Below are 144,179 nucleotides of genomic sequence, written 5' to 3'. Positions count from 1 at the left end.
TCAGAGCCCGGGCCAACTTTGCTCCAATGGAGCCTTGGCTGCGGGAGGGGAAGAGAGAGACAGAGAGGAAGAAGAGGGGGAGGGGTGGAGAAGCAGATGGGCGCTTCTCCTGTGTGCCCCGGCCAGGAATCGAACCCGGGACTCCTGCACGCCAGGCCGATTCTCTACCACTGAGCCAACGGGCCAGGGCCTAAATTGTCTTATGTTATTAATTCCCAGAACAAAAATATATTCAACCCTGCTCTTCCATTCATAACCTACTCAATTTCCTGCTTCACTTACAATAGTAGTGGGAGCCAAAGGCTTCTACTGTTCACCAGGATCAATGTCAAAACCTGAGTGAACTATAAATATGACAGTGATTTGTCCCGAGGTCTGGAGAGCTGATATTTTCACTTCCTTAACTAGGTTGCTCTAAAATCATACCCTTGACAGAAACCCGAAATTAACAGAGTAGCCATAATAGAACCTATCTGGCTTCATAAATTGTGAACAGGCCATTCTCATCCTAAATTTGCACCCGCCTGCAAGTGTGAAAAAGATTTCTATATCCTCACCACTCATGTGTAACACGGATCAAGCTGTCCTCTGTATATGTCTTACTGTGAGTAGAGGTTTCCTGGGTGACGCAGAGAGCGTCTATGAGATGAGGGTTTAGATATAAGGTATGTGACTCTTCGCCAGTGCAAGTCTATGATTGTAGGCCTAGCACCGGACTACCTTCATTTTTCAACCCTTGCCATGTAACTGATTTCTCTTGAAGTCTCTTGGTGCGTGGAAAAATAGAATGTTGACCTTTCTCTGCCTCAGATAATGTCTTACTTCTCTCTCTTGTGGCAGTACTTCCTCATTCTTATCTTCCCTGCCCACTTTCCCGGCATGCATTTATTATCATTATTTTTATCCATAACATTTTCTTTCAACACTCCCTTCCCCCTCATTTCCACTACTTTCTGTGTGCGGCTATGGCCCAGTCCCCTGATGGCAAATCTGTGTTTGATCTCGTTTCTTTCCCACGGCTTCCCTCCATCGCCTTTAAGCTTTTGGCAGGGGTCTTTGCCTCTCTGTTTCCCCCAGGAAACTCTTGTCTTTGCTGCTTATCCAATCAGCTAGAGAGGAGGCGAGATAGGTTTCCTCTCCCACTCCCTAGCAATTTCTATATTACATTGAAATTCTTTCCTCGGCCCTGGCTGGTTGCTCAGTGGTAGGTAGAGCATCGGCCCAGCATGTGGAAGTCCTGGGTTCAATTTCTGGCCAGGGCACACAGGAGAGGTGCACATCTGCCTCTCCACTCTTCCCTCTCTCCTTTCTCTCTATCTCTCTCTTCCCCTCCTGCAGTCAAGGCCCCATTGGAGCAAAGTTGGCCCGGGCACTAAGGATGGCTCCACAGTCTTTGCCTCAGGTGCTAGAATGTCTCTAGTGCAATGGGGGCAAAGCCCCAGATGGGCAGAGCATCGCCCCCTGGTGGGCGTGCTGGGTGGATCCCACTCCAGCATGTGGGAGTCTGTCCCTCTGCCTCCCTGCTTCTCACTTCAGAGAAATACAAAAAAAAAAAAAAATTCTTTCCTCATTACTTGAATTTCCATCATTTCCATCTTATTGGTTCAACTTGCCTACAAGTCCTTGTACACCTTCTCTTCTCTCTTTTTTCTCTCCTTTCCACTAAATCATTGTGATCTACTTTAGAGAATTTCAGTGCTCAATCTTCATTGCCCTCCTGTCCAACCATAACATTTCATTGTCTCCATGTCCAGCCATAAATTGGTATTTTGTCATCTATGTTGAAATATCTTACAACATGAATTGAACACTCCCTGTGTGAAAGGCATCATTCCATGTGCTCTGCAGTATTTATTACTTCGTGTTTTTTAAAATTTCCATAAACCAGGTAGGTATTCTCCCAACTTTGTAGATAAAAACAAAACAAAACAAAACTTATGCACAATAAGTCTAAGTAACTGGCTCAAGGGAACACAGGCAACAAGCAGTAAAGCTGTGGTTTGAACCACAAAAAGTTAGGCAGCAGAGTCCACAGATTTAGTCACTAGCCTTTACTGATATCAACACTTAACATATCCTCCTATTTCCAGTACACACTAGCCATGAATCTCAAAAGACCTCAGAAAACCTAGACTTAGGTTTGAGAGGGGCTGAGAAAGTCAGTTCACTTCAGACTGCAGCAATAATAAAAGCATCATGGTGGCCTTCAATGACACACTAAATCAGATGTACTTAATTGATATCTTCAGAGCATTTCACCCCAAAGCAGCAGAATATACATTCTTTTTCAAGTGCTCATGGAAAGTATTCTAAGATAGACCACATGTTAGAACAAAAAAGTCACAATAAGTTTAAGAAGATTGAAATCATATCAAGCATTTTCTCTGATAATGGTATGAAACTAGAAATCAATCATAAGAAAAAAATGATAAATACACAAAGACCTGAAGGCTAAATCACATGTTACTGGAAAATTGGTGGGTTAACAATGAGATAAAAGAAGAAATCAAAAGATGCCTTGAAATGAATGAAAATGAAAACACAACAACTCAAAAATCTATGGAACACAGCTAAAGCAGTCCTAGAATTCATAACATTACTGGCATACCTCAAGCAACAAGGAAAATCTCAAATAACCAGTCTAACCCTCCACCTAAAAAAAACTAGATAAATAACAACAAACAAAGCCCCAAGTAAGTAGAGGAACGAAAATAATAAAGATCAAAGTGGAAATAAATGACAAAGAAACATATATATATATATATACACACACACAGTACAAAACATATATATATAAACATATATATATATATACACACACACAGTACAAAAGATCAATAAAAACAAGAGCTGATTCTTTGAAAAGATAAACAAGATTGACGAACCTTTTACTGGACCCATTAAGAAAAAAGAAAAGATAGAGGACCAAATAAGTAAAATCAGAAATGAAAGAGGAAAAATAACAACTGAAACCAAAGAAATACAAAGGATTGTAAGAAAATATCATGAACACTGCATGCCAACAAATTGGACAATCTGTATGAAATGGATAAATTTCTAGAAACATATAATCTTCCAAAACTGAATCAGGAAGAATCAGAAAATCTGGATACACCAAGTCTCTACCAGCCACTAGTGGGTGTTCCAGCTTTCATGGTGGGCGGTAGCGGAGCAACCTAAGTATAAATAAAAAGATAGATTTAACTATAGTAAGTTGTTTTATAAAGATTTATTCTGCCAAACTTAGCGAAAATCCGACAAAGTACTTGGTAAGTAATTATTATTATATGCTTTAACTTGCTGTAACTCTGCTTTATAAATTTTATAAAGTAAAGTTACTTCCCTACTTTATAAATCACCATTACTGTGGAACCGGTGGGTGGTTAGAAAATGTTACTACTAACAGAGATACAAAAGTAGGCGGTAGGTATAAAAAGGTTGACTACCCCTGCTCTTCACCATTAATCATTGACCGATGGCTGTTGTGAAATATTGTAATAACCCAGAACCAGATGGTCATCAGATTGACTTCTTCCAGCATTTACATTTTCTTATATACAGAGTGGGGTTAAGGTAGGTTTATGGTCATTTGTATAGAAAATAATACAATAATTATAAATAATAATACAAATAAACTCTTGAGTATTACATACTTACAACTGTAAACCTACTCTTACCTTACCTCGTATATTGCTCATATTCTGACGTGACATGGACTTCTTGGTTTGCTTGCCATCTCTATTATCACACAACTGGCTCTCCCAGATAAAGACTTCTGTAAGAACCAAGTGCAGGTTTTTCTTCAACTTTGGAGTTTGGACTACTGGCCTGATTTCCTCAGCATCTCACCCAACAGTGACCCTTTCCCCATGAAAACGTACCTTCCTTCTCCATGTCCAGTCCTTATTGATAGAGTTAGATAGCTAAACACATGTTGTTTAGCCCTCAGTTTAATCACCAAATTGCTTTTCATTATTCTGTGGTAGACATCACTGTGCTCACCTATATCAGTCCTCCTCTTTTTGGAAGCATCATGCATTACACTTCTCTGCCCAGCTTTTAGTTAGGCAGCACTAGCTTAGATCGAGTTCCCTGAATGCAATCCCTAAAACAAGAGTGTGTGTGTAAGTGTGATGTATTTTAACAAAAGTGTCCTCAGTGGAGACTGATAAAGAATGAGAGAAGCAGAACAAATAAATGAATTAAAGTCAAGCAAGAGTGTAAACTCAGGCAAAAATCCCACCGAGGGTTGGTGGGCTTGGCTTTCACATGACCCCACAAGAGATTTCTGAGGCCAAGTGATGCCTCTGAGTCATCCTAAGCTGAGGAAAGGCTGTTGAGCTCATATTCTGCACTAGACATTCATTAATCAACAGGCACTTGAAGGTCTATTCACGTGAATGCCAAGCATTTCTGAAAGTCTGTGCCAAGGAGTTCCTGTAGCTCAAGGGTAAGTGCTGGCCATTGAAAGCAGGCAGACCCGAGATTTAAGGGCCCGAGGCTCGGAAACACATTGTTTGCTCTAGGTGCTAAGTGAGTAGTTAAGACCAATGATTTTTTTTTTTTTTTTACACAGAGAGTCAGAGAGAGGGATGAATAGGGACAGACAGGAACAGAGAGAGATGAGAAGCATCAATTATCAGTTTTTCGTTGTGGCACTTTAATTGTTCATTGATTGCTTTCTCATATGTGCCTTGACCAGGGGGCTACAGCAAACCAAGTAACCCCTTGCTCAAGCCAGCGACCTTGGGCTCGAGCTGGTGAGCTTTGCTCAAACCAGATGAGCCCGCACTCAAGCTGGCGACCTCAGGGTCTCGAACCTGGGACCTCCGCATCCCAGTCCGATGCTCTATCCACTGAGCCACAGCTTGGTCAGGCATGACCAATGAATTTTAGATGGAAATTACTATCCCAGGTGAATTTAATGTTCAGTGTGTGATCCTCCAGCATTTTTTTCTCCTGTCTTAACAAAAGGAGAAAAATATTTTTTCATCGTAGATCCCATTGTCACCACAAAGTATACATAGTTAGGACCATAATAAAGAAAGGCTGTGGGATCCAGAGTGCTATATGAACAATGAATAGGACACTCTAAATCTGACAGCAAAGCAGGAAAGTCTTTTTAGAGGAAATTATGTGTGAGTTAAATGATAAAATGTGAGCGGAAACTAGCTAGAAAACTCAGGAGGCTAAGGAGGGAAGGTCATCTCAGGCAGTGAGAGCATGAGATGCAAATCTCAGATTCACGAAGCACCGGACACACTGGTGACTCACTAAAGTATAACAATATACAGGTTAATATTTTGATATTTTGTTTGTTATAACTTGGCCTATCAGATTGAGCCACAGACTAGTTAACTGACAAGCAGTCAATTCAAATTATGGGCTAGTTCATGACTGAAGGCAAATTATTATTTTACCTCTCCGTGTCCTGTTTACCTACTCCGAAAGATGAAGGCACTGACCTGTTTCATAGGGGTGTTGTTTAATTAATATTTGAAGTTGCTTTGAAAATATCAAGCCCACCTCCAACATGAAAAACTAGTTTAACTTGCTTGGGAGCTGTGGTGATAAAATCAGAATGATTTTTAAATCTTTAGACTGAAATAAATATAAAGAAGAAAATAATTGTTGGTCCCTTTCAATAGTATTAAAACACTCTCGGCCTGGCACATACAAAGTCAACCAATGAATGCGTGAATAAGTGGAACAACAAACTGTTCTCTCTCTCTCTCTCTCTTTCTCTCTCTTCTTTTCTCTCTAAAATCAAAAAATTAAAAATTAAAAAATATAAAAAAGACTTTGCTGTTATATGTTTAATGGTAAAGTTATGATCATTCCAAGACAAGGTTGAAACACTTCACAGCAGATGGAAAATTTTTCAAAGTGGAAATCTTTTACTTCCTTGGCTAAATTTATTCCTACGTCATTATTTTTATTATTTATTTATCTATCTATTTATTTATTTTTGTGTTCTGTTTTGAGAAAAGAAAGTGAGAGGGAAACAGAAGAGAGGGTGAGAAGCATCAGCCTGCAGTTGCTTGCCCTTCAGTTGTGCGCGGATTGCTTCTCCTACGTGCCTTGACCAGGGCGAGTCAGGGGCCCTTTGTTTAAGCCAGTGGCCTTGGGCTTCTCATGCCAGCGACCTTTGGTCTCAAGCTGGTGAACTTTGGGATCATGTGGATGTGGACAATGCTTCACTCAAGCCAGTAACCCCTCACTAACTTTAAGTTTAGAGCAGGCATCCCCAAACTATGGCCTGTGGGCCGCATGCGACCACTGAGGCCATTAATCCCCCCCCCACACACTTCCGGAAGGGGCACCTCTTTCATTGGTGGTCAGTGAGAGGAGCACTGTATGTGGCGGCCCTCCAACGGTCTGAGGGACAGTGAACTGGCCCCCTGTGTAAAAAGTTTGGGGACCCCTGGTTTAGAGGATAGTAGAAAAAATGGTCCAAATGCTTGGGGTGGGGGTTAGGAGTGGAACTTCTGGGAAAATAAGAGGTGAAATTTTAAACCAAAAATGATCTGCAGAATTTTAATAATTAGACCCATTGGGGTAAACTTTTGGCCTTGTAGGTACTTTAGCTTGAAGTTGTGCAACATCTGGAGGTCTTTCTCCCCCTTGCAGGCTCTCTCTCTGTCTCTGGTCCGGGGTACCTTCAGTTTGGAAGTTACTCCTAAATCAGAAAAGACGAGAGAGGTCAGGATACAGTAGGAGAAGACAAAACACAGCGGTGGCTGCTTAGAGCTAACTGGATGCAGTATGTCAGGACAGACTGATTAAGAGGAATCTAAGATTGTTTTTCTAGCTTACTGATCTCTGTTGATTAAAATAGAATAAGAACGAGAAACCCAGGACAGAGGCTCTTCCTAGAAACAAAGGTTATTAATTTAACTAGGTTGTTAACTTGCAGGAACAAACTCGCAAATGGGAAATGGGTGGAAGATGAAACCCAGGAGAGGAGAATCCAACAGGCGTCCAGCAGAAATGCTGTCAGTTACGGAAGATGCCACGTTATTTGCTCTTCTCCTGGATACGACAATATTAGTGGCGTCTTTGATGAGTTTTTGCCATCTGTTTTCAGCTTTTTAGATGTGGAGGGAAAACTTATGCAGCTATCTAAGTAACTTGTATCAAATAAAAAGCGTTATTTGACTGTTACTCTTCTGAAATATAACATTAACTTTCTAAACGTTTGGGACACTGTTCATAATTTCATTTTTGATCGTTTCTCTACACTTCATGGAGTAAGTGTATTAAGCATATCAATGAACCGTACATATCATCTGCTTGTAATTTTCTCCCTGACAGTATAAATGTGAAAAAACCCTAACTCTTTATCAGTGCTACATATGGGTGAATGTGTGGTGTTTCATATACTCTTAATATCTGTAAAGTCTTTGGTGTGAAGAATTGCCAAATGGATCTGTTGGTTATTTATTTTGACTTTTTCAACTCTATCTCCATGTCACCGGGAATAATTATTTAAATAGGTGCCAAACGCAGTTTTACAGTATTTTGTTTAGGGTGGGATAAGTTACTACTTTTGATGTCAGGGTAAAACATCTATGAAAGAAATGAGTGATAATAATAAGTACATGATAAAGAACAACAAATCACATAGTTCTTGTCCAAGAGCAGCTTTCTTTGCATCTAACCTTTTCTTCTTGGCGCTGAGCACCTACAGCCTTGTTCATTTGCTCTGCCGTTAATGAACTATCATTCTGAAAATCCGAGGCTTGTGGTCCTGAACATCCAGGAGACTCTTAATCTTATTGTACTCAAACCTTTCTTTATGGAAAAATATTGTTTCTGTTTGGTGACTGGGGTCTTTCATAGCTTCCTTTGTCTTGTTTATCTATCGATCAATTTGTATACATGTTTGGATTGATATTATAGCCAGTAGCATAGGAAGTATTTGTGAAGACAATATATAGAGAAAATATGGATTCTAAGAATGTGAGCTAACCTTAAAGGTCACACTAGTCCAACTACCCAGTAAATAGGTATAATCTCTGGCAGTTTTAGGACTGAGATTACTATTCTTTCTGTGTATCATTCTCAACTGTTAACTTGATGGTTAACTTGGTGATTTAGAAAAGCAACACTAAATTTCAACTAAACGTTAAGTTTAATTGTTGTAAATTTGATCTCTTTAGCTCCTAAACTCTCATGACTAGACTTATCAATTAACCTGATATCTTAGTCTAATTGTATACAGTATAAGCCTTAAACATTGTTTATTCACTTCAGCCTTGACAAGATATTTATGTCGTCTATTGAATCTGATTATAAAGTGCTTTTTTTAAAAAGAAACTTAACTGTACCAGATTTTAATTTTTAAACAGATTTATTTTCAAAGAAATCGTGACTGTATTACTTTATGGTATCTGTTATAATTTAAATAAGATTTAAATGATTTATTTTGGGTGCAGTAGGTACAATCAACCAAAACTCTCACAAGAGCTAACAAAATATTGCTTCAGTTAGCTGAGCGGAACCTGTACAGTCTTCTGTTTCATGCTTATCCAAGCAATAAATTACTTTTTTTAGACAAAAATCATCCTCTGAAATTGCTTTAGCTTTTTCAGAAGTGAAAGGTATTGACTGCATAGTATTGAGAACATTATATTTTGCTTTTTATCAAATGCAATTATTTTTGACGTGATAGCTAACATGACAGGAGAATAAGATGGGTTTCCTATATTTTACTGTTTTCTCATTCATATTGAGTCCAGTTTTGATTTGTCACAATAAAGTTTCTTCCTGCCTTGTAACTTAATGCATTGTCCTCCTAACCCAAGTCAATTTGAATCCTAATCTTAAAACATCCGAGATACATTTATCAAATTTGAATTTATTGCCTGATATTATTTCCCTGAAAGTTCTTCCTCAAGATATAGAAAAGTCATTTTTTTACAGTTTTGATAGAATAAGATACTTATTTCTTATTAAATGTTCATCTTCCTTGAAATTTTGTAAGTCGAATGAATAACAAATGCTTCCCGTTTTAGCCTCTCTTGAGAAATATGCTAACAATATCACACATACACAAATAGACTAAGATATGAAGAAAGCAACAACAAGAACAGAATTAAGTGAAAATTAAATTCCTTTGGGATTCAAAACTCTTAAGAAACCTCAAAATCTAGGTTAAACACATCAGGCAAAGACAGACTCAAATACCTACTTGGGTCACTGTAACAACCACAAGGTTGATGTGGCATGTACTCAGCCAATCTGACACAGAAAGATACCTATTTAGTTTATTGTGATTCACTTTAACTTAAGTCAGCTTTTGTGAGCTTACAGGACTTTCTGCGACTCTGAGGGAAGCTATTAATCTTATTTCTGGCGCTGGGGGGGAAGCACTTAAACACAAACACAGGAAATCTTGCATACCATTTCAGGCAGTTTGCAGACTTGCTGAAGCCTGTTCATTAACTGTATGGGGGTTTTTATTAGTCGAGACTAATACTGCAAGAATGTGAAAAACAGTTTGTATTATCTTAAGGGAAAAATAAATGTAGTGGTCCACGTAGCTGGGAAGTTGTTGAAATAACTCACAGAAATAAAGAAATGGCTATAGGAAGCAATGCCAATGGGAAGAACTGGATCTGGGAACTTAACATACTCTATCGGCTGCTCATTTCTGACTGTTCTTCTCTTGGCATAGTAATTTCATTTTCTCCTGCTGCAGCGATGCATTCTTCATGTACAGAGAACATACCTGCCAGCAGATCCTGCTTAACAAACCCAGGGAAAACAGTATTCCTGGCTATCCAGTACCACCATCAGAGAAGGATGCTATCGCTGCTTAGTTTACTTGTCAATCCCTCCAATCTCTGTTGCTGGAATCAATCAAGTCCAAATTCCGTGGCCACCTTTGTGGCAAGGGAGACAGAGTCCATAACTAGAAAAAAGAGGACAGATCGCCCTAAATACTATAACCAATATTCATGAGTCCCTGCATCAAGAATCTAAGGAATCTAAGACAATGGAGAGAAGAGCCAAGGAATTGCCTTTTTCAGCCTTTATCTGAGAACTCTTTCAAATCTTAAGCAATCAAATGTGAGACTGGAGGAGAGGGGAATATGCTGATAACCAATGGGTGAACTGAGGCTATGTGAGAAGTCCATGGTAGGCTGTGGTGAGTTGGTAAACTGGCTCTCTGGAAAAATAGAGCAAGCAGCTATTTATAGATGTATATAAATTTATTATCTATTTTACTGATATAAAAAATGATTGGCACACAATTTATTAAAATAATATAATATTCAATATTTGTATTATTTGCATACAACCGATTTTCATTTAATGCTTTTGTAGAGTTTTGCTGAACTCTTATATCCTAGCTGTTTGATGAATATGAATGTTGGTTGATATTTTCTTTTTCATTCACAAGTAAGATATTAGAACTTCATTCGTTAATAATGTGAGCAACTTCTTTGCTGTATTGAATATTAAGTTTTGTTTTTTTAATTTTAGAGAGAAAAGACAGGAGAGAGAAAGAAACATTTATTTGTTGCTCCACTTATTTATGCATTCATTGGTTGATTCTTGTATGTGCTGGTGATTGAACCTGTAACCTTGGTGTATAGGGATGATGCTCTAACTTACTGAGCTACTTGGCCATGGCAGACATTATTTTTCTAATATTCAAAAAATGATTCCTAAATGTTTTTGTGTTATTCACAATGTAATAGTTAGTCATGACACTTTTTTATTTTAATATCAATTATTAACTCTAGAAAATCAACAAGACAATTATTCAAACCTTGATTTGTAATATTTGCCAATTTCCAAGGTGTAAATACTGCCACCACCACTGGTGTAAGCTACCAACACCATATCACTGAATGAAGAGTTTGGAAGTGATGTAAACACACTATTCTGTGTCTGCTACTTCATAAATAATCTGAAAAACACACATAATAATAAAAAGTAGTACAATAATTAAGAAATGAATATTTTTTATTATTTATTACCTTTGTTTTATACCTAATTTTTTAATTATAAGTTTATATACTTTAATTTTTCATAATTACTATTTCTAAAAATTGGCTAGTAAAATTTCAAGAATGTTAATGATTCCTCCTAGCTCATGAGTAGGTACAAACCAGTTTGTATAATTCCACTGTGAAGGTTTGTATAATTCCTATGAAGAAAAGGGTGGTTAAGAAATAATAACTTTAAGTTGTTGGTAAAATGGAGAGCTGACATGTGAAATCAAGGTTCTGCCATTGGCATCACTATGATTTATCTAAAACAATATACTCAATAAATATAGCAAGGTGGATATTCAGTATTAGATACACTCAGATTTGAATGGCCTTTTTATATAGTTTGACAAGTTTTAGATTGTTTACCATTTTGGTTTTTCAAGTCCATTTTCTCTTTTATTAGTGCCAGTGACTGAGAGGTTATTTTATCACATTTATAAAAAGTGTAATTTCCATAAGCTTTATATTTTAGTTAGAAAAGGAAACAAATGCAGAATCTCTGGAAGCCTTTTCTGCTCCTTCATTCATGTATGTGATTAAAATCTGACTTCTGTTTCTTCACATTATAAACTCTATCAGAATCTCTTTCACGCTTTAATAATCTTCTAAAAAAACTATACTAGACAAAAATGGGACAATGAGCACTAGGAGTATGCTGTTTATCTTAGATAGACTGCTGTTTTTCAGTAAATATTGAATATGATTTGGCTATGAAACAAGAATAAAGGAAATAACAGTGAAAATGCTTCTGATATTTTTATTTTATGTATTTGGCATTGAATGCAGAAATGTCTGCTTGTTGGCTTTCTGGTGACTCAAATTCTTATATGCTTTAAGCAATGAAAGAAATGAATGAATAAATGATAGTAATTACTGAATAAATTAAGTTGAAAACTGCATAGTAATAGTGTCATTTAGTAATTATTCTGTCTTTGAAGTTATGTTGAGTACAGACCCTTTGCTTTTAAACATTGCGCAGTTGTAAAACCGTATCAGTTTTCTCAGTATGTTTTAAATTGTAATGAATTTCTTAAAACAGGAAAAGGAAAAACCTATAATTATGTGAGATACCGTACACCAAACATGTTTCTCAGGAATTGGTTCAAAAGAAAAAGAATAATAAATGAGACTAATAAACAAGGGAAAGATAGTCTGGAGCTTAAGAGAAAAATCATAAGAAATAATCGAAAATAATGAAAGAATAATAATAAATTTGGGTTAGTTGTCTGCCCTGCCAAAAAAAATGGAAGATTCTGCCTTTAACTCTGGACTTCATTTCTCATAAATGTCCATGTGCTGCAGCAAAATAAACATGCCGATGAAGTTAGTAAATCATTTGTACTTTGTTCGTTTGGGTGGTTACAGATCACAGGGTCATTCCTTTCAGCCTTAATGGGGCTCAGAGGCAGCCTATACCCATGGTCACAAAAAATACTTTAAAAGGGACTAGGGATTAGCCCGAAGAGGAAGAGGAAGATTTGATTTATCAATGTCAGAGCAGACGAGGAGCAGGAGATGCAATGGGTCTAGAAAAAGAGAAAAGCATCGTCCCCTGAGGGGAAAAAGTGGAGAAGAGCAGAACCAACACAGCTGGCAGACACAGCTGGCAGAGCACTCCGAAAGGGAGGCCGGATGAAAGAAATGAGCCAGAGACCCCTGGGTGACAGTTAAAGGCATGACCAGAGGTGGACATACAAAGTCATATTGATGTCCATGAGGAAGAGGCCTCGAGGGGGCTCTGCAATACCAGCTGAATGTCTAATGACTGTCAATCAATGAGAAAAAGTAAATAAATATATCAGATTAGCATTTTACAATCAGGATAGATAAATTTACATTAGAGTACAACTATGGTTAGACTTTGACAAAATAATGGAAGAAATTGGATGAAACTCTATTGGACTCATACTCTTGTCTTTTCTTATATGAGATGGGACGGAGTGGAGGAGTGGGTAAGGTCATCGTGATAGTTTTTTCAAGAGACCCTCATGAGATCTGGACTGTAAAAAGCAGAAAATGCTTGGGAAAAAGAGGTAGGCATTTAGTATATGTGCTGGCAAAGTAAGCACTAAGAGGTAGGCTTTTATTGGCTATTCAGAGTAGATCAACTACTAGATCTGAGGCTGAATCTGTGGGAGAAATAGCAAAAACAACAAAATAAAGTTTCAAGGCAGAAAAGTCTAGACTTAAGTTGATTTGCTGTTTATTAGCAGAGGAGTCTTAGGATAATTAAGTAATCTTCTGAGCATTGACTTCCTCATTTTAAAAATGGGGCAGACAATATTTACCACAAGGATTAAGGGTAACCAAATATACAGTGTGTCCGTAAAGTCATGGTGCACTTTTGACCGGTCACAGGAAAGCAACAAAAGATGATAGAAATGTGAAATCTGCACCAAATAAAAGGAAAACCCTCCCAGTTTCTGTAGGATGATGTGGCAGCATGTGCGCATGCGCAGATGATGACATAACACCGTGTATACAGCGGAGCAGCCCATGGCCATGCCAGTTGAGATGTGGACGGTACAGAGGAAAGTTCAGTGTGTTCTGTGGCTCGCTAAATTTGAATCCGTGACCAAAGTGTAACGTGAATATCGGCGCATTTATAATGAAGAGCCACCACATAGGAATAACATTACTCGGTGGGATAAGCAGTTGAAGGAAATCGGCAGTTTGGTGGAGAAACCCCGTTCTGGTAGGCCATCAGTCAGTGACAAGTCTGTAGAAGCTATACGGGATAGCTACCCAAGGAGCCCTAAAAAATCTGTGTGTGAGCCCACATCGAACTGCACTGAATAGGTATGAAACTGGGAGAGTTTTCCTTTTATTTGGTGTAGATTTCACATTTCTATCGTCTTTTGTTGCTTTCCTGTACCTGGTGAAAAATGCACCATGACTTTACGGACACACTGTACAATGCACCTGGCACAGAGGAAGAGTTTAACAAACACTTGTTCCCAAGTGGACTGTTGAGTGTGGGAGACTCTCCATCAGGGGCGAGGAGCACCTGTAAGACATCCTGAGGGCAAAACCGTTCCCATAGCCCAGGGGACCAGAAACTCATTCTTTGATACAATTCCTAAGCTAAAAACCTGACTGTACTCTATCCTTAGTTTCCAATTTGGCCACATCCTCTGGTAATGGCTATTCAATTCAAGGGAGGCCCTCAAGATTTTCAGAGCAACTGGTCCTTGATTCTAATTCATGCCTGTCTCTTATTCGCTCTTTTTCCTATTTCATTAACTTGCCTAGTTTTCTTTGAAATGACTGGATAGAGCAGGGCCTTCAGCCCATCTCCTATACCCAGAAATCTTTAGGTACTCCCTGTGTGTGTGCATGTGTGTCTAATCTGTAACACCCAGGCTATGACTTATTAAAGTGGTTCTCCTTTAAAAGCTGTGAAACTATTGAGGATTTATTTAAGTAATATCTCTGAAGGGGGAGCAGAGAGGGTGAAGATTTCTCAGATTAGACACTTTTTGTCCTTAGTAAGTAGAGTGTTGTGTTAAGGGTATGTATTGCTAGTTGCTGTAACAACAACTCACAATAATGCAACTTCCAAAGATCTTTTTTTGATTTAGTGGACAAGTTTTCCTCTATGGTTCTTTCATCTTGAGTCTCTATTTCCTTAACCAGTAGCAGCCATGGTCACCTTGAAAAGTGGAGAGAGAGAGGAGGAGTGCTACATTCTATGGATCTGAGCTAGTTTCACTGCTTCACCTGGCTATGTAATCTCCCTCAATGCCCAGGAGGAAAATGAAATGACTAGGAAAATGATAGGTCAACACAGCATCATTATGCCACAGAATGATTCAGAGATACAGTCTGAAAAATCCCTTTGTTCCAAAAGCCACTGGCTCATAGAATCAAGCCACTGATTCTAAATACAAAATGAAATTTGAAAGATAGAAACTCAATTATATTTTCATAGCATAGATTTTTGGTGTGCCCAAAATTTCTGGTGTAACTATAAAATATAAATTTGATAAATTACCCAGAGACAAAGCTTCAAGCAAAAAAGGAGCTCTTGTTTAGGAAAACAACAGTCTCACACAGAGTACTCTGACACAATTAAGATGGTGTTAATATAGAACTTAATTTTAGTTTAACAAAATTACTTTAGAAATAATTCTGAGCCCTGGCTGGTTGGCTCAGTGGTAGAGCGTCGGTCTGGTGTGCAGGAGTCCCAGGTTCGATTCCCAGCCAGGGCACACAGGAGAAGCGACCATCTGCTTCTCCACCCCTTCCCCTCTCCTTCCTCTCTGTCTCTCTCTTCCCCTCCTACAGCCAAGGCTCCATTGAAGCAAAGTTGGCCCAGGTGCTGAGGATGGCTCCATGGCCTCTGCCTCAGGCACTAGAATGGCTCTGGTTGCAGCAAAGCAATGACACAGATGGGCAGAGCATTGTCCCCTGGTGGGCATGCCGGGTGGATCACGGTCGGGCGCATGCGGGAGTCTGTCTGACTGCCTCCCCATTTCCAGCTTCGGAAAAATAAAAAAATATAAAAAAATAAAAATAAAAATAAATAATTCTGTAATTCTTATTTTAAGCTTAGGATAGCCAGAAAGACCATTTTTTTCCTCCATGCAGTTTTAAGCATACCAGTGGTTGGCAAACTCATTAGTCAACAGAGCCAAATATCAACAGTACAATGATTGAAATTTCTTTTGAGAGCCAAATTTTTTAAACTTAAACTATATAAGTAGGTACATTCCTTATCGAGGTAGTGCCCGCATGTGGTATTTTGTGGAAGAGCTGCACTCAAGGGGCCAAAGAGCCACATGTGGCTCACAAGCTGCAGTTTGCCAACCAGGGGATACCACAGTAATATTTTGTACGTATTTGCTCACTTGTGGTATTTTCCCTATCAGTTTCCTGGCCTAGACAGTGCAAGCAATAATAAAGATGAACAGCAAGATGGCTTGTATTGATCATAAGATCTGAAGGGAATGCCAGGTCTCATCTATACCCTCCCCTTTTTTAAACCAATGAGAGGAGGGGAGGCAGAAACAGATTCCCGTATGCACCTGACCAGGTTCCACCTGGCAAGCCCACTGCGGTTGCTGCTCTGCCCATCTGGGGCTTTGCTCCGTTGCTCAGCAACCAAGTTCTTTTTAGCACCTAAGGCAGAGGCCATGGAGCCATCCTCAGTGCCCAGGGCCAACTCACTCCATTCAAGCCCCGGCTACAGGAGGGGAAGAGAAAGAGAGAGAGAGAGAGAGAGAGAGAGAGAGAGGGAGAGAGAGAGAAAAGCGAGAGGTAGAGGGGTGGAGAAGCAGATGGGTGCTTCTCTTTTGTGCCCTGACTGAGAATTGAAACCAGGACATCCACATGCCGGGCCGATGCTCTACCACTGAGCCAACCGGCCAGGGCCCTTTTTTTTTTGAGGTTAAATTGTATCAGTAAAAAAATGTATAGATGATAACTATCCTCTTTGTACCTTCTAATCACTAGAGGTTGAGTAGTAATGAGGTTTCAACATGAATTCTATAACCACGTGACCTTCAAAATTTTAATAGCCCATTTGAGGTTTAGTGAATAAAATAATATGTCAACAAATGAAAAATGTCATGATTCTATTAAAGACTTCTCTGGTAAACAATCATACGCCTTTATCCAGAAGGCAGACATCTGATTTATAGAAACACAGTTAAAGAAATGGATTCCTGCCTGCCCCAGGTGATGGGGCAGTGGACAGAGAGGAGGACCCAGGTTCGAGGCCCCGAGGTCGCTAGCTTGAGCGCAGGCCCATCTGGTTTGAGCAAAAAGCTCACCAGCTTGGACCCAAGGTCGCTGGCTCGAGCAAGGGGTTACTTGGTCTGCTGTGGCACCCCCATCAAGGCACATATGAGAAAGCAATCAAGAAACAACTAAGGTGCCACAAGGAAGAATTGATGCTTCTCATCTCTTTCCCTTCCTGTCTGTCCCTATCTGTTCCTCTCTCTGTCTCTCTCTGTCTCTGTCACCAAAAAAAAAAAAAAAAAAAAGAAACGGATTCCTTTATTCTTCTACCACACCTAGCTTTAAAAACAAACCCATCCCATTCAAGGCAGAACATTCAGCTCTCAGTTAGCAACAGAAAGAACACTTCCCCAGCAACAGGAAAACTCGGAAAGGACATCTATTTTTAAAAATAACATGTGAAGACCTCAGCATTTTGTTGACTTAGTGAACAAGATTATCTTTTCAAATTAGATGAATGTCCTATAGATTTCAAGAATAAATAGACTGATTTTACATGCCTTGTATTTGATTATTTACTTCGGTTTTTGTTTCTTAACATTTCTGATGATTTTTATGTTCGTGGGTATTTGCACACATGGCCATGATCAGGTAGGAAGTGTCTCTTTTTCAGTAAAAATGTGGTCATTCAAGTTTATTACCATATGCAAAACAGTTCACAGCAGCCTGTATCTCTGCTTGGTAGCAAGGTTGTTTTTTGGGTTTTTTTAAAGGTGATGATGCATATGCTTGTTGAAGGAAAGTGATAGGAAAACAAACTGCAACTTACTTGCTTTCGTAAGTACCACAGTTTTAAAATTCAAAGAGATCTTAAAGATCACTTGATCTTAAGACACAAGGCATTGCCCAATGCTTCCAATAATTGACTCTATTAATGTACATAGCATATTGGTGTTAATCTAATTAAAAGAGGTTTCAACCTCTTTTAACTTTACAGAAAAAGACACAGAAGTTTAACAGATGATAAATTTTCACTTTATAATTTAATCCTACCTAATTGTGAAGATAGAACCACAATACAAATCTGAGGCTTTCATCCTTTTCGTTTCACAGTCAGTATTGCCGGACATATGTCTAATAGCTCTTCCACTTCTGTGTGTGAACATCTATGACAAATAGTTTTACATTTTAAGTTTTTAGTGACAACAGAAAGATCACCATATATGTAAGGATGAAGCCAGGTCAAGTGACGTTGTGCCAATTAATGTAATATACATATTACTATTTAAAAACAATAGTGATTCTTAGAATAATCTTTTTTTTTTTTGCCTCAGTAGTTAAGCTAGTAAAGCAGGAAGCAATATAGTAATAGTCTTTGAAAAAAAATAATAAGTCTTTGATTTTACCCTTACTCTGTAAAAATGGAACTAGCTGAGGTAAGCCTTAAATATGGGGACGTGTCAGGCTTTGTCTTTGAGCACTGATTCCTTTTCTCATTTCCTCCTTTGGCTGAAGGCAAAACCAGGGGCAGCAGCTCATCACAATTCTTATGATTCACATAAAAAATGCAGGACAAGATGGTTAAGAAAGTTTAATTTTTAAAGTTAACTGATTCAATATACTTGAAGATGCAGTATCTATACACACACATATATAATTCTGAATTATGTAACTATATGGCACCTATATACACATACTTATGTATGTATATATTTCATTTTTTTTCATTTAATATTGACTCTACTAGTAGTTGTGTGAACTTGGGCAAAAAAATGTAACTTTCTGGGCCTTGGTTTCCTCATTTGTAAAATGGGAATAATAGTTCTTATCTTACAGGATTGCTGTGGATCACTTAGAACAGAGTCTGGCAAATGGTAAAGATATTAATATTAGGTATTGTAGAGAATTATATATCTATCATTATATATATGTATATATTTATATATCCTTATTGATATCTCTATCTATACGCAGTGAAGTTTTTTTTTTCTATAAAATCATCAGTTGTTTGTGTCTATGGATAAAAATGTAAAAGTAATTTTAGGCATTTCTCTTTTTCTTTATCTTTTAGGGCTGTGAAAACATTCTATATGATACAACATTATACATTTTTCAAAAGTCAGCACAAAGAATGACACAATTTTAAAAATCAAATTATTTAGGAGGTTGGGGAGTCTCAAGAAAGTGGGCTGCAAAAAAAAACAACCTAACAGTATCACAAATTTATGAAACCACCTCACTGAAGGGGTGAGCCAAATGGTGCTGAGCTAAGCAATTTTGGAAGTAATGGAACTTCGTAAGACAAGAACAAAAGGAACTGTTTCTAGACATTGTATTCTAGTTGATAACGTTGTTTTGCAAGGGGGTATTGGTGAACAATTCTGGTACTGCTGTACATATGTATACTGAAATTGAACAATTAAGTAAATGGATTATAGGCGGTAGGAACCAGGTGTCTGTCTTGCTATTGGAGTGGGATTTTACAGATTAGCAAAGGGGAGATGATCCACCCTAGAATAATCCATCTGCTAGTGGGTTAGAGTTGGATACATCAGTAGAATGCATTTTTAGCTTAATATAGATACAGTTTCATACAGAAATACTCATACATAGGTGTGTATATGTGGGTTAGTGTACACACTTATATTTCCTTGCTTTGTCAACTGCAAGGGCTGAAAAGAAAGGACACCCCAAGTAGTAAAGAACACACCAATGCCTACATCTTGATTTCTAATACCATTTTCCGATAAAAGAACAAATTTCCCCGGAGAAGTGTCTGCTTCTAGGACTAGGGTATGATGTCGTACCAGAAAGTAAGGAAGTGCTTAAAAACAAAAACAAGTCAAAAACCACCTGACATTGATGAATATTTAAGAAATGTAGGACAACTGAAAGAGCTTCCCATGACTAAAGCTGGGACAATTTGAATAACAAAATAGAATAGTATCAGATTTAAGGCAAAGTAGAAAATAAAATATCTATGAGTACATACTCATATAAACGAATGATTGACTCAATAAAATAGAGAAAAATTTCTTATGCAAAATAATTCATGTAGATTACCCCCTCCCCTCAAGGAGGAGGAACATAATTCCCTGATCATTAAATGTGGGTTGTACACAGTGACTTCCTTCCAAGAGTGGAGTATGGAAGTGGGGAAAGAGCATACGTTTGCAGTGGACAAACCTAGCACACAGTACCTCAGCCAGGTGGTCAGAGTCCACACCAAGAGTGATGAGTCAAGCTGATAGTACGGATTTTTTTTTTTTTTTTTTTTTTTTGTATTTTTCTGAAGCTGGAAACGGGGAGAGACAGTCAGACAGACTCCCGCATGCGCCCGACTGGGATCCACCTGGCATGCCCACCAGGGGCTACGCTCTGCCCACCAGGGGGCAATGCTCTGCCCCTCCAGGGCATCGCTCTGTTGCGACCAGAGCCGTTCTAGTGCCTGGGGCAGAGGCCAAGGAGCCATCCCCAGCACCCGGGCCATCTTGCGCTCCAATGGAGCCTCGGCTGCAGGAGGGGAAGAGAGAGACAGAGAGGAAGGAGAGGGGAAGGGGTGGAGAAGCAGATGGGCGCTTCTCCTGTGTTCCCTGGCCGGGAATCGAACCCGGGACCTCTGCACGCCAGGCCGATGCTCTACCACTGAGCCAGCCAGCCAAGGCCAGTACGGATCTTTGATAGGGGACCTGGGGCAAGTTATTAAACCTCTCTGCTGTGATGCTCTTTTTCAATTGCTAGATATCTTTCAAATGACTCCCACAACACCTGGCCCATGGTCAGAACTGAAAAATAATATTCATAATTGAGAATTAAATATTTGAAAAGTGCTCTAGGTCTAGTTTTTGTGATATAAAAATATTTACTTGCCCTGGCCAGATAACTCAGTTGATTAGAGCATCGTACTGAAGCACAGAGGCTGCCAGTTTGGTCCCCAGTCAGGGCACAGGCAGGAGCAGATTGATGTTCTTGTCTCTCTCTCTCTCTCTCTCAAATCAATAAATAAAAATTTTAAAAAATTCATGTATAGGCCCTGGTCGGTTGGCTCAGTGGTAGAGCGTCGGCCTGGCGTGCAGAAGTCCCGGGTTCGATTCCCGGCCAGGGAACACAGGAGAAGCGCCCATCTGCTTCTCCACCCCTCCCCCTCTGCTTCCTCTCTCTCTCTCTCTCTCTTCCCCTCCCGCAGCCGAGGCTCCAATGGAGCAAAGATGGCCCGGGTGCTGGGGATGGCTCCTTGGCCTCTGCCCCAGGCGCTAGAGTGGCTCTGGTCGCAACAGAGCGACGCCCGGAGGGGCAGAGGATCGCCCCCTGGTGGGCAGAGCGTCGCCCCCTGGTGGGCGTGCCGGGTGGATCCCGGTCGGGGCGCATGCGGGAGTCTGTCTCTCCCTGTTTCCAGCTTCAGAAAAATACAAATAAAATAAAATAAAATTAATAAATAAATTCACTTTATAAACTATCGACTGAGCTTGCCAATGATTTAGCAATACTTCTGAAGTGTACTACAGACCTGTGTGTGTGTGTGTGTGTGTGTGTGTGTATTCTGCTCACAAAAATTAGGGGATATTTTATAGCTTCATATTCATTTTGAAATATCCCCTAATTTTTGTGAGCAGTATATATATGATCCTTTCACCTTACATGTTGGTATTGTTGGAGAGTTGTTATTGAAGAGACTTATGAACATTATTGTTATGGCTGCATCTGCTGTTAGCAAAGCTTGTTGTGTTTCTTAGGTTTAAATTGCCTCAGTATTTTCCTCAAAAACGTACTATGCAAGAAAAAAAGTGCATTCCAGGGTGTTTGAAACAAGATATCAGATCACACATAAATGCCCTGATATTTCTGCTCCCTGTTGCCTTACTAAAGCTATATAACAAAGAACCAGGATATCCTGTTGTCTCTTCTTAGAAAGTGTCTCCTCTGTTGGCAAAGCATTACTTCAATACTGATTCACTGGCTTGGATGCTGGACCTTGTTAATGAATGTAGAGTCCTCTGTAATGTTCAGTAGAGGTAGTAAACAACACTAATGATATTGCATTATGAAGAAACTGGAGTTAATAACATGGCTTAAGAAATCAAAAGATTAAATGTGATAACTCCTTGATAGATGCAATTTGCATGGGAGGCTGCATTTCCAGTTTCTTTTGTGTGTGTGGCAGAGACAGAGAGAGTGAGAGAGAGGGACAAATAGGGACAGACAGGAAGGGAGAGAGATGAGAAACATCAATTCGTTGTGGCTCCTTAGTTGTTCATTGATTGCTTTCTCTATGTGCCTTGACCGTGAGGCTACAGCAGACCGAGTAACCCCTTGCTGGAGCCAGCGACCTTGGACTCAAGCTGGTGAGTTTTGCTCAAACCAGATGAGCCCGCGCTCAAGCTGGCAACCTCAGGGTCTCGAACCTGGGTCCTCCTCATCCCAGTCCGATGCTCTATCCACTGCGCCACCGCCTGGTCAGGCTCCAGTTTCTTAAAAGGAATTACAGCAAGTTTGTGACCACCTGAATACGTAGCAGAATGTTTTTTTGTTTGAAAACTATAAAATAAGCAAACTGGATGTTGTGAATTGTTGCTTGGAGGTTTAGAAGTCGTTGGCGGCAGCTTGTTTGAAAGCATCAGACACTAGATGTTTGCCTTTGACCTCTTTTTGTCATCTTTTCCTGTGTTAATCAGACAGCTTGGACACCGCAATGCTAGACGTTGCGTCCTTATCATGTGTTTCTTAAGATGAATTGTTTTGTTTGGTTTTAAATTTCTGTCTGGTAGCCAAAGAGCCCAGCTTCTCAGATCAGCCTGTCCCAGGTTTCCTCCCTAACAACTGATACGATGTTTTTAAGACCACATGGAATAAAACTGCAATCTGTACCAAATTAGGTGCTTTGTTTAAAGCTACTGCTTCTGTAAGCATTCCTTCCCAACTACATAGCCCTTACATTTCCATAACTCTCTGAAATGATAAACCTGTTCACTCTATTTGCTTCCCTTGCTAGCAAATTAACCTTGGTGAATGCTTAAAATATAAGGTTAACTTTAATATATTTTATTATCTCCCCTCCTATTACTACCGTTGAAAATATCAACAGTGTATAAGGTGAATGAAGGAAAAGGTGTAGCAAACGATTGTCATAAACTTCTCTCCAGCACTCTTACTGACAATAAAAGTAATTACCCCATAATTGCAAGATAAGAACATGCAATGGCCAACTTTTAAAAAAATTAATCTTTCTTTTTTTTTTTTTGTATTTTTCTGAAGCTGGAAACAGGGAGAGAGTCAGACAGACTCCTGCATGCGCCCGACCGGGATCCACCTGGCACGCCCACCAGGGGGCGTCGCTCTGTTGCGACCAGAGCCACTCTAGCGCCTGGGGCAGAGGCCAAGGAGCCATCCCCAGCACCCGGGCCATCTTTGCTCCAAAGGAGCCTCGCTACAGGAGGGGAAGAGAGAGACAGAGAGGAAGGAGAGGGGGGAGGGGTGGAGAAGCAGATGGCGCTTCTCCTGTGTGCCCTGGTCGGGAATCGAACCCGGGACTTCTGCATACCAGGCCGATGCTCTACCACTGAGCCAACCGGCCAGGGCTAAAAATTAATCTTTCAACATCAAGGATTTCTTTTATGAGTTTTAATTAGACCTTCCCTTTTGGGGTCTGTGAGGAAGTGATTCACCCATTCATTTAAGAAATATTAGTCTACTATGTGCCATGCACGATTTTTGCATTCTAGAATAGGTGTTGAGGAAATATCATTGAACAAAACAGAAAAATACTGACCTCATGGAACTTACATTCTAGTGGAAGGCAGACGAACAATAAGAAAAATAGGGTTTATGTTAGAAGGTGTGGAGGGAACATTTGAAATGACATGATCAGAGTATGTTTCCTTGAAAAGGGTGACATTTGAGCAAAGATGGGGCAGGAATGAGGGAGGTAGCCATGCAGTTATCTAGTGGAAAGATCTTTCCAGATAAAGTGAGTAGTTAGTGCAGAGGCCTCAGGGCAAGAGGATGCCCTGTTGTTACAGGAGCACAGTGCTGGAACAAAGTGATTAGTAGAAATGAGGTCAGGGAGGTGACTGCGGGGACTTGGTTGGCTAGCTAGCATGTTTTTTAGGTCACAGAAAGGACTCCAGCTGAGAAAGCTGGGAGCTGATGATTTTGGCTTGCTTGAAGATCAACACAGACTTCTAAATGTGAAAAGCATATACATGATGTATTACAGGTTGGTATAAACCTCAAGTTATGTCTAGACATAACCTTTAAGTAAGTGGAAATGCCTTCCTTGTGGAACTGGAAAAAATATATGAAGAAAATTAAATCCTCAGGCCAGAAACCTAAATTACAGTTTTAATTCACTAGCTAGGATCTTAAGTATTAATGAACCTCCTTCTCTATTTTCTTATTTACAGGTTGGAACAGTATCTTTTTCCAGGTTTCTTGTTGTCTCTAGTATCTCTTGGTTTCCCTTAATATCTTAGTCCAGATAGTATTTTCCAATCCCATGTCCTATTCATGGCTTAATCTGTCAATACCAGTAACACATTTTTTTTAAGTTTTGCAGAGGTCAGCATTTTGCTGGCCCAGAAATATGGAAATTATGTATCAGATGTAGGTTAAAACAACAAAATCTACTTGATCTCAATTAGTTGAATGAAAGAAAGTCAGGATTTTTCGTTAATTTCTGCTTGAGTATCTAAACAATCATTTTGTTTCCTTAGTGCGGACACAAATAACATAGAGGTAACATAAGGTTAGTAGTACCTTTACTTAATGTTTTGAGATGAGAGTAATGTATTAAGTAAATTCCATCTTCCCTATAGTACTATTATTCAGGAAGGGGAATGGATGGGGGGAGGGAGGCTGGTAAAGGGGGAGGAGACTCCTGGCCTTAGTTTTCCAAAACGCCTTTGTACCCCGTGTAAAAAAGAGATGGAAGGGGGTTCTGTATGTCAAATCTGAAAATCTGCTTCTCAAGTTTCTTGAAAATGGTTTCTATAATAGGGTAACACACGTTGACAGCAGGTTCAAGTAAACTGCTTTCATTACAATGGAGGTAGCAGTGACTGCCTCCAACTCCACACACTGTCCCCAGTGGCAGGTTCAGAACGAGATTTCGGGAGCGTCGAGGCACACACACCGCGTTCCAGGCTGCAGCCCCGCTGAGGCTGGACTGTTTCCAATGACACCTGCTGAAATCTGCTCCACCTGACGCGCCAGAACGTCGGGTCAAGAAGCCAGTAAAGCTGTAGAGATGGCGGTTGAAACACAAAAGTGGCTTTAATTTTTTTTTTTTTTTTTGAGGTCTCTAAGCCTTCATTGTTGTGCTGGTCCTGGCCAATCACCTCACCGGCGACAGTCCCTAACTGCCGGGATCGGGGTGAAGCTGATACGCCCGTATCACTTCCACAACCTGTCGCGCACCCAGCGGAGCGCTCGCCGAGGACTGGTAAGGACAAAGGAAAGTTTCTGTCAAAGTTTAGGAGACAGCGACAGAGCAGCCAGCCGTTTCGGATCGGATTTACGCCCCGAACCGCAGAGAGAGCCACACGTCCCGCGTGCTCTGCGGCCGCCGCGGGGGCCAGGGCGATGCGCCGGGCCAGCTCTTCTGCAGGACATCGGCCGCCGTGTCCCCGAGACGCGCGAGCTCCGCAGCGCCCTCCGTCCAAGGCTCGGCTCTGGCCGCTCTCGCTCCACCCGAGGGCCGGTCGACCCCGGCGAGCGGCGGAGGACGAACGCTGCCCGCAGGCGTGCGCGCCGGCTCCCCGGCTAGCCTGGCGCTGGGGCCTCTCTCCACTCCCCGCGGTCCCCCGGCGGCCCGGGCGCCGAGCTCCAGGGACCGCGCCGCCGGCCGCACCTCCCCGCTCCCCCGCGCGCCGGCGCTATGGAGACAGTCACGAGACGCCGGCGGCTCCCGCGCCCGCCAATGGGAGCGCACGTCGCGGGGAGACGCGGACGTCGCTCTTCCAAGATGGCGGCGCGTCCGTCGCGAGCAGCAGGGCCGGGGGGAAGCCAGCGAAGCCGAGTCCAGCCGCCGCCCGGGAAAGGACTGGAGGAGCTGTTGCCGCCGTTGGCGGCGGCTCGGGCAGTTTCCGCTGCTGCTACGGCTGTTGCCATGCGGCGAGGCTAGAGAGGAGCTCGCTTCCCCGGGGTGTAATAATGCTCACAGAGGTAAGCGGCGGCGGCGGCGGCCGGTGTTTACCTGTGACACGGGGCAGGGGCCGGTGCCAGCGGGCACAGGACAGCCCTGCTCGCGCCCGCCGGCGGGCCCGGCCCTCGGCAGCGGGCCGCGGGGCCCGGGGCGCGGCGGGGATCCTACAAGTGCTCCCTGCACGGGAGCTGTGCTGACTCAACAGAGCCCCGCGCCTGCTGCTCCCGGTGCCGCTCTGTCGCGCTCGCCACTTGCCCGTCACCCCTGGCAGTGGTCTCCCTCCTGCCGTCGCTGCCCCCTGACTTGCCGCTCCCTCCGTGGCCTCCCCTGCGTGATGCCTGCGGCGGCGTGGGTCTCCACCTCGTCGCTGCCGCCCGTCTCCCCACGGGTTGCCCGAGGTCTCCCTCCAGCCTCCGGCCTCCACGGCCCTCCGCCTCCACGCGCGGGCAGCATCCCGGGCTTGTCAGTCGGCCAGACCGGCTTGTGTCCCACCCCCTCCTTGGACAGCTTCGTGAACTGGACCTTCTCTTTGCTCCGGGGACGCTTGGGGAACCCCCACGCCCACAGCCAGTCACCTTGCGCTTGAGTCGTGGGAATAGGAAAGTTCTGTTGAGCATCCACCCTCCTGGTTGCTTAAGGCTCCTTTGGTACCCTCTCCCGGGAGCAGTTTTTTTCCTTGGACCTGAATGGAAATAGGGCAAGGAGCACTGGCCAATCAGTTTCCCTTTCTAGTGCCTACTGTCCACTGCCAAAAGCAGGCTTTTTAAAGAAGTAGAGTTTGCCTAGACCAGCAGTGCTGGAAGAACTAAGTTGATGTAAGCGAGGTACTTGACACAAGGGAACACCTTTGCTGGCGTGGGCGGCTCTGAAGGTAAATTCCGAAGCCGGTGGATTTAAGGAAGTATCTTAAACGCTACTAAGTCCTGTGAGGATTCCGGTGTCAGCTGTTAGGAACTAGTTTGGGCATCTTTGGGACTGAACTAAGGATAGGAAACAATTTTAACGGGCAATGGGAAGTAGTGTTACTTGGACCAAAAAAGGAAATAAAAACATTTGTAGAGAGGAGTGTGAAAAATGTGTTGATATAACTGGGAGGAACTTCCTACTTTGGTGTTTGTACTAAATAATCTATGCACAGAGCCTGGCATATGACGTGTTCATTAAATACTTACTGATTGATTTTAATTCCTGAATTACTTATTTCCAGTCGTCTGTAGTTGATTTTGTAGTTCTAAATTCCACAGATTTTTCAGTCCTGGAGTTTATTTCATTCCCAAAGATTATGGTATATAGCAAAAGCTTTTGTTGTCGTTAGCAGTGTTAGGTTAAAAAAGAAAAAGAAAAACTTAGCAGTAGCAGTTCTATTTTTACCTTCAGTGTGATATTTTGATGGGAATAATTAGCCTTATAATAAATTTTCAGTGGCGTCTCTAATGTATAGTGTTTTATGAGATGATCTTTTGATCTTAAATTTGGCTTAGTGTAGCACGTTTTAAAAGTTGTGATTCTTTCACATGAACTCATTGAGTCTGCTGGTAAAATGATAGTGTCCTGACTTGGAAAGATTGGACTTTCTAAGCTTTTGTATTTTAAAATAATTTTGTGCTTCATTGATATGTTTTAAACAATAAGCCAATGATAGCAGTAAGATGTTCTTTAGTGGTTTGTGTGTACCAGGGGTCCCCAAACTTTTTACACAGGGGGCCAGTTCACTGTCCCTCAGACCATTGGAGGGCCGGACTATAAAAAAAACTATGAACAAATCCCTATGCACACTGCACATATCTTATTTTAAAGTAAAAAAAAAAAAAAAGGGAACAAATACAATATTTAAAATAAAGGACAAGTAAATTTAAATCAACAAACTGACCAGTATTTCAGTGGGAACTATGCTCCTCTCACTGACCACCAATGAAAGAGGTGCACCTTCTGGAAGTGCGGCAGGGGCCGGATAAATGGCCTCAGGGGGCCGCATGCTATGGGCCATAGTTTGGGGACCCCTGGTGTGTACCATACACAGGTTGTCAGTGACAGAGCCAGGGTTCCAGCGTTGGCAGACCTGCCCCCCAGTGTGCTAACCCCTAGACTGGATTGGTTCTCTAAAGTAAGGTCCAGGTTAAATGGTACTTGAATCTTATCTGCGGGTTTCATTAGTCATGTTATGGATTAGAAAACTGAAGCCCAGAGACTTGTCCAAGATTAAGCAATCATTAGTGGCAAAGGTGGGACTCGCTCTCCACCTCTTGCTCTCACTATAGAACTCTGACCATTTTGCTCTCAGTAGTTTTTAGCTCTTCTGATGGATTTTAAAATAGGCTAATTTCTGGTCTGAATATTGTCAGGAGATGAACTTAAAGTTATCATTATTAGAGAAAGACTTTTTGCTTTAATTTTAGTTCTTCCATTTGTTTAAACACGGTTCAGAAATAGTCTTATTTTGAAATATTTTAGATTTAAAAATTTACTTATTATTTACTGCTTCTTTTAGTGCTAACTTTAGATAAGCAAGTTTTAGGAGACATGATTTAATTTATGTTAGATATTAAAATGTATAAGGAAGAACTAACTGTTATGAAAGAATCTTATGTTCAGCAAGCCAAATATACGGTACTCAGAAAGTGGTGAATTGTACTTTCTGCTTGGTTCCTTTGCGTTTTGACATTGAGGTAGGTGATAAGTCTGTTAGCCAGACGAGAAGGCCGAGACTGAGAGTTAAAAGTGGCTTGCTGGTTAAAATAATAATAATAATAATAATAATAATAACAAGTAAAGTAGCTTGCTTGTAACAAGTAGTGGAGCCAAGTCACACCTAAGTCTTCTTATTCCAGATATATGCTGTTTCTGTGGCTCAGTATGGAACTTGTCATTAATTTTTTTGTAGCTGATAATCAACAATATGCTATTTTTTTTTGAATGGAGGGGGGATTCCAAGTATGTAGACAGATGACATAATAATAATAAACATTAAAATGAAACTTTTTAGTGTTGTGTTTTGTCAAAATAGATCTTTGAAACATTTATCAGAAATGAGAAACCATCAAAGTGATTAAGGGTTACATTAAGTTAATCTAAAAGAAAAAATTACTCAATTGAGCAAATATGTACAATGAACTTTGAAACTTGTGAAATATGATAGATTAGTGTTCATTGAAAATACGGCTCTAGGAGGTCGTCTTGTTTTTTGTTTTTTTTTTGTTTTTTTTTTAAATGTCCAATTAAATATTTTTCCTTCTACTCTCTTTGCCCTGTTGGGACTTCTTACTCTTAATGTTACTCCTAGAAATTTGTAAAAAAATTAGTCATAGTATACTTGAAAATTATTTAATACCCACTCATCTTCCACCCCACCATGTTCATTTTTTTTTTTAGATTTTTAAAAAGTTATTTTAGAGTGGAGAAAGAGAGAGAGAGAGAAAGAGAGAGAGAGAAGGGGGGTAGGAGTAGGAAGCATCAACTCCCATATGTGCCTTGACCAGGAACATTTGGGGTTTCAGACCAGCGACCTCAGCATTCCATCCAGGTCAACGCTTTATCCACTGCGTCACCACAGGTCAGGCCTCATATCCATTTTTAAAAATAATTCTTTTATTTTCTTCCCATCTATTTTAAAAATAAGTAAGTTTCTGTATATCAGAATTAGTTAGGTATGGGATGTTTACCTGATAATTTGTTTCAATTTGACTTTTCACAACATTGTTTATTTCACAACATTGAATATTGTGAAACATTTATTTGTGAGTTTTTATTAAACACACTTTTAAATGATTTCTTGATGTTTTAAAGGCTATTAGAGTTATAATTCTGAGCATTTATTATTACAGAGAACTAAAGGTATAGAAGAGGTAGGAAATGCTAAGTTTGTACCAGTGCTATGGCATATCTGGAGGTTGTGTCTGCATGAAAACCAATTATCAGCCTATTGACATTTGTTTTGTGCTTTTAAAAATGGTGAGTAAAAATCATAGTTATTTGAACTTCATAGTTGTTTGGGTTATATGCAAATGTGGGACATTAGTAATATTAAATAAAAGTGGTTTATATTTATGTTAAGTTAATTACTTCCATCCAGATTTATTAGTTTTTATATATTAGCACTAATTCTTTATTTTGTGGTTAACAGATATGATACAGTAAACTGAAGCACTTTTAGAAATCCCAGGTTAATAGTTATTAAGAGAGTAAAATTTTGTGGTTGAAATAAATTTGGGAAGGTATTTGCCTAAAGAAAGTTAAATAAGTTTCTTTGGAGGATTGCTCATAGCTTTTGATAGGTGATTTAACCTCATAGAAGGTGATAGAATTTGTATTATATTGCAGAATTGTTTAGCATAATGGTTTAGTTTCTCTGGAGAACTCGGACTAATAGAGACTCACAGAGTTTCTTGTATATCATTTTAGAAAATCCTGAGATGTGATGTGTTGTGCGTTTAGGAAGGGGCTGTGGACTTACAGGGATCTTTACACACACACACACACACACACACACACATGTTCATCAGTGATTAAAAACATTATGAATTGATTTTGGTGATTAATATATTTGCTAATAGAAATAATTTTGTGATGGCTTAATTCTTAAACTACACGAGCTATTTCTTTAATTAATGACATTGTAAAGGCAAGTAACCAGGTAAAGAACCTTAGGTCCATTGACATTCAAAGAATGTTAAGAGCTCAAAAGGTTGAGAGGAGAGGGAACTTTGAATTAAAGCAAGTGGACAGCTCTTAACACCATTTAAAAAGAAGTGGTTGAAATTGAGTGAAAAATCAGGCTGTTGTCATGGTCATGCATACTTAAGTCTATCAACAAGTGATACCTACCAAACAAGTGATACCAACCACAGTGGTTAGGCAACACATGTGACCTACATGTTCAGCCTTAGAAGGATGAGTCTGAACCTCGCCTCTTATTTCTGATATGACATTGGGTGAGTTGGTTGAATGTTCTGAGCCTTAGTTTCTTCGCTGTAGAATTAGGATGATGATAGCACTTTCCTGAACTGCTCTCTTACTGTAAAGATCAAATAAAACGAAGTAGGGTATGTTACTCTGTAAACAGTCAGTCATTATACCCATATCAGTGGTTAGTACATAAGGGTTTTCTCTATCTGCCTTGTACTAATGTGGAATCAAGCCCTAGGTTCTATGTATCTAGCTTTGTGGTCCACTAGCTTCTCAGTGGGTGGGTCCCAGGAAAAAGAAGGCATCCCTGGCCATTGCTGCAGGTACAGGGCGGCAGGGAGTAGACTGACAGAAGTGAAAGGAGAAGAACAGACTGAGGACATGCCCTGCACACTAGTAATGAGGGCCGTGGATTGTACAGTTAGTAAACTGAGGACAAAGGATTTCTAAAAGGGACGGTCCAGAAAGATTTTGTAAAGGGTTACTTATTTGAAGGTTAGCAGTTACTTGAGTGTATATATTCAGAAATATTTGTGGAAAATCTTTGATTTTTAATCAATCCTGGTAAATTCTAAAAAGCCTAGTATCGTTGTTAAAAGGAAAAGCTGTTGTTTTAGGCTTTGGTTATGACTTGGACATTAATTTTTGTCGGTTAATTTGCTCACCCAACAAACACAAAACACCTACTGTGTGGTAGGCACATGCTAAGTTCTGATGCTGAAGCGATGAATCATACCTAAAACCGGCCCTCAGAACATTAAGTAGCAGAATTAAGTTGTGCCAGTTTGGCCACTATTCAGCTGAAGCCTTGAGATCTTTTGTCAGGATAAAACAAATAACATAATTAAAGGGTGAAAAATGAAGAGGAAGAAAAGGTTGGCGAATAATTAAAAGTAATTACTTGTATTAGCTTTATAACTCCAGGTTAAGCTACCAGTGTGGATGAGATGGCAGCTTTAAAATAAGCTTCTTCTAGCAATCAGTGAACAGCTAAAGTGATGCAGTTATGAGTTGATGCTTCTCATCTCTTTCTCTTGTCTCTCTTCCTTCCTCTCTCTATCTCACCAGATAATAATAATAATGATAATAATAATAAGCTTCTTACAGCTGGAGACAACATAGTACAAGTGTCTATATTTGCTCCAAGGTAATTGACAGTATGAAGCGAAAGAAAAGAGAACAGAGAAGAAAAATCTGTGACTTTGTCATTATTTTCTTCATTGAAAAGACTTTTGAAATCCCCTTAAGAGGTCTACCAAAATGTATCAAAGACCCAGCTGAGTTCCATTACTTTGGTGAGAGTAATACTTGGTCCCCACCCAACCTTTAATTTATGTACTTGCTTTACATTTCTTCCTTACTTGGATGTACACTCCTGAAGATGAGGCTCACAGTTGTACGTATTCATAGTGCCTGGAACAGAGCTTGATGCTTAATTGTCCACGCTAAATATCTGTTGAATGAATGTTGAATATTCCTTGCAGTAAAATTAAGGAAAAAGTGAAAATTATTGAGATAAACATTGTGGTAAATTTAAATGATCACATTAAATACCCTTCAAGGATTGTTTACTATCTATGTTCACTAGACATTTTTAATAGTGTACCGTGGTTTAATATTGTGTTTGGGATCACAAAACACAAAAGAAGAATTTGCCAAAAGAAAAAAGAGTTGGGCCCTGGCTGGTTGGCTCAGTGGTAGAGTGTCGGCCTGGTGTGCAGGAGTCTTGGGTTTGATTCCCGGCCAGGTCACACAGGAGGAGCACCCATCTGCTTCTCCACCCTTCCCCCTCTCCTTTCTCTCTGTCTCTCCCCCTCCCGCAACCAAGGCTCCATTGGAGCAGAGTTGGCCCGGGCGCTGAGGATGGCTCTGTGGCCTCTGCCCCAGGCGCTAGAATGGTTCTGGATACAACAGAGCAATGGCCCAGATGGGCGGAGCATTGCCTCCTGGTGAGCATGCCAGGTGGATCCCAGTAGGACACATGCGGGAGTCTGTTTGACTGCCTCTCCATTTCCAACTTCAGAAAAATGCAAAAGAAAAGAAAAAAGAGTTGAACATCAAACTTTTAGGTAGAATGCAAGTTTGAGCCTGACCTGTGGTGATGCAGTGGATAAAGTGTTGACCTGGAATGCTGAGGTCAAAACCCTGGGCTTGCGTGGTCAAAGCACCTATGGGGGTTGATGCTTCCTGCTCGTTCCTTCTCTCTCTCTCTCGTCTCTAAAATGAATAAAGTCTTTAAAAATATAAAAAAAAAGTCTATTAAAAAAAAGAATGCAAGTTCCTCTTAATTTTTCTACAGGAAAAAATCTGATTAGATTGATGATATTTTCATATAACTAATTATAAATGCAGGAACAACTTGGATTTTATCTTGTACCTCATATAGCTTAAATTTTATTACGATTTCATGTGTACCACTTAGAAATGTATTCCTGAGCTAGATAAACTGAAAGAAAGCTTTGTTTTTATAATAGTACAATAATCCTAATTTTTGTGGCACTTTGTTGAATGTTTCACAATTTGTGTGACTTTTAATGCTGTCAGGAAGTTTGCATGTATGAGTAAAAATTTGGTCATGGATTTCAACAAGTTGGAAAATTTGGGGGCACATTTTCAATGTGTGCAGATGCTACCGCAGTCTCTTGACTAAAGTGGCCCTCAGTGTCGGATTGTTAGGTTACCTCACCTATCTACAATCCCATTGCATGTTTAGAAATCATGTGTGTCAGGAAAGATCAGAAGTAATTCCACTCTGTTCAACTGTGGTGTAATGTCTTTAAGTTAGTTCGAGGGCCTCATATAATATATATCAAGTGGAGTAATTAATCCAGTGTGGACTGATTGTACTGTTTTATCCAATTTCCTGAGGGACCTTTTTTTCTGATGCCTCTGACATAAATCCCTAAGGTGAATCCTGCTTTGCTTTTGACTTTAGCCCTGCATTGTTGGAGAGTCCTTGAATGTTACTCTATTTAAACCTGAGTTCTTTTTGCTACTGGAACCCTGGGGCTATTTTTAGCCTGGCAGTTGTTTTGGCACTTGAGAGAGTATGTGATTCTTTGTATTGTGACTTTTAGTTTCAGGCTAGAGTTGTGTGTCAACCTGCATGTATGGAGAATGGATTTTGGATTCATCATCATTTGAGGCTTAGAAATTATAAAACTGATTGAAATTGTACAGTTTTAATGGAAGAGTTAAATATGAAATAAGATTTCATTCATTTTGGTTATTACATTAATTTTGGGAAAAAATGATCTGATTTTAAGATATTATATGTTCTCCAGTGTTTCTCCAAATCATAATATTGCAATTTAGCTTTGTTCTTGGCCCTGACCAGTTGGCTTAGTGGTAGAGTGTCAGCCCAGTAGAGTGTTGGCCTGGTGTGTGGATGTCCCAGATTTGATTCCCAGTCAGGGCACACAGGAGAAGCAACCATCTGCTTCTCCACCCCTCCCCCTTTTCTCTCTCTCTTATTCTCCCACACCCATGGCACAAATGGCTCGAGTGAGTTTGCCTCAGGTACTGGGGATGGCTATGTGGCCTCTGCTTCAGGCCCTAAAAGTGGCTCTGTTGCTGAGTGATGGAGTAACAGCCCCAGATGGGCAGCGTGGCCCAATAGAGGGCTTACTGGGTGGATCCCAGTTTGGGCACATACAGGGGTCTGTCTCTCTGCCTCCCTTTCTCATTTAATTAAAAAAAATACAAAAGAATTTGTTTTTGATTTCTCTTCCTGAGTTTGAGGTGGAATTTTGTTTTCACAATTTTTTTCAGGGTGTTTAATCATATTGCAACTGACAATTCAATCAGCTATTTTTATATCTGATGTTAATTACTAACATCTGATGCTTTTTCTTGAATAATAATAATACCTAAGTGCTCAACACTTAAACTGTTTCAGTAGTCTACTGTTGGTAAAAGTTAGCAAAATAAGAGGAAATGGGCTAAAAGGAGGTTGGAACTTGAAAGCTGGAACACAACAAACAAAACTGAAATAGTGTCCTCTACAAGTAGAGGATGTGCTGATAAAATAGTAATTTTAGGAAAATCCGTTAGTCTTAAGAGTATTTTATAGTTTAGGAACCCCCCCCCCCAAGTTAATGTCTGATAGCTGAGAATATTCAGTTAAGTATTAGACATTAATACAAACTGTAGGACTATTGAGTTAGTGAGATTGTCTTCATATTGGGTCTTAGAGTGTTACTCATTTATATCTATAGCTTTCTCCACATATACACACTTCTAATCACAAATTGAATATCTGTAACTTCTGAAGAAGAGTATATGCTTTTGGTTAAGAATGATGGCTTGTGTCTGATTATTTGGATTTGAATCGAAGTTTTGTCGTGTCAGAGCACTTTGACCTTAACCTTTTTCAACCTCAGTTTTCTCAACTGTGTCAATTGTACATTAATGGTACCAGAGGGTTCTAGAAGTATTCATTGTAGAAGTATTCACATTTTAAGTACTAGGCACAGTGTTTCCCACAGTAACTCTCAATAAATACTCGATTTTATTCTTATTTCCTCAGATGTAAATCACAGGTGTTTATTTTTGTAACTTCCGAGTTTAGTGTTTGAAACTGTTTTTCTGTGTTTTGTTTTGGTTTCATTGAGGAAGTTTTAAAATGTCAAACAATGTAATGCCCTTTGACTCAGATCTAATTCTTCTCTTTCTGTTTTCAATAACTTTCTAATTTATGTATTGCACCAATATCTAGATTTAGACTGAATTCAGGAGGAAGTTAAGAGAGTTGATACCTGTATAATATGAATTGGTCATAACTAGAACTTTGAACTGACCAATATTTCTTCTGGCCATTAAAGCTGCTGTAGATGAAGTGAATTGGAAAACTTTAGTATGATCTCATAATATGGTTTTAAAATGCCAGTGTTAAGTTGTTTTCTGCTGTGGAAAGTACTGTGCTTCTCGTCAATTTGATAACATTTTATGTAATGTAGCTTGAAATTTATAAAAGCTCTTTTATTGAATTGTTTCTTTTATAGGGAATAGAAAGGTGAGGAATGTTAATATCCTTTGTGTAAAGAAACATAGTTGGCTTGATTGGTATTTGGAGAACTGTGTAGTGGTTAGGAAAAGGAGTTAGGACTAAGTTATTGCAAATAAAATTTGTACTTATAATTCTAAATATGGATATTAGGAATATAAATAATTTCAGACCTTTCATATCATATAACAGCTCCTTATCTGCATTCATCTAATAGTACAATAAACTGTTTACTCAGAGAGTAGGTTATTTATGTTCTAACATTTTACTTAGCTGGAGATTATGCCATTAGAGTCCTTTGTGGGTGAGTCTGTGTCAGTCTCTATTTTCCTTTCTGTACTTATTTTTCCTTCTTTACCTGGCCACTTAGTGGATGTGTTAACCTCCCCTTCCCCCGCTCTGTCATTTATTATTATTCTTTTCTATGTCTGTAGGTCTGCAGCTTGCTCTCTTGTTTCCCCCACCAGCCTTTACCTCTTCCTCCTGTCTCAAATAAATCAAACAGGCCACAATAGAGACTTTAACTTTTATTTTTGAGTTATACTTCACTCTTACATGTTAAAAATATTTCCATTGTTAACTTAAAAGGCATACCAAGAAAACATTTTGTATATTTTTTAAAAACAGCTCAGTATATTTCCTTCTATGATTGTATGCTTCTTGTCTGGATTTAACTTGATTAAAAAGACTCAATCTCAATTAATGAACATGTAGAGCTTTATTTTTTATTGTGAATTAAGGGATCTTATAGTTCTTTCAAGATCATAGTTCTTTCAAGATCATAGTTCTGATATTGAATTACATGCAGCCTCCAGGAATGTGTAGGAAATTTACCCTAATCTGTACCAACTCTAGAACATACCCTGAAAGTTATATGAATACTAATACCTACAAAATTTACATCATATTAAAGAGCTTTTTAAAGAAATGACTTAAATATAATTAACAATTTTTTGTTTTTAGATATTTTATATAAGAACTGCAATTTTTTACCTGTTTAATTTCTAAGAATATGATTGAAATTTCTAGCAGCATAATTTTCAGCCTTTTAGACTTCTCACAAACTATTGGTGGAAATCCTGGGTTTTTTTTAATGAGAGGTGGGGAGGCAGGGGGGCAGAGAGACAAGACTTCTGCGTGCGCCCTGACCAGGATCCTCCTGGCAAGCCCCCTACAAGGTGATGCTCTGCCCACCTGGGGCTGCTGCTCCAGTACTTGGCAACCAAGCTATTTCAGCACCTAAGGAGAAGCCATGGAACCATCCTTAGCACCCAGGGCCAACTTGGTCGAACCATTTGAGCCATTGCTGCAGAGGAGATGAGAGAGAGAAAGAGAGAGAAAGGGGAGGAGAAGGGGTGTAGAAGCAGATGGTCACTTCTCCTGTGTACCCTGACCGGGAATGGAACCTGGGACTTCCACACACTGGGTCACTCACTGAGCCAACTGGCCAAGGCTGTTTTTATTTATTTTTAATTCAGATACATTGAGACTTCTAGATACAGTAGTAGCATAACCTGTTAGAGATGATACCATTTTAATTCAAAGACTTATTTCTGTCGTTTGAGTAAGCCTCAAGTATGTTATACTGGGGTTTCCTTTTCTTTATGTAGGCACTCATTGCTAGTTACTTTTTTAAGTGAAGATAGCTTTTTCTGGTAGTTTTTAAAATAATTTATGCTTATATCATTTGAAGCATAAAGTTAAGTATAAAAATATTAATTGGTTATAATTTCATCACTCAGAATAACCACATTTAACATTTCCTATCTTCACTATTCTGTTATTTGTGTATACTTTTTAAAGTGAGATGATATATATGTATATATAGACATTTGTAACCTCCTGTCTTCACTTAATATAAATTCATAGAAGTCTTATTATAAATATTTATGTAAAATTATAATTAAAATAGATTAATGTCAGACTGTACATTAAAGGAAGACTGTGCTATTTAATAGGAGTCATAGCAGATATGCTAAAATGGCTCATATTTTAGAAATGTTACTATAACATAACTTTATTGTTTGGTCAATGCAGACAAAAATCCTGAATATTATAGGAAATACCAGGAAGGCATTTGATAAAATTCAGTTTCTATTCTTGATTAAATATATTTAATAAAATAGAAATAGATGATTGCTGTGTTAAAAATTATATGTTAAAACCAATGTAACATCATATTTTATACTTTTTAAATCATATATAGGGTTTTGTTTTGTTTTGTTTTTTTACAGAGACAGAGAGAGTCAGAGACAGAGAGAGTCAGAGAGAGGGATAGATAGGGACAGACAGACAGGAACGGAGAGAGATGAAAAGCATCAATTATCAGTTTCTCGTTGCGACACCTTAGTTTTTCATTGATTGCTTTCTCATATGTGCCTTGACCGTGGGGCTACAGCAGACTGAGTAACCCCTTGCTCAAGCCAGGGACCTTGGGGGTCCAAGCTGGTGAGCTTTGCTCAAACCAAATGAGCCCACGCTTAAACTGGCGAGCTTGGGGTCTCGAGCCTGGGTCTTCTGCATCCCAGTCCGACGCTCTATCCACTGCGCCACCGCCTGGTCAGGCTAGGTTTTTAAAGTCATGAACAAATTTGACTTAATAATTTTCCATCTTTGCTTTAAGAGGTTGGATTTCTTTAATTACTGGTGTGGTTGATCATTTTTCTTATGCTTATTTGAACATTTGTACCTTCTGTTTTGAATTGTCTGTTTCTATTTTTTTTTGAGTATTGATCTATTTATTAATGATTTATAACATCTCTTTACTCATGGATTTTAACTTTTGTTGTAACTGGTCCAAATATTATTACAAGTATATATAAATATATGGATTTTTTTCTATAATATATATTTGTTTTATGTTGTTAAGTATGTGAATATTTTTCCTGCATATTTTACCATGTTAAAAAAGACCTTCTGGCTCTAACTCAGTGATTTTCAACCAGTGTGTCACAAGAATTTTAAAAACATGCTGTACCTATCTGTTTAGCCAGGGACACTGACCTCTTTTCTGTTCGGTTGTCAAATAAACACATGACAATAGCCAACTCCACAGTTACCGTCTAGTGTGAATGAATCAAAATTATACCTATTTTTTTTTTGCCAGATCAGCAAAACATATTTTGTTGGTGTGCTGTAGAATCTTAGTAATTATTTAATGTATGCCATGAAATGAAAAATGTTATAAATTGCTGCCCTAGGTTGTACAATGATTCACAATTTTTTTGTCAGAAAATCTAAGCCGTTTTCTACATAATTTTTAATATTTTTGTAAGGTATTTTATAGGGGGAAGTACTCATAATTTTTGTCAATTTTTTATAATGCATAATTTCAGACATACACAAACCTTGAGAAGTATTCCCATCAGAAATCATGTACCAGTTGACTTAGATTTGTTCATGTTTTGTCATATTTGTTTTAGACCTGATTCTCTATGTGTCATTTTTGTTGTTAGTGTTGCTGAATGATTTTAAAGTAAATTGCAGATAGATGTCACTTCTTGAAATACTCTCCTGAGTATCCTAAGAATAAGGGTGTTTTTTAATAGAACTATAGCGTTGTCACACTGAATAAAATTATAAGCAATTGCCTATTATCATCTAATACTCAATATATACAAATTTCTTCAGTTTGAGCCAGTATCTAATCTAGCAGTACTGTACCATTATTGTGTCTTTTTAATCCAAAATAGATAATCTCCTCATCTTTCTTACTCTTACTCCTCCTCTTTCCCTTCTTCATTGTTGTGGGTGGCTGTCTTGTGCATTAGGATGCTGTGTAGGATGCATACAGCAACATCTTTGGCCGCTATGGTAGCCCCTCTCCCATTTTAATAACTAAAAATGTTTTAGTACATTGCTAAATATCTCTTGAGGGACAAAACTGCCCTTGGCCGACTACCTTTTCTGCACTGTATTTTTTTACTTATTCCTCACAACTGTTTTTATATAGATAGAATCTATTCTGTGTGTCTATTCATTAGCCTATTTTGCTTATTAGTTTTACTTTACTTTGGTGTCTAACTAGTAAGTAGTACTTTATAAATAGCTCTATTGAACAATAATCCACATGTTGTGTAGTTCATCCAATTAAAGTATACAGTTCAGTGGCTTTTAGTGTATTCACTATAATAGAGCCGTGTCTTTATTGCCGCAATAAGTTGTAAGCTGCATTACCACAAACAGAAAAGTCTTTATCTTTGTGCTCATTTTAAAATTGGGTTTTTTGTCTTTTTAAAATATAATTTTAATACTTCTTTTTGTATATTCCAGGTAGTTCATTATCAGATAAACAATTTACAAATATTTACTTCTATTCTGTGTTTTTTGGTTTTTTTTGACAAAGAGAGTCAGAGAGCGGGACAGACAGGAAAGGGAGAGAGATGAGAAGCATCAGTTCTTCGTTGTGGCACCTTAGTTGTTCAGTGATTGTTTTCTCATATGTGCCTTGACCCCAGGGGAGGAAGGGGACTACAGCAGAGTGAGTGACCCCTTGTTCAAGCCAGTGACCTTCGGTTCATGTCTATGATCCCACGCTCAAGCCAGCGACCTCGTCCTCAAGCTGGTGAGCCCGTGCTCAAGCCATTGACCTCAGGGTTTTGAACCTGGTCCTCTGCTTCCCAGTCTGATGCTCTATCCACTGTGTCACTATCTGGTCAGGCAAAATTTTCTACTTTTGACATAGTCTGATTTATCTAGTTTCCTTTTGTTGATTGTGATTTTGGTGTAAAAGGTACTTAAAGTTTGCAGTGCATTTTCTTTAGTTAGCTTCAGAGATGGTATCAAGTATCACATCAACAAGACAAATAGATGCAAGTAGAGCTGAACTTCATTGTAGTTTTTCCTATCTTGAATCTGGAAAGAAATCATATTTGTGTGAGTTGTGTTATGTCTAGATATGGTGTGTGTGTTTATAGAAGACTGTACTGAGAGTTTGAGGGAGAAGAGGGGTTGGGTAACTGTAGCAATGCTGGGTAATTCACAATCACTGTTCTCTGTGTGGGTAGCTAATCGCAGTAAAGTAAAATTCTGCAGGGTTCCTGTCTTCATTTACCCTGCCGTGAGTGTTTTCACGGTTAGCCACCCTTGAGGGGAGGAAGAATCCTTTAAAAGCAGAGATCATATAATTCCAGCCCTGTCCTCTGCCTGTATAATCTGCTTACCCCTCCTTGCTGAATCCTGTCTGCATTATCTTGTGATTATTGGGGCACTTACCCATGATTTCTCCCCCCAGTGCATTCTGAGTGTCTGGGTGTTAACTTTGGAGATCCCCTCCTATGCTGGCCGGTTTCAGCAGCACTCCAGGTTCAGGAGTCAGAGCTCAGAATTGGATCTTGTTCGTGGTCCAGCTGCCTCTTCACAAACTGTCACTTGCTTCAATGTGTCTGCCCTCATCACCTCCACCTTCTTAGTGTCATACTTCTTATTAAATGTTTAAAAATTTTTATTTAGTACTTAATTAACCCTTGACAATATACAAATACATATTTTTTTAAGATTTTTCATGGAAAAATTTGTTTTAAAGGTTTTCCCTTGTTATTTCCATAATTTGACCAAATATTTTGTTTTACCTTCACAAATAAGATGTTAGTTTAGTATCAATATTTCTTTTGGTGGAGTAGAAGTTTTATGACAGTCTTCTGATATTGCTTGATAGAAATAAAAGTAATACAGTGTTTACTTCAATGTTTTAAATGACTGCTAATTGAATGTTAATAAAATGAGTTAAGGATATGGCGTGTCTTGAAGGAAAGTAGTATGTGCAATCTAAAAATAGTAATTTGTAATGTATTGTTTATTTTAAAATTATATGCTTCTTGAAAAGTAAGTCAGTGCGAGGTGTATTTAGTAAAAAGTAAAAGTATTATTTGCTTTTTACATTTTAAAACAGTCTGGGTATTTCTGTACCTTTTTTGTTTAAACCCATGAGAGAGAATTTGACCCTAAAGGCCTGTGGTGGCGCAGTGGATAAAGTGTCGACCTGGAACGCCGAGGTCTCCAGTTCACAACCCCTGCTTGCCGGTCAGGGCTCAGATACAACCCTGGGCTTGCCGGTCAGGGCGCAGATGAGAAGAGACTACTAAGTGTTGGTAATTCCTGCTCCTCCCCCATTTTTCATTTTTCTCTCTTTCCTCTCTAAAAATAAGTAAGTAGAATCTTTTAAAAAATACATTCTTAAAGATAGTGATGTGAGTCATCCTTTCCTGCTTTGAAAAATTTCTCAAGTGTTTGATTTTTCCAATAGTTTCTGTTTATTTTTACATTTTATACTCTTCTCTCCTTCCCTCTGTCCTGTGGATAATATGTAGTTACTCAGTGAATTGATTTGACAAAGAAACAAAGGGCAGGTGGAACCTAAGTGTTAAGATGCCAATTATGATCAGATAGGAAACTAAACTGGTGAAGACTATCTCTAGGAAAAAATCTTGATTTATGTAACATTGATTTAGATGAGTAATCAGAAGATCTCTGTATTCAATACTACTTACTGACAATATAGTGTTATGTGCCAAATGTTATACTTGACACTAAGGGATACACTGTTGAACAAAACATCCTCATGTGACTTACAGTGTATAGTGCATACAATAAAATCAGGTGATTACAGCATAAGATGATAAATGAGGATATTGGCAAGAGAGTGGTTGAAATGGTGAAGCATGGAGTCTAGTCTCAATAGGGAAGTGAATACGGAAGTGGGCTGTGTAAGGAGAAAGTGGAAGAATCTAGTGTCTGCAACTCTTGAGTACAAATGAAAATAGATGTAGTTGGTATAACTAATTTAGAACTGGAAGATTATGGTCAGAAAAGGATAGTTAATTTTCCCTTTTCCCATTCAGAGAAGACAAGGTGATGATGAAGTTAGAGCAGGGGTCGGGAACCTTTTTGGTTGAGAGAGCCATGAACGCCACATATTTTAAAATGTGATTCTGTGAGAGCCATACAACGACCCTTGTATGTTACGCATTATCCAATAAAAATTTGGTGTTGTCCCGGAGGACAGCTGTGATTGGCTCCAGCCACCCACAACCATGAACGTGAGAGGTAGGAAATGAATGGATTGTAATGTATGAGAATGTTTTATATTTTTAACATTATTTTTTTTATTAAAGATTTGTCTGCGAGCCAGATGCAGCCATCAAGAGCCACATCTGGCTCGTGAGCGATTGGTTCCCGACTCCTGAGTTAGAGTGTCATCTATGGCAGTGGTCCCCAAACCTTTTTTGGGCCACGAACTGGTTTAATGTCAGAAAATATTTTCATGGACTGGCCTTTAGGGTGGGACGGATAAATGTATCATGTGACCGAGACAAGCGTCAAGAGTGAGTGTTACACAGATGTAACAGAGGGAATCTGGTCATTTTTTAAAAATAAAACATCGTTCAGACTTAAATATAAATAAAACAGAAATAATGTAAGTTATTTATTCTTTCTCTGTGGACCGGTACCAGTCCGCGACCCGGGGGTTGAGGACCACTGATCTATGGTGACCAAAGTGGAGTTGCATGAAACTTGCTGGAGGTGAAGTGCTTATAATATTAAAAGCAGACTGATGTATTATCTTTATGTGTGTAGAAATAATTCAAAGTTATGTAGTACTTAGTCTAGAAAAGAGTGTTGTATGCCACATGTTAAGAGTTTTGTGTCCCTTAGAGATCAGTGGTTCTCACTGTGACTGCAATTTGGAATTAACCTGGAGAACCTTGCTGCACTTTGGAAATTCTAATTGTTAGCTTCGGTCCCCAGCTATTCTGTTTTAATTTGTGTGGGATTTAACCTGGGCAGTGGGATTTTAATATGCCCCCAGGTAATCCTAATGGCAGGAATTGCGTGGGGAGGGTTTTTACAGGAAACTGGCTGGAAGTTATTGTTGGGAATGTGAGCCTGCATCATGAAGTTGGGGTACATAATGAATAAAATAATAAGCAGCCTTTGAGAAGGCTGCACGAGGAGCAGCTTCTGCTTAAAGCAAGTACTGAAGATGTTGAGGATACTGGTGTGTTTGTGTTTAATGAAACAGTAAACCCAGAGGGAAGCTCTCGGGGGGGAGGGAAGCTGTGGGCAGTTGGGTAAAGGAGGAAAAAGCAAGGACTGTACAGTGGTTAGAGTACGTGAGAGAACTGATAACTGAATAAATTTGGCTGTTGGAGGTAACCAAAGATAATAGGGCATAGTGGGTTCACAGTTAGTCTGGAAAATACGTTCACTAGTTCCATAGTGGAAGACAGACCTTGCTGGGTCGAACTTCACTGAAAGGTCTAGCCCAGCGGTTCTCAACCTGTAGGTCGCGACCCCGGCGGGGGTCGAATGAACAAAACACAGGGGTCGCCTAAAGCCATCGGAAAATACATATTTATTATACAATACATTTTTAAATAAAATATGTATTTCCGATGGCTTTAGGCGACCACGGGGTTGTGACCCATAGGTTGAGAACCGCTGGTCTAGCCTTATATCCTTCTCTTTGTTAAGGCGTTTGGATTGATTGTGAAGGGGTTGGGTCTTCAATATCCATGGCACCCAGAGGTCCAGGCTGATGTTCCTCAGGTTCCCAGGGAAGTGGTTAGAAGCCCATCTTTTCTGACACTGGCAGGCAGAGGGTCCGGACTGTCAAGGCTTGGCCAGTTTTGCAAAGCAATGCTCTGCTCACCCTGACATGCTGCTTGAGTGAGTTTGGTACTCTGCTGTACCTTACGGTGGCAGAGCCATCACCATTTCTTTTACACTTGATGCTTTTCAAGAACAATATTAATTGCCCAGGTCCAGATTTATGAGCAATAATTGATAGGTGTCATTTTTTTTTAAATGTAGAAATAATGGAATAGACTTAGAAGAAGTGAAAAGGGACCTTATACATTACCTAAGCAAACTTCTCTTATTTATTTATACTTTAGAATTTTATGCATACAGAATCAAAATGAGTTTCACAAAGAAACCACTCAGCCTAGATTAAAGTATAAACTGTATATGGGACTAGAAATTTATAGTTATACTGATTCAAATTTGTTTAAGAATAAATTGGTTGACTAACTGATTTTAATTTGACTGGTAACTTAATTTTTTTGTGCTGTTAAACTTGGAAAATGAGACCATCAGACATCACTGTTAACAAAGTACAGCCACTTAAATTCCCTCTTCATTTTTCTTTTTTAGGTGAGGGTGGGGGAGATAGTGAGGCAAACTCCAGCATGTGCCCTAACTGGGATTCCACCCAGCATCCCTATCTGGGGATGATGCTTAGGTATTGAGCTCTTTTTAGTACCTGAGGCCGATGCACTCCAATGGCGCTATCCTCAGCGCCCTGGGCCACACTCGAACCAATCGAGCTATTGGCTGTGGGAGGAGAAGGGGAGAGGTAGGGGCAGAGAAGCAGATGGTCGCTTCTCCTGTGTGTCCTGACCAGGAATCGAACTCAGGACATCCATATGCCAGGTTGATGCTCTGTCTGCTGAGCTACTGGCCAGGGCCTAATTTTCTTTTAGAATTAAAGCTTTTTAAAGTATAATACTTATAGTCTTCAAGAACTAACCTACATATGCAAATAAGCTATGAAATTACCTTTGAATGAAGAGTTCATTCAGACCATCAAAATTTTTCATTATATTTTTGGTCAGAATAAGTTAAGTAGTAAATTTGGTAACAGCTTGATGTAGAAATAAAAATTGTATCAAGTGAAAAACAAGACTTTTGTGATTATAGTATATCATGATGACTAGTAATTAAAACCCATTGCTTTTACTAAGCAAATATATGTCATGATTAAAGCCTTTATAGTTTTTAAATATTAGGTGATTTTGTATACAGTGGCCTTATTTCACATGTGTTTAATTATGAAACCAACAGTAACTTTACTAGGCTATAACACCAAGCAGATAAAGCCTTTGATGGGTTATGGGGATTTAGACTACATCAAAAGGATGCTTTTAACAGCTTGACTGTGACTTGAATTTTTATATGTATCTTTTGAGTAAACAAATTTTGAGAGACATTTTGGTTTCCTAGGTCCATGTGGTGTCTTAGAGCTGCTAAGATTAGAAACCAGGATTTCTAACTACTCTTTTGTTTTTGTGCATAGTGCCTACTTACTGACTTAAAAAATGGCTTTGGTATTTCTGATTAAGCTTGTTTAGGATTTTTGGGACTTTTGATTGTAAGGAGCAGGAATATACCCTAGTTACTTTATTAAAGTAAGGTCAGTAGTTACAGCCGTCACGGCCATTCACCTGCAGGTTCTCATTGGATTCGGGCAGAGGGTCAAGAAACAGTGTAGCAAAAAGAGGGTGGGCCATTCCTTTATTCAAGTCTCCCCGGGCCTAGGAGCAAACACACAGGGAAGACCTCTTTCCTCTCATTCAGTGGCTCCTAAAGCCCTGACACATTCTCCGGTTCCACAACCAGGAGAACCTTCTGCGGTTCCTCCTAGAATCAAAGGCCCACCAGTCTCCGCGGAGCTCACAGAGCCCCTCAGCTCTCCACATCTGCACCCCTTCTGCTCTCCCTGCAGAACTGGCTAGGGCCACCAAGCCCCTCCTCCAGCAAACATTAGCGAGACGATGGCCTTTCCCAGGCAGGAAGGTGATTTGCAGTTTCACAGACCACATACACCTGGTGCTGCCAGCTCCCAATGCAAACTGTAAGCGAGCAAACATAAAAATCATATTTTACAAACTTATTTGACCAACACCTTATAAAAAGGAGAATCCAGGATGTCCAATGAAATTCAGCTGGTCCTATGGGGACTGAAAAGTTGACTGAAGTCTCAGCTCTCTCTCAGTAAACCACTAAGTCTCTCATCTTGGCTTTTTAAAATTTAGAGTGTATTTGCTTCATTTTCAGTTTTTCTCTCAATTGGCTTTCTTGCTTATTTATTGGCCTGTATGTCCTCTTAAAATGGCCACCGCGACCCCAGAATATACATATTCTTTTCCAGGTTCAGCGCCCACCACTGGCTGTCAACAGTGTGTAACTTTTCAGGTTACTGAGAGTCTAGCTCCACTCACTGATGGAGCCAGGTCTCACAGACAGACGCTGGCTGCATTTGTGCCAGATCTAGCCCTGGTTGGGGTTGGGGGAGGAAAAAGGGGATAGGATTACTGATTCTCAGGATTGGGCACGAGAGGATGGGCACATGAGACCTGCCGTTTGTAGTATGTAACAGTTTACTGGTTTCATATTCAGATGTTTGTGTAGTGAACTCCTGAATGTATTTTACAGCTGGATGCCAAAGACGGCCCAGACGTTGGCATGGGACAGGACTCTGTACCCCATGCCTCTGTGCATTGTGTTGTTCATTAATTGTAAAGGAAGCTCTAAAGGAATAACTTTCAAGGGTGGAAATACATGCTGTTAGGGGTTATTTCTTTTTGGTTCATTAAAAAATACCACATTGTTTATTTTAATGCTTATTTTTAGTATTTTATGGTTCACTGTTTTGTGAATGAGTATTTATAGTGTATTAGAAGGGGAGACAGCTGAATTTGTCTATGTGGTTATGCATATCACAGAATCTTTGAGTACATATTATGTTTCAGGAATTTTGCTAGCTTTGGAGAGATAAGATTGAATATGTTTTCTGCCCTTACAGAACTTTATGCTTTGGAAACTGAGCTGTCCCTCTTGCTATGATTAGAAGTCAAACCCTCTTTGTACCTTTGAATCCTTCACCTACTACTGCATGAGTCATACGTTATCTCACCTGGGCTCCTTTACTGCATCCTTCCCTGGAGCCTGACAAATGCCCAGATCACTTCCCACTCATTTCTAAACCTACTGCAATCTGGTTGTAGCTCACTGCTCTATTGAGCATGTACCTTCTAGTTGTCAAAGTCCCCTGGACACTTACTGGTTTTAATCTTACTGAACTGTTCTGCTTTAGGACATTGCTGATCACTTTCTTTTTTTTTTTTTCCTCTCTCAAGAAATTACCTTTTATTTAGAAACTTTTGTAAGGATCCTCAGACATTTTTTTTTTAATTACAGAGACAGAGAATCAGAGAGAGGCTAGATAGGGACAGACAAACAGGAACAGAGAGAAATGAGAAGCATCAATCATCAGTTTTTCATTGTGACACCTTAGTTGTTCATTGATTGCTTTCTCATATGTGCCTTGACCATGGGCCTTCAGCAGACTGAGTAACCCCTTGCTCAAGCCAGCGACCTTGGGTCCAAGCTGGTGAGCTTTGCTCAAACTAGATGAGCCTGCGCTCAAGTTGGCGACCTCTGGGTCTCGTACCTGGGTCCTCCGCATCCCAGTCCGACGCTCTAGCCACTGCGCCACCGCCTGGTCAGATCACTTTCTTGAGGAGATAGGATTCTCTTAGCTTCTGGGTCTCTACTTATTACTGGTTCTTTTTGTATCTTTCTATGCATGCCTTCTCAGTCATCTACATGGGCTTTATTTTCCTTTCTCTGTCCCTTAAAATGTTGATGTTACTAGTACTGCTTTCTTCACGATAGAATTCATTCTCATTTTTTAGGTTATTGTCTTGTAGTGAAACCTGAAAATATCAGAGTTTGTGCTGCTTGTCACCAATTCAGCCAAATAAGTAGAGACCAGGATTGAATCTTTATGGGTGCTTTATTCAGATGGCCAGCAATCTGGGGAGACGGGGGTAGGGGCGTTACATTCCCAAACCATCTCAACCCCCCTGTCCCCAGCCAACCTTTTTATAAGGGGAAGGAAAAGGTAGGTAAGGGTTTTGGACTTTCAAGAGAGAGTTAATCAGATCATAGTCAAAGCTAACTGGATCATATTCAAGGTGGTCTGTCCTTGGAGTGCAAAGACTTTGCTCGTAGTCCCTTGAAGCACAAAGGTGGGCCCTTCACAGCTATCCTAGGGCACAAAGGTGGATCACTTTCAGATCTCATTAAATCTTTTAGACCTGTTCAGGTATCCCAGTTCCAGGAACAGAGCTTTTGCTTACATTAATCATTATGCCCACTGACCATAACCAAAGCCACCATCCTCAAGCTAAAATTTTAAACTCTTGAGTTCCGCATAACGATCATAACTTCAGATTTTTTATATCTAGCTCAGGGTATTCCATTGAATACTCCAGTCAGTTGCTTGCTAGCTATCCTCACTTGAAGTCTGTGTGTATCTTTACCTTCAATATGTCCCATACCGAACTTGATTCTTTCATCCACAAAACAAAAAAAAAAACCTCATTGTTCCCCAGCCCTGTTCTATATCTTGTTTAGGGTGACTGGCTATTTAGTTGTTACTCAAGTTTAAAAAGCAATGATGATGGCTTTCTCATGTGCAGTGCAGTTAATCACAAGATGTACTGATTGGGCCATGTAGATAGTTCTCCAATCTGTAGACCTCTGTCTATCTCTACCACCTCTGCCCTATTTCCAGCTTTTAGATCATTTGACCAATTGCTCTTGCTAGGTTTTTCTGCCTTCAAGTTTGCCAATTTCAAATCATGCAGATAGTTGAGAATGGTTTAAATTTGAATGTCCCATATGCTTCTCACAGTCTACCTTTTAAAAACAATCTTCAGTGGCTTTCCATGGAACACTTTCTTACTTCAATGCCTACTCCTGTCATCTCTATCACGTACTCTGTTCTTCACCTGTGCCCTGTTATCCTCTGAGATTACTCTTTAAGTGTCACCTGTTTCAGGATGCGTCCTCTGATTTACCACCCCTCCTCCCCTTCAAACTGGGTCAGATCACATGTCCCTTCTTAGTGCTTTGTGACAGCTAGTGCATGTCTGTCACTTGACTTACTCCATTGCTGTATATGTATTCTCTTATAAGAGTGAATGAGCTTCCTGAGGCAAGGAACATTGCTTTACTTATCTTTGCAACTGCAGAGCCCTGTTGTAGTGGGCATATAATAGACCTCAGTAAACATTTGATCAATAAACAAAAGCTTCCTGTCTAGAAAGGGTAGATAAACATCAGTAACTATTGTAGAACTTTAAATAGTGCAGTGGGGGAAGGGAGTGCAAGGAGTGGACATTCTATTTGGCAAGAGGGAGAAGCGCTTGTGAGGGAAGGCTTGCTTCACGGAAGAATACGGGTTTGAGCTGCTGCTTGAAGGGAACTTGGTAGAGGTTATTGCTAGAGAGGAATGGTAGTCCGTCCTGGATAGTAAAGGCAAAAGGACAAGCCCTGCTCATGGAAAAGTGAGGTGTCTCAGGATCTTTTTCTAGAGGTCATTTTAGCAGCAAGGCAGGTGGCATGGAGGGGAGGCAGGACCTGGGCTTGTAGGTTGTAAGGAAGGTCTGTCCTGTCCAAAGCATTGGTGGTGAGGAGGAGATGGCCCCAAGAGATATTTAACATGTAAATCAGGGGTAGTCAACCTTTTTATACCTACTGCCTGCTTTTGTATCTCTGTTAGTAGTAACATTTTCTAACCACCCACCAGTTCCACAGTAATGGTGATTTATAAAGTAGGGAAGTAACTTTACTTTATAAAATTTATAAAGCAGAGTTACAGCAAGTTAAAGCATATAATAATAATTACTTACCAAGTACTCGGATTTTCACTGTTTGGCAGAAGAAATCTTCATAAAACAACTTACTATAGTTAAATCTATCTTTTTATTTATACTTTGGTTGCTCCACTACTGCCCACCATGAAAGCTGGAACGCCCACTAGTGGGCGGTAGGGACCAGGTTGACCAGCACTGATGTAAAATATAAATAAGTAAGAGGGTGGTCCAGGGTAATTCTCTTTCCAGTAATTGGATAGGCACTGATGCTTTGTTTTAAACAAGAGAATATAGGAAGTATTTGGAGTATGTAATAAGTATCATTTTAGATATGACAAGTTTGAGGTACCCATGAGAAATCAGAAATGTTCAGTATGCAGTTGTCTATAAGTTTTAGAAACTCGGGAGGTACATCTGGGCTGGAGGCAGTTTTGGAAGTCCCAGTACGTGTGCGGTAGTTAAAAGCAGTGGGTTAGAAAGTAAGATTACTCAGGGTTGTATGCATAATAAGTCTGTAAGAGAGTGAAAGCAGAATCCTGGGAATTGCTGACTCTTCTTAAAGATAATCAAGGGTAGCGCTGGCTGGTTTGCTCAGTGGTAGAGCATCGGCCTGGCATGCAGAAGTCCCGGGTTCGATTCCCGGCCAGGGCACACAGGAGAAGCACCCATCTGCTTCTCCACCCCTCCCCCTCTTCTTCCTCTCTGTCTCTCTCTTCCCCTCCCGCAGCCGAGGCTCCACTGGAGCAAAGATGGCCCGGGCGCTGGGGATGGCTCCTTGGCCTCTGCCCCAGGCGCTAGAGTGGCTCTGGTCACGACAGAGCGACGCCCCGGAGGGGCAGAGCATCGCCCCCTGGTAGGCAGAGCATCGCCCCCTGGTGGGCGTGCCGGGTGGATCCCGGTCGGGCGCATGCGGGAGTCTGTCTGTCTCTCCTCGTTTCCAGCTTCAGAAATAAATGCAAAAAAAATAAATAAATAATAATCAAGGGTGTACTGTCAAAGCATTATGAACTTTCCCTGATTTCTTTCATTTCCTTATTTTCTTAACCACTTTAAATGAGTTCAGAAATTTCCTCTTTACAGCCCTTATTTGTGATTTTCTAATTTTCTTCTTCCTTTCTTCACTCCACTGCATTCTTCTTGAGCAGTGGTTCTCAACCTGTGGGTAGCAACCCACAGGTTGAGAACCGCTGTTCTTGAAGCTATTAGTTTATTACTCTTAGAACGTTTGTTGTCAGACAAAATTAGGGAAAAGGAAATGCTTAAGTCAGATATGTGAATTAAAATCCCTTCATGAAATGGGCATGTCTATTTATACACTCAGTTTCATTAAGAAATGGACAGTCTGCCATTTTTAAAAACCTTTATTCTATTAGTATATCATTTTGTTTCCCACTTTTGATAGCTACAAATATATGTTTTGCTTCTTTCACTAAACAGCTGTAAGATTATGATGATAAATCACATCTTTGGACTCAGCATCTGGTAAACCAGTGGTCCCCAACCTTTTTTGGGCCACGGACCAGAAAATATTTTCACAGACCGGCCTTTAGGGTGGGACGGATAAATGCACAAAATAAAATTATGCGACCGGCATAAAAACTGGTATTTTTAAATACAATTGTCGAACTTACGAGACAAGTGTCAAGAGTGAGTCTTAGATGGATGTAACAGAGGGAATCTGGTCATTTTTTAAAAATAAAACATCGTTCAAACTTAAATATAAATAAAACTGAAATAATGTAAGTTATTTATTCTTTGTCTGAGGACCGGTACCGGTCCATGGCCCGGGGGTTGGGGACCACTGTGGTAAACCATATAACTAGTACTGCAGAGTTCCTGACTTATGTTCATGGAGGTTGTTACCACTGAGACTTTTCTCATTACTGCATTGCAGGGATGTGATTCCATTGGTTCCAGATTTTTCTGTTTTTCAAGAAAAGCTATGATTCCTGATTTTTATGTGATCTTTAAAGATGTTTATCTAGAATTTTAAACAATACTCTTTTGGCCAGATGAAACACTCCAGTTTTTGACCCCTTTGTAACAAAGACCGACCAGCATCACCTACTGAGTTATCTGAGATATGTTTGGTTCTCTTGCATACTAGGGCATGAGCGGAAATTTGCAGCCACAGCAGATGGTAGTGGAAAAGGAGACAGGTTCAGTCCCTTGCTGTGGAAGACTGAGTAATAATGGTCATGAGGTCAGGTGGGCGAAGGTCTGTCCCGTCTGCAGTGCTTTCTCGCAGTGGATCTTGCTTATTTACTGAGGTCGTGATCCTCAGCACCATGAATAGTGACTTGAAATTGGATTGGTTAGTTAGGATATTTTTCTATGATTTTATCTCGCATATGTAAGTACAAGACTAAAGCGGATATTTGGTGTTTTGCCCCAAGAATGTAAGCCAGGTGAATAATAATGTTTGTCAGTCAGTGGGTTTTGGGTTCTGAGCTCCTGATTCGCTAAATTGAACTCAATATACTTTGTTAGGACTTATTGTATTATCTTGATTTATTTCTTTATTTTGAGTCAAAGTAGATGATGTTTATAAGAAGCCTCTTACTGATCTCGTAGGAAAAGCAGGGAGACAGGCCGGAACTGACCTGGCTTTTCTCTTCTCTTCCTTGGGGGGGAGGAGGGAGGGTTCCTGCAGGTGGAACTTGCACAGTTTTGCTTGTGCGTGTTCCCTCTTAGCAACAGCTGTCCCTGCAAGTAATTCCATTTGCATAAAAATGAGATCTTACAACTAAAGAGTATCTTAAAAATTTGCCTCAAAATGTTAGAATTTGATTCCTGACTCTTGATCTCATTGGCTTTAGACCACGTCAGTTTAATTTAGGAGAGGAATTTATATTCTCTTACCCACTTTTAAATCCAGGAGTGCAGTCCCTGTGGCTCACTCTTGAATAGCCTTAGCATTTGTGAATCTTTGTTCTCTTAGAAAGTTTCGTTTTGAAAACACCAAAACTTTAGTATATATGATTAGTAATCAGTTTTGAGTAATACCATTTTGATGGAAAGAAGTGAGTTACAGTAAGAAAAAAGATTGATTTTGTTTCAAAGTAGAACTGCCTTTGAATGCAGTTTTAAAGGCGTTTCAATACTGTTTAAGCTCTGGAGGCTTTATCTTTTGTGTATTCCCGAACACTGGGTTCTTCTTTTTATTATGGCACTTACCACATTTCTGTTATCATTACCTGTGTGTTTTACCTTTATTGTTTGTGAGCATATTGAAGACAGAAACTGTCTGATTCATCTTTGTGTAATTAGGCCTAATATATACGTAGTTACTTAATTATTATGGAATCAAAATGAACCTCCCCCCAAATAATTATTGTGAAGGACAGTAGTTCTTCTATAAAATGTACACATACCCACACACAAAATAGGATATTAAAACTCATTGCTTTGTTCCAATTAAAAAAATTTTTTTTCCTTAGGCGAATTGCCAAGTGTATATGGTTCCGCTATCAACTAACTCATTTTAGGAAACTTCCAATCCCAAGTTAATTCCTTGAGCTGTAAGCATGTGGCGTGTGGTGGCCTGTTTATTTCCTGCAATGGTTACTTAAGAAATGCAAGTGCACTTACTATGGAAGTGAATTTTGTGATTATTGTGTATGTTTAAAACATTTCTTAATGAAAAATTTTGAACATTAAATGTAGAAAGATCAGCATTCCCTGTCCTCATGCCCAGTTTAGACCTTTATCAACTCATGACCAATTATATTTCATCTATATTCTTTTTCACTTTCCCCCACTCTCTACTTCCAGAATGATTTTAAAGCATCTTACAGAGATATGATTTCACCTGTAAATATTTCATCATGAGTCTCTATAACAGAACTGTTCTTTTTATTAAAACCATAATACCATTAGGCCAGCTAAAGGAGGCAGTGACTTAATATCATAAATTATAGAAAATGTTTAGAATTACTCAGTTTCTCCCTTTTCCTCTTTTCCCTCCTCACTCTTCTCCATTTTTCACAGTATTTCTTTTGAGTCAAGTTGAATATGTTTTACATATTGCAAGTTAAACTTGAGTCTCCCCTTCCCTTCTCCTTTGCCTTTGTCCTTCATTTGTTGAAAGAACTGGGTTTTTGCCCTTTAGTGTTTCCACAGTATGAATTTTGTTTAGTTCATCTTGGTATTGTATGTACCATTTTCTCAGTCTTCTGCATTTTCTAAATCAGATTCAGGTTTGATTTCCACTTCCCTATGCGCCCCCCCCCCCACTCATTCCGAGATGGTGATGGTATTTTCTTTTGAAAGGCATGAAATGTCTGGTTTGTTTTTTCTCTCTCTCTCTTTCATTCTCTCTAATGATTGCTAGACTCCTAATATATTAAGGATTGCAATATGGTGATACGCTAATTCTGTTGTTTCCTCTTTATTATATTGAATATTTCCTTAAAGAGAACTGATTTTTCGTCAACTCTGATTGCCCTGATAAATGCTTAATTCTCTATCACCTTTCAGAAAGAGTCCCCTCTTTAGCACTTTTCAGAGGTGATCAGTGGAATTTATAATATCTCTATGATTTCATGAACTGAAATATTTGAAGTACTCCAATCCATTGCACTAATAGTTCTTAATGATTTCGTCTCTAGCCACTTGAGGCCTCTTCAGTTTGTCTTGGGAGTTCTTTTGACATATTCTCCTCGTCTTTTCGGGGGGGGGGGGGTGCTCCAGGCCCATCTGAAGCTCATTTCCTGCTCCAAACTTGGAATCGGCCAGTTGGCCCTGGTTTGGTTTAGTAGAATTAGCAACATGATTTTATGTTTTTATACTGACACAATTTAAGGTTATTTTGAAGTTATTTTGTTGTTATTCTTCCAGTACATACCACTAACAGTTCACAAATTATTATATTGTGAAATCACCTGATACAGTTTTTTATGTGGTTACTCTACATTTTCTGTATAGAGTGTGGAGTTAGAATTGCTTGTTTCACTTTGCTTCTGATTTTGAATTTGTTTTTTATATGTAAAATATTTATACTGTTACAAACTAGGTATCAGAGATGTCTAGTTCCTATCCCTGTTCCCTCTACTCTATTTTCTCCATTCCTCAAAGATCAGTATTTCTTAAAGTTTTTGTGTATCTTTACATTTAAAAAATATGATTGATAACAGTACATACTTTTCTCTATATCTATACATTTAAAAAGATGATTGATGTTTGACCTGACAGTGGCGCAGTGGATAGAGCATTGACCTAGGATGCTGAGGACCCAGGTTCAAAACCCCAAGGTCACTGGCTTGAGTGTGGGCTCATCAGGCTTGAATGTGGGCTCACCAGCCTGAGTGCAGGGTTGCTGGCTTGAGCGTGGGATCATAGACAGGACCCCATGGTTGCTGGCTTGAACCCAAAGTCACTGGCTTGAAGCCCAAGCCCAAGGTTGCTGGCTTGAAGCCCAAAATCGCTGGCTTGAGCCCATGGTCACTGGCCTGAGCAAGGGGGCAGCCTGGCTCAGCTGAAGCCCCCCAGTCAAGGTACATATGAAAAAGCAATCAATGAACAACTAAGTTGCCACACAACAAGTTGATGCTTGTCTTCTCCCTCACTTCCTATCTGTCTGTCCCTGCCTGTTCCTCTGTTCCTCTATCTCTCTTGAGCGCAGTTATGCTAAAAAAATTAAAAATAAAAATACGATTGATAGCAATACATCTTTTTTATGAGTATATAATTGAATTAAAAATCAGGATGATATGCTGATACAAAACAATACAATTTCTTCAAAATACATAGAATTGGTATTTTCTGATATTTTGATGGATTCTGTCAGCTCACATAATTAGAAATATTGTCTTCTTTGGTATCTTAAATTTTGCTTTGGTTTTTTAAAGGAATACTTCTTTGTATGTCATATATAGGAATGATACAGTATATATCTTTATCTGCCAAATAGAAACATTTGTAAGGAAAATAATATTTTGATGAAGATTGAAAGTTTATTATTTAAAAAATTTTTAATATTTATTTATTGAAAGTTATTAAGGCATAAAAACAGTATGTATAGCTATAAAAATATAGTTTCTATAAAGCTCTCTTATTTCAGCCTGTGTATCTACTATACCTTTTATCAGAAATTCATGAAACCTTGGTAAAGTAGTTTTGCAATTTGAAGCTGTATTTGCCGGAAGCCTGCAGGGACTCTTCTTTGCTATGTTGTGCCATCTACATTTTAAATACTTTATTATTAGTTTCCAAAATAAGGAAAAACATTCAATAAATAGAATTTTTTTAAAAAAATGTTGTTGTTTCTAGTCGGTAATTCAATGGTGTTGAGGAAGGAGGTCTGCAGCCCTAGTTTGTATCCTGAATAAACAAATATATATTATGAATGTATCTACTATTCTTTCAAACTGTATAAATGTTTTATAATTGATAGAATCTAATTTCAAAAAAATAACACTGAATTCATTGTAGCTCTTTTTGTTTCTTGTAGTGCTAGGAGTCCTAATTGTGAAGTCATCTATGACCTTTTATAATTAGGGCTCTAGTTTAAAATTTAAAGGGCTTGTTAAGGTAGTCACCTACTAAAACATACATAATTCATTCTTTAAAGTGTATAAAAGTTGAATAATAGACTTCTGTTATAAGGAAGAGGGTTCTATTACCAAAGAGCTAAAAATACATGGGTAATGTATAAGTGTATGTATAACCTAATTATTGTGGGCACCTGTTTGGGAGAGGGAGGAAAAACTCCCCGGCTATCTAGTGACCATTGTCTTTGCCAGCGGGTTGACCAGCTGGGAGAAAAGGGCTAGGAGTCTACCCCTTACATAGGTCCTCTGTCTCTCCTGGCTCAGTGGCTGGATCAAAAATTTGCCCCACATCGCTTGTTGTTAATCATCCCCAGAAGGATATAAGAGGTACCTTAATAGGGTGAGTGGAAGTGGATCTTACTCCCCTGTCCCGGTTGACCCAGTGAATGTACTGAAGATCCCTGGGCAGCTGCCTCTGTGTCTGCCTTCCCGAAAAGGAAGGGATGATGTGGGCTGGCGGGAGGGTACGTTGAGACAGCTGAAGAACACCATTTCAGCACATCAGTCCATGGGAGAACAGGGACCCAGCTCTTGGGTGATTTGTTTTTGAAGGTGGGTGCTTGCTTTGTGTTGTGCTGGTAGGAGTGTATAGCTCTGCCTAAGACCATGAAGTGGAGGTGGCGAGGAGCACTTCAGTTTAGGGCCCTTTTCAACTTTCCCTTCACATTTTTTGTTTCTTACCCTTTCCCCTGTCCTCTTTTTCTCTCCTCTCTTCCCATTCCCTCTCCCGTTTCACTTCTCTAGTAGTAAATGAATTAGTTTCATATTTAGTGAGCTCTTTTGTACCAGGCCTTGGTTATATTATTCTGTAGTGTCTAATGAGACAAGGTGCCATGTGCATCAGGAGCACATTCTGTTGAAGTTACTTGGAGAACTTCCATTGTATGATAGATTGAATAAGGTGGGAGGAAAATTATCTATAGCTGCAATAAGGCCACTCCTCTTACGGGTACTTATTTTTGGTGTTGAACTCATATGTATATTTCTGTGACCCAAGTTGCACTGAAGTGGTATCAGCTTTAAGACTCTCAGCCCTGCCTGGCTGCCCACGCCATATGGAATGTTAAGGTACACACACCAGTGGAACAGAACTCTGAGAGTGCTTGACCCACTCTAGTGAGACTCATGTCAGGGTCCAGGGCTCGTTCTGTGGGAGCACTGACTGTGTGTGTGATCTAAAATAGCTGTTCCACTTAGCCCCACTCTTCACATGTAGCCTGGCTCTGTACTGAATCATCCGAGTCATTATGAGTGGCGTTACTTAACCAGTCTGCTATGCCTAGACTTGATCTGAGAGATGACCTTACAGCTCAGCCCCTTCATTGTGCTAATGGGAATTCTGGATCAGAGAGAGCTTTGGTGATTTTGCAGAGGTTACTTGGAAATTTAGTGGCAAACTGGAACCTGCAATTTTTGACTCTGTGTTCTCAGTACTCAGTTATACTTTTCTTTTCAATCAGAAAAGTCAGTGGTGAGGATCAAATGACATAAATGTCACTATGATTTGGTAGCAGGAAATATCAGGAGGTAAATTGCTCTCCATTTGTCAGGAGGCTCTCTATTGTCATTTGTTTTGTTTTGTTTTGTAAGAGACAGAGAGATGAGAAGCATCCACTCGTAGATGCACCACTTTAGTTGTTCTTTGATTGCTTCTCATATGTGCCTTGACCAGGGGGCTCAAGCTGAGACAGTGACCTCTTGCTCAAGCCAGTGACCTTGGGATTTCAAACCTGGGACCTCAGTGTCCCAGGTTGACGCTCTGTCCACTGCACCACTACCAGTCAGGCATTTTTTATTCTTAAACATGTGGGCAGCTGGGGTCATTTTTGATGTCTTTGTGTGTCCCTGCACTTAAGGCCAAAGCAATACATATAGTTATCTTGTCACATTAATGTATTGATACGCTTTGAAACCAAAATTCTTTCCTTTATTAATGTAGCATATACATGGATAAACTGTCTAATAAAAATTATATACTTTATATTCAGATTAGGGATTTATTACAATCATTATAAGTAGTTTTCTGACTAATTTCTTGGGAGGCATATTAATTTGATTAATATTTAGGTAAAAGTACTCACTTATGATTTTAGTATGTTTTTTTTTATTGTGACTTTTTACTTCAGGTATTTGTCAGCAGACAGACTTTAAGGTTCATGAGGGAGTCAAGATTTGCTTAGGATCAAATCTCACTCTTATACTTAGTTATGTGACCTTGGGAAATTTTTGAGCACTTCTCTGTACCTTGGTTTCTCTGTTGTTAAGCTAGGAATAATAATAGTGATTAAGTTAAAATTTACTGTTAGACCATGGACTGACTTACTGCCCACCATAACCACATGGTACACGCGAGGAAACAGGCAGGTGGTGGTTACACAGCTAGTAAATAAATAGGGTGAGATTTGCACTCGGCTAAGTCTAACTCCACAGTCTATACTTTTTGAGGACTATGCTATACTACCATTTTGATTTCTTCGTAAGTTCTGAGAAATTAATGAAGTTAATGAAGTATGTAGAATGCTTGGTATAATTTTAGTTTTCACAGTTTTTTGAGTTACAGAATTGTCAATAAAATTTTGTGGACATAAAGGTTAATTTTAGGAGAGTTTTATATTTGTAGTTTTCCTTAGTTCTAACCAGTACTAGTAGCCTGGTAAGATGAAAGAATCACAGACCCCATCTCAGATCGTGGAGTAGAATCTGCATTTAAGAACCTTAAAGTTTGCCCTGGCCAGTGGGCTCAGTGGTAGAGCACTGGCCTTGCATGTGGATATCCCAGGTTCAATTCCTGGTCAGGGCACACAGGAGAAGTACCCATCTGCTTCTCCACCCCTCCCCCATGCAGTCCCCCCTTGTTCTCCCTCCTGTAGCCATGGCTTGATTGGAGCGAGTTGGCCCTGGACACTGAGGGTGGCTTCATGGCCTCTGCCTCAGGTGCTAAGAAGAGCTTGGTTGCTGAGCAATGGAGCAATGCCCAGATGGGCAGAGTCTTGCCTCCTAGTGGGCTTGCTGGGTGGATCCTGATCGAGGCGCATGCCAGAGTCTGTCTCTCTGCCTCCCCTCCTTTTACTGAATGGGAAAAAAAAAAGCATCAAAGTGTTTTAAAGGTTGAGTACTACTGCCTTAGAAGATTTTGAAGGTTTCTTCTAACTCATATTTGGTGAGTGAGTGATTCTAGAGCACCAGCCAGCTGGATATAGCTGTGTTAATTACTATATTTAGATAAGAAAATGGTAATAAATCAAGGATTACTTTAATGTAAATCGATTGTACTGTAGATTTATTTCTATTATTTTAGCTATCATTTTTAAGTCAACTCTAGAATTAATACCTGTTTGGTTTTGTGAAAGGTTTCTGACATAGTACTAATAAATTATTCTAATTTTTATCATCCTTTATTATCTGAGGAAATAGAGCTCAAGAATTTTTAATTGTTTAAGGGAAATGTTTTTCTTAACTTAATCTCACCAAATAACATTTTAATATCAGCTAACTATATGGGAACATAAGAATTACATAAGACCTTGTTTTTGAACAAGATACTATTCTAATGTTTCAATTAACAAATTACATGATTATGTACAGAAAAAATAGCACCGAACTTGCTTGATTGGGAATGTTTAACTTTATTAGTCTCTAGAATATAAAAATTTCTATCAAACTTAATTAAGGAGTCTTCTCAGATTTTTTAAAATGTGACAATAATGTCTGTTTTGTTTACCATTAAATCACTACCACCTGGAACATAGTAGGTAGTCACAAATATTTGTTAAATAAATGGATAAGAGTTTATTTTTGTTAATTTTGCCACTGTTTTTAAATGAATAATAGACTTGTAAGATTCTGAAAAGGAGTTTTTAGATAGTTAAGTATCTCCCCCAAGTTAGCTAATTACTGCATTAAAAAATATTTCACGTATTAACTTGTGATTCTTTTTTGAAAATTTCTTTAGCTGTAATAGATGTAATTCAAACAGAAGAAAAAATAACGCATTTATGCAGTTTAAAAGCAAACACCTGGTGAAGAAACAGAACCCTACTGAGTATTTGAAGAGCCCTCCATGTATTGTCCTCCAATTGCCAGCTCTCCCTTTGTCCCCAGAGATGGCCACTTTGCTTGATTTCATTTTCAAAATGTTTGAATATACCTGAATATATCCTTAATAAGTTATTTAACTTTGAAAAACTGACTAGCAAGCATAAATCTAACTGTGTAAAGGAAGAGTAGTATTGCTAATATTAGATCAAATCTCACTGGAGTAGGTAGGTTGAATAAAGTATCTGGGTCATAGTCTGGTTTCAGTTTTCCTGAGAATTTACAAGAACTCTTATGGGGGAAGTCTGTGGGTCAGACTTTGAGTGGATCTTGGGAAGTAGCATCTCTCTCCCGTAGTTGGCCATCTGGCTGTACGGTTGTGTTGATCGGGTACTGGAGTTCAGCAGAAGTATTGTCAGGACTGGACTGCTCCGTTCTTCATTCTAAATCCCCACGGCCTACTTTCAGCTCTTAGAAATAAGTCAGGAGACCACTTCTGCAGAAGTAGTATCTCCAGCTGATTCATGGAGAACGTGAGGCCAGAGCAGAAACTTCAGCAGTCATTCTGTCTTCAGGTTAAAAAGATGGTGGTGGCCAGGATAAGGAAAAGGATAATCAAAATACACATGAACAAGAGTTGTGTCAGTCCTAGGTAGGAGAAAACAAAATCCACTGAGTGGCATAAAAGAAGATAAAAATAAATGGAAAAATATTATTTTAGGGTAGAAAGACTCAATATTATAACTTCTTAAATCTTGTCCAAGATTTCTGTTCATGTGTCATCTAGTCACTGAGTGCTTTTTAGATCAACCAGATACAGTTGCTTTATTTTACCCTTGCTCATCCTTGTTTTACATAACTATAGTTACTTATTTGTGGGTTTTTTCTTTCTGAATGTAAACTTTTAAAGATATGTAAATTTATGAGGATATACTCAACTTTCTTCCCTATTGAATACAAGTGTTTTATTTATTATGGTTTCCCAGCACCTTGAACTTATAGCATGTAGAAAACAGTCAGTGATTGTGAATGAATGAATAATTACAACTGTCCTTTCTCTCATAGCCCACAGTGCTTATTATCTCCTGACCATAGTTTTTTGGTCATTAACTTTGTTCAGGTTAGCATCTTATAATACTCCCCCTCCCCTTTTTTTTGGTTTAGTGTCTAATTGTTTCATTCCTAAGACAGTCTTCTCTACTCCCTGATAGCAAGAGTGGACAGATGCTTTCTTGCATACTTCACAGTACAAGGCGGGTGGATAGAGGAACTCACTGAATTGAATACATTTATTCATTAGGACTTAAATTGCTAAAAATCCAGCTTGCCTTCAACAAAAGGAGTATTTTTATTGGATAATACAGTATAATTCTAAGTGAAATAGGGCTTCTTGTTTATTTTTTAAATATGGAGAATTTTTGGAGATGTTTTGAGCTCATTGGTAAATTTTGCTAAATGGGAGTTGGAAGTTTTGTAATTTAAAAATCACAATTTTCAGTGAGATATGGATTTCTTACCTTGAAATTTAAATTTTTTTTAAAAAGTGATGGTTGGTTATGTTTAAATTTAGTTTTGAAATGAAACATTCTAAATAAGAACAATTTTGGTCTACATTTTATATATGTTTTTGCATATGTAAATATACAAATGTTTTTATTAATACTTTATTATTTCTCATTCTAGCATATTAATCAACAGTGTGCCTAACCATTTCTTGTTATACCTTTACATTGTCATTAGATTTTAAGAAAATCATTGTTCATGTTCTGTAAATCACTATGTATAGATTTTATATGTCAGTTTTTGGAGATAAATTTCCAAAAGTGTAACTTAGCATTTTCAAAAGTAAATACTTTAACAGTAATTGAAATAATATCATAAATATACAAAAGGAGAAAGTTAAAACTATTTATCAATTTTGTTGGGTCTTTTATAATTCATATTTGTTAAGAAAAAAATTTTTTTTGCTTTATTTCAGACCAGTCTGTCCATATGGGGATGGGGAGGCCTTGGCATTGTCCTTTCTCTCATAACCTTTGGACCCTTTGTAATATTTTATTTGGCATTTTATATCCTCTGCTTTGTGGGTGGGTAAGTATACTCAATGATAATTTTACAGTTTGTTTGTCATGTTCTGTTGTTCAAAACTGAAATAAATGACCAAGAGAAATGGAAGTATGACTTACTGTAAATGCTATTTTTACAATTTTTTTTTACCAAAGTTTAAAAGTAAAATTAGGATACTGAAAGAAATATAAATGATAGTGATTATTATTTGTACCAGAAATATGGTTGGTCACCTTTAAAACTAAAATAAAAGTTTTAATGATATCCTTTATTGTGATAAAAGGAAAGTTTTTAAGATTTTATTTTATTCCTTATGGTATTATTACTCCTTTAGGTTGAAATAACCTTATCTGTTATAATAGTAACAAGATAAGTAAGTTATGAGATGACACGTCAAGTTTTGTGTAATTAGAAGATATTGTGTTATTGGTTAGACTTCAAACAATACGTTAAATATTTTCCTTAGTGAATGCTGTCATTTTGTTTAAGAAAATTTAAACACGCACCTGATTTTAGTTTTCATGGTTTTTTGCTTTACAGTATTTATGTTTTTTACCTTGCCTTGATAAACCTTTAAAAGAGAAGTTTAAGTCACGATTTAGTATAGCTTCCTATACAGAGCATTTGGTCTGAGGCATGTATTATGTGTAACAGAATGTATAAATGAAAGAGATGCTTATTTTAGATATGCTAACCAGCTTAGCTGAAATGAGCATTTTGTTGTTAATATATGTGTATACCTATGTATACATGTATATGTGATAAATTAGTGTAATTATTTGTGGAATGAGTACTTATGAGTTCATTTAAAAATAGCTTTTGAGAACCCCCAAATATGGAGGAGTTCTTTGATCTATTGGTTTAGAGGACTTAGCTGAATTGAATAGTATAAATAAACTATGATCTGAAAGACTGCTTAAGACACTAAAGGCTTCTGAATATCTGTGCTATCTACTACCTCTTTCAGGATATGGGTTTGAAAGTCATGTGTAGACATTTTTATTGGGAGTATACCACTGATTGTTGAACAAGAGAGAATTTAATTAAAGGACTACTTATAAAACTATTATTTCAGATTAGTAGTTTCATTAGAATTACTTAGGTATGATAAGTGTGTATTGAAACAATTAAGAAATAAGTGGTAGGAATCAAATAAATGGATTTCTCAATATCCTTATTGATTGTAAAGATGATTGAAGACTATAGATTTGCAGCCATTTGGCTTTTAAATTACACTCCTTAGTCCTAAAGTAGGGCCAGAGCTGTGTGGTTGCATAGCTGCATGTTTGCACTTCTGCATGGGGTTGTAGCTGCTCTTACTTACTGGAAAGGAGTTTGTCTTGAGGTGTTTCTTTGAAAGGAGGGGTTTCTTCAGTTCACTAATTGAATAAGCCTTGGCAAAAGTAAAGGAGAGGATTTTCTAACACTTCTGAAAGGGAGAAATTGCAGCTTTCTAGAGGACGTTAGGAACCCCAGGAACCCTTGGAAGATGGAGATGTGGAGAATTTCTTCTTTCAGACCAAACTGCTTTATATAAAATTTGGAAAAGAGAGAGAAGGATGATGAGTGCATTCAGTTCAAAGCCAAGGGAACCTTGGTTGTTCACTTTTTTGCATCTGCTAATTTAAGGAATAATTAAAAAAATTTTTTTGGATACTTGTACTGTATATAAAAATTTTTTGGTAAGATGAGATACTAGAGAGTGTGAGAGAGCCACTAAAAACTCTTTAGATAATATGAAGTCACACAGTAGGCTGAAATTGCAGGTTCATGCTGTCTCATAAGTTGATGTGTTGAGACTGTTGATCCCAGTGAAATGCACTGCACAGTCCGGCCTTCTACTGTCGTACTAGCGGGCTCTCAAAGGAGATCAGTTAAGTAGCCCTCCTAGGTTATTCAGTATCATCAATGGGAACCGTAATTCCTGAGTTAGCTCTTTCTAATGTTGGTTATAGTTTCAAAAATTGTCCCTTTAACTTAGCATAGTTTAATGCCTTATGAATTTTAATAGCAAAAATAGGCTTTTAGGCCCTGGCCGGTTTGCTCAGTGGTAGAGCGTCGGCCTGGCTTGTGGAAGTCCCGGGTTCAATTCCTGGCCAGGGCACACACAGGAGAAGCACCCATCTGCTTCTCCACCCCTCCCCCTCTGCTTCCTCTCTGTCTCTCTCTTCCCCTCCTGCAGCCAAGGCTCCACTGGAGCAAAGATGGCCCGGGCACTGGGGATGGCTCTGTGGCCTCTGCCTCAGGCACTAGAGTGCGTCTGGTCTCAACAGAGCGACGCCCCAGATGGGCAGAGCATCGCCCCCTGGTGGGTGTGCCGGGTGGATCCGGTAGGGCGCATGCTGGAGTCTGACTGCCTCCCCGATTCCAGCTTCAGAAAAATACAAAATAAATAAATAAATAAATAAATAAATAAAAATAGGCTTTTAAATTTCAATCTTAAGTAAAACATTTTATATATTGTAATTGAAATCATTTCATAGTTTTGGTGTGTTTACTGTGTAAGTTTTTAGAGATATGTTTTTGTTCTTTTTTAATATTTTTTTAGTGTGTGTGTGAGAGAGAGGGACAGACAGGGACAGACAGGAAGAGAGAGAGATGAGAAGTTCTTTGTTGCGGCACCTTAGTTGTTCATTGATTGCTTTCTCATATGTGTTTTGACTGGGGAGCTTCAGCCAAACCAGTGACCCCTTGTTCAAGCCAGTGACCTTGGGCTCAAGCCAGCAACCTTGGGCTTCAAGCCAGCGACTTTGGGCTCAAGCCAGCGACCATGGGGCCATATCTATAATCCCACGCTCAAGCCAGTGACCCTGCGCTGAAGCTGGTGAGCCCGTGCTCAAGCTGGATGAGCCTGCGCTCAGGACGACAACCTCGGGGTTTTGAACCTGGGTCTTCAGCATCCTAAGCTGATGCTCTGTCCACTGCTCCACTGCCTAATCAGGTTTTTCTTAAAATGCAAGCTTGAGAGGACTTACATTTTTCTGTAGAAACCACTCTTTTATTTTTTGCTAATAAAACTTACGTTTTAAGTTCTGCAGTTTATTTACGAATGTTCTGCAGTTGAAATGTGAATATTTTGCTTGTAGTCAAAGCTGATCCCGTATTTTATGCTATGAGAATACTTCTGGAAAGAAAACCACTGAGAGATTTGTTTGTTTGTTTCTGTTTTATTTGTTTGTTATTTTGGCTTGCCACTTCTATGGTATTATGAGTTACTTAATAATGGCATTTTGTCATGTTTGTTTGGTTCTGCAATCATTATTGTGTCTATAGATGTTCTTATAACCCGGTAAAACTGAAATAGAGAACCAACTTGATTTTTAGTAATAATATCAAACAGAAGCAAAATTTATTGATAATTCTGAGGCTAGATTTTTTTAAAAGAAACAAAAACCGAATGGATGACATGAGCTGGTTTGAAGTTTATCTGTGTCCCCCCTTGCGCTCTGCTGTTGCGACGCTGGTGCCGAAGAGCAGTAGCCGCCCGGAAAAGCAGAGCCTTGAGCGTCTTCCTGCCAGTAGTTGAGGCTACAAAAGAAGTACAGTATTTCACTGTCACTTCTTCTCACTCAGTCTTTGAATCTCTGTAAGATTACTCTGTGATGAACATTACAAAATTAAAATTTAGCTTTTTTTTAATAGAATTCCTATCTACTTAATAGTGTTTAGATTTAATTGGTAAATTTTAAATATAGGAACTAGTGATAGTATGTTGTCAATACTTGTAGTGAAGTAGCGTTAAAGCAGTGTTTATCTTAGCTTGACTCTGTATACTCTTCTCTGATTAATTCCAGATTTATTTAAATAAATTATAAATTGGATCACATCACATTTTTCCTATGTTAATAATAAGTGCGTGAGTTAGCTATAGATTTAAATCTCATTTTTGTGTCTTTGGTTATTAGCTAGCTTACTTATTTAATGAGGACTAATTTTACTGAAGTTTGAAAATGTTGCCTGAGATTTTTTTTTTTTTTTTTGTATTTTTCTGAAGCTGGAAACAGGAAGAGACAGTCAGACAGACTCCCGCATGCACCCGACCGGGATCCACCGGCACGCCCACCAGGGGGCGATGCTCTGCCCATCCTGGGCGTCGCAATGTCGCGACCAGAGCCACTCTAGCCCCTGGGGCAGAGGCCAAGGAGCCATCCCCAGCGCTGGGGCCATCTTTGCTCCAATGGAGCCTCGCTGCGGGAGGGGAAGAGAGAGACAGAGAGGAAGAAGAGGGGGAGGGGTGGAGAAGCAGATGGGCGCTTCTCCTGTGTGCCCTGGCTGGGAATCGAACCCGAGACTTCTGCACGCCAGGCTGACGCTCTACCACTGAGCCAGCCAGCCAGGGCCAATGCCTGAGATTTTTTATGAAATATACTGGATGAAAACTGTGTAAGGCATTGTTATTGTATAAATTCACAAATGCCTGTAGTTGTTTTAAAGTTTCGAACATAGCAAACTCTGTCAACTCCTTGCCTTTCCAAAGTCACTAGTGTTTAAGAAGCTGATTATTAAGTCTGAAAAATATGTTTGGTATTAGATGTGTTAAATTATAGGAAAATTTTGTTTTTGTATCAATAATTCCATTTTTTCCAGGGGTTTTGTGGTTACTCTCCTATTTGGAAAAACAAACTCAGAGAAGTACCTAGAGCAGTGTGAGCACTCATTCCTTCCGCCGACATCAGCTGGAATTCCTAAGGTGAGTGTGGTGAAGGAATGTGAAACCTGGAGGTCCTGTTCTGTGCAGTGATAATGCCTCTCCGTGGCGCGGCACACTTTTCTGTAATTCACTAATGTTCATTGTGAATTTACGGGAGACTTTCTGATCGTGCTTAGAACATACAGTTTTAAAGGTTACCTTGTGAACTTTTTTAGATATTAAAAGTGGGAATGCAAATTTGAGGAAAAGACTGAAAATTGAAGTGTTTTCCTGCTATCTTAACCTAGAATTTCAAAATGTCACATGTATGATTTGTGTCAGTGAATATACTGTTTTGAATGAAATAAGTAACATAGGAACCAGAGGAAGGAAAGGGGTACTTTTTCTTTAACTTACTTGAAAAAAATATAGCTTGGAATTAGGCTATGCATTATTTATAATTTTAATAAGTTAGGGCCAATTTTTCATCATCTTGAATGTTGCTAATTTTTTATTCTTTTTCAATGTCATATCTTTAAATAAAAATGCAATTGAATACTATAGATGGTAACATAGATAGGCTTCATATTTGCATGGCTTCAGTTCTTTTTATTTCTTTATAGAGGGACAGAGAGACAGGAAGGAAGGAGAGAGATGAGAAGCATCAATTCTTCCTTGTGACTTCTTAGTTGTTGATACATTCTCATATGTTTCTCAACTGGGCTGGGGTTCCAGCCGAGCAAGTGTCCCCATGCTCAAGCCAGCAAACTCTGGCTTCAAGTCAGTGACCATAGGGCCATGTGTGTAATCTCACGCTCAAGCCAGCCACTCTGCACTCAGGCTGGTGAGCCTGCTCTCAAGCCAGAGATTTCCCTCTCTCCTTCCTCTCATCTCTCTCTTCTCTTCCTGCAGCCAAGCCTCCATTGTAGCAAAATTGGCCTGGGTGCTGAGGATGTCTTAATGGCTTTCACCTCAGGCGCTAGAATGGCTCCAATTACAGAGGAGCAACGCCCCAAATGGGCAGAGCATCGCCCCCTGGTGGGCGTGCTGGGTGAATCCTGGTCCGGCGCATGCAGGAGTCTGACCGCCCCTTTGCTTCTAACTTCGATAAAAAGAAAAATGTTCAACTTAACAACTCAGACTATGAAATCTACGAGCGCCTAAACATAGAATTATAAAATATAAAAACACAGGCTTTACCTCATCTAATTGTATACAATAATTCAGTATTCCAAATGTGTGAACTCATCAAGTACAAGATGGAGACAAATGGTCTGGAGTTAAAGCTAGAAATTTAACTTTACAATTGTTAACTTGTTCAGTTTGTGTTAAGATATAGGAGATGTAGAGAAAGTAATATATAAAGTATTATTTTACATTATTGAAATAAAATTCCCTATTGCACTAATTTTTATATTGATAAATAATTTTTTTCTAATACTATAGCTTGTAAAATAATCGGAAACGTTTTTGGTCCTCCTTTAGGAATCGTATTAATATGTCTCCTTTTAGTTTGCTTACAAATTCTAAGGAAATGAACCTTTCCTTTCTTTGTTTTTTGAATAATTTCTTAGCCATTCATAGATCCATTCATTTGAGTGGTAAATATAGAAGATGGGAACTGTTTAAAACATTAAGATCCCAAACAGTAATAAATCATAATCAAGACAGGTTAAGTCTTTATCATCTATTTTTAATAGGTGCTATAAAAAGTAGTAATTTTGACTTTTTCTAAAATGATTTATAAGCATGTTTGATGAAAAATTCTTAGATGTTATATAAACTTGAAGCATGTTTCTTATATAAATAATAAATAAATAAATAAAATATGCTTTGGTTTGTATTTTTTATTGTTTTTTTTTATTGTTTCCAGGCCACTGATCTCTCTGAAGTGTCTGTAGAATAGAGAAATTTATTTTCATTAATTGCCAATAATCATCCCTAAGTAAAATAAATAAATTATTATTATATATTCCTTTGCTAGCTGTTTTGGGCTGGGAGTGGGAAAAGGGAACAGGAAAATTGATTTAACTAACTTGAAACACTTGGAACACTTAGAGTTTTAAAGTTTCATTGAAATATGGCAACAATATATGTATATTTTTAATTTTTTCACATTCTTGATGTTTGCTGATTTCATTAAATTTTTGAAATTAAGGATAGGTTTTTTTTGGATATGTGCTTGTATTAACTTGAGAAAGAGTGTTTGGTCTATGCTGGGGTCTCAAGAAATCAGGTTATTTATTGTTTACTTGAAGAAAATGACAAAGTTACGGTGAAGATTCAGTTAGAGGTGAACTACAGACAATCTTGGATCATGAACTATGCAGTAAGATGTGATGGTTCTCTTTAGTGCTTAGAAGAAATGAAACGGGAAGCCAGGACTATAAAGATCGATAGAAGACTGACGGGGGCCAATATAATCGATGAACCGCTCCAGCAGGTGAGTCCCAGTGTGTGCTGCCTGAAAATGTGTTGGCTCCACACACTGTGTGGAGCTCCATGTGTTGTGTGCTGCTTCTGAAAATACCAAGAAATTATTTTGCTATTTATATAATAAACTAGAAATGTATTATAATGCTAGCCTTGGATTCTATGCTTAAAGATGCCACCTTCTTTTAATTTATGGGGTGGTTTACTTAATATTAAAGCCTTTTGATTGAATTTGCATTTAGAAAAAATTTTACTGACAAACTTGATAATGTTTCTAGTAATTTTATAAAGGTATTGTCTTTAGCTAATGGACAAACTTAGTGCTTTGGCAAATTAAACATTATTGCCTACTAGTTTTATTACTTTTTAAAATAGTAATACCTACTTTGAACAACATGGAAAAGTTAGAATTAAAAAAATTATTCCCCACAAAAATATTTTTCACTGAATATTTTGATTGTATGATTATCATAAATAATGTGTACTTTAAAATTCTAATATTCATTTTATAGCTGAACCGATAGTTTACCTGAATTCCAAAAACACTATACATTATGTTGCATTATTTGCTATTTAATGGCCACTGTTGGTAGTATCAAAAGTATTAGAATTAAGTGAACTATGTCATTTTTGTAATTTGACTGAAATGAATCGGATAATATAATCTTGGAAAAATCATTTTCTTTTTGAGACTTAGAGCTATTGGCATTAATCGCATCTCATCCCATCAAACCAGTGAAAACATTTAATTATAGTATGGCATTAAAAATTTACTTTTTCTGCAGGCTCCATCTTTATGAATTTCAGGTGGGCTTGGCCATAGATAACTCTTTTTAATTTTTAAAAAATGTGGGTAGTATTTGCATTGGGATACCCAAATAATTTTAAAAATGTCTTGAAATAATTTTTGGCGTACTGATACTTTTTTAATAAAAATAACTGACCACCACAATTTAGTGTTTAGAGAATAAATATTAATTGGCAAATAATCCTTGTAGGTTTTAGTTTGCCACTGTTAGTGAAATTCTAAAGAGTTGTGTTTTTTCCCAATATTTGTGTTTTAGGTTATCCAGTTTTCCTTAAGGGATTATGTCCAGTATTGGTATTATACACTAAGTGAGGATGAAACTTTTCTTCTTGAAATTAGGCAGACTCTTCAAAATGCACTCATTCAGTTTGCTACTAGGTAAGGTAACTGCGTTGTATTTATGCTGAAAAATTGAAATCTATTGTTTGTATCGATAGGGAAAATAACTTAAACAGGAGGGGAGAACTAATTACGGTGATCCTTGAACAACATGGCTGTGAGGAGTGCCGTCCTTTGTGCAGTCGAAAATTTGCATGTAACTTGACTCCCCTAAACTCTCAGCCTTACCAATAACAAGCAGTCAGTTAACACGTTTTGTCTATGTATTATATACTATACTTTTACAATAAAGCTAGAGAGCAGAAATGTTATTAAGAAAGTCATAAGGTAGAGAAAATACATTTACAGACTGTATAAATAAATGTATTTGAAAAAAAGCTGCATATAAGTGGGCTTGTGCAGTTTAAACCCATGTTATTCAAGGGTCTACTGTTTTAAAAGGTATAGAGTCCAATGGTGGTCAACCTGGTCCCTACTGCCCACTGGTGGGCATTCCAGCTTTCATGGTGGGTGGTAGCGGAGCAACCAAAGTATATATAAATAAAAAGATAGATTTAACTATAGTAAGTTGTTTTATAAAGATTTCTTCTGCCAAACTTAGCGAAAATCCAACATAAAGTACTTGGTAATTATTATTATATGTTTTAACTTGCTGTAACTCTGCTTTATAAATTTTATAATGTAAAGTTACTTTCCTATTTTATAAATCACCGTTACTATGGAACCGGTGGGCGGTTAGAAAATGTTACTACTAACAGAGATACAAAAGTGGGCTGTAGGTATAAAAAGGTTGACTACCCCTGATATAGACTACAGATAATTGAGATGATAGAACTAGAGCCCTAGAAACCTTTAAATTACTCCTTTAAATTTAACCTTTACATTTACAGAATGTTTATTTATTTTTTATTTTTTTTTGTATTTTTCTGAAGTTGGAAATGGGGAGGCAGTCAGACAGACTCTCGCATGTACCCGACTGGGATCCACCGGGCATGCTCACCAGGGGGCGATGCTCCGCCCATCTGGGGCATTGCTCTGTTGCGACTGGAGCCATTCTAGCGCCTGAGGCAGAGGCCATAGAGCCATCCTCAGTGCCCGGGCCAACTTTGCTCCAATGGAGCCTTGGCTGCGGGAGGGAAAGAGAGAGACAGAGAGGAAGGAGAGGGGGAGGGGTGGAGAAGCAGATGGGCGCTTCTCCTGTGTGCCCTGGCCGGGAATTGAACCTAGGACTCCTGCACGCCAGGCTGACACTCTACCACTGAGCCAGGGCCCAGAATGTTTATTTTGATTAAACCTATCCTCTCAGTGTCTATGTCAGTTTCTTCCTCAGGGTCCAATCATGTGATTCTTCAGAGTCACCACATCTATTCATAATTTATTTCTCCTCTGACCAAGATGCTCCATTTTATTTGAGTGTTATAGAAATTAGTTTCTTTTACCTCTGGCACATACCTAGTGGAAGAAGAAACTGAACAGCGTAAGTCAATGGAGACTATTCAGTTTATTATTTATTTATAGAAGAGAAATGTATATTTCTACATTTTTAATCGTTTTTAATAGTTGACATACCATATTATATTATTTTTAGGTATATACCCTAGTGAGTAGACCTTATATAGCTTACTGATTGTCCCAGTAAGTCTTGTACCTGTGTGACACTATACATAATTATTAGAATATTATTGACTACATTCCCTATGCTATACCTTACATCCCCATGAATATTTTGTAACTACCGATTTGTATGTCTTAATCCCTTCACCTGTTTCACCCAGTCCCCCAACCCACCCACCCCCCAATCTGACAACTGTCAAAATGTTCTATGTCTATGAGTCTGAATCTGTTCCGTTTGTTAATTTATTTTGGGGTTTTTTAATACTCAGTAGTTGATAGCTATGTATTTATTTCTATTTGTTCATATCGTTGACCTTTTTTTCTTCTTCTTAAACATTTTGTGTAATACTAGTTTGGTGGTGATAAACCTTTTCTTCTTCTTGTCCGGGAAGCTCTTTCTCTGTCCTTCAATTCTATTTTTTTAATTTATTTTTTAGAGATAGAGAATCAGAGAGAGGGATAGATAGGGACAGACAGATGGGAACTGAGAGGAATGAGAAGCATCAATCATTAGTTTTTCATTGCGACACCTTAGATGTTCATTGATTGCTTTCTCATATGTGCCTTGACCGTGGGGCTACAGCAGACCGAGTGACCCCTTGCTCAAGCCAGCGACCTTGGGTTCAAGCTGGTGAGCTTTGCTCAAGCCAGATGAGTCCACGCTCAAGCTGGCGACCTCGGGGTCTTGAACCTGGGTCCTCCGCATCCCAGTCCAACACTCTATCCACTGTGCCACCGCCTGGTCAGGCTGTCCTTCAGTTCTAAGCGATAACTCTGATGCCTGACCTCTGTTGGCACAGTGGATGGGGCATTGACCTGCAATGCTGAGGTTGCCAGTTTGAAACCCCAGACTTGCTGGGTCAGGGAACATATGAGAAGTAACTACTATGAGTTGATGCTTCCTATTCTTCCCCTAACCACTTCTTTCTCTCTCTTCTCTCTAAAATCAGTAAGTAAAATCTTAAAAAAAAAAGATAGCTTTGCTGGTTAGAGAATAATCTTGGTTTAGGTCCTAGCTTTTCATCACTTTGAGTATTTCTTGCTGTTCCCTCTGGCCTGCAAAGTTTCTGTTGAGGAATCAGCTGACAGTCTTATAGGAGGCCCCTTGTAGGTAATTGACTGCTTTTTTTATGACTGCTTTTAAGATTATATGCCTTTAACCTTTTATATTTTAATTATGATGTGTCATGGTATGGTTCATCTTATTTGGGACTCTCTGCTTCTTGGACTTGTGTGTTCATTTCCGTCACCATGTTCGGGAAGTTTTCTGTCATTATTTTTTCGAATAGGCTTTCAGTTTCTTTCTCTTTCTCTTCTCCTTCCTGCACCTCCACGATTCGAATACTGGTATCTTTGAAGATGCCCCAGATGCTCCTTCACTATTTTTATTTGAGGAGGTTCTTTTGCTGTTCTGCTTGGGTGTTTCTTGCTTCCTTGTTTTCCAAAGCTCTGATTCGTCCCTCTGCTTCATCTACTCCACTCTTGAGTTCCTGTAATGTATTCTTCATTTCTGACTGGTTTGTTTTTATGTTTCCTATCTCTTTGTTAAAGTTCTCATTAGTTCATTGAACATCCTTATAATGAGTGTTTTGAACGCTGTATCTAGTGGATTGTAGTTTCTCTTTTGTTTAGTTCTTTCTCTGGAATTTTGTTCTGTTTTTTCATTTGCGACAGGTTTCTTTGTCTCATTTTGGCTGCCTCCCTGTGTTTCGATGTATTCGGTAGAGCTGCTATGTCTCCTGGGCTTGGTAGAGGCCCTAATTAGTATTTTTGTAGGTTCTAGTGGCACAGCCTCCCTGTTCACTGGAGCTGGGCACTCCAGATGCACAGCCTCTCACCCCTGCATGTCAGTGGGAGGGACTTACCCCCCGGGCTGATCAGCAGCAAGGACTGGCTGTGACCATTGACCACTGTGGAGAGATTAGTTGTTTAGGGACCTACCCCACAGAGCAGGACTATAAATTACAGAATATCAACATAAAACAAAATGCTAATTTCAAGACACAACAGGGAGAAAAGGACATATTTAGAGTCTACAGTCTTGATTTTGAGCTTCAGCTCTGTTATTTTTTAAGCTATATAGCCTTGAGTGGGCAGACCACATAAATTCTTTGAATCTGGTGATCATTCATATGTACTTAACAGGTTGTTGTCATCAAATTTTAGGGAGTACTTTGTGATGATAGCACCTTATGTTACCATTAGGGTAATACTTATTAGTCGCAGTTTGGGCAAAACGATCGTAGAGCATTTTGCGTTCTCTGGAACCGGGCCTTGAATTAGACTGGAGTCTTAGCTGATGAACACCTATGTATTTTTATTCCTCATTCAGATAAAATATCATGACATAGGACAGAAAGCCCTGGGACATCAGTGTTATAATTCTATGTATACCATTAAGTTACAGTGTATTTAAAAGAAAATTTCTTAACTGTATGAATAAAATAGTATGTAATACTAATACTTGTAGTAAACTTGTAGTTGTAAGGGAAGATGAGATGATGTATGAGACTTTTCATAAAGTATTTGTTAACCAATAAATGGTATTTTGAGCAAGTTACTTGACTTTGTATGTCTCAATCTCTGTATCAGTAAAGTGGGGTAATTATCCCTCAGGGTTGTATTGATTTTGTTTTGTTTTGTTTTGAGAGAGGAAGAAAGATGAGAAGAATCAACTCGTAGTTGTGGGTCTCATACATGCCTTGACCAGGGGGCTCCAGCCAAGCCATTGACCCCTTGCTCAAGCCAGTGACCTTGGGCTTTAAGCCAGCAACCTTTGGGGTTGAGCCAGCAACTGTTGGATGATTCAGGGGTCCCCAAACTTTTTACACAGAGGGCCAGTTCACTGTCCCTCAGACCATTGGAGGGCTGCCACATACAGTTCTCCTCTCACTGACCACCAGTGAAAGAGGTGGCCCTTCCGAAAGTGCGGTGGGGGGCTGGATAAATGGCCTCAGGGGGCTGCATGCGGCCCGTGGGCCGTAGTTTGGGGACACCTGATTATAGATGATCTCACGTTCAAGCTGGTGACCGTGCACTCAAGCTGTATGAAAGCTTGGGGTTTTGAACCTGAAACCTGTTTCCCAGGTCAGTGGGTGCTCTATCCACTGAGCCACCACTGGAAGGCAGGTAGTTGTAATGTCACACCATTGAATATGTTTGGGGAGTGATTTTCTTTTTTTGTAGGCTTGATAATTCGATTTAATTTACTTTGAAATTAAAGTACTCTTCTGGTCTATTTTACTAGTGTGAGATCTTATTATATTTCTACATAAAATGCTATACTTCAAACATAGAAGATGTGGTAGACTAATCTATTTTTTTCTTTGAGAGGAAATAAAAGCATTTTATTAAAAAGTATTGAGGCTTTTAAAATTAATATTTTTGTTTTTAAATTTTTTCTGAATATAACATAACATATTCAACAAGTTTCCTAAAACTAAAGACTAAGATGTATAATTAACTGGATAACAAGTCCAGTTGGAAATCAGGTGGTTTTCTATTTTTTAATTTCAAAAGAATTGAAGGAGTATCTAATCAAATTGTCAACTGATATATTAGTAAAACTAAATTTTAATGACATATATTATATGATTTGGATGTTTAATTTGAAAGGAGTTTAAAAAGTCATTGTCATTGATACGGAAAAACTTCTTCCATTCCTATATACTTACTTATATGGGAAATGGCTTTGGTGGTTTTATCTAGAAAATAAAAATATAAATAAAAGTGATGTTTAGTCCTATTTTCTTTTCATTGACTACTATTTTGTATTAGTTTCAGGTGTATAGCACAGTGGTTAGATAGTCATACTCTTCACAGGGTGTTCCCTGATCTTTCTCGTATCCACCTGGCACCAGACATAGTTATTTCAGTATTATTGATTATATTTCTGAGGCTGTACTTTAGACTAATCTTTTCTTGATGGTTAAAAATCTTGAATTGATGAAATTTTAAAAAATTTATTTGATTATCCAACCTACTGCTGTTCTTTATAGAATGCTACAAACAATTAAATTGGAGTTTTACAAGTCTACTGTGAGGTGTGAATAGTCCCAGCATGGTTAATTTTAAGATACCAGTGCACACGGAGTTAGGGAAGAGGTGTGCATTTGACTCTCCGACCTCAGCACACGCTGGGAGGAGGTGCAGCCATGTGAAGGGGGCAGACAGAGTTGTAACCATGAAGTATTGAGACTTGTTTCCTTGTGTGATTTCTAATATAGCTTTAATAAAATAGGAATTCTCCATATAATTGTGAGGATTATGGTAGAGGATAGTAGTAAATGTAATGTAAGTTCAAGAGTGTTGTGAATAAAATTAGTTTACTTTAAATTCAGTCCTTATAACTAAATCCTTATAGGTTTTAAAAGGGAAACAAAGGTACTCTAGAGAGATGTAACATGTATTTATGAGTGAATTGAGGTTGACAGAATGGAAATTCTTTTAATGGGTTTAGGAGCAAGCTTATAATTCCGTGCCTTTAAAATTTTGCTCAAATTCCATTTCAGGTTGATGCTTTTGGTACTGTAACAGAGTAGTTTTCTCAAGAACTCTGGAAGGATCAAAACAAATAAAGGTTTATGTATTTTAAAGAGTGAATCCTTTTTTTTTTTTAATTTTTTAAAAAATTTTATTTATTCATTTTAGAGAGGAGAGAGAAAGGGAGAGAGACAGAGAGGGAGAGAGAGAGGAGAGAGAGACAGAGAGAGAAGGTGGGGAGGAGCTGGAAACATCAACTCCCATATGTGCCTTGACCAGGCAAGCCCAGGATTTCGAACTGGCGACCTCAGCATTTCCAGGTCGACGCTTTATCCACTGCACCACCACAGGTCAGGCTGAATCCTTTCTTATAGTGAGTTATGGTGGAGAAAGTTACTGTCTGGTTCAGTGGTTCAAGAAAGACTTTCTTCTTTCACAGATATGCTACTGCTTTCAAAAAGGATGTCTGTGTCTCAGTTGATCAAAAAGCCCTGGAATAAAACTTTTCTCAAAATCTTCTCAAAGATGCTTGTCAAAATCTACCCAGAAAAACTTCAAATTTTACTGCACTAATGATTTTTTTTAATGCCTGATTTTTCTACATAGCAAAACCTTATATGGGGAGATGAACACATTTTAAATTTTATGTGATTGGTCATAGTGTATTGCCCTTATTGATTACTGTATCTTTTAGAAAACCCCTTCCTCTATATATGTGTGTGTGTGTGTACACAGGGTGGGGCAAAAGTAGGTTTACAGTTCACATGGAAAATAATAATATTAAAAGAATAAACTTTCACGTACTTAAAATTGTAAACCTATTTTTGCCCTTTTATGTGTATATATACACACACACATACACTATTCAGTAAACAATATACTGTGCCATTTTTAACTTTTAAAATAAAGTCTTAGTAGTCTTTTCTGTGAAAAAATGGTGACATCAGGAATATATATTTGTTGGTCCTATGAGAAAATTAGTTTTTACTTTTATCATTTTGACATAAAGGACCTTTTCCAGGAATGTATTCTGCCAAGAATGTGAAGATTGCTTTAACTGTCAAATGGTCACACACTTTTCTAGTTAAGCAAGTCTACATGATGACTCTTGAATATACCATGCTCATTTTCTCTTTTTCTCATTCTATATCATTTCTTTCCCATTTAAATACTGCTCATCTTTAGTCTTATTTTAATTACAACATATTAATTAATTCTACTTTTTTTATTGGTTGATTTTAGAGAGAGAGGAAGGAAGAAAGTGACAGGGAGAAGCATTGATTTTTGTTCCACTTATTTATGCATTCGTTGGTAGATTCTTAAGTTTAAGGCATCCTTGGTAGATTCTTGTATGTGCCCTGACTGGTCATTGAACCTTCAACCTTGGTGTATCAGGACGACACTCTAACCACCTGAGCTATAACCAGCAGGGTGAACCTCTGCTTATTTCTGTGTATGGTTATGGTCAACAAAATTTAAAGCTATTTTTGGAATGGTACCAATTTTGTACTACTGTAGTAAAAATTCTTTTAACTCATATTTAGTTAGCCAGTATTCTCTATTCCCTTTGTAAGACCTACTGACTTATGCCCCTAGCAATAAAGCTAGCCTATAGATCACTTTCTAGTATTTCTGTCTACTTTTGTTTACATCTTTTGAGTTTTGTGGGGTTTTTTTTGTATTTTTCTGAAGCTGGAAACGGGGAGAGACACTCAGACAAAATCCTGCACGCGCCCGACCGGGATCCACCCGGCACGCCCACCAGGGGCTATGCTCTGCCCACCAGGGGGCGATGCTCTGCCCCTCCGGGGTGTCGCTCTGTTGTGACCAGAGCCACTCTAGCGCCTGGAGCAGAGGCCAAGGAGCCATCCCCAGCGCCCGGGCCATCTTTGCTCCAGTGGAGCCTCGGCTGTGGGAGGGGAAGGGAGAGACAGAGAGGAAGGAGAGGAGGAGGGGTGGAGAAGCAAATGGGCGCTTTTCCTGTGTGCCCTGGCCGGGAATCGAACCCGGGACTTCTGCACGCCAGGCCGACGCTCTACCACTGAGCCAACCGGCCAGGGCCTACATCTTTTGAGTTTTAAGCTTATCACAAGTCAGTTGTGTGATGCCTGGGCCCTGTCCCCAGATAATCTGATAAAATTGGTCTGTGGCGTGAGCTGAACGTTCATAATTTAGAGGAGAAAAATAATTTAGCATGCTCAAAAAGGAAGTTTTATTTGTTTCTGAGCCTGTGTATCCCAGTTATACTTTTAATTATAATATAATATAATATACTCCAACAGATTCAAGAAATATGAGTATGGCAAGGTATTTCCTATGAAAACTAACCCACTCACTGAAATTTTACTCATAGCTAGTTGCTAGATAGATTTCAGTTGAGTTAGGTGTGCAGGAGACATCTGTGAAATACAAGTGGAAAATCTTGAAGGACTAATCATTCAGATTTGTTCACAAATGTCTAGTTGTCATACCATGTAAAAGAAATTGGAAACCATAACTTTCACAGTGTGGGAAGAATTTATTCCTGACAAAGGCTAGTTTAATATCACTAAGCAAAACAGTCGCATGAAAGGTCTTAAACTTAGGTTGAAAGCTTTATATGATTTAAAGTTAAAAGGAAATATATTCAAAACTCCCTCTTTTGATCGAGTATTTTGATTTACAAGTACTTACTAGTCGCCAGTTTTCCATGTACGCTTTTCATGTGTGTGTGGCTATTTAGTTAATATAATCACAGGCTCAGCACTGTAAGTGTCCTTAGAGAAAACAAACCCTGGGAAGTGATGTGACTTGCTGAAATTTCACAGCTAATGAAATGGTGAATTTTACTTGAATTAAGGGCACATGTATATGCTAGTCCAGTGCTTGTTACAGAAGTACTTGGTTGATTTGTGTGTGTGTCTGATAATAAGCTGTGCACTGCTTATAATAGATGGAACCAGTGAAGCAATTTATATAGTCACCATGGCATCCCACATATATGGGACATTCACTGCCCCCTTTTAGGCATTAGTATTAAGTATGGTAGCTTGGTGGTTTAGAGGCCAAAAAAAAAAAGCTTCGGAGTTTATGTACTATTGCAGAACTTAAAGGCGTAAAGGAGCAACTGTTGTATGTGTCTTATGTGGCCATTTTCCAAGCACCTGTCAGCAATAGTCTGACCCTGAAAGAAGAATCAGTAAATCACTATATATTGAGTGTCTCCCAGTGTTTAACATATTGGTTAGCCACTGGGAGTGAAGTGAACACAGTAGGAAAAACAAAGTTCCTAACTTCCTGAGATTTTTATCTCAGCCATTGAATTTACTTCTAGCAATTGAGTTCTTTAACTGCAAGTTGTAAGTGCTATAAAAAGTGAAAAATTTGGTGCTATGAGAATATATAACCGGAAATGTAGACCTAGTCTGCAGGAATAAGGTGGAGGGAAAGGGTCAGTAACAGCTGAGTGTGGAATTGACCTTTTAGATCAGGGGTCTCAAACTCGCGGCCCGTGGGCCACATGCGGTCCGCCGAACAATTTTGTGCGGCCCGCAGACTAATCCACGGGTTTACTTAATTTTATCCAAAATATTTTGAACTTCGTGGATTAGTCTGCGGGCCGCACAAAATTGTTCAGCGGGCCACGAGTTTGAGACCCCTGTTTTAGATGAATACTAAAATTAAGTGGGAATTGTCAAGTGAATGTGGGGGAGAGAAGGGAAATTTGTGGAGGGTGGGCAGTGAGCAATAAATAGTCTGTCCAGCCCTGGCCGGTTGGCTCAGCGGTAGAGCGTCGGCCTAGCGTGCGGAGGACCCGGGTTCGATTCCCGGCCAGGGCACACAGGAGAAGCGCCCATTTGCTTCTCCACCCCTCCGCCGCGCTTTCCTCTCTGTCTCTCTCTTCCCCTCCCGCAGCCAAGGCTCCATTGGAGCAAAGATGGCCCGGGCGCTGGGGATGGCTCTGTGGCCTCTGCCCCAGGCGCTAGAGTGGCTCTGGTCGCAACATGGCGACGCCCAGGATGGGCAGAGCATCGCCCCCTGGTGGGCAGAGCGTTGCCCCTGGTGGGCGTGCCGGGTGGATCCCGGTCGGGCGCATGCGGGAGTCTGTCTGACTGTCTCTCCCTGTTTCCAGCTTCAGAAAAATGAAAAAAAAAAAAAAATAGTCTGTCCAGAGACACTGCGATAAAAGGCATATTCGAGTTGGAGAAATAGAAGGAGAGCCTGTGAGTGAGTGTGCAGGAGAAGGGAGGGAAGGTGGAATGGATGATGAGACGGCAGTATCCCGGATATGCACGATTTTAGAGAAAATATCTGCTCCAAGGGTCCCCAAACTTTTTACACTGGGGGCCAGCTCACTGTCCCTCAGACCGTTGGAGGGCCAGACTATAAAAAAACTATGAACAAATCCCTATGCACACTACACATATCTTATTTTAAAGTAAAAAAACAAAATGGGAACGAATACAATATTTAAAATAGAGAACAAGTAAATTTAAATCAACAAATTGACCAGTATTTCAATGGGAACTATGCTCCTCTCACTGACCACCAATGAAAGAGGTGCCCCTTCTGGGTGTGCGGCGGGGGGCCGGATAAATGGCCTCAGGGGGCCGCATGCGGCCCGGCGGGCCGTAGTTTGGGGACCCCTGATCTACTCAGACCTAAGATCAATGGAGAGTTATTGAAAGATTTTTAAAGCTTTTATTTTGTACTATCACATTTGTATTTTTAAATGCTTATTTACTGATTTTTAGAGTGAGAAGAGAGAGAAACATTGATTTGTTTTTCCACTTATTTATTGGTTGATTCTTGTATGTGCCCTGACCCCACATCCTTGGCTTATCAGGACGACACGGTAACCAACTGAGCTGCTCAGGCAGGGCTTCACGTTTGTATTTTTAAAAAGATCTTGGTGGCTGATTTATGGAAAACAGAATGGAGGGGAAACAAGGATGGATGTGGGAGACCAACTAAAAGTCAAGGAATGAGGGTCCTGGGGCTAGAGACGGAGACAAAGGCATGTGAGGTCATGATCAGAGGGTACACATGGTAGTTTGGCTTCTGCTTTTATGCTTAAATGACAACTTCACTGCTTATTTGCATTCCTAATTAACCTTCATAATTCTTGCACCCATTCTGTTGTATATATAGCTTCAGGGGTCTAGAGTATTATATTTTCAGGGTAGGGTTGAATACATCACTTGATCATATAGAACGTATGTTCTTATTTTAAAATTCAAATAAGAAAGCTTTAAGTAATAATAAAATAAAAGTGTAGGTAATAGGATTCATTGTGTAATAATCCCTGTGTTTTGTATTTGTTTTTTTTTTAGAATGGAAATGAAGGAATGAGTATATTAAAGTGAAAAAGAGATTTGATTGTAGGCATAACTTTAGAATAATTGATATTAAGAATTCTGTTAACTACATGCAGATCAGTAGAAGGAACTATGGTGGTTATATAAATTGATTTTTAAAATTGATTTATATTCACATTCCATTACATATTTATCATACCCCATAATTTTAGTAAGTACTGCACTTTTATCAAAATATTTTCAAATTTTGTTAATATAAATACTACTAGAAATTGATAGAAGATATTTTCTTAAATTTTTAATGGAAATGATGTGCTATTGTTCTCATCTTTCTAACCTGGAGGAGTTCCTTTCAGTTGAGATTTGTATGTATCCAGTGGGACTGAGTCAGGAAGAGGAAGACTAGTGACCCTGAGTGGAGATATACAATACTGTGTTCCCTGGCTTCCCCACTGCTACATATTTGTGTGTTGAAAGTAGATATCTGCATTTAAAGTAACTTTTGTATATTTGCATTGCTCTTTAATTTTCATTAATTTTAAAAGTCATTATATTATCTATAGTGAATGGTTATAGAAGTGAGTAAATTTTATTTTGTTGGAAATTTTCAATGTTAAAAAATGCATTGTACCATGAAACAGAACAGATCAAACTTGAACAATTAGGTATTCTGCTTTCTTCTAAATTTGGTAGAAGGAACCTTTTATGTATTAAATGAACTAATGTAATGGCTCATGCCAAGTAAATTACTATATGTTTCTATAAAATTTTCTGTATGATTTTGTACAAATATTCATGTTAAAGTTTTTTGAAAGATCCTTATATAGATGGTGCATTTTTTCTTTTTAAATAAAAAAAGAGATTATAGAGACTGCTAGGTTTAAGTTTTTATTTTAGTTTTTATGTTGAGGCTGAACATTGTTACCAAATTTAATGTATGCTTGTATGCTTGGCTTTTACATTCTAAATAATGTTAACCCTCCTCAGATCCCTGAGTTTAGGCTACCCTTTAATGTTGATTTGTTTTTGTGTTTATGTACTTATAATTTACTCTTTCTTTCCAAGCATATACAAAATCATAGTTGTATAATTTAAAAAAAAATCAGTACATGAGTGTTAACTTATGTTTTTATTTGAAAACAGCCATCTGTTATACTCCTCAATGCCATCACCCTTTGAAGGCTTTCTCTCAAACAGTGACAGTGGAATCAAGTTCATTTCTTCACTAGTATCTTTATTATACATGTGTGGGTAATTAACATAATGAATTATGTACTGTTTTTTGGCTCCTCTCCTCCCAGTATCTTCATGAATAGACTCTTTGTTTTCTATCTACTTGGTATGTTCCTAAAAGAGTAATTAATTTTAGTGCTAATTTAAGGAAAACAGCATTAAAAATATGATTTAATCCAAGGAGAGGTGTAAACTGTTTTTGGTTTATCTGTTGTTTTTCTTATCTGTTTTGCTGGTGTACTAAATTAGCTTTTGAGATAAGAGTACTACATAACGTAATACAATTAGTAATCACTTTTTTCATGGCCGAGTGTGGCCACGTTCTTGAAACCATTTCTGTGTGACTTTTGAGTGCACAGATTTTTAAGTGCTAGTATATGCAAACAGAAACCAGGTTTATACCAAAGGAATTTAGTTTAGAACTTGGCCTGTATAACTAAAAATAAGAATATGGAGAATTCAGAAAGGGTTGAAAAAGAACCAAGAAATAGCTCAAACGCTCTTTCAAAAGCAAGTGATAATGTTCTGAATTTCTGATGCATCCTTATGTCTGGGGTGAGAAATTACATGATATACCTGTTTTTAGACTCATTTCAGATTTAACTGGAAAAAAATATTATTTTTTATTTAACCTTTAAGCTTTGGTACATAAAATACTTAATATTGCTTAAAGTCTTAGTCAAATAGATTTGATACACCTTGGGTCGGAAAGAGAGTGCTAAGATATAGTAGTAATTAAATTAACAAAACTTCAGTATGGATAAATTCAGTCTCTGATAATCATGTTGTCTTTTAGTAGTCATTAAATGGATTTATATTTTTTGATTAAGCATTTATATAATGCTTTTATTTAATCTGTTTCTTATAAGGTCAAAAGAAATAGACTGGCAACCTTATTTTACTACACGCATTGTAGATGATTTTGGCACACACCTACGAGTCTTTAGAAAGGCTCAACAGAAGATAACCGAGAAGGATGATCAAGTAATAGGTAATATCTTTATTTCTGAAATTTATGATTTTAAAATGTTTTTTATTGTCATTTGGTGTATCTTGAATTGTTCCTCTCTTTGTGCAGGTACAGCGGAAGAGTTTGTAGATACCTTCTTTGAAGTTGAAGTTGAAATGGAGAAGGACGTTTGCCGTGATCTAGTGTGCACTTCTCCCAAAGATGAAGAAGGTTTGGTTTTCAGTTCCACTCCTCTGAGAACAGAAACTGTTCAGATGGTCAGAGACCAGTTAGCGGAGCCAGTGAACAAGTACAGGGTGAATTCTTGTTCCAGGGCAGGTGGCACAGTGAAGATACTACTGCTATTCACTTTATTTATTTTTTCATTCTTAAAAGCAGTTTCCAATTTTGTTTTGTTTTGTTTTAAAGATCATTTTTAAAATTTGAAGATGTTAATTAAAGATTACCTCTCTTGTAATCTTGTAATATAGCAAGCATAAATATTCTGTAATTGTAAATTTACGTTTTTGATCATAGTAATTTTATCTTCATCTTGAATTTATTATTTCTACTTCAAGAATACATTTGTTACCCTAAAGTAGAAGCAAATGTTCACAGTGATTTCAAATACAATTTACAGAGATGAATGAACTTGTCTCCTTTGTGGGAGGTTAGACCAGGTGATTTAGCTTAGGTGGTTGTTTTTCCTCATTTTGCAACAACTAAGAGTCTCCTACTTGGCACGTGTTTTGATGAGCAGTATCAGCTATGTGACTTTATTCCCATGAGGTATCAGCATATGAACAACTACAGAAAAGCGTTTTTTGTTGTGGAAATTGTTTTTTTTAACTTTTATAATATGTTTAACATTTTTACTTCTTTATTTTGCCTTTTCTATCCTCTTTTATTTTTAAACTTACTGTATAGTTCAGTTTTTCATTGCCATTTTATTACTGATAGGAGATAATGAAATGTAAGAAATGGAAGTTCCTTCTTGAAAGGAGAAGTTCAGGTGTATTTTTAAATGTGCAAATGCTTTTTAGGTATGCATACATAATTACCATGGTCCAGTGCAGAATACATGGTACAACTAAAGTTGTTTAGGGGGTACTTTTTCAATTGAAGTTTCTCAGCGATTCAAAAAGTGGGGTGTAACTGAGCAGAATAAAAAAAATCAGTTTGATTAATGAGTAGTTACTATTTGGAGAAGAAGGAAATTTTTAATGAATACTGATATATACTAATTAATTACTTAAATAATAAGCCAGTATAATCAGAAAACTGCTTATTTCTGTCTTTAAGTATGAGTTTTATATCAAGAATAGGTGGAAATTTTATATTTTATAATGTTATTATAGCTACCTTTTTTATTTCTAGGATTCCTAAGGGATTTGTGTGAGGTCTTACTATATTTATTGCTACCTCCTGGAGATTTCCAGAACAAGATCATGCGATACTTTGTCAGGGTAAGCTTAAACTCATACCAAATGAATGGATTTACAGAAACTTAGAATAGTACTTCTCAAAAGTTTTGGTCTCAGGACCTTTTAACATTCTTTTAAAAATCATTAAGAGCCCTGGAAAGTTTCTATGTGAGTATTGTCAGTATTTATTGTATTATAAATGAAAATTGAGAAAATTTGATATGTAAGCAAACACAAACACATTTCATTAGTTGAGTGATATTATCACACCTTTTTTTTTTTTTTAATTTAATGTATGCTTTCTCCCTTGATCTCCCAGAGATCCCTTGACAACACTTTGAGAATGGCCTGTCCTAGAGTTGGGTATTAGATTTTGGATTTTTCCAAGATCTTTTAAATGTTCTTTTAATACTGCTTTACCTATAAATTAGGCTAATTAAAATAATGCTTCTGGGTAGAAACTTAAAAAAAACTAGGTTGCTAAGATTTTGCTTCTTGTAATTAGAGAATTAACAGCAGTCATGGATTTTTTATTCTCTAGCTATAAACATTTGAGAGTAAAATTCTGTATAAAGGAATAATTTTTTGGCTTTGGCTACTAGTTATGATTGAAAAATGCTAGCTACATAAGCCCTTACATGGTTGAATGGATAAAATAAAAAATTTTAATTTTTCTACAAAATGAAAGCTTATGATCTTTTTAATCTGCCGTCCTACAAAATGAGATTCCAGTTCCTGAGGTGTGCTTTTATACTTGTATGCTGTTATTTAAGTAATACCATTCAATTTCCTAATACTTACCTAACTTGAGTTCAGGTAGGATAACAGTACTTTGAAGTAAGTAGAAAATACTTGGTTTTGATGGGAAGAGTCTTATATATATATTGTTAAGACTAATTATTTGGGCTAATCATTTTCCAGGGTGGTAAATACCTGGCATGTATATAATTAGATTCACCTTTACCACTAAATACCTGGCATGTATATCATTAGATTCATCTTTACCACTAAATACCTGGCATGTATATCATTAGATTCACCTTTACCACTAAAGGACAATGTAGTGTATCCATTGTAGCACTTGTTTATGCTGAGTATCTATTTGACATCAGAATGTCCACCTGGGATTGTAGGCAGTGTCTTAGTAGTGTTTCACATGCTGGCTATCCTTTCCTTCTTAAAACTGTCTTTTTTGGGTTCCATGTGTTGTTCTTTACTGACTTTTCTCCTTATTTGGTTGTCTTTTTAGTCACCTTTATATGCTTTAACTCATCTTCTACCTAACTTTTAAATATCCAAGTTCTTCCAGTCTGGGTCTTCTTGGTCATCCGTCCTTCTCAGGCTTTAACGAGCATCAAATGCTAATATCTTCCAGATTGATATCTTTAGTCTGGGCTCTCCTGCTGAGCTCCAGACTGCTCTGACGCTGCTCTGAAATCACCATTGGCTTAGAGCCCTTTAAACTTTCAGTGCCCCAGATGGAAATCCTCTTCTTGTCTCCATGCCCTTTCTGCCTTTCAGTCTTTTCTCCATCCCCGTAAATAGTATGACCATCCAGCAAAGTTGTCAAATTTCTAGTCCTTTCAGAAGCTCACAAGGCCTCTGTGATGGGGCTTTGTGTACCTTTCTGACCTTCATGCTGGAAAGTCACTATTCCAATCACACTGGCTTTTTTCCTCCCGAAGTGCCATTTTCTCCCCACCATACGGCTTTCTCGTACTCTTTTTTTCCCCTCGACTCAGAATGATTTTCCTTATTCTCTTGGCTAAATTGTATTCGTCCCTCATAACACATTTCCTCAGAAATACCTCCCCTGACCACACAATTTAAAGCCCCCTCATAACTCTGCTACTGTAGGTCATGACCCAGTCGATTTTCTTTATAACATTTACCATGTTTTACAATGCGAATCAGATTGTTATGTTTACTCACTTAATGCATCTTCCCTCTGTAAAGATGGGCCATATATCTGTATTTATCATTATTACATACTTGTTGGTTGTCATAGTAGCTGGCACATAGCAGATACCCAATGAGAGAATCAGTTTTGGTGCAAGAGGAGACAGTTTGCCTTCCTTGCTGGCTGTGGTGCACTTGTTACTGCAGCTCCCTGAAGATTAATCAACTCTTAGGATCTGTCCATGAAGATCTGCCTTGTTATATGAGGTTATATTCAATAGTTCAATATGAGCAGGATTGTTTAAAGAGCAACTGTGTTTTGCTATAGATTGTTCTTTTAGATCAATATTTCATTTCTTTTTGGTAGAATTTGAATATAATTATATAACACTGTATTCTTTTTCCTTTTAATTTGATAGGTTTTAATCAGTTTTCTTTTCTTGGTAATTAAATCCAAGTTTTTCCCAAAGACTAGTTAAGATTAAATAATAGATTAAAGATGACTTCTTTCCTTTGTATGGATCCTTTGCCTCACTAGAACTATGTGGGAATTGTTGAGTCATATGGTTTACATCTTGACTAACCAAATTGTTTTGAGGCAAATTAGAAGACCAAAGTAGTTTTCTAAAACAAATCGACTAATTGCATTAACTAATGAGAAGCATTAAATTTGTTTAAAATTCCTTCCTATGTATTTTTTAAATCATTTTGAAAAGAAACTTTAAAAGAAGTTTTTTGTTTATCAATTTTCTCCTTACAAAGTATGTTTTAAGATCTGAGTATATGGACCAGAGACAATTTGAAGGAAGAAATTATATAAATACAAAAAATAATTTTTAAGAAGTTAGAGACCAAAGCTAACATTGAAAGAATAAACAATTCTTTCTAAATTGAGACTGTAAGATGTTGCAAGACACTTCAGGAAGTTATTAGAGCCTTTATTAGTGCCATTTGAAATTATTAATTCATCATGGTTTAACAGTTGTCAGAGATAAAGTGAAGGCAGGCTGCCTTCGATGAACTTATTTTATAAAATGGCCCAGATAAATTAGAGATCTGGAAACAAGGAATAGATAAATAATTCTTTTACTTAGAAAAGAGAAACATCCTGTTAAGTTCATAGCTATTTAGCTTTTCTATTCTTAAAAAATTGAGTTTTATAAATTTACATATTACAGTCATGAAGAAGTAAAGATGAAATACAGGTGAAAATATATTAATAGGATAAGCACTAAATACTTAGTTTCATTATTTCCATTCATTTCCTATTTATCTAATGCCTGCCATGTTTAAACAATGACCTAGAGAAGATAGAGTAAATAATAGGAAGGTACTTAAACTAATAGAACAACTGACTAGTCTCACTCATATACCAAAGGTTCCTAGAGAGTTATAGTGTATTAGAGAAGTAGAAGATATAGAATTACATAGAGGATGGTAAGGATAAATGCCATAAATATAGGGAATATGGGTATTTTAAATATACGAGTAAAAATAAAAATTTGAGCTGAAATGGTCAGGGTTTATTTAATTGGAGAATTGACTTTATAGTCAGTCCTTGAAGGAAGGGGAGAATTTGAATAGGTAGGAGCATAAACAGCTGGGAAGAATGGGAAGGTATATTCTAGAGCAGTGGTTTACAACCTTTTATAAACATCTTTTTCTTTTTTAATTTTTATTTTATTTTATTTATTCATTTTTAGAGAGGACAGAGAGAGGGAGAGAGAGAGACAGAGAGGGAGAGAGAGGAGAGAGAGAAGGGGGGAGGAGCTGGAAGCATCAACTCCCATATGTGCCTTGACCAGGCAAGCCCAGGGTTTTGAACCGGCGACCTCAGCATTTCCAGGTCGACGCTTTATCCACTGTGCCACCACAGGTCAGGCAGTTTACAACCTTTTTACACTTGGGAACCAGTGAAAATAGAATTACTTGAGGGACCGCAAAGGCAGAAATCACCCTTAGTATAAGCAAATTTGACTAAGATCATTGGGTCTATAATCTTTATACAACATCAGGATGGTTAACTCTTTCATGGACTAGCATGAAATTTCTGGCAGATAGGTCTGCAGACCCCTGGTTGAAAATCACTGTTCTAGAGAATATTGAATAATTGTATTAATATATTATTATTTTATTTTAAATTTCTATTAGGGAAAATTTTAGATAAGTATAGAAAAATGCTATAAAAGATATTTATGAACCAACTACTCATATTTAATCAGTGTTAATATTTTACTGTAGGCCCTGGCTGGTTGGCTCAGTAGTAGAGCATCTGCCCAGCATGTGGATGTTCTGGGTTTGATTCCCATTTAGGGCACACAGAAGCTCCCATCTGCTTCTCCATCCTTCCCCTCTTGCTTCTCTCTCTCTCTCTCTCTCTCTCTCTCTCTCTCTCTCTCTTCTCCTGCAGCCATGGCTCATTTGGAGCGAGTTGGCCCTGGGTGCTGAGGACGGCTCCATGGCCTCTGCCTCAGGCACTAAGAAGTTGCTGAACAACAGAGCAACATCCCAGATAGGCAGAGCATCACCCCCTAGTGGGCTTGCTGGGTGGATCCCAGTCAGGGTGCATGCGGAAGTCTGTCTCTGCCTCCCCTCCTCTCACTAAATAAAAGAAAATATATATTAAAGAATATATCTATTTTACTGTAGTTGCTCAATTCCTCTCTTGGTGGTAACTTATATTCTAAAATTAATGTGTATCTTTTTCTTCTTTGTTTTTATACTCTTAATATAAATAAATCCATAATTATTTATACTGCCGTATTTTGCCAACTTTTGACAGAAATACTAATATACTAGAGATAGCTTTTCTTTGCTCCATTCAACTCTAGGTGTTGTTGGGGAGATGTGTTCATGTTGATATAGGCAGCTTCATCTCAACTACTTAATTTATTTTAACTGTGGTATACTAGCTCATCTGTTTATAAACATGTTGGTTATCAAGTTTTATTTTTATGTGTATTGTACTTTACCTAAGTAATAGCATTGTGTTAGGGGATTTATATTATGCTCTTAATTTAAGAAGTATATTAGGCCCTGGCCAGTTGGCTCAGCGGTAGAGTGTCGGCCTAGTGTGCGGAGGACCCGGGTTCGATTCCCAGCCAGGGCACACAGGAGAAGCGCCCATTTGCTTCTCCACCCCTCTGCCGCACTTTCCTGTCTCTCTCTTCCCCTCCCGCAGCCAAGGCTCCATTGGAGCAAAGATGGCCTGGGCGCTGGGGATGGCTCTGTGGCCTCTACCTCAGGCGCTAGAGTGGCTCTGGTCGCAACATGGCGACGCCCAGGATGGGCAGAGCATCGCCCCCTGGTGGGCAGAGCATCGCCCCTGGTGGGCGTGCTGGGTGGATCCCGGTCGGGCGCATGCGGGAGTCTGTCTGACTGTCTCTCCCTGTTTCCAGCTTCAGAAAAATGAAAAAAAAGAAGTATATTAGATTAAAATTTTTGTTTTTTTATTTTTTAGGAAATCCTTGCACGAGGAATTCTTCTTCCATTAATAAATCAACTCAGTGATCCTGATTATATTAATCAATATATCATATGGATGGTATGTACTTTTTATTTTAATTGAATTAATTGGGGTGATATTGGTTAATAAAATTATACAGTTTTAGGTTGTACTTTCTAAATTACAGCTCTTTAAAATAGTTTTTTAAAATGTAGCAATAGTATTTGGAGGTTAGGATCATTAGGCAACAATTTATTAAAGTAATTTTAAAAAATGTATCTGAAGGTAATTTTTATATTTCCACTATCTCTATACCAACATATCGAATGTATTAGCTAAATTCTCTTTAAGAAGTATGTTGATAAGCCTGACTGATGGTGGCATAATGGATAGAGTGTCAACCCAGAATGCTAAGGTTGCTGGTTTGGAATCTGTGGTCACTGGTTCAATCCTGGGGCTGCCGGTTTGAGTTTGAGGTCACGCGTGTAAGCACAGGGTTGCTAGCTCGAGCCTGAGGTCACTAGCTATACTGAGGTTGCTGGCCTGAGCTCTGGGTTTCTGGTTTGACCCCTGAGATTGCTGGCTTGAGCCTGAGATTGCTGGTTTGATCCACTGGTCAAGGCACATGTGAGAAGCAATCAATGCACACCTAAGTGGAACAATAAGTTGATGCTTCTCTCCCTTACTGTCTCTCTTTTTCTCTCTCTCAATTTTTGCAATTTGGTTGCTGTTACTATTTATTTAAATTTAAAAAGATATTTTACTGCCCGTGTCTAGAGATGATTAGTATTCTTTAAAGTTAGATCCTTTCTTGGAGGTCACAGAACTTGATTCTTCTTTTCTTTGTCAACTTTTATAGAGTATAGGCCCTACCAAGAGCTTTAAAAATATGCGTGCCCATGTAATTAAAAATTTTTAAGAATGTATTGTATTCCCTTTGGCTAGGAATAGTGCTGTTTATTCTTAAAGTGGTAATCAGGTTTGCAACATTTAAGGCCACTGATGGCAACACTGCTTATAATACTAAAAAATTGCAAGCAATTTAAGTGTCTCACATAGAGGATTAGTTTGATAAATTATGTGTAGTGATACAATGGAGTAGTATGCATCCATTAAAAAATGATGGTAGTATATTCCAAGTCTGCTACAGTTTCATAGCTCCTCTTACTGCTTTACTTGGTTTATATTTTACTGGAGTTCATAATGGTTATTCTCTGCACAACCTCCTGAACCACCTTTGCTCTCTCTCACTGTATTGGTGAAAGCACACTCTGGTTAAGTCCAACTTAACCTGTCCGTCTACTCTATTCCTATTCTTAAACATGTGACTAGAGAAAAATAATAGATGTTCATATCATCACAGTGATTGTTCAGTTTAGGTCAGAGAATTCCACTCTTCTGTTTAAAATCCTCCAGTAACTTTCATTTCACTTCGAATGACCATGAGGGCATTTCATGTACCTTACTGGTCTGCCCTCCGTCACCACCAGTCTCATTTACCTACTCCGTTTATGGTGTGTGACCCAGGGGAATTTAAGGACAGAGATTTCCATTTTGATTTGTAGTAGCATTGGGGATGTTACATTGGAGACACTCAGTATTCTGTTTTTCCTTAAGAGAGTCCCCCTCCTACTTGTTATTTAATTTATTTTTCAGATCCGTGATTCTAATTGCAACTATGAGGCCTTTATGAACATTATTAAATTGAGTGACAATATTGGAGAGCTAGAAGCAGTCAGAGATAAGGCAGTAGAAGAATTACAGTATCTTCGATCTCTAGATACAGCTGGTGATGGTAAGTACTTTATGTAAAAGAATGTCTTGTTTCTTTATTGATTTTTGTATCTTCAACGAAAACTATAATGTTCCTAAATGTCATTTTATCCTATTAGTTTTTTTACTTTAAATTGAAATCTGGTTTATCATGATAACATATGCTAACAATAAGGTAGTATCATTTTTGAATGTGAGACTGTTATTACACTTATTGCTAAAGTAAAGAGAATTAGCGTGGTTTAAATTTAAATAATTTTACTATAAAATTTTAGATTATTTCATTTAGTAAGTAAAATAATTGCTCTATGCATTGGTTTTCATGTTAAATTACAATAAGTGCATGTTTAAAGTATTTTACATATAACACTACCATTTTCTAGTTCATAACTAATTTGTTTATTTTTAGATATCAACACTATCAAAAATCAAATAAATAGCTTATTATTTGTAAAGAAAGTATGTGACTCAAGAATACAGCGGTTGCAGTCAGGCAAAGTAAGTAAAGTTCTTTTGAGTTAACATATAGTTATAAATACTTTTTGTTAAAATGTTTAGCAGGGCAGGAGGCTAGGTGAAGGGATTAAGAAGTACAAACTACTAGTTTTACAATAAGTGACAGAGAAGTAACAGAGCACAGGGAATATAGTCAGTAATACTGAACTAAGTACGTGGGCAAATGATTATATTACCAGACATAGATCACATCATAAGGTGTATAAATGTCTAGTCACTACATTGAATACTTTTAACTAATATAATATTGTGTGTCAAATATAATATAAAAATAAAATTTTAAATATCTAGCAAATAAAAAAAGCAGGATATTAACCAATGCAGAACTCTACAAAAGAACTTTCAGAAAACAACTTCTCTTATACAATGTAGTATAAGTATTTGTAAAACCCAGCTAAAGAGATTGAAACACTGCCTGAAAAATGCTAGAGTAATTAAACATTTTATTTTATTTTTTGATTGATTTATTTACCCACTTTTATCACTTTTATTTAGCCACAATTCAACATTTATTGAATTTTGAGCATGGGGCACCATTGTATATTCAGCTAATAGACAAAATCTCTCTCTCTCTCTTTTTTTTTTTTGTATTTTTCTGAAGTTGGAAATGGGGAGGCAGTCAGACAGACTCCCGCATGCGCCTGACCGGGATCCACCCTGAACGCCCACCAGGGGGTGATGCTCTCTTGCAACCAGAGCCATTCTAGCGCCTGAGGCAGAGGCCATGGAGCCATCCTCAGTGCCAGGGCCAACTTTGCTCCAATGGAGCCTTGGCTGCAGGAGGGGAACAGAGAGACAGAGAGGAAGGAGAGAGGGAGGGGTGGAGAAGCAGATGGGCTCTTCTCCTGTGTGCCCTGGCCAAGAATCGAACCCGGGACTCCTGCATGCCAGGCCGACGCTCTACCACTGAGCCATCTAGCCAGGGTGACAAAATCTCTCTTAATGGGGCTTACATTTTAGTTACAGAGTCAAAAAAGCCAGTAAGTACATTGATATGTTAAAAAAAAAGTAAAATATAGGTAGAATATGAAAGAATAAAGCAAAGTAGAAGTATGGAGACTGAAGTGTTTCTCTAGGTTCTGAGATTTGTGACATGTGAGCATAGGGAGGCTTGAATAAACATGAGAGTCCTGTGACTTCTTTTATTTTTTTAAAAATAAAGTTTCAGGCAAAGGAAGGACAAAGGCAAAGGCCCGAGATAGGAAGGCGGTGGGTGAGTTCGAGGAGGCCAGTGTGGCTGGTGTGGAATGAGTGAGAGGGGCTGTAGCAGGAACGAGATTGGAGAAGGAACCTTGGAGGTTAGTTATATGTGGTTTTAGCTGTGAGAGTAAGCCTTTTTTTTTTCTTTTTTTTTAAGATTCTGATCGTGATAGGAATCCATTGGAGATTTTCCTGGGTGTGTGATGTGATCTGATTTTTGAAATAAAATAATTACTTCAGCTCTTTGTGATGAGTAAATTGTGATGGAGTAGTGGGGGCAAGAATAGGAACTAAGACATCACTTACAAGATCCTGCTTTAGTCCAGTAGGGCTATCTGAGAGGTTGTGAGAAGAGTTAGAGACTGGATATAGTGCTAACAGGCTTTGCTAATGAATTAAATATGGGATGAGAAACTTAAAAAGACTCAGGGTTGATTTGTAGATTTTTTGTTTTGAGAAACTGCATGAATAGTATTGCTCTTACTAAAATGGATAAAACTAAGGAAGAAGGAGGTTTTGAAGCGTTTTGGATATTTTAGTGTGAGATCACTGTTCAACATTCAAGTAGACATGCTCATGGTAAACTCAAGTTCAAAGGGAAGTTTATTGAGAAACATAACTTTGGCAATCCTCAGGTTTATCAGCTCTTTGTTTAAAGTTAAGAGAGTGGATGAGGTTACCTAAAAGAATGAGTGTAAGTAAGAAGATACCAAGAACTCAGTCTTGAGGCACTTCAGTTACTAGAGTTAAAGACAAAGTAGGTGATCTACCCAAAGATACAGGGTAAGTGGCTGGTGAGATTGAAGGAAAACCTGAGAGTGTGATATTCTAGAAGCCAAGTGTAAAAAGTGTTTAAAGAAGTGAGAGACCAGGTACGTCAAAGGCTATAAGTAAGTCGAATGAGAGGAAACTTAGGGCCCTGGCTGGTTGGCTCAGTGGTAGAGCGTCGGCCTGGCGTGCGGAAGTCTCGGGTTCGATTCCCGGCCAGGGCACACAGGAGAAGCACCCATCTGTTTCTCCACCCCTCCCCCTCTCCTTCCTCTCTGTCTCTCTCTTCCCCTCCCGCAGACAAGGCTCCGTTGGAGCAAGGTTTGCCCGGGCGCTGAGGATGGCTCCATGGCCTCTGCCTCAGGTGCTAGAATGGCTCTGGTTGCAACAGAGTGGCGCCCCAGATGGGCAGAGCATCGCCCCCTGGTGGGCGTGCCGGGTGGATCCCGGTCAGGCACATGCGGAAGTCTGTCTGACTGCCTCCCCATTTCCAACTTCAGAAAAATACCAAAAAAAAAAAAAAAAAAGAGGAAACTTAGAATTGCCTGTCGGGTGTGCCGCAAAGGGGATTGATTACTGAAGATCTGATGATACCACTTTGGTGGAATAATGGAGAGAAACCCTGATAAGTCAGTCCAGGAGGAAATGGGAAGAGATGAATTAGAAACAGTAATTATTGTTAGCTGTTTGGAAAAGTTTTACTGTAATGTTGAGCAGAGATTTGGGGCTGTAAGACAGGAAAGCACATTTTAAAATTACCTTTAGTTTTAGTATAGTCACTATTTGCGCTGTTTTCTATTTTGCATATTTATTCATGACTCTCTGGTCTTGTAATTTTGCAATTTTTCTTAAGGAGTAGAAGACATTTTTTAAAGAGTTTAGTTTGCTAGATTAATTTTAACACATTACTTGAGGCCCACATTTGTCATATATGTGTGTATGTTTGTATATAAGTGTGTCTTTGTCAGTTAATTGGTTTTATATGAAAATCTTAAACCTAATTAGTGAATAGATGAAATCTTAACCTACGTTTACTTTTCCTTATAGGAAATAAATACTGTGAAACTAGCAGCAAACTTCGGGAAACTCTGCACAGTCCCTCTGGACAGCATCCTTGTAGACAACGTTGCACTACAGTTTTTCATGGGTAGGCAAAGCCGTTCTATGGAAATAACCCTGGAAATTTTTAATAATTGTGAATATTTTTAAATCTCATTCATTCATTCTTCTTTTCCAAGTGAGAGGAGGGTAGATAGACAGACTCCCATGTGCAACTCAACTAGGATCCACCTGGCAACCCCTGTCTGCAGCTGATGCTCTGCCCATCTGGGACCATTTAGCACCTGAGGTGGAGGCTCCATGGAGCCATCCTCAGTGCCTGAGGCCAGTGTGCTTGAGCCAATCAAGAGCCATGGCTGCAGGAGGGGGAGAGAGAGAGAGAGAAAGAGAGAGAGAGAGAGAGAAGAAGAAAATGAAGGAGGGATGGAGAAGCAGATGGTTGCTTCTTCTGTGTGCCCTGACTGGGAATTGAACCCAGGACATCCACACACCTGGCTGATACTCTACCACTGAGCCAAACCAGCCAGGCCTATTATTAAATATTTTAAATACTTAATTTTAAGCTTGCCATATCTGTCTCCTCTCTTCCCCCATTCTCTGAAATGTTTCTTTTTCACTGGAAAACATAGAGGTAGAGATTTATTTTGTTTTTGAAGAAATAAATGCTTGTTATAAGTCGAATGTGTGTTTGCTAAAGTACTTTTAAAATAAACCCTAGGAGAAAGTACTATAAATTATTTGAGGAAGAGTACTTTTCAGGGTACATGGTATATATAACTTGTTTGTATCATTTTTGTGTATGAATGGGAGGGACTTTGTTTTTATATCTTTTTAATATATATATATTTATTAATTTTATTACTATTACATCAGAATTGCTTTTATTTGGAGGTCATTTTCAGCAAAACTTCCTGATTCTTATTTTTTATGATCAAAAACACAAATGCATGATTTATTAAAAAGTTCAATCCTTATTTTTAATATTTTAGAAAATATTAAGACATATTATGATTAATAATCTTTATTGAGGAAAAAGAACTGAATGTTGGTGAAATAGTTTATTTCTTGTGAAGCCTTGTGTAGCAGTTTTACCCCCTAGAGATTATGATGCAAAATGAGATTTACTTTTTTAATGTGCTTTTAATTGTATTTCCTATGTAACTGGTCTTTTTAGCTTAAGTAATTCATGATGTAACTATATTTTTACCTCAAACATTTGTTAAACATTATCAAGTATAGAATTTTAACTATTTGAAACTTTAATCCTTCTTAACTTGTCGTACAGCTGCATGCACCCAGAAATGTGTGACATTAATATCTGTGTTGTATGGATTTCGTCTGGCAGATTTCATGCAGCAAACTGGAGGCCAGGCCCATCTCTTCTTCTGGATGACAGTGGAGGGGTACCGGGTTACAGCCCAGCAGCAGCTAGAAGTCCTGTTAAGTCGTCAGAAAGATGGGAAACAACAAACCAACCAAACCAAAGGTCTTTTAAGAGCAGCTGCCGTTGGAATTTATGAACAGTATTTATCAGAAAAAGTGAGGATATATTTTGGTTACTGTGTTCTTATCTTCTTTTACAGTATCATTAATAATAATCTTTATCATACTTATACATTACTTATCTAGGCACATCTACTTCACAAACATTGACTCATTTAACCCAGGCAACAGTGTTACTGTGTTTACTATCTGCATTTTGTAAGTGAAGAAATTAATGTTTAGAAAATTGAATTAATTTAGCTAAGATCATGAAAATAGTAAATGACAAAGTCGAGATTCAAAGTCACACACAATTTAGATTCAGAGACACAATAATTGAAAGTAAAAAGATGGAAAAAGACAAATCATGCAAGCAGTTACCAAAACAGCTGAAATGGCTTTATTAGTAATAAATAATAGATTTAAAAAATTTTTATTGATTGATTTTAGAGAGAGAAGAAGGGGAAGAGAGAAAAAAGACAAACATTGATCTGTTCCTATATGTGCCCTGACTGGGGATCGAACTTGCAACTTTTGTGTATCAAGACGACACACTAACTAAATGAGCTATTTGGCCAGGGCTAGACAATAGATTTTAAGACAAAAATTGTTACTAGAGAACATTTTATAATACTATAATAAAGGGTTAATTGATCACTATGATAAACCAATTATAAAAAGCCTCCACATAGATGAAAAAAAAAACCTGACACAATTGAAGAGAGAAGTAGATAATTCAGCAATAATAGTTTAAGACTTTAATATCCACTTTCATTAATTAATAGAACAATTAATTTTAAAAATCACCCTGGATATCCAAGAATTAACACTATATACTAATTAGACCTTTCACATCTATAGAATACTTGCCATAACAGTAGCAGAATACACATTATTATCAAGTACACATGGAACATTCTCCAGAATAGACCGTGTGCTGTATAACGACTCTTAATTTAGAAGTACTGAAATCATGCAAAGCATGTCCTTTTCTTATAGTAGAACTAATTGGAAATCAACAACAGAAAGATTTTGGGAAACCTATACATATTTGAACAGTAAACAGTACCTATCTAAATATAAGGTCTACCGGAAAGTTCTGTCTGTTTTTGGAATAAAACAAAATACAAATTTTTCTTACTGTTAATAAACTTCATTAAATAATATAATTGCCATTATTATTAATGATTTCTTGCCAGTGTGAGGGCAATTTGTATATCCCATTTTTGAAAAATGTTTTATCTTTTGATGTGAAAAATTGAACCAGTGCTTGTTTGATATCTTCTTCATTTTGTAAGGACAAAAACAAGTGATTGTTGGAGTGTGCTAAGTCTGGGGAATATGGTGGATGCGACAGACATGCTTCTGTAGCATTTCTTCCTTGTTGAAATTCGTAAAAATTACAGTGGCATAAATGAACTTTATCAGTAGCCATGGGTACACTATTGCTTCACACATAAAACTAACATGAATCAACTTTGTTAAAGTTAATTTGCTACATCAGTATGTATACATTAAGTGATAAAAATAGAGAGGCACACATGTGCCAAATAAACATGTGCTTATGTGTCGAAACTTGTGATAGAAACGGACAGAACTTTCTGGTAGACATTATAGTCTCCAGATCAAAAAGCAATCAGAAGGAAATTAGAAACTTTCCTGAATTGAATGTAAATGAAAACACAATGACACAGTGTATGGGGTGCAACTAAAGTTGTGCTTAGAGAGAAAAGTGTAGCTTTAAAATACCTAAATAGAAAAAAGAAAGATCTCTAGTCAACAATCTGTATTCTCACCTTAAAAATCTAGAAAAAGTGAAGCAAAATCATCCCAAGGCAACACAAGGAAGGAAATAATAATGATCAGAATGGAAATCAGTGAAATAGAGAAGAGAAAAACAGTGATAAAAATCAATAAAACCAAAGTTCATTCTTTGAAAAGAACTACAAAAGTAACAATCCTGTAGCTAGATTGGCCAAGAAATAATGAATGACCACTAAAATCATGAATGAAAGAAGAGCCATCACCACGAACCCTATAGAATTTAAAAGGACTAAAAGCAAATATGTAAACAGCTTTGACAATACATTAGAGAATGTGAATGAAATAGACAAATTCCTGGAAAAATGCAAATTGCCAAACTGACTCAAGAAATAGAATGTATATTTAATGAATAGAGAATTTTAATTAGTAATTATAAATCATCTCACAAAGAAAAGCTGAGGCCTACATGGTTTCACTGGTGAATTCTATCAGACATTTCAAGAAGAAATATCAGTATTTCACAAACTCTTCTACAATATAAAGGAAAAAAGAAAAACTTTTCATCTCATTTTATGAGGCCTGTGTCAATCTGATACCAAAGCCAGACAAAGACATCATTTTAGAAAACTGAAGACTAATGCCATGAATATGGACACAAAAATGCCCAAGATTCAATATTACTCATACTCCAGTTCTTTTTTTCCTAATCCACAGAAATTCCTTTTTTTTTTTTTTTTTTTGTATTTTTCTGAAGTGAGAAGTGAGGAGGCAGAGAGACAGACTCCAGCATGAGCCAAACTGGGATCCACCCGGCATGGCCACCAGAGGGCGATGCTCTGCCCATCTGGGGCATTGCTCCGTTGCAACTGGAGGCATTCTAGCGCCTGTGGTGGAGACTGTGTAGCCATCCTCAGCCCTCCGGGGCCAACTTTGCTCCAATGGAGCCTTGGCTGCGGGAGGGGAAGAGAGAGAGAGGAAGGAGAGGGGGAAGGGTGGAGAAGCAGATGGGTCCTTCTCCTGTGTGCTTTGATCAGGAATCAAACCCGGGACTTCCACGTGCCAGGCCAACGCTCTACCGCTGAGCCAACCGTCCAGGGCTCCTATTTTATTTTTTATACTCCAGTACTTTTGATGGCTGTGCTATAATACCTATTAATTTATATAACTAGCACAAATATTCTGTATTACTTTTTTTTTTTAGATTTTTATTTATTCATTTTAGAGAGAGGAGACACAGAGAGAGAGAGAGAGACAGAGAGACAGAGAGAGAAGGGGGAGGAGCAGAAAGCATCAACTCCCATATGTGCCTTGACCAGGGAAGCCCGGGGTTTCGAACCAGCGGCCTCAGTGTTCCAGGTCGATGCTTTTACCCACTGCGCCACCGCAGGTCAGGCTCTGTATTACTTTTTTTGAGTGGGGCTATCTGGTAAGTTGTGACTCATAATAGCTCTCTGAAAGTGTTGGTCACCCTATAGCAAAGAGCCTAATCCAATTCTCTACCTGAGTGTATAGGGAAAATTAAACTAAATAAATATAGAATGCTGTTTTCAAATTTGTCCCTTATTATTTCCCAGAAACTCAGTTTAGTGAGCTTAGAGGGCAAATGAAAGAGCAAAACCAACTAACACCATGTTCTTTAGTCTTTGTCACCTACACAGGGTTGTGTGTTTCAGGGAAAACACACACACGCCCACCCCACATCCTCCTATACACAACAACAGATAAGCACTCTGCCCCTCTGCCCCCAAAAGAAACAGCCACCACACAACCTACTTGGGTTTACTAACAAGAATATCGAGTTAACAGAGGAGCATTAGCAGTTCTGTAGCCCTTTTTCTACATATTTATGTCCTGCTATTTACTTTTTCTTCTTTTCTCCTCCTGATAGATAATGATTGTGTTCCTTAGACACTGTATTGGAGAGCATGGAGAATTATTTAAACAATGCATTCTTCCGGTGTTTCCCTAAGAGTTACCATCCTTATCACTCGTTGACTCTCCAGAGCCTTCAGAACTAAAAATTGAAAGTTGACATCCCAAAGATGACCATATTTCTAGCTGTTCAGAATTTTTTTCTTTCCGTAAAGGAATTTTTCACATTGAACATCAGATTTTGGACGTTGTTGGAGCAGATTAACTTTTCAGACACTTTTTTCCTCAGCACAGTGGAACTTTACTGCAGTGTTATAAAACCAAATTTAGAATAAGGGTCGCTCTTTTAAAGAGCATTCAAAAGGATTGTTTGTAATGTTAAATGAGAAGTAACAAATGACTTATTATTTTGGCAGTTATATTAAATACCCATCCAGAATTACTGAATTAAAAACCAGCTCCTAATGATAGATTTCCTATGTGACATTGTGCTTGTCTGGCTTGTATCTATCTCTTTCAGTTGTTACAATTTCATTATGTAGTAGTATCTCCATTTTGCAGACTGAGTCAGTGTTTGTCTACTAGGCTTCTATAGGACACACTGAAGAGGAGATTCTCTCTTATTTCAGCCTTCTTAAATATCAAGTTGTCATTTACAAACCAAGCGTTTTCTGCCATTTCTTTCAGTAATGTGATTCCATTATTTAATTCTCCTACTATCAATGCTTAACTTGTATTGAGAAATTCCAAAGATAATTACTATTATTTTTCTGTTTATTAGGCATCTCCAAGAGTTACTGTTGATGATTATTTGGTAGCAAAATTAGCAGATACTTTGAATCATGAAGATCCAACTCCTGAAATCTTTGATGACATTCAAAGAAAGGTATTATATACAACATTTATTATCTCTTTCTTGAAAAAAATGTATATTTCCATATGCATGTAATTTGTTTTTTAAAAGGTTATTGAAAATTATAAAAAACATAACTAAACAGATGAATTATGGTAATAATACTTACCAATTACAGAAAAAAGTAGGCTGTTTTATTTATTTATTTATGTATTTATTTATGTATTTATTTATTTAACAAATGAGGAAAATGCTTATTGTAGGCTATTTTATTTGAATCTAACTACAGACCCAGATACACAGTCTTAGAATTTAATGAATTGATGATGTATATAAATATCGTCACTCACTTTTATTTTAATGTGCCTTGAGCCTTTAGGTGGCTGTCGTTTTTATAGAGCACTGCTTCCTAGGACGTTGTGTGAAACCTGCTGTCATGTGACGTGTTGGGTGGGACCCTTTTCAGTGCAGTCAGTGCAGGCAGGTGGAAGGAAACGCTAGCTCTGACTGGTCTTATTGCTGGCACCTTGTGCATAGGGAGCCTTTGATTCATTGTAGTAAAACCGCAGTCTAGCTTTGGTAACACCTTCTTAGTGAAAATCAGTACATTACCTGTATTAATGATTGAATATTGTTATTTATTCAATAGGTATATGAATTGATGCTACGAGATGAAAGATTTTATCCTTCCTTTAGACAGAATGCACTTTATGTGCGCATGTTAGCTGAGCTGGATATGTTGAAAGATCCTAGTTTCAGAGGCTCAGATGATGGTGATGGAGGTAGGTGGCATATATTGTGTGTGTGTGAGTGTGTGTGTGTTTCTATATATTCTGCTTACCAAATAAAAGACCTTTCAGAAAAGATAAAAAAAATGTTCTTCAAGTCCAAATACAAATTGTGTTTACTGTATTTACAAAATCTATAAATGAATGACAAAGCTTAGTCACCATTCTAAATTTAAATGTTGAAAATTTCATAACAGGTTAGAATGTATACCTCCTATTAGCTTTGAATTCTTAAAGAAGAATGCTTTTTGAGTTTGGTCATGCAAATATTTTTGTGGGTAATAATATTCGTGACTAACTATAGGATTGAGATTAAGTGGAAATAGCAAGTGTACCAATGTACCATAAACTGTAAAGTGTACTTCTAACAGTGTACCATTAACTATAAAGCTTTATAAAACAAAAAAGTAAAGTGTTTTTCTTTTTTATTTTACCATATTTCAAATCCTGTATAGTATGAGCTGGAAGAAGCTACAGCGATCATTTATTCCAGCCTTTAGTTTTTTCAGAGGTTGCTATCAGTTTATATAATAAGAAAAGCAGATTGTAAGATAGAATATTTACATTTTACTTCTGTCCTCCTAGTTATTACCTGTGTGATGTTAGCCAAACAATTTCTTTAAACCTCTTTTTTCTCAGCTGTGAATCTGGGTTATTGGTCTTCTCATAATAAATATCTTCTGAGTCATTGTCAGATTTAAATGTAATTATATATGAAAAATGATTTATCAATATTTGTGATGGTGCAGTGGATAAAATGTCGACCTGGAAATGCTGAGGTCCCCGGTTCGAAACCCTGGGCTTGCCTGGTCAAGGCACATATGGGAGTTGATGCTTCCAGCTCCTCCCCACCTTCTCTCTCTGTCTCTCTCTTCTCTCTCTCTCCCTTTCTCCCTCTCTGTCTCTCTCCCTCTCTGTCTCTCTCTCTCTCCCTTTCTCTCTCCTCTCTAAAATGAATAAATAAATAAAAATTTTAAAAAAAGAATGTGTTAAAAGAAAAGAAAAATGATTTATTAACTAAAACACAAATAAAAGCTTTTATTGGTAGTAAATAATCAGTTTTTTAAGAATAGTGGGCCTGACCAAGTCATGACACAGTAGATAGAACATCTGACTGGGACGCAGAGAACCCAGGTTCAAAACCCCAAGGTCACTGGCTTGAGTGCGGGCTCATTGGGCTTGAGCATGGGCTCACCAGCTTGAGGGCAGGGTCGCTGGCTTGAGCATCGGGTTATAGACATGACCCCATGGTCTCTGGCTTGACCCCAAGGTTGGTGGTTTGAGCCCAGGGTCACTGATTTGAGCAAGGGGTCACTCGCTCTGCTGCAACCCCCAGCCCCCGTCAAGGCACATGTAAGAAAGCAATCAATGAACAACTAATGAAACTAAGGAGCCGCAATGAAGAATTGATGCTTCTCATCTCTCTCCCTTCCTGTCTGTCTCTATCTGTCCCTCTCTCTGTCTTTCTCTCTGTTACAAAAAAAGAATAGTCAGTAAAGAATAGTGGGAGGCCTTGGCCAGGTGGCTTAATGTCCTGACACAGAGGTCCCAGATTTGATCCCCAGTCAGGGTACTTATTAGGAGCAATCAGTTGAGCCCTGGCCAGTTAGCTCAGCAATAGAGCATCTGCCCAGCATGCGGAAGTCCCAGGTTCGATTCTAGGTCAGGGCACACAGGAGAAGCGACCATCTGCTTTTCTAACCCTCTCCTTCCCCTTTTTCTCTCTCTCCTCCCCTTCCACAGCTATGGCTCAAAAGGTTTGAGCGCTTTGGCCCCGGGCACTGAGGATGGCTCCTTCAAACTTCTGTCTTTCCCTTTCCCTCTGCCCTTCCTCTCCCTCCCTCAGTCAGTGAGGAAAAAAATAGAGAGGCAGCCCTTATAAGAGCACAATGTTCCTGATTCTTAGGCCCAGTGACGATTTTACTTGTGATCCTGTTCAGAAATACTTGCTAAATTCTGATTAAATATCTAGGGCTTGATAAACCTTCTGGTGTGTTCTGCTAAACAAATAGGCAAGATTTGACTAAGTAATAGTTTGAGAGTGCTTTAATTATAATCATTTACTTATGAATAGATTTATGAAAGGGACTGCTTGGGTGGGAGAAAAACCCTATCTTTTGGGTGTTGAGCAGTGCTTCTAGCGGTCCCTCTGCTCCGGAAGTGTCCTAGCCTCCCTTCTCCTCTGCCCACTCCCACCCCCAGTTTATCGGTGAGATTTTACTTTCCAAGTACTCTAAGAATAATCTAGTTACAGGTGTTTGCATTTGAATTTTAATAATTTTTGTATTGATTATTCATGTAATATCTTGGTTTTTAAAATTAATACTCTATCTTATTTGTAAAATTAGAATAATCTTTTAACTGGATTTGATTTTATAATTAAGGAAGATTTCTTTTAAGGAGTACTTCTATGGGAGCTAATAAAATTTACTGTACCTTGAGTTTATAGTATAGTACATCCGTATTTAGTGTCTGTACATACAGTTTGGGGCAAAAGTAGGTTTATAGTAGTGAGTACGTGAAAGTTTATTCTTGTATTATCATTATTATTATTATTGTATATTTCTGAGGTGAGAAGCAGGGAGGCAGAGAGACAGACTTCCACATGCGCCTGATAGGATCCACCTGGCATGCTCACCAGGGGATGATGCTCAGCCCATCTGGGGTGTTGCTCCATTGCAACTGGAGCCATTCTAGCACCTGAGGCAGATGGGCCATGGAGCCATCCTCAGTGCCTGGGCCAACTTTGCTCCAGTGAAACCTTGGCTGTAGGAGGGAAGAGAGAGATAGAGAGAAAGAAGATGAGGGAGGGTGGAGAAGCAGATGGGCACTTTTCTTGTGTGCCCTGGCCAGGAATTGAACCCGGGACTTCCAAACGCCAGGCAGATGCTCTACCACTGAGCCAACCAGCCAGGGCCTGTATTATTATTTATTAATTACTGTATTAATTTTCATGTGAACAACTGTAAACCTGCTTTAGCTCCACCCTGTATACTGTATATATTTTCACTGAAATTCCTGACTTGGAAAAGCATGGAGCATAAGAGAACAGGTGTTTGGTAGTAGTGTATGACAATATTCTTACTGTTCTGTTATGTCTTGGCTTGGCTGACTGTCAGTTTTGGTATTGGAACCTTAAATTAAGCAACTGTTTCAGAAGTTTTTTACAATGTACTAAGTTGAATTTCCCTTTCCACAGAATCTTTTAATGGATCTCCTACAGGAAGCATAAATTTGGTAAGGACTTTTATGGATACTTTAATTATTAAAGTGGCTTGATGATACGAAAGGCTGAGCCTTAACATGTGAAAACGAGTGATATATTAGGAACCCCCAAGTCATTCCTTAATGTTATAAGAAATTATGCCTTTATTGAAGTGTTAAGCCTGTCCTGTGGTGGTGCAGTGGATAAAGTGTCGACCTGGAATGCTGATGTTGTCAGTTCAAAACCCTGGGCTTGCCTGGTCAAGGCACATAGGACAAGCAATCAATGAACAACTAAAGTGAAGCAACTATGAGTTGATAACTTCTCGCTCCATTCTCCTCTCTCTGTAAAATCAATACATTATAAAATTCTTTAAAGAAATGTTAAGTTCACTTGTAAGACATCTGTGAATTAGCGTTTAAAAATAAAACTTATTTTCATTTTAAAAATGGGCTTAGGTCACCATTATGTAATTCACATGCATTTGATTTAAAAATTGATTCCATTTATTTATTTATGTGTATATATATTACATATATATATAATTTATATATATTCATTCATTCATTCACTCATTCATTCTTAAGTGAGAAGTGGGGAGGCAGAGACAGACTTCTGCATGTGCCCTGACCTGGATCCACCTGGCAAGCCCCCTACCGGGTGATGCTCTGCTCATCTGGCGCCGTTGCGCCATTGCTTTTCAACCGAGCTATTTTAGCACCTGGGGCAAGGCCATGGAGTCATTCTCAGTGCCTAGGCCAACTTGCTGCAACCGAGCCATGGCTGTGGGAGAGGAAGAAAGAGATAGAAGGGAGAGGGGGAGGGGTAGAGAAGCAGATGTTCGCTTCTCCTGTCTGCCCTGACCAGGAATTAAACCCGGACTTCCATATACTGGGTCGATACACTACCACTGAACCAACTGGCCAGGGCCTATTTCATTATTTTTAATGTTAATATTTTTAAATGATTGACTAGTTCTATGATGGGCAGTAAATTTGTGACATATTTTTATATTTACAAAAGATATATTAAACTAAGATAGCTAAAAACTTCTAAATGTTTCTTAAAGTCTACACTGTAACAAATTTGGTGATTGTAATATTTTTTTATGTGTAGAGGGTTTTATATTGAACTAAGTAGTTAATCTGATTATAAGGCTTAAGACTGACATGTTTTTAGCATATAAGCTGTCATTAATGTTTTATGAATACAAGGTGAAGTATGGAGTAATGAACATTTCAGTTTTGTTATAGCATATCCATTCTTGCCGTTGAATAATTTATTTCAGAAAATGCTGGTAGGAAGAATTATTAGTATTCTATAAATGTTTCAGTCCAGAGTTTGCAGGGTGTCAGGGGAGATTGTTTGCTTTGTTTTTCCTTCTACCAACATTACTTTCTTTCCGACGTCTTATAATAGCTAAGTGGTTTAGAGTTCCCCTATCCTATGTTGTCTTCCACACTTATACCTAAAATAACCTTATTAAGTAAATGTTCTAGTACTGTACAAAGTATAATCTTTAACAAAATACTGCAGAAAAGCAGCCATAATGTTAGGTTAGATATTTTGTACCATTTAAAATGTTTTCCTAAATCATTGCGTATCATTAGGATTTACTAGTAACAAAAAGGAATAGCTCCTAGAGCATGAAGAAAATGTTAGCAATGTTTCCATTTTATAGAAAAAGTTTCCAATACGGCAAAACCTTTGGTTGATTTGAAATTTTCTAGTATTTACATTTGTAGTGCTTATGTAAGTGTTTAAACACTAGCAAAAAAATTTTTTTTCTTTATTCCATACCTGGAATAAATGCTTTCAAATAAGAGAGACCTCTTTTGTCAATAAGTAAGCCAGATCAGTCTCTGGTATGACAAAGTTACTGTTGAGATCAGTGACTTGCAATATTTTGTTATTTAGGTAAATCAATCAGATTTAAGCTTTTAAGTAGCTGGAGATTTTGGGATTCTTTTTTAAACACATCAACAAAGTTTAGTGGGTAGCTGCATTTAAAAAATAATTTAAGATTACCAACTGGATTATGAAACTTTATTCCAATATTCTAAGCAAATAGAATATTGAATGTGCAGTGTTTTACTCGTTTTGCTGTTGAGATTGTCAGGTAAATTCTAAGCAGCTATAGCAGTGCCTTGTAGTCATGCTTGCTGAGTTCATTTTCATAGCAAATTTTAATTTTTGGTTTTTGTCTTAGCATAATGTAAAAAAGAGCTTTTCTTTTTTTGCAAGTTTAAGAACTCCTAACCCAAGGATTACTTTGCAAACTCTGTTTTACTTCAGGACAGTGTTAATGTGCTTGTTTTAAGATCAGTTTTCTCTTACTAAGTAGTCAGCATGTAGTTCTGTAGTCAGTGTCTTTCCACCAGTTGCAACTTTATACAGTCTACTTGATACGACATGTGTCTTGTAACTGTGATTCATGTTCCAGACACATTTTAGCATATTTTCTCCTCCTAGTTAATGAAAATGTTTATTGTTTATTATAAGTGTGCTAAAAAAACATTTATATGCAAAATTTTCTAAGAACTTTTGGGTTGCATAGTATAAGATGCTGGCATATTTAAAATACGAAGCAGCTGTTCACTTTTTCAATGCACCTACAAGGGAGGGTTACTGCTGCTGCTTCTACTACTAATAATGCCTTTTTGAAAACGTTGTTGTTTTATGTTCCCTGTGGTGGCTTGCAATTGGAAGATCAGAGTAGATAATCTAAATTTTATGGAATACTCTATTTTTTTCTCAATTTTCTATAATTCATATAAAAAATAATATTAGAGCAAAGGTTCTATTTCACAATGTTTCATTATAGGCCATATGAACATTTAAAAATAAAACCTTTGTTTCTTTTCAGAGTATTTTTATTCACATTATATATCCTAACAGAGTTGTAGAGCAGGCATTATTCCATTGGGAAAACAGAAGAAAGACTAGTTGATATTGGCTAAAGTCTCTTACGGGGTCAGTGGTGAGCCTGGGCTAGACTTAATATCATTGGTAATATCACATTAGGACTTCCACGTTCATTCAGACCACGTGGCTTTTAAAGTGTAGAACACATCTGAGTCACGTTTGTGTGCCGGAGGTCCCCAGCACCGCTCCTAAGAGGAGTCACGTGCCTCCGGACAGTCACACTCATGGCCAGGATTTCCTACCGTGAAGGGGTGTAGAGCAGAGTCAGCACAGGAGAGAGGTGCATGGGATAGAGCCCAGAGGAAACCAGGCACAAGTGCCCAAGAACCCCTCCCGCGGAAGTCTCTAGGACAAACTTAGTAACCCCAGCAGTGATGTGACAACCCCGGGACCGTTACCCCAGGAAGCTCACCGAAACCAGTGCCAGGGTGTATTGGAGGCAGGTCAGGTCACATGTGCACCCTCCGTTTGGTGTGTACCAAGATCCCAGACCCCAGAAGGAGAGCCGGTGTCAGGATAAACCACGTGGTCATACTTACAGTTTAGTTTGTGCGCCACCTAGCAGTTAGGGAATGCTGGGAACCTCCCCTACACCTAGATGCCCAGCTGCTGTCCAAGGTCCAGCATGCCTGGAGCCTCCAGCAGTTTCCCACGTGCTGCACTGACTGCTCCTGTGCAGCCTGTCCACACTCTATGATTGTGGTCTTTTCTCTGTACGTGTAGTATATGTGGCAGAATGTTTTCAGCTGGACCCGAAGGCCGGCGTTAACAAAAGGTTCATTCTGGGTCAATCTAATAATTTTTATTTATGAAATTAATTTTAAAAATGAATTATTTAAAATCTATCTTAGGCTATGGATTCACTTCATTTAATAAGTTACAATAGTAAAAAGTGTTTTGCGTTAGGTAGCCTTTTAAATGTTTTACATATATTCTCATTTAACCCTCACATACCCTGTGACGTAGGTTCTATTATTATTCTCATTTTATAAATAAGAAATCTGAATCAACTAAAATCATTTCGAAAGTAACAAAAGTGTTAAGTTAAATGATGCAGAGTCAGCTTTAGTATATTTCAACAATTTAAAATACTGAAACATTAACTTAATATGTTCACTTATTTTTATATACATTTTTTTCTTGCCATGTATTGAGTATAACTGAGAAGTAGTACATTTTAGTATATGAGCAAGCAACGAAGGAAGAAATAATCTGATTTATAAGTTGATTTCTAAATTACTTTGCTTTATATATTTTTTAGGCTTGGCTTTTCTTTCTCCTGTTGGTATAGATAGGATAATTGTTGAAAAGGGAGAATACAAATATAAAGCTTAGGTGGGGCAAAGATGAATAATGCATATATGATGTGGAGTTCTTTAACACTTTTGTCATAGAAAGTGAAAATGTCTTGTTTCTTGATTTCTTTCCCCTCCAGTCTTTAGATGACCTTTCAAATGTATCTTCTGATGACTTAATACAACTTCATGCTTACATTTCAGACACTGGTAAGAGACTTTGTGGTATGTTTATTACCTAAAAATTTTGATTATTATTACCCTTACGTTATTATTTTTTATTTTCCACATTTATTTTTGTAAGCCATTCTTCTGTTCTGTAGTCATAGTTTTAAGTTTTATTTTTTTCAGCATGTTCTTCATTAAATTCTATGATGTTTATTGGGTAGGAAGATATTTCCCTTATCTAAGGTTGTCACTGTTAACATTTTAAAAAGCTCAAATCCTAAGCATTTTATCATTGCTAATGAACTCTGAAACCAATCTTTTTCTCTTTTTGTTTGTGTCTAGCTGATAACTATCTGCATAATTCTTATGAAGTCATTGGGGGCAGAGTTTAGTTCAGAATTTGTTTTCATGCATGCAGAATCAGCTAACTGAATAAATGAAGCTTTAGGTAGAGGAGTTTTCAGAAATTCAAGACAGGCTTGGATTTGGAGAGAAACTTCTTAAGATTTTGTGTCTCAATAAAATAGTGAATAAAAAAAGTCAATATTTATCATTGCCATTAGTTTATTAAATAAAGGTGATAAGTAGTAGTTCAAGATATATATATATATCTCAGTTCAGTTTAATGCTTACATTTTAGATACTGAGAGGAGATTGATAGTATAAGGGCAGTTTAAAGCTAATTTACATCTATTTTTTTAAATTCGTTTTCTTTTGCTTCTCACTGGAGCTAGAATCTCATTTTGTATTCTCTTCTGTGCCAGATTTTTGAAATAAGTTGGTGTACACATTACTCTGTTCTTAAAGGTCATTAGATAAAACCCTTGTCAATAAAATCAAAAGTCTTGTTGCTTTTCTTTCTAGTTTTTGATAGAATTGTCCCATTTTTTCTTTCATTATAATTTTAAATTGTCGAATAAACCTCTACTTTCTTTGTTGATTTGTCTTCCAAATATGAAAGTCTTTGTTAAAGGACAAGTGTTTAGTATTTGTCCTTTTACTTCTTTCTTGAAGACCTTAAACTTTTATGTCCAGAGGAAGACATTCATGTCCATATTTCTTATGTGGATCTTCCTGTTCTGTGGGAGTTCTGATTTTCCAGCTGCTCTGTCCATTTATATAGCAAGTATTTACTAGCTTCTTCACATGTGCAGAAGCAATATGCTAAACATTTTTAGTAAGTTGTTACTCCTGTCGGACACACGTAGTAAAGCAGCAGCGCAGTGGGGGGTGAGGAGCGCCGCTTTTGTCAGATTGCTTGTGTTCTCACCAGCTCTGCCACTTAGTACTCGGGTGGACTTGGGCAGGTTCCTGAGCTTCTGTACTTCAATTTCTCCATCTGTAAAATGAGATAATAATAACAATTACCTCATAGGGTTGTTATGGGAGTAATTAAGTTATTACATTAGTAATTACACGGTGAGCATTTTATATTAGTGCTTGTTCTATATATATAATTATATATATTTATTCTCACAGTTGGACTCTGAGTCTCTGAGTCTTAGATACCTGTGCCTTTACCATCTTTATTACAGGAGCTCAAACTGATAGTCTAGTGCAGTGCTACTCAAAGAGTGGCCCATGTACTACAGCTTACTGCCTCCTGTATTGAGAAATCTTGCTTTAGAAACTATATTAGTTAAATTCAGCAATGTGCTTAGTGATGAGATTGTTTTATATTCTAGTCCTGCTTTCTTATCTGGTTATGATTAGTAACGATAGTTTGCACAACACCTGCTATGAGTAGCATTGACCTAATGGAAACAAAACCTATTTCCACTGTAATATTTCACCATCATCTCAGAATCAATATATGTAACCTTAATTGTCAGTGGTAAATCAAAATCAAATTACCTCTGTCTTCTGTGCTTCCTTTTTATTATTATTATTATTATTATTATTATGTGAGAGGCAGGGAAGCAGAGAGACAGACTCCTGCATGCGCCCCGACTGGGTTCACCCAGCAAGCGCTCTACCAGGAGAGATGTCTGTCCCTCTGGGGCTGCTGCTCTGTAGCTTCACAACCAAGCTATTTTAGCTCCTGACGCGAGGTCATGGAGCCATCCTCAGTGCCCAGGCCAACTTGTTTGAACCATTCAAGTCATGGCTGCAACAGAGGAAGAGAGAGAGATAGAGAGAGAGTAAGGGGAGGACAAGGAGTGGAGAAGCAGGTGGGTGCTTCTCCTGTGTGCCCTGACCGGGAATCGAACCCGGGACTTTTACACGCTGGGCTGACGCTCTACCACTGAGCCAACCTGCCAGGGCCTCTGTGCTTCTTTTATAATAACCTCATTTTGTTTCCTATAGTTTGTACATCCTGGTCCTGATCTTCCTAGCTATTAATTTGTGACAGATCTAATTATTCTTTTTTAGAATGCTTTCTTACATTCATTTTTCTTTTCTTTCCTTTTCCATTCCTTGCTATTCTCCTTGCTTTTGTTAACTTCTAATTGTTAACTTCTAATTGGTTATGGTTTGCTGCCTAATTGACTTCTGCTTTCTTTCTTTTAAAAAGTTTTTTCCATTAATTTGAGAGAGAAGGGAATAGGGAAAGGAAGGAAAAGAGAGAAGCATCCACTTGCCCTTCTACTTAGTTGTTCCATTCAGTTGTGTACTCATTGACTGCTTTTCGTATGTGCCCCCAATGAGGATCAAGCCTGTGATCTGAGTGCACCTGGGACGATGCTTTATCCACTAAACCACCTGGCCATGTCTGATTTCTGCTTCTGCTCCCTATTTTCTTTACCAAAACTCCCTTAAATGCAACAGTTAAAGCCATTCCCTTGTTTGCATGCTAACTGTTGAGTGATGGTAGTTCTCTAACATGATGAAAAAGTGGAGTTTATTCTGCATAGGTTTCTGAGAAAAGGATGATTGGAAGAGGAAAACACTTAAAAATAGTGTTGTTACCTATAGTTAAAGCTCCCGAGAGCAGTATAACCACAGTCTTTCCCTAGTTTTATATTTTGTCAAATCAGGAACACTGAAAATAGATGGAAAGCAAATGAAGGACAATTTTGATTAAAAGTATAAATCTTAGAAAATATTTGATGAAAGCTTGTGTTATTTCTAACTCTTATGTAAATGAAATAGTTTACTGAGAAGCTACATGGACCATACTTTGCTTAATTTTATACAAAATAAATATTCAGTGACCTCCAAACTTGGTTACTTTTTATTCACAATATGGATCAATGTCAAAGAGCAATTTAGGTCGGTATGGTAGTCTAAATGCTGTGGGAAATGCCATCTCCCCCCCCCCCCGAAAGGCTGAAAACAATAAAATACAAATAGTTAAAGGGGCACATGTGAAACCAGTGTAGAGAAACGGGGAGTTGTTGACGCCAAGGAGCTCCTAGGGGCGTCAAGACTGCCAATTTGATTTTTGACAGCATTTTTATGTTCTCAAGTGTAGAAGAAGAGAATGGGTTAACGCCATGGGAAGCTGGAACCCAGACCTTTGCAAAAAGCCCAGAATCATAAAGGGTGGCTTGATGTGAAAAGAGATACTAGAAAATTTTAGCCTACTGTCAAGGAAAAGAACATAGAATGTGAAGATCATGGTTGGAAATATATTCCAACATAGGTATATTTAGAGCCAGCTATCCTCAAGTGATTGTATACTACAGCATCCCCTGGCCTGAGAGAGTTTAAAATATTCATAGAAATAAGAATACAACACTGTAGGGAAAAAACCCAAGTAAAATTACAGAAATAAAAAAATATAGATTAGTACAAAATGTGAACATGGTTTTGATTTTAAAGACTACTGTACTTGGATGGTTTGTGGGAAATTAGTGGGAAAGTGATTTTAAAAACATGTTTAGAATTAAACTACACTTTGTAAATTGTTGAATATTAAAAGTGAGAAAGAGTTGCCAAAATAGTGGGTAAATTTTATCCCATGGCTTTTGCTTTCTATTCAGTTGAGGAGATTTTAATTGAAATATAACTAAATAGTGAAGGCTAGTACAAAAGGTTATTATTTTGTTTCTGTTATTTTTCCTCTATTAAACTTAAGACTTTAATGATGAACTGCAAGGCGGTAAGATGGTATTATAACTAATAAGTCAGTGGTTCTCAAACTTTTTGAAGTCGGGGTGCATTTAAAATCTTATAAACAATTGTAGGCACACTATATACAAATTTCTGAGAAATATGTTATAATAATTAAAATATTAAAGAAAAAAATAAAGTCCAAGCGTGCTTTTATGGTAATTAAATGAAATAAATATGACAAAATTAAATTTATTCTGACATTAAAAAACATTTTTATGTTACATTTTTTGAGTTATGCTTTTTAGGATTCGTAAAAAAGAGGGGTTAAAAAATTTAAAAACAACAAAAAAAGTTATCTTTTATATATATAGATACATTCTTAGTAAGATTTAGTAAATCTGGCAGGTCCTGGTGCGAATGTGTTAAGTTTTTTCATTCTTGTGTTTATGAGAAACATGACCTGATGTGTCCTAGCGATTTCTTCAATGTTTGGGCATATATTTGAAAGGCAAGCTCTCATTTCCTCATCAATACATTGAAGAATTCCTCTTTTTATTCTTAATTGTGTTGAGTGCAGAAAACCCCACCATACATATCATCTTAACTTTACACCAAAGGATAGAAGAAACTTGCCTCCAGTCTTTCCGGGGAACATAGGGGGTAGTGTAAACAATCCAGCACCACAGCTCAACAGCCTTTTGCAACCTAATCAAGCAAGTGAGGTGGGGGGTAGGGCAGACTGTCAGTTTAGAGCCAATTCCCCACACCTCCTGTCACCTAAAAATCTAAACTCCAAAAACCGTGTTGGTTTTTTGGTCCCCACAGGCACAAATTTCTCTGGAATACCATAGGGCGCACCTGGAAATCTCCTACGGTGCACACTTTGAGAACCACTGATATAGGTAAAAGTTCTTTGGGAAGATAGCCCAAAGTAGACATCACTGTGTGATTGGTAGTATCCTCATAAACTTGTAGTTTATTTTGCGATGTAGCCACCATAAATAATACCTTATGGATGTGAGTACAGAGGATGGGATTCTGTTTTATCCTTTGGTGACATCCTTTTGTCTCAGTCTGTCATTTCAGATTCTTCATTTCATGTTGTCTTTTTTTTGTTTTTGTTCTTCATCCTCCTTTTTGTGTCTTTTGTTCCTTTCCATTTTGTTTTAAATGACTAGTCTATGCTGACTATGACCCATATGCTGTGGCAGGCGTTTGTAATGATCATGGCAAGACATACGCGCTGTACGCCATCACTGTCCACCGGCGCTGTCTCAACAGTGAGGAGATGTGGAAAACCTACCGCCGGTACAGTGACTTCCACGACTTCCACATGAGGATCACTGAACAGGTAATGAGGTTTTGATGTTTGTGTACTTTAAATTGTTTCCTGATTCTGAATCAGGTGCTGAGGGTGCTAAGGTATTGACCAAAGCTAATGAAAGAAAATAAAGTAAGAATTTCTGTATAATAATCAGCGTACATGTTAGAACGACTTGGAGCATTTAACCAGTAAACAAACTTTAACCATAACCATTGTGAACTAGATGAAATATCAGTGGTATACCTTGGGGAAGTAAAATGAGTGTGTATTTTTTATTTTAGGATTGTGTGTGTGTGTGTGTTGTGTGTGTGTGTTTTATGTTTTGCAGAAGTATTTGGGTTTGGTGTAAGTGTAAGGACTCTTAAAGATAACGAATATAAACAAATTATTTCTCTGTTCTATTTTTTATTAAATATTCTTTTCTTGTCCTTAACTTAGAAGAAAATAAATTATCACCAGATAAATGGGAATAGGTGAAATTTATATTAACTCTTGAGAGTTTTTTATTTCATTTAGGTTTTTAAACTAAACAACTGGCATTAAACCAGTATATAATAATGATGTTTAATGGATGGACTAAAGCTTTGAAGTGACAGTACTAGATTAGTAATTAGAAAATGCCTTTTTCATTTAAAGTAGTGTGGAAAAAATAATTGGTACTGGTAATATCATTTAAATATTTTTTTGAATGAGGTAAACTATTAATATTATAGCTTAAAATGATTAAAAACAGGTTGGCGTGTTAACTCCAGAAGCCCAGGTTAAAAGGACTTTTGAATTATATTCAGAAGGAAATTAATAACTTTGGAAATGTTTATTCTTTTGTTCAAAAATACATCTTTTCTTCATGTTTTGCTTGATTTATTTGCAGAGGTAAAAGAATTTTCTGTCCCACATTGAAGAAATCATTGTTTTACTTTTTTCAAATACTATCTGTTGGATATTGTTTTAAAACCCATAGTTCAAATATAACTTCTCATCCTCAATTTAACAAAAAGGACAAATTTCAAGAAAATTTGAATTGCTAAAAGTAATTTTATTTTACTTGCAAAATGAGGATATTCTATAATATGAAATTTTCTTTGTGTAAATAGCTCTAATTTTCTTCCTGCTGTTAAAAGGAATAGTGATTTCCTGATTTAAATGTTCTAGGCTAGGACTGTAAATGTTAGGTTTATATATTGACATTTGTAAGTGAAGACCATACTTTTTAAAACACTTAATAGAAGAGTTCATACAGAAGTTTCCCTTTTTAGCGCAGAGCCAGGAATTTAATGAAATTGATCAAGTACAGTTTATTTTTGGAAGGGCTCCGTGCAGGCAAAGTCGATGTGTTTTACTTCTCTGTTTCCTATGAAGCCACAGCAGTGTATGATTACTGGGGTGTTTAGATTGCTCACAGAGTTTAAGAAATTAAAAACTAAACTGTGAATGAAAATTTACAAGATTTAAGTGAAATACTAAACATTTTTAAATAAGACTCAGGCTGTTTGCCTTTTAGCTCTGCCTTATCTATATTTTTGTAAACTTATGTTCCCTATAACATAGTAGAAGAAAAATGTAGTGACTTGTAATTCTCTTTTGGTAACAGTACAGCCCACTGGCACAAATTCAACTCCATTGAACTCTTAAAGTATTAAATTTATTTTAAAATAGGTTTCCTTTTGTTTATTTAACATTGCAATGTAAACTTTTTCCAACCTAAGTATATGAACTTTTATTTTCTTTAAAGATTTTTAATAATCTAATTTTATAATTTATGGGTAAAGATTTATAAAATTAAAAGCAAATAAATAAAATGTTAAATGTCACATTATTTTAGAAATAGGCTGAACTACCCATTCATTTATTTAACAAATATTTATTGAGTATTTTCTGGCATAGTTCTCAGTACTGGGAATAAAATAGTGAACAAGACAAGTCATTGCCTCTAGGAGTTTATATTCTAGTAGATACTGTGAATGTCTTTCTTATTGGGTGAGCTGTGTATATGTATAGATAAAACACTAGTAATTTAGATATGCATTTAGGTAACTGAATAAAAGTACTTTTGCTCCAGGATATAAACATATTTTGAATCCTTCTAATATAAAATTTCAAGCATGTTTTAAAAAATTTCCAGTGACATATAAGGAATCTAAACCTGATGTATTTGATGTGGAAAAATAAAATCTTTGATTTTGGAATGTCTGTGATTACATATAGTATTTGATTTCTTTGTGAACATTGAAACACTCTTTATTTTATATTCTTTATTTTAATTGTTTTGAGTTCTTCTCCTCCCCCTCTCCCTCCCCCTGCTCTTCGAGGATGGGAGAGAGACAAACTCTTTTTTTTTTTTTTTTTTTTTACAGGGACAGAGAGAGAGTCAGAGAGAGGGATAGATAGGGACAGACAGACAGGAACAGAGAGAGATGAGAAGCATTAATCATCAGTTTTTTGTTGCGAGACCTTAGTTGTTCATTGATTGCTTTCTCATATGTGCCTTGACCGCGGGCCTTCAGCAAACTGAGTGACCCCTTGCTTGAGCCAGGGACCTTGGGCTCAAGCTGGTGAGCTTTGCTCAAACCCGATGAGCCCGCGCTCAAGCTGGTGACCTCGGGGTCTCTAACCTGGGTCCTCCACATCCCCCCCCCCACTCTTCGAGAATGGGAGATAGACAAACTCTTGCATGCACTTAAACCGAGATCCACCTGGCAACCCTCGTCTGTGGCCAGTGCACTGCCCATCTAAGGCCATGCTCTCAACTGAGCTATTTTTAGCACCTGAGGCAAAGGCTCAACAGAGCCACCCTCAGTGCCTGGGGACATTGTGCTTGAACCAGTTGAGCCATGGCTGTGGGAGGGGAAGGGAGAGAGGGGGGGGGAAAGCAGGAGGGGTAGAGAAGTAGATGGTTGCTTCTCCTATGTGCCTTGACCGGGAATCGAACCCCGGGACAGCCACATGCCGGGCCAATGCTCTACCACTGAGCCAACCGGCCAGGGTCTTTAGGTAAGTTTCTAAGTTGTTTTACATGGTTTTTGAAAATATATTTATTGGTTTTTGGCAGAAGTTTTCAACTTTTATAAGAACAATTTTTTTATAAGTACAATTTTTTCAAGAATTGAATATCTTGTACTTATAAACTTTTAAATACCAAGTTTATAATTTACTATGGAGTGTAAAATGTCCCCATTTTTTCTTTTATAATAACAATATTTGAGAAACTATTAATCATATATGTTTCTATTTCAGACAATTTTTAAAAAGGTGTTATTAATAAGTTTCAATATTTGAAAGTTTCTGAAATAAATTGTTTTACTGGATACTGTTATACTTCCTAGGTGTATTAGTTTGCTAGGGCTGCCATAACAAAATTATACAGACCAGATGGCTTAAACACAAATTGTTTTTTTCATAGTTCTGGAAGCTAGAGGTCCAAGATCTAGGTGTTGGCTACTTTTGGATTCCCTTGAGGTGTTTCTTTTTGGCTTTCACCTTCCTGCCTTTTCTCACGGTGGCCTCACATGGCCTTTCTTTGTGGGCTCTCATTGCTCGTGTCTTTCTGTGTCCAGGTTTCATCCTGTTATAAGCACAACAGCCAGGTTAGATTGGAACCCATCCTAAGGGCTTTTAATTTTATCACCTCTCTAAAGGCCTGTCCTCACAGAGTTACAGTCTGAAAGTACTAGATGCGAGGGCTTTGTATGGGGGACTGCAATTCAGTCTAGAACACATTGGTAATGCCAGTACATACTGTGCGTTAAGTAAAATTGAGTCTGTATTTTAAGATAATGTGGATAAGTAATATTCCAGGAAATTGAATATCTTTTAGGATACTTGAAGAATTAAATTTACTTTCATAAGGTATGATATAAAAAATAACTTGCCATTTTCTATGCAAGGAGAACTCATTCTAATACCCATGTGAATCACCAGATTTGTGAATATCACTGCAGCGTAACCTGTTCCCTGCAGATCGCCTCCACTTGTTTCCTTGCCTTGGCTGGGGCCGCAGAACTGCTGCTGCCTTTCCTGTGTAACATACAGTGACCTTGTTCACGTTGCAGCTCCAAGCAATCATCTGATTAGCCATTTCATTTAAGAATTTATCAGAATTTTTCATTTGGGGGATGAAAATTATCCTACACCCTTTCATTTTCTCTTTTCTTTAATCTCTGCACCAGGAATGAGTGAGTTTTTGAACATAGAATGGTTTTAGAGAGTTGTTTCACTTAAGAATATCTGTCACATGGGAAGAGCAATGAGGCTGCTTGAAGTTTCAGGTGCTAGGCTGAATGACTACTTTTAAACTGTTAGCTGCTAGTATGCTTAAAATCTGTGCTTCAGCAAGGCACAGCGGATTAGTATGTATCTGGAGCTTTGAAGTGCACTCAAATGTTAAGTCTATAAATGCTGATGGCTCTTAGTTGTTTTTTTGTTAGTAATCAAAGAGTTTTATTTTTCATGTGGTTGGTGGGGAGGTATCAGTGTAGTACCACCCTTCTATATTACAGAGTTGTAATGCCACTGTGAGCTATATTTAAAATTTTTTTTTCTACTTTTAATAATTAACAATTATAATAATTTTTTGAAGTCATCAGTAGAAAAAATACTTCCTTATAATATTTTTTTAAACAAGCCAGGAACTTATAACTTTGATCATTAAAAATGTATTTGCTAATACATTATTCACAAGTCAAAAGGTTGTTAAAAACAATATTTTTAAAAAGCTTTTATTACAAAAATTTTGAACAATCAAAATTAGAAAAAGTATTAAAATTGTATGAATATTAATCATCAGCTATCCACATTTGTAATTTTTAATTGTGATTACTTTATAATCACATTAGAACTGTGGTTTGGACATATTTGGAAAATAATTTTTCTATATTCTTATTTTTATTTAATAAATTCAAAGTGATCTGTTTGAAATACTTTTAATATGTAGAAAAATTGTCACTAGGGAAATACTGCTCTGTTTTTGTAAATAATTAAGATTACTGAATGTATTTTGTCTTCTAGTTTGAAAATCTGTCGAGTATATTGAAGCTTCCTGGTAAAAAGACTTTTAATAATATGGATAGAGATTTTTTGGAAAAGAGAAAAAAGGATCTTAATGCGTATTTGCAAGTAAGTTCATGTTTATTGTTGCACTAGATTTTCATTTTAATATAGGACACAGATTTCTTGATGAAGGAATGTTTTCTGTAATAGTAGGAGAGCAGTCACTTTTGAATAGCATGTTAGATGTGACATGCAGTCTGCTCAGTAATTTAGAAATGTATTTCTCTTTATTGATTAAGAAATTTTCCTGACAACTAGTGCAGGGACTTTGCTTCTTCAGGTTTAGGTGAGCACATAGCTCAGGCCACGAGTCCAGTCCGCATTGCTGTAGGATAGGTAGCTTACAGCAGACTGAACAGTTCGGTACACAGTAGTTCTTCATGCTATATACAAAGCTAGTGGGTACTTTTTCTCAGGTAAATGTGTGTAGTTGCATCCTGTGATCCAGAATGTGTCTAATGCTTCTAAAATTACAGGATGATTCAAGAGAGGAATAGATCTGAGAGGCTATTTTTAACTTGTAGTATCCCAGGCATGCAGATTTCTCTTGTAGAATGAGAAAACACATCTTACAAGTTACTGCAAAAGCTGTAGGGACTCCCAGAAGTAAATTTCCTTTAGACTTGGGTACCCAGATGCCAGATTGAATAATACTGTTTTTATTTTGTTTTAAATGAATGATTTATAAAGTTTTCTCATCTATTAGACAAAGCTTCAGCTGAGGTATATATATATTGTTTATTTATCTCCTCACTTCATTATCTAGAACAGGGGTCAGTGAATTAGAGCTCACCAACAAATTTAGTCCAACACCTGTTTTATTAAGAGGAGTTTCAGCAGAAACTGTGGATCACAAAACTTAAAATAATTACTATCAGGAACTTTGCAGAAAAAGCTTGCTGACCCTGCCTTAGTATTTAGGACAACTTAGCTTGTACTATACTGGATATTTTGCTATACTGGATATTTTGTTTGGAAGGTCTATTAAATATTTGTATGTTTGATTGGGTTTGTTGATAACCGTAAGTGTAATTTTCATGCATTATTATTTATTGAAAGGATAGCACAAACATACAGATTTCTGCCCTTATTCACCATTGTCTTCTCCTGGCTTAAATCTGAATGTCAGACACCATTTCTTTGACTTATCAAATGTTTTGACTTTTTTTAAATGTACTAACTTCACTTGCATTAAAATCTGTGTCCAGCCTGACCTGTGGTGGCGCAGTGGATAAAGCACTGACCTGGAACGCTGAGGTCACCAGTTCAAAACCCTGGGCTTTTCTGGTCAAGGCACATATGGGAGTTGATGCTTCCTGCTCCTCCCCCCTTTTTTTCCTCTCACTCTTATTCTCTCTCCTCTCTAAAATGAATATAAATAAAAATTTTTTTAAATCTATGTCCATTATTTATAAGATTTAGAAAATAATCACCTATTCCCAAATTGGATATTATAAATGTATTTGTTAAATGTGCTTGTATTGTATACTTCTTAGCTAATGAACTCAATATATCAAAACATGTTTCACTGAAGGCACTAAGCTAGAACATTAGGTTATATCACGAACAGTTGGTGAAAGCAATATTTTGTTTTATAACTCGTAAAAGTTTTAGTTTGGATTGTTTTATGTACTTTCTATTAATGTTAAATTTGAAATTAGTATGTGAAAAATATAAAAGTTTACAACTATGGATCTTAATTTTATCTATAAAACCTGAACCTGGACTAGTAAATCCATTTGGACAACTTTGACATCAGATGCACAGAAAGTCAAAATAGCAGATGGGAAGAAAAGCACCAGGCTGTTAATGGTCATAGAATTATTGATGACTTTAGCTGTATTATCAGTTTTTTAAATGTGAAATCAGAAGTTTTGCCCTCTTTTGTTCTGTCAGTTACTGTTAACTCCAGAAATGATGAAAGCATGCCCGGCGCTGGCTCACTACGTCTACGACTTCCTCGAGAACAAAGCCTACAGTAAAGGGAAGGGGGACTTTGCTCGCAAGGTAAGAAGACCGTTGCTAGAAGGAAACAAATTTATGTTTATGTATGTTTTGAAACTAGACAAGTTCATTAAATGTTCCTGGTATGTTTATCTTCTATACTTGATTAACCCTACCGTCAGTAGATGTATCTAATAGGTTTAAACTCCTGTCTTTACATGTAGATTAAATCCAGCAGTAGCTTCAAAGAAAGTCAAAAAGAACTTTGAAATGACGCATTAAGGAAGGTTTGCCTGACAGGTCACAGCTTTCATTAGCTTCAGAAGGAACTTTGTTACTGGGAGGAAATGTCTTATGGGGTAAGGATAAGAAAAGTGTTAATAGGCTATGTTTTTCATGTCTCTTAAGTGAAGTCTTTATTATTCACAATTCTTTTTTGGATACAAGACCTATACTTGGAACATGATACTAGGTTAAGACAATAAAAGATTAAGTGCTCAAATTGGGCATGATAGATTACTGGTTAAGAACACAAACTTTATAATCAGACAGCCTTTGGTTCTAATCTCTGCTCTTCTACTCACTAGCTGTGACCTGCAACATGTTACTTAACCTTTCTGGTTCTTTAATTTTCTCAAGAAATGAACATGTTAATCCGCATTTTAGAGCATCATGTGAAACAGATGTGATAATGTCTCCCATCCAAGTACTAACCAGGCTCGACCCTGTTTAGCTTCTGAAACCCAGTGTGTCCAGGCTGGTTTGGTGTTAGATGTCTGTCTGCCAGATGTGATAATGTGTGTATTGTAGTGCCCAGTACATAGCTAACCTGAGTAAATGTTGGATCTTTGTAGTGGGAGCAGCTATTGTAGCAGGTGCAATAACAGCAATGGGGAAGCTGGGTGAAGGAGCTCTGTGTATTATTTTTGCAACTTTTTAAAAGTCTGAAATAATTCAAAATGAAAATTAAAAAGAAAAAAAGATTCTCTTGCCAACTCTTCCTGCCTAAGCTTCTGCCTAAAAAGACTAACTGGAAAGAAAATACATTAAAGAGTTGTCTCAAAAAAAATATGGAACTGCCTTGTGACCCAGTGATTTCACTTCTGGGAATATATCTGTAAAACCCAAAACATTAATTTGAAAGAATACATGCACTCGTATGTTCACTGCAGTGTTATTTACAATGGTCAAGAGTTAGAAGCAGCCAAAGTGCCCTTCAGTAGTTGAATAGATAAAAAAGCTGTGGTACATTTAAACAGTGGAATACTACTCAGCCATAAAAAAGAGGGAACTCTTACCTTTTGTAACAGCATGTGTGGACCTGGAGAGCATTATGCTAAGTGAAATAAGCCAGTCAGAGGAAGACAAGTATCATATGAGTTCACTTACATGTAGAATCTAATGAACAAAAACTAACGAACAAAACAGAAAAAACTCATAGCTGGAAAACAGACTGACAGCTAGCTGTCAGAAGGGAGAGGTTTGGGGGGTGGGTGAAAAAGGTGAAGGAATTAAGCAAAGAAAAAAAGAAAGTGGTAGAAGACGGTATGGTGATTACCAGGGGGGCCTCGGGAAATAGAAGAGGATAAAGGGGCTCAGTGGTGATGGAAGGAGGGTTAACTTTGGATGGTGAGCACACAGCCCGGTGTACAGATGGTAGGTTATAGAATTGTACACCTGAGACCTACGTAGTTTTATTAACCAGTGACACCCGAGTAAATTCAATTAAAAAAAACCAAACATTAAGAAATTGGTACAAAATAAGTAAGAATGTACAACTCTAAGCAAAAAGAACTTCATGTGATAAAGATGTCGGGTTTTAACATCCAAGTGGATATTAACGTTTATGAGTGGAATGTTTTGTTATAATAACAACTTCTCAATCAGGTATGTTATGATAGGAAAAGACTGGGGTGGTATTATCTTTGTATTTCATGATTGAAGTTATTGAGTTTAAATTCTACCTCTAAATGGTTTTATTATTAATAGAGATGCATGCATGTATATATTTCACCTTTTTTATGTTTTTTCTCTTAAGATCACATCAATTTTAAGAAAAACTAATATATTGATAACAGCTTTTTGAAATAAAAGTTATAGTAAATGTACACAATTTCTTTTTACTAACAAACAATAGCTTTTATATCCAAACAGTTACATATTACTTTTTTAAAAAATTACTGCTGGAGTCCAGAGAGCCTTCTAAAACATTTTTGGAAATCCACAATAACATATGTTTTTAAAAAATCATCTTGGTAGTTGTCAAGTTCATCTTGACATCTTTTAGACTGTCAGAATAACTTTTATGCATATCTAGAATTAGGGGTCTTCAGCTACATAATCTTTTTTGTTTTAAAGACTTTATTCATGCTCGCTTCGGCAGCACATATACTAAGAAAAAAAAATTGGAACGATAAAGACTTTATTCAATTTTCAGAGAGGAGAAAGAGAGAGAGAGAGAGAGAGATGGAAGAGGGAGAGAGAGAGAGAGAGAGAGAGAGAAGGAGAAGCAGGAAGCATCAACTCTCATTTGTGCCTTGACCAGGCAAGCCCAGGGTTTCGAACTGGCGACCTCGGCATTCCAGGTCGATGCTTTATCCCACTGTGCCATCACGGGTCAGGCTACATATTCTTTTTAGCTAAATTATAGTCTTAATATTTTTTAATTATATTTTTACGGAATTAAAAGCTGTTAGAATTATCTGTAAACATTTTATCCGCTATTTAGAGCTTGAGGAATAATACTTGATAACACACTAACTTGATTACACAATTTGTCTAGCTTTGCAAAGTCTGTGGGCCAATCCTAGAAAAAAGTAACTGACAAGCAGTCTTCTGTGTACACACAGTATCTTTCTGTCCAGTTTTATATCATGGTGTGAAGGCATTTTAAGATATAGGACCTAAATTTAAGTTAAAATTCTTTTGTTTGTGTTGCTGTCAATGCAGAATACTGAGGTGGTAATTTAATGCTGAGACATTTTTTAAATCAGGCTAATTGTATACTTATGCCAGCAGTCCGTAGTCTATTCCTCTGCTTGGTCATTTGCAAGTTTCTTTCTTTTTCTGTTTTAAACCCTTGTTTTTAAGACAAATTCTGTTTTTAGAAATGTTATCATATGGTGGTAGACTCTACTTTTATGCTTCCAAAATTCTACTTTCTTCGTTCACGGTTAGGCGTGAGAATCCGCTGTGGTTTTTCTGTTCCTCTGGCCCCCCAGTCCCCATCCCAGTACAGAGAGATGCTTTACCCTAAGAAATTGGAGAAAGAAAAATAAAAATAAAATAAAATAAATAATTCTAGGCCCTGGCCGGTTGGCTCAGTGGTAGAGCGTTGGCCTGGCATGCGGAAGTCCCGGGTTCGATTCCCGGCCAGGGCACACAGAAGAAGTGCCCATCTGTTTCTCCACCCCTCCCCCTCTCCTTCCTCTCTGTCTCTCTCTTCCCCTCCCGCAGCCAAGGCTCCATTGGAGCAAAGATGGCCTGGGCGCAGGGGATGGCTCCGTTGCCTCTGCCTCAGGCACTAGAGTGGCTCTGGTCGCAACAGAGCATCGCCCCCTGGTGGGTGTGCCAGGTGGATCCCGGTCGGGCGCATGCAGGAGTCTGTCTGACTGCCTCCCCATTTCCAGCTTCAGAAAAATACAAAAAAAATAATAATAATAATTCTATAGGTCTGGGATGGTGTACAAACAGCTATTTAAAATTATTATCTAATTCATGATACAGATTTAGATTGTTTGTGGTAATTTATTCTCATGTCTAGATAGCATTGAGAGTGTATTCATTTAACCAGCGGTTGTACCAGTAGAACCCATGTTTCTTCTAAATGTCCATTTCTGAAGAGTAAGAAGTGTACAATTCTAGGTATTTTTGAGGTTGTTCAAATTGTTTTTAGTGTAGGTTATGGATTGAAATGAAATTCATGCCTTCTATGCTTCTGAAATTCTACCTCCTCTGTGAACATTATAACTTAGTAGAGAGGTGGCAATTTTCCCTCAAGCTGTGCATTTTAAATGTCGTATATGTCATGTTTATCTCTCAAGAATTTGGCTTGTTTTTATGACTTAGTTCATTTATAATGTCATTACAATAAAAAAAAAAAAAACAACTCAACAATGTCAGTGTTGGAAATACTGTAATGTTCTGATTGATTTTAGTACTGTCCTGGTTAACAAAAGTTACTGTATATTAGAATTAAAACTACACACACACAAGCTCGCATGGACACAAGAGTCAGCTTCATCTTTTTACCCTTGTTATTTCCACCTCTCTGTCCACCAGTGGCAGTGTTTCTCAAACCCGTCTTCCTCCTCACTTCTGTCCTTGGGTTCTGCTCTGCATTGTTGAACTGTGACAAGGTCCCCTCGCTGCAGGCTGCTTATTCTATCAAGTGTCTGTAGCGCCGTCGGCTCAGCTTCAGCCAGGGAGTAAACTAAAACTCCAACCCTTTTATAGTTATCTTGAAAGTCAGCTTTGGTTTTTTTCTTTACTTATCCTACTTTTTCAGTGCTTTTCTTGATGGAAACTATGAAACACATAAGAGTGAAAGAGTTTTGTCTTCTTGGTATATATTATGTATTAACAGTGTGCTATGATCCTTAAACACTGGGGTTCAGTTTTTTTACTATTTGTTTTTTCTTTTTGTATGGGACATAATTTGTTTCTGTGGTACGTAACAGTTTCGGGAAAATATTTGTGTAGTTTTGTATGAGTGGTGCTGTGTGCTCTCTCCCCTTTTTTCTTTTTTTATCTCAGAAATTCCCATATTTTCCATATTCAGCTTCTTTAGTTGTGTCTCCTTTTCCTAATTGAAATGTCCTCACATTATAGAGTCAGATGCCTATTTTAATACTTCCGAATCCTGTGTATATCATTGCATTTTACATCTCTGGTCATGTTTTCTTTTATAGTTTTTCTTTTCTCCCTTACTACAATGCGGTTTACATGTTTGGTTTGCAATTTCTTTTTCTTCTTCATAATGGATTTCAAATTCCCTGCACAGACTCTAATTGAGAATGTATATAGCCTAAAAATTAATTTAAAAAATTAATTTTAAAGTCACTTGTTAGTTATTTCAACTTTCTGTTTATTTTATGGGCCTCCTTACTTTTCAGTATCTCTTCAAAATATCTCTGACATTGTTGCCTTGAATTGTGGCAAAAGGATGTTGTAGTTTATTCCACTTGCCTCAGTTTCTGTTTTGAAAAACTGTATTTTTTTTTCAAAACTTTAAAAATAAAAAGTCAGCCAAAGCTTATATTTATTTTCTAGCAATCACCTTCTCACTCACATTTTTTTGTCATATATTTGTATGTGAAAATACATTTTTAAGACACTGTTGAAGGAGAACAGTTACATACTTTTAAAATGAAATAAGCTATTATAGACTCAAAAATTATGACACCTTTCATATGTTACACTGTGTGTTTTCCCAGGCTTCTCAATTGAATAACAAATCGGATACAGTAACATCACAGTATAATATCTCTTACCCTTTAGATGGACACTTTTGTAAATCCGCTTCGAAATTCTATGAGGAACGTTTCAAATGCAGTGAAATCCCTTCCTGATAGCTTGGCAGAGGGAATGACCAAAATGTCAGACAACATGGGCAGAATGTCAGAAAGATTAGGTCAAGATATAAAGCAATCATTTTTCAAGGTAAGATATTTTCAATAATGTGTAAAGCAAAACTATTTTTAAGTCAACTAAGATTTATTGAGCTCCTGCTTAGATTTACCTATTTCTTTCAGAAGTCTAAAGCGCTAGCACCTAGTCTCATAAAGACTAATAATAAGAAAAATCTAAAGAATATATTATTTTCAGAAACGGATACTATAAAATCTAGTCACTTGTTTAGTCTCTGCTATGGTAGAATTTGAAAATGTTTAAAACAAATACTTAAAATTGGTAAAAGTTAACATTCTTTGTACTGTTTTATTCCATTATACCATTTTTATCCTGTAACAGTATTAAATTTTGTAATAAAACAAGTAAATCCTATTGTGCAAATTAGTTATACTAATATTCATCAGGAAACAAAGTCTGATTTCTCCTGATTTACATGATCCAAGGGAGGAAATGTCCTTCACCATCATCAGTCTTTGGGGTCACATTGCGAGTCTGCACCTGTGTGTGGGTAGCAGAGTGTCCTAGCAGTCTGTTTCCTTCATTAGCAGACACAGCTAGTGGACCAAGTAGCTTGCTGCCTCATAATTTGCCTCTTCCATAATTTGGACCTAGTTGTTTAAGGTTACATTCAAGGCAAAGAAGACATATAGCTCTTAGAGTTTTCTATTTGTTAGATCAGTTTGAATGAAGAGGAAATACATAGAAACGGATTTTTTTTTTTACTGTAAGAGACAACTCCTAAAATAGTGTATGTAAGTCATACTTTTCTATTAATTCTCAGCCTTTCTTTGCTACTTCATCTTTATTTCTACTCCTGGGAAGTACACTATCTCTGAAAGGAGGTGTTTCAGCACCTCTTCTGCTGAGAATCACCCGTATGACTACATACAAACGGCACTTCAAGTTTTCAGCTTCCTTTCCTCACCAGTAACATGAAGGGGTTATAATAAGTGATCTGGATGTTCTTCCTGTGCTGATAAATAATTATTAGCTGACACTGGTTTTTCTGTCCTTCTCCCCCTAATTTACATTATCCAATAATCAGTGAATTAGTTCTTTCACACTGTTAACACACTACCAAGTTGTCTGTGGTAAAGATAGAAGATTGGCGTTCTGTTTCCTGGCTGTCTTACTGACTTTTGGTCTTCAAATCATTTACCCTTTCTGAGCTTTAAATTCTTCTAAAAGGTACAGGAGTTGGATTAAGTAATCTCCCCTTCCAACTAAAAAGTTAAGCTTTTTTTTAGAGGAAAAAATATTTTAGTAATGAAATAATCACCCTTTTATATTTGTTTTCTAATTTTAGATTTTTAATAGTTTTAAATATATATATTGACTTTGTTTATATATTGTCCCAAATATCAATATTTTATTATGTTTGATAATTATTTTGGTTGATTATTATATTTTGTTCTTTCCCTGTCTGCATGTTTACTGTGTTGTTTTAATGTTAGATGCCTCCTTTAATTCCAAAGGCTGATTCAGATCCTGAACATTGTCGAGTCTCAGCTCAACTTGATGATACTGTGAGTTAATTTTATTTTGGGTGGTAGTCAATTGTAATTCAAATTATAGTTAACAGAATTTTTTAACTTTTTAATGAAGTATAGTAATGTATATCATTAATGTGCATATATTGTAAGTGTTAAGTTTCATGAATTCTTACAAACTGAACATGCCCCTGTAATCAGCACTCTAAGCAAGAAACAGATTGTTGTCCGTACCCCAGAAAGCCCCTAATGCTCTTTCCCTGTCACTGTCCTCTTCCCCTACCAAGGGTAACACTATCCTGACTTCTATCCTGCCTTTATACTTTATATAAATGAAACTGTAAGGTATGTACTCCTTTAAGTCTGGCTTTTTCTGCTCAACATTGTGATACTCGTTTATGTTGTTTTGTGTGATAATAGTTTTTCATTCTCGTGGCCTTCCTTCCAGTGGTCCATTTTGTAAATAGAGTACAAGTTATTTGTTGTGTTATGAATAGTACTCTTAGGAACATTCTAGTACATGGCTTTTGATTTAAAAAACAAATGTGTTCCTGTTGAGTCTTACCTGGGAGTGGAATGGCTTGGTCGGAGGGTATGCAAAAGTACCGTTTTACCAGATACTGCCCAGTGGTTTTCAGAAGTGTGTATTCTCCTGCGCAGCCACCAGCCATGCATAAGACTCCAGTGGCCCGTGGCCTGCCAGTGCTGTGTTTCCAACTGTAGCCACTCTGGTTTTCCTCTCTCGTGTGGATTTTCATTTCTCTGATGATTGTGTGAGATGTGGAACCCCTTTTCATATGTTCATTGGCCATTTGGGTGTCATCTTCTGTGTCAAGTGCTTTCCCCCGTTTCTCTGTTGGCTTGGCTGTGTTTGTCATTGATTAGCAAGTGTGCTTTTTATAACCTGAATATTGGTTCTGTGTCAGATGTGAGTGTTGGTGCCGTGCAGATAGCTTCTGTGTGCTTTTGTTCATGTACCTCCAATCTGTGCCTATTGCAGGGTCACAGATATGTGGGATTTTCTTTAATTTTTTGTTTGTTTTACCATGCTACAATTTAGATTTGGGATACATCTAGGATTGATTTTTGTATATGGAATGAGGTGTAGGGGTCCAGTTGACCCAAGCACCATTTACTAAGAAAGCCGTCTTTTCCCGAGTTTTACTGTGTTTCTCCTTTGACACAAATCCGATTTTTGTGTATGTTTGAGTCTGGGCTCTATATTCTGTTCTATTAGGCAGATTTATTTTAACGTTATACTTGTCTCCCTTAAGTTTTATTACATTTCTGTATGATAAACTGTCTTTAAAAATATATTTTTATTTGTTTTTCAAGAATATTTCAGAATGTTTAATTACGAGTTGTGCTGGTATAATATCTATAACATCATCCCTTTTTTAAAGGGTTTTTATAGTTTAACCTTTTATTAGAATTGTCATGGGGTACCAAACTAGAATATACTGGATTGGAATATATATAGAACAGCATGTATTTTGCCTCAGTAAGGAAATGTCTCCCTCCTTACCCCTCTTCCCACAGTGGACCCCTTCCCCTTGCTTAAGCTCTGTACTGTCAGCATGTGAGAGGAAAGATGCTCTATGTTCACAGCATGACAGTGGCAAATGTATAACATGCTGTGTTCTCGATATTTATACTACAACACTGGTGAAGAGGTCATTGGAAAGAGCCTCTTAGTGAGGAAAGATTTATAAACTTACTGACACGTGCTGCTTTGTCGCAGTTCTCAATCTGCACCTGTTTCGGCTTTACATATGTATTTTCACATCAAAGCCTTCTAGTTGTCTTCCTCTACTTTCTACATCGTTAATCAAATATCCCCATTATAAAAGTGTTCAGATTTTTACTTGTTAAATGTTAAAACTGTAGTAGCTTAGTGAAATATATCTTATGTAATATCAACTTAGTTGTGTACTAGATTTTATTCATTTCTTTTCCCTGAAAATACCTGAATACATACAATTCACTAACCAAGCAAAACACATTGTTCTGTGTGGATTATGTTTTGTTGTATTAGATAAGGAGAAATGTTGAGAATGTTTTGTTCTTTTGAAAAAGATGCCCAGGAAGTAGGCAAAGGGACTAGTATTTGCCTTATCAAAGTCTGCTAAAAGAAGAGGAGCCAAATCATCTTTCCCACAATCCACTTAGAGACTTTTCTTTTCATCGTGTCGTGGAATGGACTCATCGTTTATAGGGCTTTAAAGTTCTACATTCTATGAAAATGACTGTTGAAAATGTCTTTTCTAAATTAGAATGCAATGTCAGGTTTTGAAAGCTACAGTATAACTTTTTCTCTGACCTGTGAAGTAGTAGCAATAGTTTTGTAAAAGTATCCGTTTATGGTAGATCGGTCCCTCACATAAGTGTATGCGTATTTCTTCTCATATTTCCTCAGGTGGATGACAACATTCCACTTAGGGTAATGCTGCTTCTCATGGATGAAGTATTCGACTTAAAAGAGAGAAATCAGTGGTTGCGAAGAAATATCAAAAACCTACTTCAGCAGCTTATTAGAGCCACATACGGTGATACTATTAATAGGTACCACATTTTCCCCCACTTAGAGCTGGTCTTACTCAGCTTTTAAACTTTTAGTTCTGGAAGTAGATTGTTCAACCTTTATAGGAGAATTTCCTTCACTGGGCGTTTTCAGACCACTAAGTAGTTCGTTTCTCTCAGATAATTTACATATAAATTAGGTCGCTTATTCCATGAAAGTGGTGTTTATTTTACTCAACTTCTAAAATTTTGACCTTATTTATTTTACTTTCAGAAAAATAGTTGACCATGTTGATTGGATGACCTCACCCGAGCAAGTAGCGGACTTAGTGAAGCGTTTCAGGTATATCTAAGACCCAACCCAGTCACTTCTTTCAGGTGGCACAGAGTTTGGCATTGTTGTTGCTAATTAACTTTGATTGCTTTTCTTTTTTTCCTGGCCATAAAGTTGGTTTTAGTGATCACTGATGAGCAAAAAGACTTCTAAGAATTATAATAAACATTTTATACATGGGCCCATTCATCTCTGTTTTCTTTAAACCCAGAATAGAAAAAGCATGTAAAGGAAAATTCTGAAAGTATTGTGCTACATTTTGTCACAGCAGTGGCATTGAAATAACTGAAACATTAGTGTAGCTAAGGCATAGCCCTATATCAGACCCCAGTGTTGGGGATTAATGTTTCTCATTTGTATTTGCTAACCTTAATTTTAAATGAAAAACTTTAAAAAAATATGTCTGTCTCTGGCCATAGTCTAATTTTTAAACTATTTGGACCTCTGAAGAAGGCAGCTGGAGAGCAGTGAGGCTCCGTTACGTGCTCCTGCTACAGAGATACTCCGAGCCCTCGTCTGGGCCGGCACCAGGGCCTCGGCGGTGTCGCCCCTCCAGGAGAGCACAGCATGGCAGAGACCAGAGCTCTGTATAGAAGGGAAGATAAGAAAGGCAGGGATATTCCTGGCATCATGTATTTCAAACTAACAGAAGCAAGAGGAGAGCTATCAGTACTGAGCGCTGTGTGCTCGGTCTGAGCCAACTACTGTATGTGCACTTTCTGATTAGATCAGGTTTCACGAGATAGGGGTTTTGTCTCCATTTTGTTATGAGGAAATTTAGGATTAGACATGTTTTAAGCTGCTTGCCCAGAGGTTCGTGTGCCTGAAATAGGAAACCAGGTTTCTCTAATCTGAAGCTACATTTTCCTCACGACGCCAGACTGTTTGGGGCCGCTGGGCCGCCTGCCCTGGTGTGGTGGTTCTGTTCCGCGTAGGTGAAGGAGGTTCCTCAGGGCAGTGGTTCCCCACATGGCTGCGCGTTGAAACCACGTGGACGGCTTTAAAAGGCACAGGTGCGCGGGCCCACCTCCAGACAGTCTGACTTAATCAACCCAGCGGAGGGCCTGTGCATTACAGCTTTTACAGCTCCCAGGTGTTTCTCATGTGTTCAGACAGTTAAGATGGACTGCTCCGAGATTCTCTTTCCCTCAGACCAGATTCCCAGGTGGAAGCTAGTCATTGTGCTGAAATTCCTGCTTTTGGCCTCATCAGTCAGGCACAGGAATGAGGCGTGCTGGGCAAGTGAAGCAGAATGGCTGTGTCTGTGTGAAGGAACACTGCAGTCAGTGCAGCTCGGGGTGGGTGCAGTTTGCTTTCTGTTAGCTTAGTTAGAAGGGAGCCGCGGGAAACGGACTGCAGATTCCCCAGGTTCAGGGGATGGTGGAGTGGTGTTTAGCTGAGATGTTCAATCTCAACGAGATGAGAGGCCTTTGAGATTAAATGGCTGTGATACAGTCATTTATAGATTCCATTTTGCTATCCTTATCATTTGTTAGTGTATATAAGTTATTTCAGAGTAGAATTTATGTTATCTTTTTTTGTGTATGTCTTTTTACACCTAAAATTGAACCTTGGACTTAATTACTATTTGTTGAATGTCATACCTATATAAGATTTCAGAAATATTTCCTCTTTCTGTTTACATTTGTGTTTTCTATAGAAAATTAGAATAATTTTTCCAACTTGTATCATTGGAAAACAAAAAGTGGTTACAAAATTTATTTAATCTTTTCAAATAGAGATGCCTTTTGGCCAAATGGCATTTTAGCGGAGACTGTTCCATGCAGAGATAAAGGAACCCGAATGAGAACAAGAGTTGCAGGAAAAACTAAATTACTTTCAATTATGCCAGGTGAGTGAACATGTTTGGTAAAAGTCGCATTCATTTGTAGTTCTGATTTTTGGCATTGAGCATGTTAGTTTGTATAACTACCATTTGATTGCTTACTATATAGTAGGTACTGTTCTAGCCATTTCTCCTGTTTTCTTGACTAATCCTCATGACACTTATGAAGCTCGGCACGGTTAATGCTGCAGCTTTGTATGTGAGGGAACAGACACTCAAGGGGGAAGTCAGCCACCCACTGTCTGGAGCTAGTAAGCCAGTGTTGGGATTCTGACTCAGCCACTGCTTTCGATCACTTGAAAAAGAGTGGTGCTTTTAACCACTTCAGTTTTCTGCCTTGAAACATTTTGAGAATAAGTTGATGATAAATAAAATATGTAACAGATGACAGGGCTAATAAGGAGTCTGAAGTTCCAGGTTTTCAGGAAGAATATTTGTTCTACTTAAAAGAACAAACCAATTTCTTCAAAGAATCTCTTTACGTAGGAACAACTGATTGATCCCAAGGAAAATACACATTGTGTCATTCTCAGTTTAGTTTGAGTTACTTCTCCAGAATACTGCTAAATTCACTTTGTCCCTTTTGTCTTCTCTCAGTAAGAGAGACTGTATGATGTGACAGGCAGTTTTGTGTGGCTGGGTGGTTATCTGCTCCCTTCTTTCATTGTGAATATCTTTGAAAGATCAGAATATGGATGTAGAGAATTTAAAAGATATGTTTGTTAATTTCTTTAATATCATATTAAAACTATTTGAACCTCTAAAGAAGGCAGCTTTATAATCATATAATACCTATTTCTTTTCCTATAATTTAAAACTATTTTTTTTAAATGAGAAACGGGGAGACAGACAGACTCCCACATGCACCTTGACCGGGATCCACCTGGCAAGCCCCCTACCAAGTGCTGCTCTGCCCATCTGGGGTCTCTGTTCTGGTTGCTGAGCAATTGAGCTATTTTATTTTAGTACCTGAGGTGAGGCCATGGAGCCATCCTCAGACCCCGGGGCCAACTTGCTTGAACCATTTGAGCCATGGCTGCTGGAGGAGAAGATAAAGAGAAGGGGGAAGGGAAGGGGTAGAGAAGCAGATGGTCACTTCTATGTGCCCTGACTGGGAATTGAACCCAGGACTTCCACACACCAGGCCAACGCTCTACCACTGAGCCAACTGTCCAGGGCCTAAAACTATATTTTCATCATAGCATTTAATCAACTTTTCCCTCTGTCAGTGAATATGGAAATTTGCTACATGACTATTAATTCTACCCTATAGACTATACTGTTGCATTCTGAGATAAAAAGCTAATTATAGCAGCATCATTTCAGAAAAATAAACAATAACTTTGGATGTTATATAATAAACTATGAGAATAAACTAGATCATGCTATAGACTCAGTTATGCAGCTGGAAGAAACCTAAAAACATTTACGTATTCAGTAAATATTTTTGAGAGTGTCTCATGTGCCAGACACTGTTCTTTGCACTCTTCTTTGCCTTTCTGGAGCTTACAGTGTAGTAGGGGACACAGACACAGAAAACAGACAAAATAAGTAAAGCACAGTATGTCAGGCAGCGGTCAGTGCTGAGGCGGCAAACAGCACGGGAAGGTGAGCTGCGGAGAGAGATGGATGACCCGGGAATGCCTCCCTGAGAAGGTGACACTGTGAAGGCCTGACGTGAAGGTAGATCTAGAAGTACATGTACATAATCCCTCACTGTTTTCTAGTAAATTCACACACTATTTGCTTTAGATTATGTGTACTCCTCGTTAGAAACACGCCTGTTGGAAGTTACCTGTCTCTTTTGGCAGCACTAAAGTAATATTTTCTACGTTTGGGGTCCTGGTTATGAATAACTAAGAACAACCACACGTGTGGTTCCCCAGTGACTTCATGCTGCCTGTGAGCAGCGCCAGCCCTGCTCACCTGACAGGCACAGCACGACAGGTTTTCATTCTTCCCCCATGCTTTCAACGGGAACCTAAAATTCGCCAGACTGACCACCCGTCTCTTGAACCTCCTTTGTTGTGTCCGTCAGTGCTCATGTGTCTGCCTGTCAGAGTCCTGCCCAGGCAGCGGGCTGCCTCCTCCCTACGTCAGGGGCACCTTTCCTGGGGTTCTCGTGGAACCCCATCTGCATTTTACACTCAGGATTTTAGAGCTGCTGTTACTGTGGACAGTTTTTTGAGATCATAGATCAGCTTTCACACATCTTTTTCTTATAGCATATTTCTCACTGTGCATTCCACAAATTAAGAGTATTTGTATGTTTCTGAGTTTACAGATCACTTTTCACATTATTGCATTAAAGCCTTATAAATCCTTACAGTTATAAGGATAGTGGTTATTATCAGTCCCCATTTTACAGGTGAAGAAACAAACTCAGAGTAGCTCAGTGTCATAGGCCTTAAGGGACAGGATTGTCATTCTAATTTGGGGCTCCTACTTCTTTCTCACGCGCCGCCTTCTCTCCCGGTCCCTGCTGCATAGCGCACGGATGTGCGCGCCCACGTGTCCATGGGAGTCTCAGTCCATTACATAGCTGACATGCTTAACTGTACCTGCTCTTTATCTTGACTCCGCTGTGTACTTGACAGGCTTGATTTAACTTAGAGCATCGTGTAGGCCCTGTGTGTCCTTTATTGGAGTAATGAATTGTGTTTATCTCCCCCCCCCCCATTTAGATGAACTGAAGCACATTATTGGGGCTGAGACAACACGGAAGGGCATTCTTCGTGTTTTTGAAATGTTTCAGCACAACCAGTTAAACAGGAGAATGGTTTACGTCTTCTTGGAAGGCTTTTTGGAAACTTTATTTCCACAGTATAAATTCCGTGAACTTTTCAACAAACTGCATTCACGGTCAAAGCAGATGCAGAAATATAAACAGAAACTTCAAACAACTCAAGCGCCTTCTTTACAGAAAAGGTGACACTCCAGTCTATGAAGCTGGTGTTCATTTTGTCCAGAACTAATGGTGTGGACAGATCTGGGGCTTCACTCACGTACTGTTGTGTCTGCTCCAGTCTCTTAGTGTCTCAGATAGATCATTAACACACCCACAGGGCCGTGGCTCTCTCGTCCTGTCCCCGTCTGCAGTCCAGTCCCCACCAAGAGAGCTGCCGTCTCAAGTGATTTGGTGCAGATTTTTGCAACATGGAAAGAATACCACCCCCATCTCAAGCAGGAATGTCATTGGTCTCTTTTGTTTTAAACTAATCAGCATTCTCTAGCAATGACAAAGTGCCAGAGTGTATCTAGGAGAGCTAAGGAAAGCACAAAACAACGGTTCACAGATCAGTTGACTAATTTGTTTAACAGTGGGAGAGTGTGCAATGTATGATTTGGAGGGATTTGTTTTGCATAATGATTTTATAGGTCTCTGTCAGGATTTTGATATATAGTGGATTTAGCCAGGTGAATTATCTTTGAAACATCTATTTTCGGTCTGGGGAAAATGATAGAATGCCCGTAAAGTATGAATTTAACCTTATACCCAAATTATAGTTTTGTGACATAAATAAAACCTAGTATAAAATATAACCAATCAAAAACAATGAATTTGTTCATTGGTATAAAACAAGTTTTAATTGATTCTTATGTGCTTTGAGAGCTCTGTTTTGCTCTTGTACTCATTCTACGTTTTCTTTTGGCATTCTGTGTGCAAAAAGAAGCATATGGTGGCCCTCATTTCGGTGTTAGAATTCTTGCAATTTTCTTTACCTTTAAGAGATTACTATTTATACAGTAGGAGAATATAATTTGTTGAAAGAACTGCCAAATTCCATCCTTCTAAAAATAGGAAAATTTAAAAGAAAACAGTACTCTACTGAAAGTTACCATGTGATAATTTTAAATTGTGTGATCTAGACATACTTTAGGTGATTGCAAAAATAGCAAATCAAAGGATTAAGTGAGCTTCTTAGTCATATGTAAACATACAAATTCCTAATTCTATTATAGTGTACATATATGAAAATAAATAATGAAAACAGAACTATGATATTTTTTAAAATATGCTTTTATTTATATTTTGCATAATGTAAAATTCTACTAAATAAAGCAAGTTGGCAAAACCCTTCAGTGTACACTTTTAAGTCCCTAAAATAATTTTGTATCAACAACAACAAAATACCTTTTCCAGTTTTGGAGCCGCTGCATTTCCTATAATTTTCTCATTCTCCATGTGTCCACCTTGGAAGTCTTTATATTCCTTGTATGCAGGGTGTCTGCATCGTTTTAAATACTTCCACTGACTACAGAAGGTTCAGGTGTGTCACCGTCTTTTGTTTTAAAAATATTTAACACTAAAACCTTAAAGTAGTGAAGCTACTTATCAGACCACTGAGCCAAGACCCTGGTATTACGAGAACGTCCGGGTGCTTAAGATAAAGGGACAAAGAATTGGTATCCCAGTTATTTGGGAGCTTTAAGATTGGAACAAGATATTATTGTCTTGTTTTTACTGAGGTCCTACTTAAAGAGTGAAACCTAATAACAGAATAAAGCCTTCCTTTAAAGCTTTATAATAATAATCCTATTTATTAGTGCCGGTGTGCATACTGTAGTATGCATAGATTCAGCGTGTGTTGCATGTCTTCGGAACTCTGTAAATGAAATCACTTTCATTGCATTTTGCAACAGAGAAAAGCTCCTTATTGACTCTGGTGGAAGAAATAATACTTCTTCTCATTGTGTCTCCCTGCCCTGGTCCCACCCCAAGCCCCAGGCTTTACAAGTAAGGCCGTGTGAAACATGCCTGTAGAAAGCATCAGCATGGCCCTGAGTGCAATGGTTTTCAGATATACCCCTGCCCAGTTCAAGTATATTTTTGACACAAAGGTAAACAGAAGAATTTGTGTAAGAGTCTAGTGTGTACATGTGAAAAAAACATTTCCAGATAATGTGAGGAACGGTGGCCATCAACCAGGGAAAGAAATGTCATGTAAGATTGCAAATTTTCATAATGGCCCTGCAAGATATCTGCGTCATACCAAAAATGTTTGAGTAAGTGGGTTTTTAAAATAATTTTTGTTTGAAAGAGTTTTATATTTCAGGAACAGAAATGTCAAATGGTAGTCTATGTAAACAGTTGTGCATCTTCTCTGCACATCAGGGTTTTACATCAGAGAGAGCCATGGTCATGCTGAAATTAGAGATACCTTTTGAATGACTTGGTCAAGCTGTGTGTAAAATATTTAATCCATAAGTCAAGTACAGTGTACTATGTTTAATAAAGTTATTACATTTAATGCATTTATGGCATATATGAATATACATGAAGAGGCTTTATGTCTTCTGATATTTGATTTTTGAATGTGTTTTTAAAGTCAGTTGTGCCTTTAGGCAAAAACCTTCTAAATTAATCATTCTTTGGGTTTTCTGATTTTTCAGGTAACAGACTAATTAGAAACCATCACTACTAATTTGTAATAGTTCATTCACCTAAAACATTTGATTGTATGATTTAAATATAGCACTTTAGATGGGCATTTCTTGTAATTACGGTGTTCTGAATAGTTGCTGAAAACAATTGTGCCATTGACCAGTGATGCACTTGGCTAGCCTTAATTTTTTATTTTAAGAAAAAAGAAACAAAAACTTTGACTATTTTAGTTTGCTCATTTTAAGTTTGTGCTGCTGGTGTTTGGGGAAAAAAAATCAAACAGTTAAGTGCTACCAGAAAGTGTACCAATTTTTTAAAAAATGAAGAACAATATAAATTTCACAGTCTAAAATTTTAATTTTGTGCAATATTTTCATTTACTGCATGTGTATTTTGAGTAATTGTAAAATAAATGAATTTTTAATGTTTTGAGATCTATATAGTTTAAACTGTCTTCTTAACCCAACAACTTACATTCCGTTGTTGCTGCATCCTTTTATTTAAGGACTTGTTTTAAAAGTCTTTTTTTGTCACTCCTTGTAAAATTCTTTTGTTATTAGTAAATTTTGCTTATAGGAGCATGGCTCCTGTATTACAAGGGAAAATATAAAGAGCACATTTTAGGATTACAATTGTTAAAAGATAACTTGTGCATATCATTGTACAGTAAGTGTCGACTGTGTGCCTAACTATTCTGTCAGTACTTCCCTTCTTTAATGAGGAGGAAACAACAATCAGAATGTCAGTTATTTTTATTGAACTAAAAAGAAGAGTAAAAATTTTATTTGGTTTGTGTTATGTTCTGTCCATTCATTAGAAAATACTAATAAAGTATTAACAAACTTATTTGTTGAATTTATTTAGTAGCAATGTATTTTTTTATTACTTTAAAAAATGCTTTGCTCAGTGGTCTTATTTTTAGTAACTGTGTATTTTTCTTTCATTTTAGAAATCAAGCAATGCACGTTCCAGGTTGATAGATGATCTATTGAGTGATTACTTACAACTAACTGAATTTAATTTTCCTTTTACAGGGAAAGTAATTTACTACCATAGTATTATGGAAACTTCATACTTCCCTGTCATCCAGAATGATAATTTTCCCATAGAAATAGCTATAAAAATCCATTAACAATTTTTACTTGACCGCATTTTTAATTCACAGTCTCCCTGATATTTTAGACAGTTCAGTTCTAAAAGCAGTTGATTCGTCCCCCAGCACCTGGTTGTTGGTATGTGCAGCCCTGTTGGGCCTTCTCCACATGCTCAGACATCAGATGTGGTCACTGCCACCCTCAGGGACAGGCACCGTTTTTCTCGAAATGCATACTGTCCAGTAGTCATCCCCTAAGATGTTCTGGCGCAAGATTGGAACTAGTTGACACTGATCTCTGCTTTGTCACAAAAACAAGGTCAAGTCGGGACTGAGGACTTGAATTAATGACTCAGTAAGCAAGCACTTGACAACTCTGTGGCTCGCCTTGTAGGAAGGAGGGGAAAGGGATGCGTAGCTGCTTCAGAGGGGAAGGCTGCAAAACGGAACACTCCACCTTGTCCTTGTTTCCAGTAAGCGTCTTGCGGTGCGGGAGGGGCTGGGGCAAGAGGCGGGCTTTGCAGCCTGAGCTAAATAAGAAAAACAGTTATTCTCAGAAGATGTGAGATAAGGTGCCGCTTCACTGTCCTGACCAGTCTGTTAACTCAGTAACATTGAAACTTGAGGGGTATGTTCCTTTTGGATAACTGTCTTCCCTTTTACTTTGTGAGCCAGTCCTCTGAAAGCCTGAAGATTCCCTCTCAGTCTGCCCGTGAACCCCTTCCCCAGATGCTCTTGTTTCTGAGTTCCCTACAGTGGACACTGCGCTGGGCTGCCCAGGTGACTCAACTGGGCTGCACTGACTCGGCCTCCGGGGATGAACTCGTTCAACAATTAGTGCTTTTATCCTTGCTGACTCTTCTACTTTTCTCCCTCTGCTTCTTCTTTGGGTCTTGGGCAAATCCGGTTCTGCTTTTGATTAGCACATAGCTTGCTTTGTAACTGCATTGGTACAAGCAACATTGGGAAGCTGATTTTTGCGCTCTGACCTTCTGATTATCAAACAGCCATTTGTCTCTGTTTGCCTGTTGAGGATTCTTGGTATCTGCTGGAATTGCAGACACGGGCCTAGTCAGGCGAGCGGTTGGTCTCACCTGTGGGGTTATGAAGGTGGTCACGTTGCAGCCTACACCTGGAATAGTGTTTCTTCTGCCACGGGCCGACTGCTGTGTGTTGGTTGTTTTATTTACACAATACTACACGCTAAAAAAAAATACAAGAAAAACGTTTTGTGCCTGCTGGAAGAACAGCTCCCTGCAACCCTGTCTGACCTACCTCCTTCCAAAGCTGCTGCAACAAACTGGTGAGTTTTGTTCTTTATTTCTGATTCATGGATAAAGTGGTAAAAGTTAGCCTGTTTGCGTGTGTGTGTGTGTGTGTGTGTGTGTGTGTTTAATAAAAAAAAAAAGAAAAGCTTTTCCTGTAAAAGAAAATTGCCTTTTACAAACAGTCTGTTTATGACCATAATATCGTGTTTGTGACTGGCATTCACCTACTTGACTGTGTCCCCTAACTTCTGGAAATTAATTGAACAAAAAAACTGGTTGTTTATATGCACTACTGTGGGGATATCTAATTCAAAGAAACAGATTAGCCACCAAATAACAGTGCATGCAAACATTTAAGAAAATGTTGAAATTGTTTCATGGGGCTTTAGACTGTGAGTTGACTTAATACCTCTGGTGTTGGTGACAATCCCAGCAGCCAGTGCAGGTGTGGTGACTGTGGACGGGATTAGGAAGATGACCCCTGGCTTGCCGGGAGTTTAGGACTCCCTCTGCAGTCTGGTGGTCTGAGCAGCCTGGTTTTTCTTTCTCGTTTCTTCAAAAACAAACAAAACCTCAGGATGAACCAGAAGAAGATCTGAAAAAGAGCTTTGTGTTAAAAACAAACGACACAAAACACACATATCTAATAGGAAGAAATCCCACGCTAAATTTCTCCAAAGTTCCCTAGCTTGCTCAGGAGTTGGATAAAATTCTTCAATTACGTGAATATGAAATATTTTATAAACATCTTTGGTGATAGACATGTATGATAGCTCTGCTTATCTCCTAATCTATAATAAATTGGGCTATAAAGTCTCAAATGTAATGGAATTTCTATCTTGATTGCATAAATAGACTAAATGGAACTTATAAATTTAAAATAAAAGAACCAAATAATTTTCAGAAAATGAAAAAACAAAACAAAACAAACCCCCCAAACCAAACAACATCCAATGGGCAACTTTGCTAGCTCTTGAAGGGAACTTAAAATACTTGCTGAAGGAGGACATGGGAAAAGTTAGCCATTCCTTAATGTCTTGATTGCTAGTATGCAAGAAACAGTATACATGTGTTATCGGTTAACAAGAAGAAAAATGCTAAGATTGTGTTAGGTGTGGATATTATGTAAATATAGAAAATATTCAGATAATATTATTAAACAAAGTGAGTACTTGGACAAATTAGATAGTTTGAATAATTTTGGTTTATTAACAATTAGGTTTATTTTTACATTAGTGTAAGAAGT

The 144,179-nt window shown here is 37.9% G+C and overlaps 1 protein-coding gene across 5 annotated transcripts; it reads left to right on the top strand.

Annotated features, from left to right (window-relative positions):
• Positions 1 to 24,454: 24,454 nt before the first annotated feature.
• SNX13 (sorting nexin 13) lies at positions 24,455 to 140,060 on the top strand. 5 transcript variants are annotated; one of them, XM_066238301.1, is made up of 27 exons: positions 25,717 to 25,847; positions 29,649 to 29,775; positions 62,743 to 62,855; positions 67,419 to 67,521; positions 69,815 to 69,904; positions 70,959 to 71,080; positions 84,537 to 84,658; positions 84,746 to 84,847; positions 85,994 to 86,082; positions 91,400 to 91,483; positions 93,041 to 93,179; positions 93,567 to 93,655; positions 96,689 to 96,788; positions 98,046 to 98,239; positions 102,600 to 102,704; positions 103,321 to 103,453; positions 106,659 to 106,696; positions 111,025 to 111,094; positions 116,230 to 116,402; positions 121,380 to 121,487; positions 123,318 to 123,428; positions 128,865 to 129,026; positions 130,451 to 130,522; positions 132,903 to 133,048; positions 133,281 to 133,349; positions 135,080 to 135,192; positions 137,871 to 140,060. In XM_066238301.1, exons 2-27 carry the CDS (start codon positions 29,677 to 29,679, stop codon positions 138,116 to 138,118), a joined length of 2,994 nt encoding a protein of 997 aa, XP_066094398.1. In that variant the 5' UTR covers positions 25,717 to 25,847; positions 29,649 to 29,676; the 3' UTR covers positions 138,119 to 140,060. The 5 variants fall into 5 exon arrangements, with proteins under 5 accessions (XP_066094395.1, XP_066094396.1, XP_066094397.1 ...); XM_066238302.1 differs by lacking the exon at positions 25,717 to 25,847 and adding an exon at positions 26,629 to 26,698; XM_066238298.1 differs by lacking the exon at positions 29,649 to 29,775 and having other exon boundaries at positions 24,455 to 25,847.
• The last annotated feature ends 4,119 nt before the right edge of the window (positions 140,061 to 144,179 follow it).

The sequence above is a fragment of the Saccopteryx bilineata genome, chromosome 7, assembly GCF_036850765.1.
Source record: "Saccopteryx bilineata isolate mSacBil1 chromosome 7, mSacBil1_pri_phased_curated, whole genome shotgun sequence".
Lineage (NCBI taxonomy): Eukaryota > Metazoa > Chordata > Mammalia > Chiroptera > Emballonuridae > Saccopteryx > Saccopteryx bilineata.
Note: the sequence above shows the minus strand (reverse complement) of the source record. Positions and strands in the feature narration are given on the sequence as shown.

Excerpts from the sequence above, each read along its gene's own strand:
- SNX13 (XM_066238298.1), top strand. The coding sequence starts at position 25,266 with ATGCGCCGGGCCAGCTCTTCTGCAGGACATCGGCCGCCGTGTCCCCGA. Across the intron at positions 86,083-91,399 it reads TCATGCGATACTTTGTCAGG|GAAATCCTTGCACGAGGAAT; the intron begins GTAAGCTTAAAC and ends TTTATTTTTTAG. Across the intron at positions 93,656-96,688 it reads AGCGGTTGCAGTCAGGCAAA|GAAATAAATACTGTGAAACT; the intron begins GTAAGTAAAGTT and ends TTTTCCTTATAG.